This window comes from Equus caballus, chromosome 14, assembly GCF_041296265.1.
Source record: "Equus caballus isolate H_3958 breed thoroughbred chromosome 14, TB-T2T, whole genome shotgun sequence".
NCBI lineage: Eukaryota > Metazoa > Chordata > Mammalia > Perissodactyla > Equidae > Equus > Equus caballus.
In genome coordinates, this window is record NC_091697.1 from 50,140,158 (window position 1) to 50,284,336 (window position 144,179).

At 44.6% G+C, this 144,179-nt stretch overlaps 1 protein-coding gene, 3 long non-coding RNA genes and 1 other non-coding gene across 24 annotated transcripts; 2 read left to right on the forward strand and 3 right to left on the reverse strand.

Moving 5' to 3' along the window:
- Positions 1-8,574: 8,574 nt before the first annotated feature.
- LOC138917461 (uncharacterized) lies at positions 8,575-14,968 on the reverse strand. Its single transcript, XR_011425516.1, has 3 exons — positions 14,863-14,968; positions 14,692-14,723; positions 8,575-12,483 (listed from the first exon to the last, which is right to left on the reverse strand). It is a non-coding gene; the product is annotated as an uncharacterized lncRNA (long non-coding RNA).
- A 5,425-nt stretch (positions 14,969-20,393) lies between these two features.
- Positions 20,394-116,056, forward strand: FGF1 (fibroblast growth factor 1). 20 transcript variants are annotated; one of them, XM_070232582.1, is made up of 6 exons: positions 20,398-20,848; positions 31,614-31,769; positions 96,122-96,324; positions 108,340-108,443; positions 111,419-111,503; positions 112,672-116,056. In XM_070232582.1, the coding sequence occupies exons 3-6, from the start codon at positions 96,156-96,158 to the stop codon at positions 112,857-112,859; spliced, it is 546 nt and encodes a 181-aa protein (XP_070088683.1). In that variant the 5' UTR covers positions 20,398-20,848; positions 31,614-31,769; positions 96,122-96,155; the 3' UTR covers positions 112,860-116,056. The 20 variants fall into 20 exon arrangements, with proteins under 20 accessions (XP_070088684.1, XP_014585794.1, XP_070088694.1 ...); XM_070232583.1 differs by lacking the exon at positions 31,614-31,769 and having other exon boundaries at positions 20,394-20,848; XM_070232589.1 differs by lacking the exon at positions 111,419-111,503 and having other exon boundaries at positions 112,669-116,056.
- On the reverse strand, positions 23,985-32,519 carry LOC111767776 (uncharacterized). Its single transcript, XR_002799611.2, has 3 exons — positions 32,407-32,519; positions 29,748-29,945; positions 23,985-26,783 (listed from the first exon to the last, which is right to left on the reverse strand). It is a non-coding gene; the product is annotated as an uncharacterized lncRNA (long non-coding RNA).
- Positions 43,360-47,845, reverse strand: LOC138917460 (uncharacterized). The gene is made up of 3 exons (XR_011425515.1): positions 47,602-47,845; positions 45,493-45,610; positions 43,360-43,622 (listed from the first exon to the last, which is right to left on the reverse strand). It is a non-coding gene; the product is annotated as an uncharacterized lncRNA (long non-coding RNA).
- LOC111767988 (small nucleolar RNA SNORA36 family) lies at positions 86,021-86,148 on the forward strand. The gene has a single exon (XR_002799950.2). It is a non-coding gene; the product is annotated as a small nucleolar RNA SNORA36 family (small nucleolar RNA).
- Positions 116,057-144,179: the final 28,123 nt, after the last annotated feature.

The following is a 144,179-nucleotide window of genomic DNA, read 5'->3' on the forward strand; positions in this document are numbered from 1 at the left end:
AGATGGAAAGTGGGAGTGGGGTCCTTCTTTGTCTCTTTTGGTGGTGTGGTCTTAAATCTTGGACCTTTGAATGATGGGCAACCTTGGGTTCAGTCCTTGGACACTTACATTCCTTATTAAACTAACTTCCTAGTGGAACTCGTGGAGTCTTGTGACTTAAAATATCATCTATGTGCTCGTGGCTCTCAAATTTGCACATCGGTTCATGAAAGTTAAAAACTTTTGTGCTTCAAAGGACATCATCAAGAAAGGAAAAGACAACCCACAGAATAGATGAAGATATTTGTGAATCATATATCAGATAGGGACTTTTATCTAGAGTACATAAAGAACTCTTAGAGCTCAGCCATAAAAAGACAAATAACCCAATTAAAAAATGGGCAAAGAATTTGAATAGACGTTTTCCTAAAAATGATACACAAATGGCCAACAAGCACATGAAAAATGCTCAACATCATTAGTCTTCCAGGAAATGCAAATCAAAACCACAATGAGATATCACTCCATGCCCACCAGGATGGCGATAATCAAAATGACAGACACTACCAAGGGTTGTCGAGTATCTGGAGAAATTGGAATCCTCACACATTCCTGGCGGGAATGGCAAAATGGTGCAGCTGCTTTAGAAAACAGTTTTGAAGTTCCTCAAAATATTAAACATAGAGGGCATCTATCTACCCCTTCCCCACTCCCCCCCTGACTGTGCTCGAGCCCTGCTGACCTCTTGGAAGTTCCTCAGACATACCAGTTGCCCTTGTGCTTCGTGGCCTTTGCACGTGCTGTCCTTGGTGCCTAAAACACTCTTCTCCCCACATGCATGTGGCTCACTTCCTCCCTCTTCAGGTTGCTGCTCAAACATCACTCCCTAAGAGGCCATCCCTGACTGTTCTATCTGAAATAGATAGATCCCTGTACGCAGTTTCATTTTCCTTTTAGCACTTAGTGTCACCTGACATATTATCATCAGATATTTCATTGTTTACTTGCATATTGTTTATCTACCTCTATCAACTGGAAAGTAAGCTCCATCAAGACAGGGACTTTATTTTGTTCATTTGGCTCTATCCTCAGTGGATGGTTATCTCAGTAGACATGTGCCCGGGGCCCAGGACAGTGCCTGGCACACAGTAGAAGCTCAATAAATGGCAGACGTTTTTAATAAAGAAAAGGGTGAAGGAATTGAGAATATTTGGGTTACCTTTAAGACTGGTCACTTCTTTCCTCGCTGAACCAAGTCTGTGTGCTGTGTTCTGAAGCTCAGAACCAAATTTGTGTGCTGTCTTTAGTAAGTATATCAGGGAGTTTATGCAAAAACTTCTACTTGGTTTGGTCTGTTTCCTTCATTTTCCCTTTGCTTCTATTTCTCTTACTGAGGTATACTGTGTGCATTTTGGTATGCTGTCTTCATTTTCGAAATGATATCGAGTATAATGAAATGAACTTAAAAACACATTTTAAAAATGTCTCTGGGACGGCTGTTTGATCTCTGGCTGTCATGGGGGTGTGAGCAGGACACTTTGCTCCCAGTCCATAGTGCTGGGTGGACATAGTTCCCCTTGTCTCAGGAGTTCCTGGGGAATGCTTCTGAGGATCTATAATTTCTTCCAGGGATCTTCAGCTGCAGCAGAAGAAAAGAGACCCTCTTGAAGGTCTCATGGTCAAAGAGTGTGGAAAACCTGCGCTTAGGAGAAGGAAAGTGCATCTTCTCAGCCTGTGAGATGTCAGGCCAAAGTTGAAAGGAGAGCTTTTAAATTTGCCTGCCCCAAAGGGCACAAGGGCGGTTTCTGGGTTAACTGCCTGGGTGCCAGCGGACACAGGAACAGAGTGGTCATTGTCTGGCCGGCAGGGTTCCTAGAGAACGGCTCTGCACTTGCTCTCCGTGGACTCCTGCTGCTCACCCTGACTGCCGGCAGAGGGGACACAGAGGGGAGGGCGCCGTGGAGCTGGGAGCAAAGCCTGTCCTGAAACATTGCCCAGACATGTGGACCACGCCCCTCTGCTCTCTTGAGGTCAGACATTGCAGGCTGAGGCCAGTGCTGAGTGTCTACCCTGGAATCCAAATTTCCAATCTCTCTGCTTATGGTGCTGCCCCAAGACCGCCAGGAGGAGTCAAAAAGCCACACAAGCCTCGAAGCAGCAGCTGCTTCTTCTCCAGGAGCAGGATGCTAACTACAACTGGCCCCTTCGCCCAAATTCTGTAGTGTCAACAGTTTTCAGAGGGTTTTCAAGCACTCCCTTTTGCCCTCCAAAGCTTTGTCACAGTAAAGGTGAGGAGCCCTGGTGTTTTTCCATCACAGTTTCTTGGCCTCCCATTCAACGTGGCCTTAGATTACATCACTTTTCTACTTTCTTTGCTTCTTTGTGTTCTGTGGGCCAACACTTCCCTCGGTTGCTGAGGGAAGTCTAATTGAGTCAGGGAAACAAAAATCTAGGGTCTGCAAGATGCAAATTCAAGCTTGATTGTTGTAGAGCAGTGGCTTTCCAAGTGTCCCGGTGCGTCCAAGTCGTTAAGCAGCAGCAGCAGTTCTCATATGTAAATATGTTCAAGACTCACCGAGGCACCTGTGAAATGTGAAAATGAAGTTGTCCACACTCTAGAGCTGTATTTAGTGTCTATCTATTTAATGCCAAGGAACCCACATTTTTTTTTTAAAGATTTTATTTTTCCTTTTTTCTCCCCAAAGTCCCGCGGTACATAGTTGTGTATTTTTAGATGTGGGTCCTTCTAGTTGTGGCATGTGGGATGCCACCTCAGTATGGCTCGATGAGTGGTGCCATGTCCGCGCCCAGGATCCGAACTGGTGAAACCCTGGGCCACTGAGACCGAGAGCACGAACTTAACCACTCGGCCACGGGGCCGGCCCCCAGGAACCCACATTTTAAATAAGCACCCCAGGTGATTGAATGCAGGTGGTCAGCAGACCACACTGTGAGAAGGAAGTCCTCTGGAGCTGGTGCTGGCCACACACCCACCGATTGAGAATTTGCAGCCCTGAGTGTGTCCTCCTCTGCAGGGGAATCCGGTACAGGCCTAAGTTTGGGACCCACTGCTGTAGAAATTATTTCCTTCAGAAAAAAACAAAAAAAGCCAGACTTTCACTTTTGAGGTCCCTCTTACAGGGACTCTCGTCTCCACCTGAAACTCAAGACACACAGAGGCCAGCACAGAAACTTTGGAAAAAAACTCCCATGTGCCCCAGCAGCTGAGATCCTTAAAGAAAAATGACTGTGGAAACGGAAAGTAGGATTGTAATCATTTTACAGAGCGTTGCTCTCTCTTCCTGGATCGGGTGGGAACCCCCAAGATGAGAGTGGCTACCTGGAGCTACCCACCTGGCTGGGAGACTGTCTCGCTCCGTGTCATTTGGGAGCAAGGGAGGCAGCGGTGGTAGCTGTATCCACCAATCACCTGGGAGCCGGCACAGCTGGCACGCATCCTGCATCCTGAATGGCTGCATATCGCCACCAGATGGGCTCCTCCGTGCCAGGTGCCAGGCTGCCGCAGCTGCCCAGGAGAGAGCGTTCTGTCAGTGGGCGTGGCTGTCTGCACCTGGGAGGGATGATGCAACCTGCAGGAATGCTTGATACGCCTGAGTGCAGACAAGTCCTCGGGGGGAAAATCAGCCGCCTCAGCATCGAATTATGGCTGACTCGACTATAGGATCTGTGGTCACATTTGCCTGTCGGGGCAGGCTGCTTCAGGGGGACCAGATGGCTCCATGTGCAGTTTATGACAAAGCTGAAGTCTCCTTCAAACGAACGTAACCTTTATTCCCCAGCCCTCAACGGACAAGTGGAATCACGGGCGAGGCTTAAACTTAAAGTTCCTGTCCTGATCTTCCAACTCCAGTGGGTATCACTGGGGTTGTTTAAGCTTCTGCTTTCCGTCATTCATTCAACAAACACTTGTCAAGTGCCTGCAACCATCATAATCACTCACATTGTCTGAGCGATTGCCCTGGGCCACGTGCTGGGTAGACCTGGCATGGGCGCCTTATGCAACAGTCACCAAACTGCACGAGTGAGATTCTCCATTTCACAGATGAGGAGACTGAGGATCAAAGAGGCGAAGCAGCCTGCCTAAGGTGCCACAACCCATAAACGGCAGAGCAACCTGCCCGTCAGGCCTTTCTGTGTGCCAGGCTGGGCTGAGGCAATGCCCTCTTCCCGCCTGTCGGCTGATTCATCTCCTCCAGTCACTCTACACACAAACCTTTTTCTCTCTCCAGGCTCTCAGCGTATCAGCTCTGCCCCTCTGGCACTGGCCCTTCTTTCCCCTATCTATTAGTCCCCCAGGGGAGATTCAACCCTGTTGTCCCCTGCCTCCTCTGGATGTCTTGTCACCACTCTCCTGCTCTCCTTCCCCCCTCTGGCTCTTCCAATGGTTGGCCTCTTGAACCGTGGTGTTCCTCAGAGTTCTCTGACACTCAGCCCCCGTGACACTTCTCCCAGGAAGTCATCCCTGACCCACCCCTTCCCCACATTCTCCACTCCACTGTGTGATCTCATCGTGTACTGAAGATGCCTTTATTGCACCAGGAAATCCCAAATTAGGATGAAATGTTGTGTTTCTGTTTGTCAGTATTTCCTATTAAAATGGTTTCACAAGGCTGGAGGACTGGTACCCAACACCGTGCATGACCATTGTAGGGACTCAGTAAATGTTTGTGGAACCCATCAGAAGAGACTCGCATGCCTCATGTACCAAGGCATGGGCAGTAAAAAAGCAAACCTCATTTTAACACAAGAAGTTACACGCAACCTCATAAATATCACTCCTCTTTGGAAGAGGGAAAAACATCCCTGAAATATGGTCACCGGACCACCCAGGAAAGGGTGTAACACACAGGTTAAACGCGTGAGCCCCTGGGTTTGAGTCCTGGTTCCCCACTTACTACCTGTGTGATCTGGAGCAAGTTATTTTACCTCTCTGAGCCTTAGTTCTCTCATTTATAAAGTGGGAGTAACTCATCTTACAGGCATGTGTGAGCTGAAATGGGATAATCCATGTGAAGCGGTTAAAACAGTATTCTGTTAATATTCAATGGATATTATTATTGTGTTTTTGGTTCACGATAAACAGATTTGATAGAGAAGGATGAGGGAGGAACCTAAGAAGAAACAAGAGTAATAATGTTTTGAGAGTATGCTACAAACCCCCAACTCAGACAAAATTTGTAAGTCAGAAGTGACCAACCAGAGGCCCACAGATTTTTTAAATTTTCATTAGCTGTCATATTTAAAAATGAACAAACTTCACATTAAGAAAAAGAAATCCAGAGTTCTGACTTCTCTTGAGAAACTGGAAGATCTGGCAGCTCTGGGCTTCTATTTCCCCGTGGCAGTACCTGCCCGCATTGGTGTAGTGCTGCCCACCTCAGAGTGCGTGCAGGTTCACTGGCTCACCACAGCCGCTCCGGGCCCTGCCCCCTCCTAGTGGGCCGCTTCATGCTGTGGGTGTTTGAGTTTGTGACCCCTGCCTTAGACGACGCCTTCTCAATACCAATATAATTTATTCTTAGGCACAGTTCTCCTCTGCTCAAGAACCTAGTATATCTCCCTAATATCATCAAACTCCAACTCTAACTGTCCCCTCCACCATCCAGGGACCCATCCAACCTCACTTCCCACGACTTTCCATCACACCGTCTACCCCCAACAGGCTGCCCGATGCTCCCTGCCCACCCCAGCTCCTCCCTGCTACAGGGCTAGGATGGCCCCTTCCTCCCTCCAGCTGGCCCGAAGCCCCCTCACCTTCCAAGGCTTAGCTCCTGTCCGCTGGCCCTCAGGGGCGTCTCCCACACTCTGTGGCCCACAGAGCATTCTCCCTCCCCCAGCTTGCACTGCCCTGGGGACAGAGGCATTGACTATTCAAGCGTGGTTGATCTATCCCTGGATTTTTGTGACTTAAAGCTAAACCAGAATGGGGTGAGGGAAATAGGACAAGCGATGTGGGAGGTTAGGGGCAAAGGAAGAGAAAACGAGGGAAACCTAGGGTGGGCAGTTGAGCGGGAAGGAGAAAGGAAGGGGCTGCAGCAGCAGCTGGGCGTGAGAGGATGAAGAGCAAGGACGGCGAAGGCTGCGGCGCAGTGTGTGTGCTTCATTCTGCTTCCACGTGCAGTCAGAAGCACACCATCCGGAGCCCCCTTGGTCTTTGGTTTCCTGTGGCAACCCCACCATCTACAGGAGACTGGAAGCTCCTGAGGGCTGACACTTTACCTAACGCTCCTTTATATCCCTCAGAGCCCAGGGACTACACAGGTTTTTGCAGAATGTCTGACCTCAGTGTCCTCAGGTGTTCCCAGGTAAGTGACCTGAAGAAGATGTTGGACACCAACAATGTGGGCTCTTAGATTTCACCTCCTGGCAGAAGTGTGGTGAGATCAGATAGCAACGTGGTTTTGCATCCCAGCCAGTAACCAAGGAGATGCTCTGGACTAGAGAGCAGTGGTTCTCAAGCTTGAGCTTGCAATATAATCACTGGGGTGGGGGGTGGGGAAGGCGGTGGGAGGAGACGCTTGTTAAACAGACATTACTTGGCCCCATCCCCAGAGCTTCTGATTCAGCTGGTCCGGGATGGGGTCCAAGAATGTGCTTTTCTAACAACTTCCCAGTGATGCTGATGCTGTTCATACTTTGAGACCCGGGCTCATACTTTGAGAAACCCGGCTCTACATTCCAGGGCTGAAGTCTAACCCGGAAGCCACATCATTCTGCCACTTTACAGAAGAAAAGTAATAGTCCGCCGCCCCGCCCTTTACTATCTAACAGGTCATTCAGCGCCTTTACAGGGACCATCGGTGTCCATGGCCGAGTGGAGGGTGCCCCCTTGTGGCAGAAATGAAAAATTACCTGAACTGTAGTACATTCGCTCTCGCCTTTGACGAGGTTTGCCGAACAAATTTCTTTTTATCTGCCTGACGAAAGATGAAGGGACACTTGAGATGGTCATAATTCACCATATCAGGTCCATGTGCAGAGCAGGGGCCAAGAGCCCATTCAGGCGTGTGATGGGTCAAGTGCTTGGCTCAGGGGGGCCTAGGGACAGCAGAAATGATTTAATCTCATGGTGTCGGAATTTTATAGGCTAAGGATAGTTTTCGGAGAATAGTCTAAACCAGATTACTCACTACATTCTCTGTTGGAGAATGTGCCTTTGTAGCATATATTAGAACTGAACAATTTCAGAGCCCTGGAAGCACTATGTGATTAAGAAGGAATCTTAGAATGGCTTTGGACCGTTTCCCTGCGTTCCTGAAATTAGAAAGCTGGCGTTGTTAACTGCGGTCTAGCGTGAAAACACTCTGGCGCCCAGCTCTGTCAGCAAGTTATTTGACGCAAGCGTGCAACTTCTCAGCTCTTAGCAGGCGTCACAGCGCCGTTACGGGATTTGCTGCCACCTACTGCTCGGGCCTGGAGTGTGCAGGGGTCGGTGACGGAAACACCGTCAGCTACGGGCTTCTCCGTTCGGAGTGCCTTAGAATCTCCATCCCCAGAGATTCGGATTCACCAGGACTGGGTGGGGCCTGAGAATTTGCTTTTCTAAATAACTTCCTGGGTGGTGTTGATGCTGCTGTTTTGAGGGGCGCCATTTGGATACCGCTGTGCTAGCCGAAGCACCTGGAAGGCATTTGTAGTTCTTGTGCCATTTTTAGAGCTTGATTATTAATCAGTCTGTCTGTGAATAACCAAGAGCCTCTAATTCAGGGTTCTCAACCGCGGCACTATTGATATATATATATATAATTTTTTTTTGAGGCAGATTAGCCCTGAGCTAACTACTGCCAGTCCTTCTCTTTTTCCTGAGGAAGGGTGGCCCTGAGCTAACATCTGTGCCCATCTTCCTCTACTTTATACGTGGGACGCCTACCACGGCATGGCTTTTGCCAAACAGTGCCATGTCCGCACCCAGGATCCGAAGCGGTGAACGCTGGGCCGCCAAGAGGCGGAAGGCGCGCACTTAACCGCTGCGCCACCCGGCTGGCCCCGCTGTTGCTGTTTTGACCTGATAATTCTTTGTTGTGTAGGAGGGGCGGGGGGGCTGTCACGTAGGTTGTGGGATGTTAGCAGCATCCCTGGCCTCTACCCGCTAGATCCTAGTAGCAGCCCTCTCCTGGCAGGTTTGGACAATCGAACATGTCTCAGACATCACCAGATGGCCCTGGGAGGCAAAACTCCCCCCAACTCCCCTGCGCCCCCGGAACTGCTGCTCTGAAACGTGGGCAGATTTTCGTCTCCCATTTGGTAGACTGCTGGCATCCTTAAGCATTGCCTTAAATACATAATGATACTGACCTATAGTAAACTACTGGCTGTCTGGGCTTAAATAACCACAGAAAAAATAGCTTACATTTGTTGATGACCTACTGTGTGCAAGACGCTCTTCTAACGCTTGTTAATTACCCCGTTTAATTCTCACAACCACTCTTTTGCTGATGAGGAAACTGAAGCTTCCACCAGTTAAATCACTTGTCCAAGGTCATGGTTAATAGCAGTTGGATCCGGGTGGGACAAGGGGAATGTGGGGCTGTCCAGAGGGGTACAGTCCAATAAAAATATAAGGCAAGACACAAATACAAGCCATGTGTGTAATTGTACATTTTCTAGAAGCCACATTCAAAAAGTAAAAAGAAACAGTGAAATTAATTTTAATATCTTTAACCCAACACATATCCAAACCTATATCATTTTAATAGTAATATTTTAAAAATTGATGATATATATATATATTTTTAAAGATTTTATTTTTCCTTTTTCTCCCCAAAGCCCACTGGTACATAGTTGTATATTTTTAGTTGTGAGTCCTTCTAGTAGTGACATGTGGGACGCCACCTCAGCATGGCTTGATGAGCAGTGCCATGTCTGCACCCAGGATCTGAACGCGGGAAACCCTGGGCTGCTGAAGCAGAGCGCGTGAACTTAACCACACGGCCATGGGGCCAGCACCTGATGATATATTTTTCATTCTTTTCTTTTGGACTTAATCTTTGAAATCTATGTTTTACACTTACAGCACGTCTCAATTCCTGCTAGCCGCATGTCAAGTGATCGAGAGCCACACGTGCGTCACACAGGTCTAAACTCTTCACCCAGCCCAGCCGCCTTCCAGCCTTTGTATGGGGAACAGCATGTGCCAATTTCACTTCAATGTCCTTCAATTTCTGCCTGCATTTCAGCCATTTTGTCAGTCTCACATACCTATTCATGTACTCTGCAGTCTGTTCTTGAAATATCTCTATTTATTTTGAAATGAGGTCTACAGTTTTATAAAATTTATCAAACAGTAGATACCTCATCTGGTGGCCAGACTGTTGACTATTATCTAATTTTAGTTCCGAGAGCTTTCCAGTGGCTGTTTTCCCACACAGTCTGTGTCTGTACTTGCGCAACAGATCATTCATCTTATCCGATGCTAATCGCCGAGTCCACATTTAATCATACTGTGGCGCGTTTTGATTTCTCTCCCGACATCTAGGAACATTCTGCCTCATTCGAGGATTCTGCCTTTCCTCAGTCCCTCTATGAGATTTCTCCCTGTAGTTCCTCATGTTGTCCTTATGAAATGTTTCTGATCACTGAGGCAACCAATTCTTCTCTAGAGAATTTTGCAATAAACCCCTTAGTCTTGCCACATTTGTTGATTCAAATTTTATGGGTGTGAAAATCAAGGTAGACTTAAGTACTAAGTTTAATTTACACCAACAAAGAGTAGTAATGAGAGTTAATCCTTAGGAAATACTTCCTACGAGCCTTGCACCGTGCTTAGCACTTGACCCACATTATCTTATTATTTCTCCAAATAGTCCTATGAGGTACGTGCTATTACAATGGCCATTTTAGAGGTAAAGTGAGGAGGCACAGAGAGTTTAAGTTACTTGCCCAAAGTCTCCCAACTAGCAACTGGCAGAGCTGGGAGGCGTATCGAGATCTGTTCGATGATAGAGTTGATCTCCTAACCTCTATGTTCTGCTGTCTGAAGGACGATTTGTAAATGCTGTTCTTATTTCCGAATTTGCAAGGGTGTGATTCTTTAGATTATACACTTTACCTGGGCTACCACCCGCCTTCTCTTGATGGGGAAGAGAAATATGTGTATATATTCTTGGTATTCTAGGGACTGCCTCTGAAGCAAGATGCGGGACCTCTCAGGAGGCAGGGCTCTTGCCTTGAACAGGGAGCTGAGACTCAGGTCCATCAGAAGCTCAAACCAGGAGGCCCAGCAAGTCGTGTCAGAACCCAGAGCCAGGGCAGCGCCGGGGCAGAAGCCAGAGTACAATGAGTTTAGGAGTGAATGGAGTGGGGATGTGGAGTGGGGAGTGAAGACAGGCCTCTAGCAGGAAGAGAGGGAGAGACCATGGGACACAAAGGGTGACAGGGCTCAGGGAGGGGTAATGATTTTGCATTGCAATTTTGTTTTGTTAAAGACTTGGGCATGTTGCAGTGCTGATGGGGGAAAAATTAAGAGAGCTGAAGATGCAGGAGAGCTTGGGGTGCAGATAGATGTGAACCAGCAAGGACCCCGAAGAGGTGGGACAGGAAGCTGTTTGAAGCCCACGTTGGGGAACACGTTTGCCAGGTTTGATGCCAAAACCCTCTTGCACTTATATTATTCTATCATCTGCCACTGTCACTGTCTGATAGTCAACCACTGTCAAGATTCCATGGCCAAGTGGCTTGAGAAGTTAAGTGTTTATAGTCAGAAACATTTTCTTTCCACTGGACATAACTTCTTATCCTTTTCAGTGAGGAAATACATAATACGTGATACCAGAACATGGATCCCCGGGCTGCCCCATACGCACCTGACATGGTTTGATACAAGGGACACTAATTCTGTCTCCACCTAAAAGAGGTCTCAACAGCCTGCCTCAGGTCCCTGAAATATCACACCCTTTGGATTACCTTCCTAAAGAGTCCTGTTACAATACAAACAGGTCAGAACAATCTTGAAAAGAATACCCACATTCATGGCAGCACTATTCACAATGGCCGAAGGTGGAAGCAACCCAAGTGTCCATTGATGGATGAATGGATAAACAAAAGATGCTATGTTCATACAGTGGAATATTAGTCAGCCTTAAAGAGGAAGGAAATTCTGACACATGCTACAACATGGATGAACCTTGAAGATGCTACACTAAGTGAAATAAGTCAGTCACAGAAGGACAAAAATTGTATGATTTTACCCATATGAGGTACCTAGAGTAGTGAATTCATAGAGGTAGAAAGTAGGATGGTGGTTGCCAGGGGCTGTGGGGAGGGGGAACGGGGAGTTGTTGACTAAAGGGCGTGGAGTTTTAGTTTTGCAAGGTGAAAAGTGTTCTAGAGATGGATGGTGGTGACAGTTGTACAACAATGTGAATGGACTTAATGCTACTGAACTGTATGGTCCTTAAAAATGATTAAGATGGTAAATTTTATATTACATGTATCTTACTACAATTAAAAAAACCCCAAGACAATAAAAAACCTCAGGTCATTTAAGAGGGGCTACTTGGTCACTTGCTTTCGTCTATTATTAGTTTGGTTCCACTCTGCTTTTTAGTAAAGGAAGCTCCGCTGAGAGCAGGACATCAAGGAGCCGGGATCCAGAGGACTGGGTGACCGAGACGACAGTCATGAGGACAGCAATTCGCTGGGCTGTAGGATGTGCTTTGAGAAAGGCCAGATCTTGGGTTTCCATCCAGACCTGAGGGGGCCACCCCTGCAGGGTCTTCAGTAGCAGGAGGAGAATGGGAAAGCCTCAGACACCTTGGGGAGGAGGGGGACGTCAGCCTCTGTCCACTTTGCTCTTTACTGAGGGCCGCCTGGCCAGGGGCCTCCCTCTGAGGGACTAATAATACTACGCAGTTATTATTACTAATTTGGTCCCTGTGAGTCAGTGAGACTAGCTTGTTTAGGAAACTCACAAGGTGGTATAATGGAGGCCCCTGACACGGAGTCTCAAAGTTGGGGTGGATATGAGGCTGGTGAAGCCACACCCACGACCAGCCAGGGGGACCTCTCGGCCTACTGCTTTCCTTAATTTGGCCAGCACGTCCTTCACCAGCAGACTGTGGGAAAGAAAGCCGTTTTGGTCACAGAAAGCAGCATTTTAAACCTCTCTCATTAATGAGAGAGACAGAATTGTTACACTAGCATGGGAAAACTCAGGGAAGGAATAAATTTCATTTCCATGAGTCTCCAGCTTGAGTCTCCAGCTGAACAGATGCTATTTTTATCAAATACTTTCTCTTCTGTGACATGCTTTGCCAACTTGCTATTCTTAGACAAATCAGGAAAAGTCCACATTTGATTTCTCCTCCTTCTGGCTTCTCCCTCCCCATTTGTGAGAGGGGTGGTGGTTTGGGGGGCGGGGGGCCCTGTCCTTTTGATAGAAGGCAAGTGACAAGGAAATGGCAGCCATCTGAAAGCCAGAGATGGGCTCTTCCTCCTTTGCAAATGACATCTTGTCCTGGCTTCACCCCATCCCAGATGGCATAGCTGAGGGGACAGGAAAAAATACATCTTTTAGAGTATTGACAGCATCGTTTCTCCCCACCCCCACTTCCTGTGAAGAGGATTTAGTCTTGGCCAGCTAGGTTCTGGAGCCTTTCTCGTGCAGAATGTAGGGAAATGTGAGGAGGGATTCTGAATCGTGTGATGCTGTGAGTGGGACGGCTAGATGGGTACACAGAGGAGAAGGCAGAGAATTACCCACTAGTGAAAGCAGAATAGATCAGAAAGTGAGAGGGAGGATAAGAGAGATAAGAGCCAGGGATGGGCTTAATTTGGGGAATTCAAGAGACAAATTAAGGGGGATTGGAGTAGCCGCTGGGCTGGCATGAGGAAGATTTGGGAGAGATGGAGAACGTTTTTCAGAAATGTTGTTGGTGTTGTGAATGGAATCCGTCTTCCCCCTTGGCATTTTAAAGAGATTTCAGTAAAGATATAAATTGCTTTCAAAGTTACTTTTTGTACGAATGACTGGGGTTTATTCAAGGCAGCCTGGAGCACTGCAGGCTAGAGGTTAACAGAGAAGGAGAACCACCCTTCACCCCACTTCTCCCATCAACACAGACTATAGTCCAGATCTTTCAAACTCGTGTCCTATGGGCCGGGTTTGGACCCCAGATGTGTCTTGTTTGGCTTGTTGAGAGTCAATTTTTTTTTTCTCAGCCACCATTGAAAATTGGGATTTCACATTTAAAAAGCCTGCATTTCCCACTTCTCTTAAAAAAATTGGAAAATCTGACAACATGAGACCCTCATTCCCAAAAGGCAAAAATAGGCTTATCCTTTCTAGTTAACCCCAGGGCCCACCACTCACAGAAGGTGTGCACATGCACAGACACCTGGCCCACTTTCTGCATTTATATTTCCTACCATCTGGTATCAGTAGACTAGATAATTGGGGCCTGCTGGGCCTGCTGAGGGCAATTAGAAAAGCTGGACAAAATAAAAATACAATCAGCCTGGAGTCATCAAAGAGTTAAAAAAGATAGTGAAGAATCACCACACCAAGATCTGGGAAAACATGGGCATTCACGGAGGCAGGTCCAATGACTGGGGCCTCTTTTCCTCTTGGGACATTTCCTGCTTCTGGAAGAGACAACTAAGAAGCTGAGAGGCTAAGCAGCACCTAGGCAGATTTGTATGCCTAAGGGGACAAAAGTTGGAATCCAGTGCCCACCAAAGGAGAGGGGGCCCTGTAACCCCCATTTTAGACTAGAACCCTACAGGACTATACCTTAAAGCTAGATAAATTGGAAATAAGCCAGCTTCCAAGGAGCTTAGTTCTTCAAATTGGATTAAGGTGGTCCCAGATTGCTAGTATCCCCAGGTACCTAGCAGAAGCTAATATAAATACTCTCTGGAGGAATATAACACCATTATGTTCACGTTACTTCTACGAACAATTTTTCACATACAATTTCAGCACACATGAAAATAACCAGAGATAAGGAAATAAGACAACATGAATGTGATCCAGCATAAATAAGGACAATAGAAACAATCCTAGATAACTCAAGTTACTGGAGTTATCAGACACAGACTTCATGCAAAGGAAATAAAAGACAAGATTAAGAAAATCTAGCAGAGAACTGGAAGCTTAAAAAAAAATGATTTCAAAAATAACCAAATAGAAATTTAGAACTGAAAAATATAATAACAAAAGTAAAGAGCTCAGTGGGTGGGTTTAAGAGCAGATTAGACACAGTTGAAGGGAGAAGTGATGAACCGGGAAGCAGCTCAGAAGAAAACATCAGGATGAAACATGGAGAGCAAACAGGATGGAAAATATTGTAGAGAGAATAAGAGATACAGAAGATGAAGTGAGGACTGAAGTTCTAGAAGGAGAAGAGAAAGTAGGGCAGCAGCAATATTTGAAGAGAAAATATCTGAGAAATTGCCAAAGTTGACTAAAAACTCCAAGCCAAAAATTTCAGAAGTCCTGGGAATCCAAAGCAGGATTAATAAAAAGAAAGTTACATTTGGGTACATCATAGTGAAATAGATGAAAACCAAAGGCAAAGAGGAAAAAAATGTAAAAGCAGCTACCATTACTTGAAAAAAAGGAATGGACTGTTAGCTTACTTCTTGACAGAAACAATGGAAGCTAGAAACTAGTAGAATTTAAATATCTTCAAAGTGCTGAAAGAAAATAACTGCCAAACTAGAATTCGATGCCCGATGGAAATACAGGCATACCTTGGAGATATTGGGAGTTCAGTTCCAGACCACTGCAATAAAGCAAATAGCATGATAAAGTGAGTCACACAAATCTTTTGGTTTCCCAGCACATATAAAAGTTATGTTTATACTATAATATAGTCTATTAAGTGTGCAGTAGCCTTATATCTTAAAAAACAATGTACATACCTCAATTAAAAAATATTTTATGGCTAAAAAATGCCAACCACCATCTGACCCTTCAGCAAGTCATAATCTTTTTGCCAGTGGAGGGTCTTGCCCTCCATGCAGTATCTGTGAAGCACAATAAAGTGAAACACAATAAAACAAGGTATGCTTGAAGCCTCCAATAATACAGTTGAAGTTAAAACATTTTCAGGATTCTTTACCAGCAGAGCATACTCAACAGTGCTGTTTAAGCAGAAAGAAAATGATTTAAGATAATAGGGTATGGATGCAGGAAGAAATGAAGAAGAATGCAAGGTTAATTTGAGGAAATCCAAATGAACTAGACTGTACAAAACAAGATAATGTACAATGGAGATTTAAAAAATTAAAATATATAACAAGTACATGTGAGTCAAGAGAGAGGGACAAATGGAATTAAGATGTTTTAAGGTTTTGTTTTTCCTCTTTTCTCCCCAAAGCACCCCCGGTACATAGTTGTGGGTCCTTCTAGTTGTGGCATACGGGACGCCGCCTCAGCGTGGCCTGATGAGCGGCGCCATGCCTGCACCCAGGATTCGAACCAGCGAAACCCTGGGCAACCAAAGCAGAGCGTGCGAACTTAACCACTTGGCCATGGGGACGGCCCCAAGATGTTTTAAGGTTTTTGTATTGCTATGGAAGAAGATAAAAATACCAGCTAACATTAGACTTTGAAAAATCAAAGATACATATTGTGATCTCTAGAATGACCTCTAAAAGAATAGTAAAAAAAAAGTTTATAACTTCCAAGGTAATAGAGGGAAAAATAGAATCAACCATTCCAAAAGCAGTCAAGACAAGAGGATAAAAAGAACAGAGCATGTGAGACAAATGAAAACATTTACTAAGATGGTAGAATTAAATACAAATATGTCAGTAATTTTATTAAATGTAAATGAACAAAATATTTCAATTAAAAGTCAAAGAGTATTGAATTGAGTAAAAGAATCTATATACTGTTTATAAGAAACATTTAAAACATTAGTTTAAAAAATGTTGAAAGTAGGGCCAGTCCCACTGTCCTAGTGGTTAAGTTCAGCATGTTCTACTTCCGCCGGCCAGGTTTGGTTCCTGGGTACAGACCTGCTCCACTCATCTGTCAGTTGCCATGCTGTGGTGGTGGCTCACATACAAAAAGAGGAAGATTAGCAACAGATGTTAGCTCAGGGCATCATCTTCCTCAGCAAAAAAAAAAAAAAAAAAAGTTGAAAATAAATGGTGGAAAAAATAGAAATATTAACCAAAATTATATTAATATTAATAGTATATATTAATATCAGACAAAGTAAATTTTAAGGCAAAAAAGCATTACTGCAGCTAAAAAAGGATATATCATAATGATAAAAAGTTCAATTGTACACATCTTATAATGTAGCTTCAAAAATATGAAGCTAAGATTGACAGAAAACAGAAGCAGAAGTGAGCAGAGAAACGAGTAAGGAAATAGATTATTTGAACAGATTAGCAGACTTGACTCAGCGGACATGTACAGAATGTTGAACCAACAATTACAGAACTCACATTCCGCAAATATTTGTGACTCCCCACCTTCCAAGCAAATCAAAGGATTGAGACTTTCCACCTAATTTTATGTTAGGTGTAGCCATAAGACTTGTCTTGGCCAATGAAATGTGATTAGAAGTACCTTCCAGGTGTCAGTGTGTTAGTAAACACATCTCCCTTTTCCGTGTTGAAAGCAGAGGGCTGGAGCTCCCTCAGTCTGCGTCCTTGAGTGAGGAGGACACTGAGCAGAACTTCCCTGCCAGTTCCCAAATGGACACGTTGATGTGGACGAGTGAAAAATAAGGCTTTCTTATTTTAAGTCACTGAAATTTGGGTCTTATTTATACCCACAGTATAACTCAGTCTATCCTGACTAATGCAGGCAGAAGAAGAGAAGAACTATTTTCCAGACACAGAGGTGAGCCTGTCTTAAGCGTATGTGTGATGAGTCCTGGTGAGTTCACGGTGGCTCAAGCTCCAGGGAGGTGGGGTGAGGCGGGAACACGGGCTGGGGCAGGGAGAGCAGCTCCCAAGAAGAGCCGGGAAGACTGGCTAGAGGCAAGTTTAGAAGGGCCCAGGATTTGACAATAAGGAATGGCTATTGTCCTAAAAGTTTAAAAGGTGCTCCAGAAGTTGGTGACCAGTTGAATATTGGTAGTAATGGAGAGGATGAACGGGGGAGAATCTAGTCAGTGGAAAGGGAGGAATTAGGTAGAGGGCTGGAGCGTTTTTTTTCCCACCCCCAAGAGGTGGCCATTGTTAAGAATTTGGTGAGAATTTCCCCAGCAATTGCATGGACATGCAAACACACACATAAACCAATTCTAGAAGCACAAATCAGATCAAGTGTACCCTACCGCTGTTCTGAAAAATGTTTCCCAGTTAATAATATCTTCATTGGTATTTTCTGTGTCATCTCAGAGATTTGCCTCTTTCTTTTTTATTGGCTGCTTAGTATGCCAACGTATGGCTGTTCCATAATTCCATAATCTTCCCCTGTTGACAGACATTTAGGTTGTTTTCACTATAACAAACAATGTTTCAGTGACATCTTGCGAATAATATTCATACATTTTAATGTCTTCGTTCTACAGACAATAAGACCAGTTCAGCCACCATTCGAGTGGTGAAAATTTTAGGCTGGGTATCAGGAACACAAACAGACAGGGCATTTTTAATTTCAATATTTTTATTTATTTACATTTCTACTTTTAAAATTATTTTATTGAGGTCACATTGGTTTATAACATTGTGTAAATTTCAGATGTACGTCATCATATTTTGGCTTCTGTATAGACCAGGCAGGCCATTTGAGGTGATGATCTAGGCTAGGGGGTGCCTGGTATGCCTAGATTATGCCTAGAATAGGTCTTAAACATAGTGGGCACTCAATAAATGTTGAATGAATGAATGAATGAATGCACATGTACTGTAGACACTTGTTGGGCCTGCCCTGCACTCATCTACAAGAGGATTTCTCAACCTCGCACTACTGTCTTTTAAGGCCAAATAGTTGTTGTTGTGGAGGCTGTTCTGTACATTGTAGAATGCGTAGCAGGATTCCTGGCCTCTACCCACTGGTTGCCACCAGCACAGCAGGGACCAAAAATGTCTCCAGAAATTGCCAAATGTTCCCTGGGGAAAAATCGCTCCAGTTGAGAACCATTGATTTATACAACGGATTGTATTTGTGTAAGGCCAAAGGCCCTTTCTAAAAACAACTGACTCTACGAAGGCTCATCCTACTTCTTCCCAATGCTCCCATATGAACAGCCTTTCTTCCTGGGATGTCCCAGTCCCTTCATAGAGATTCCTGGATGCCTTATTCTCGGTTCAGATTTCACTTCTTTAGGGCCACCTTCCCTGACACTTCCCCCATAAATTAGGTCAATCTTCATTACATATTGTCAATCCCCATTATACAGTCTCTAATCACCAGATACCCCTCCTTGGAAGTACTTATCAAAGTTGAATTCTTACTTTTACTTGAGTAATTCTTAAATTAATCTATTTCCCTCACTCAACTCCCTAGAGGTAGTCACGAGTAAGAATTTGGCATGCAACATGTCAGTTTTTGCTCACTGTTTTTCTATTTAGTGCCTGAAACAATGCACGACACACAGTAGGTCCTCAGTGGGTGTTTGGTGGTTGGATGGATGGAGGGGCAGCGACAGCCTATCAGTCAGCAATAGCCAGCCCCAGGGGGCAACAGTCTTCGCCCATTTTCACTCCTGTGCCTTCTAAAAACTATTTTGAAAAACAATGTTACCTATGCCCGCATTTAACAATTAATATGCTAAATGTTCACCGTTAAACTCATTTGGCTTCCAGACAATAGCTTCCAGCATATTGTGAATATTGGAATTTAAAAATTAAACTCGGACATCATTCTTTAAAGGTACCGATCAATCTGTCATTATTTTCAAGACTCTCTTGGATTTGCTTTTGCAGCACTCTCCCCCAGATTCACAGGGTGGAAGACGCAGAGCTGTTAAATGAAAAGATGCCTTAATTAATCATTAAGGGAGGCTGAATTAAGCTACTAAAGGAAGCTTCCAGTTTGGGGAGGTGGACCTGGAGATTTTTACAGCTGGGGCAATGGCAATTTAGTAAGATTTGTGACGAGTGAGGGGTAGGCTTTCCAGTAAGGGAAGGATGGTTGTGAACACAGACACGTTCTCAGGTAAACCAGTTTTAGGAAAGTGTGCCTACAGAGACTGAGAACCCGGAAACTGATTCTCTAAAAATAATCCCTGGTGTGTCCCTTGGAAAGTCTGGGAGACCACCACCCTGGGGGTAATGCAGCCTAGCGGCCTGAAGAGGGCAGTGTTGGATAAGCTGTGGGGCTCCATCTCCCGCTCTGCCTCAGGGTAGCAAGAGAGAAAGGGCGATTCACCCTGGATGCAGTGGAGTCTGGGGCCAGGCAGCCCAGGACGTCCTCTCTGGTGTTTGTGTTTGCACAGTGAATTATTCATAGGAAACCGGCTCCAAGGAGAATGGAGGCCAGAGACTCCCCATCCTGTACCTAGAATCAGGGCCTGGGACTGTCAACAGACAAAAACCTCATTCTTTCTCCCCTTCGAGAACTGAGTTTGGGAAAGAAATTGAGGAGTGAAGTCATGGGTCTGAAGCAACTGTGAGTTTTTGTTTTTCCTCTTATGAAAGGAAAACAACAGTGAAATCTCAATAATTTATAGCTTCAGGAGACAGCGGAAAGCTCCTGCTCTGGAGTCAACAGATGCTCTCTCTGCTCTGTAAGCCCACCTTTCCCAGCCTCTGCTCTCTGGCTGTCACATGGGAACAAGATTACCTTCCTCACATGGCTGTTGGGAGAATAATGAGACAATGCAGGCAAAGCGCTCCGCTTGTGAATGGCTCTTAGCAAGAGCTCAATAAATACCAGTGATGATGGTGAAGATGATGATACTGAATTGTCATTTTGTCAGGCGTGAGTGTTTCAAAATTTGCCATTCACATCTGAAGAGGAAGAATCAGAGGTGACAAATCAAGCTATTTAAATTTTACAAACCTAGGAGTTAGAAGCAGAAGCAGCCAGGGGAGGAAGGCAGAATCAGTGTGATTCCACGTTAGAGCCTGGCTCCTCAACATTGCTCACGGTGCCTTCCAGGACTGGGGGGTCCCAGCCTAGTGTTAGTAAGATGGTCTCTGTGTCTAAAGTAGTGTGTAGGTGACGGCCATACGTATGTCGAGATATGACATGACCACCAGCCTCAGACATAAAAGCAATGACTCTTCTCATTACATTTATCTTCTGTGAAACCTCAAAGGGTGGGGATGAACTGATTGAAAAAGAATTGGTAATTTGGATAAATTGCTGGGATACACTAAAAGTAAGGCTTGGAGCAAGACCCCCACCCTCTGCCTTACATGGGAAAGGTGACAGGGACCAGTTCAGAGAGAGGCATGGAGACAGCTTGGATGAGAGAACTGCCCTTTCACCTGGCAGCTCTCCAGCCCGCAAATAGCTTTTGTGTCCAGTCCAAAAATAAGATCACATGAAAGGGGGAGAAAGAAATATGCAAGTGCTTGTCCTTGGGCTTTCTGTGGGTACCAGCATCAGCCACACTGGGAGGGCCCCAAGAGGGTGGCCTCACGACACACTCCACTGCCTCCCCCCAGGCTCCCCAAGGCTGGAAGGACAACCTGTATCAGGGCGGGTGTGGTGTGTGGTTTGCACTCAGCCCTTCTCTTGGGGCTCCCTTGAGCTCCATTCACACCAGAGAGAGAGCAGGAGAGAGAGGACAAGCAGATCCAACAGCCTCGACTCCAGGGGAATAAGGGCATTGCCTCCTTTTGTGGAAGGACACGCCCTTCTGATGGAGAATGGGAACTCCCTCCTGCAGCAGCCTGCCTGCAGCGGTCTGGGTAGGACAGCGTGGATGCTGTAGGCTGATGCAGCTGCCGTCGCCCCAGAAAGACAGTGCCCCACAGCCGAAGCAGAGAGGTGAGTGCATCGGTTTCTCCAGGGGTTTCGGATTTCTATGGACTTTCTGCTTGGCTTCGTGCTTGCGCTCAGCATGAATGCTCTCCCCCACCCCCGTTCTTCCTCTTCTCCTCCCTGATCAGGCTCTGTGGCAGGCTTGAGTCTATGTGATGGATGCTAGCTTAAAACATTCCTGTACTCCCTTCTCTCTTTCGGAGGCCTGTTTGCTCCCAGAAAGAACTGGGTAGGTCTAGCTCTTAGCAGGGAAGCAGGAAGTGTCTCCTACCAAGTGAATTATCTTTGCTGAGCTCCAAGAGGACGTTTCCCAGGAAATCATCAGACAAATCCCATTACAGTAGAGTTAATGCTTAGTTTTAAAATGCCCTGCATGAAATAGGGAATAAATTAAAGGATGCTAGCTGATTCTTCGTTATTGGGCAAAAGGAAAACAACAAAAATGGGATATGCAAGGTTTCCCCTCTCCACAGCCTCTTCTCTCTCTCTTCCTGGCTTCTTAGAGCCCTACAAAATATACTTAACAGGTCCAAGAACTCCTTTCTTTGGTTGACAACAAGAGAAGTAAAATAAAGGGTTTGGGGGAGAATTGCTCTGTAAACTGAGGCAAAGGACGAAGAAGAGAGAAAAATTTTGCAGAGTCTTGGTTTCCCTTCTGATGTCTCTGCACTCCCAAGCACGCACACGACATGTACCTGGGCCTATTTAGGAGGATGTATAGATGTCTCCATTGCTTGCACATGTGTACCATTGCTCCTTGACACACATTGCCCCTTAGCTAGGACTACAAATATCTATGCTAAGAAGAAGCCAGCAAGATTCTGGTGGGAACAAGATAACTACTTGAATAAAGTCAGGATTCTTTTAGTGACAATGGATTGAAACTCAGTTTGACTAGACTTAGGCAAAAAAAGGCCAGGGCTTTAGTATGGTGGGTTCCAGGTGCTCAGACAATGGCATCCTGACTCTGTCTCTATTTGTTGACTTTGCATCCCCGTATCATTCTATTCCCATCACCTGTCTTGGTGGCAAGATGGCTGCCAGCAGCCCCAGGCTGACATCTTCCTGGCACAGCCACCCTACAAGAACAGCCACTTCCCTTTCTCAGCTGTTGTAGCTTGAGTTTCAGGGTCCCACTGAACCAATATGGGTGTTGTGCCCATCCCTCTGTAGGAGTGTAGCCATCCCCATGCAAAACCATATGAACTGAAAGCAAGGAAGGGCTGGGTCCCCAAAGACAATTAAGGTGCTAGTCCTAGGAGAAGGGGCTGGATGCAGGATGGCTAAGGTCAAGGTTGCCACTCTGTGTTGCTCTTTTTGCAATGGTCTAGATTAAGAGTCAAAGTGCCTCCAACATAGCTCCTCCTCCTTTTCCCTCTTAAAGCCCACAAAAATTTATTAGTGACAGCAAGTCTCATAGGCAGGGTAATTGTTAGTAGAAGAGGTGACTAAAAGACCCCATGGAATGTCATCCCTAGAGACTACTGATAGTGGGAAAGACCCCAGAAATCTCCTCTCTGGCTCCGTCCCCAGGCCACCCACCATACCCAGACCCACTGGGCCCTCAACATGCCTGTGCTCGCACAGGTCCCTCCCCTCCTCCTCCACCTTCGCCCAGTTGTGTCTCCCTCTGCTCTGTGATGTGAACCCATCCTGCCTTTCAAGAGCCAGCTTCGGTGCTGCCTCCCCTCTGAGGCCTTATCTGGCCTGTCGAGTCTTTTCTGTTGACTCCCTTGCTGAACCTGATCAGCATGGACTCTCAGTATTACAGTTCACTGTTTACATGTTCTTTAAGAACGTCCCGTATCTTAGTTTCTCTCCCTACTTGAATTTTATATTTCTAGGGGGAAAATCAGGTTTTTTCCCCCAGCCCTCTCTGTGGTGTCTAACACATAGTAGGTGCCCAATTAAGTGCTTCCAATTAATTGAGCAATAGAAAACTAGCCTGCCTAAATAGCTTCGAGATGATGGCTAGATGACTTGAGGTCCTTAATTCTGATTTAAAAAGTAATTTAATAACTATAGCAAACACTGATTGATCTCTGAATGTATGCTGGAGTCCCTACATGCATTGTCTCAGATCATCCTCACAACGACCCTACAAGGCAAATACTGCTTTTATCCCCATTTCATAGACGGAGAAACTGAGTCTTAGAAAACTTAGACACTTGTCCTAGATCATACAACTAGTAAGTGCTGACATGAGAGTGAGAACCCAGGCATGCCTGCCTTCTCCTTCCCTACTAAATTAATTATTTCCATGCTTATCAGGGGAGCTTCCTCCAGCCTGATTTTAAAGAGCAAGAAGCATGGGTGATTGGTCGCAGAGCACAAGGAATCAGATATTTTAGACCCCTCTTCTGCCACCTGGGCTCCCAGAGCCTCTATGGGGGGTCCTTATTAGATTGTACCCAGGGATGAGGGGTCACACACCAATCCCAGAGCCAACAAGAAGGTCAGGGGCACAGGGATTTCACAAAAGGAGGTGCCTCTGGGCTCTGTAGAGAGCAAGGTGCCTTTGATTGAATGCGGGTAGAGTGGTCTTCGGGTAATCATTAGCTGGGGAGTGGGCCTCAGAATTCAAGCTTGCTCCTCTGGCTGCCTGTCGTTAGGCATGGCCCTGACATTTCTCCCGCTCCAGGGCGACAAGGCAGAGGGCTTCCTCAGAGAGTGGCTTTCAGGATTTGGAGAGCAAAGGAAACCAAAATCTAGAGAAAATGGGGTGTATTTTTTATATCTGTGCCTCAACATCCAGCCACTGGCCTCTTGGCTGACGCAGTCACGTGGTGACGATGAAGGTCCCAGGGATCTTGTTTCTCTGATGTACACTATCTTATCATATGGGTTAGCATCTTCTCAAGAGCAGATCCTGTTTGATTTATGTCATTAATCCTCACAATATCCCGTGAGAGGTCAGAGAGCTGGTGTTCTCACAACCGAGGCACAGAGAGATTGAATCACGTCCCAGATTACATAGATGCAGAGAAAGGCCCGGACTGGGGCTAGAAGAGCTCAGAGTTCTTCAGAATCCAAGCCTGCTTGCTTCTCCATGAGGTTATGATAGAAAAGAATTAAAACCCAAAGAATTATATAGGCTAAGTAAAATTCTTTGGGTAAATCGTTAAGAGAAAAACCACTGCTGGACCCAAGAGAAATGAAAACGTATATTCACACAAGAACTGTACACAAAGATTCATAGCAGCATTATTCACAGTAGCCAGAGGAAACAAGCCAGATGTCCATTAACTGATGAATGGATCAATGACATGTGGCATATCCATACAATGAAATAGTATTCAGCGATAAAAAGGAATGAAGTTCTGATACATGCTCCAACATGGATGAACCTCAAAGACATTATGTTTTTTAAGGGAAGGAAGCCCAGAGTGTATGATTCCATTTATATGAGATGACCAGAATGGGCAATTCCATAGAGACAGAAGGTAGAGGAGTGGTTGCCTAGCCCTGGTGGGAGTGGGGAATGGGAAGTGATTGCTAATGTGTATGGGGTTTCTTTTGGGGATGACAAAAATGTTCTAAAACTAGATAATGGTGATGGTTGCACAACCATGTGAATATACTAACATCACTTAATTGTATACTTTGAATGGGTGAACTGTATGGTATGTGAATTTTATCTCAATAAAGTTGTTTAAAAACCCAAACCATGGCTAATGAAATAATGAACCCAGCGACAGGGCTTCACTGAAGGATGTGGTCTCTCCCTGTCCGCTCTGATTAGCTTAGGTCTTGTCCCCACGGAGCCTGGCCACAGGCCACCCAGACAATTCAAGTGGAAAGACTATAGATGGAAAGACAGAGTACCTAGATGTCTCCCCAGAGTCTGAACTAGGACGATTTTCCCCGCTCTTTCCTATAGAGATGATTTTAAATTTTATGGACTCAATCTCGCTATTCTATGTTCGTTTCTGGGTTTCAAATCATGTTTCAAAAAGCGTTCTCCCTTCTAAGATTATAAATCTTGGTAATTAGTGTTTTCCTCTAAAGTTTGTCTTCTTACATTTAAATCTCTGATTCCTCAAGAATTTAAATAACAAACTGGGGATCCTGGTTGTTTTTGTCCCTCTTGCCAAATAGATAGATAGTTATTAAATGAGGGGTTTTAAATTTGGGGTTAGAATGGACTTGGGATATCTCGTAACTTCCTGAAATTAAATGCAAAAAAAATGTGTGAGGGTATGTGTGTATGTTTATTTTTCTGGGGAACAGGGTTTAGATCTTGTCAGATTCTCAAGGGGTTTTGTGACTCACAGAAAAACCACTGGGCTCTCTACATTGCGTAAGCTGGCGTCCAGGTAGCTTAGTTGTGTACATTCCAATGCAGCGAGGCCAAATCCGAGCCAACAGGAAGTTATAAACAATCACAGTGGAGGCCTGAGTGGTTCCTCCTTGGGAACATTTTCTGCCACATGTCAAGTGAGAGTTGCACCACCCTTTGCTTTGACATTTTGCTGAGGCAGAGAACAAGAAGTGACTCTCACTGGCTCCCCTTGGCCCTAGAAAACTTTAGGTTTTTAATTATCTGCTGACAAATCAGTGGAACTAATAAACCATTTTAGCTGAAAAAAATGTGGTGCCCTCCTGTCACAAAGAATTTGAGGAGGCTTACAGGCCAATAAATATAAATAAATGATAAAGTGGAAATAAAACTGCCAATACAAAGAAGGTGGCAGATGCTTAGGTGCAGACTCATGCGTTCATGTAATAAATATATTTGCACTACCCACTGTGCGCAGGCGTCGTCTAGACTGGTGGTTCTCCAAGGTGGTCCCCGGACCAGCAGCATCAGCATCACCTGGGAACTTGTCAGACATGCAAATTCCCACGTCCATCCCCAGACCTGCTGAATTAGAAGCTCTGGAGTTGGGGCCCGGCAATCTGTGTTTTAACAAACCCTCCAGGTGATTCTAATGCACATTCAAGTTTGAGAACCACTGGTCTAGGTATGGGGAATACAATGGTGAAAGGACAGATAAAACCCCTGCTCTCCCCGTGGAGTTTACATTCCAGTGTGTGGTATGGGGACACAGAAAACACAAAAAACTGAATATGATAATTTTCAGATAGTAGTAAGAGCTATGAATAAAAAGAAAGCAGAGGATGTGAAGGACAGTGATGAGGGGCTGATGAGAACAGGTGGTGAGGGAGGAGGTGTCTGCAATGAGACCAGAATAAGAAAGCCAGCCACGCAAAGAATTGAGGGGCAGAAAATAAATGCGTACACTTCAGGCAGAGGGAACAGCAAGTGCAAAGGCCCTGAAGTGGGACCATGCTTGGCCCACGTGAGGAGAAGTGTGTCTGGAGGAGTGCAGAGGGATGAACACTGGACAGTTGGAACAAATAGGGACATGATCTGATTTATGTTTTAGCAGGATCCCTCTGGAATGAACTGTAGGGGTAAGGGTAGAAGCAGGAAAGTCAGCTCGGAGGCTATTGCACTAATCCAGGCAGGGAATATTGGTGCTTGGATGGACTGGAACAATGTGCAAAGACCTATTATTAAGTGAAAAACAAACCGACAATGCGGGACACTGCACATAGGAAATTGCTCTTAAGTATACACACATTCAGGTATATAAAGACTTTTTTTTTTTCCTGAAAGGATCCAGAAAAAAAAGTTGAGTGAGTATCTTTGACTAACTTGAAAAGATATTTGCACCCCTATGTTCATAGCAGCATTGTTTACAACAGCCAAGACATGGAGACAGCCTAAGTGTTCATCAGTGGATGAAAGAGTAAAGAATGAATGCATAAAAGGAAAATCTGGTGTATAAATATATGATGGAATATTCTTTGGCCATAGAGGGAGTGAAGTCTTGCCATTTGCTGGGGCACCAGTGGACCTTGAGAGCCTTGTGCTGCGTAGAATGGCTCGGACAGAGGGAGATGGATGCCGTAAGATCTCTCTTATATGTGAAATCTAAAAAACAAACAAACAACATGCTGAGCTCATAGATATAGAGACAGATTGGTGATTGCCTGAGGTGGGGGGTGGGGTGTGAGTGAAGTGAGTGAAGCGAGTCAAAAGGTACAAATTTCCAGTTATAAAATGAATAAACCACGTGGGTGTAATGTATAGCATGGTGACTATAGTTAATAATACCGTAGCGCATGTTTGAAAGTAGATGGGAGAGTGGATCTTGAAATTTCTTATTACAAGAAAAAAAAATTGTAACTAGGTATGGTGATGGGTGTTAACTGGACTTATTGTGGTGATCGTTTTGCAATATATACAAATATTGAATCATTACATTATACACCTGAAACAAATATAGTGTTATGTCAATTATACCTCAATTTAAAAAAGAAGTGGTTGTCTTTGGGGAGAAGGAGGTTAGTGAGGGTCATTTTATACTGTTCTGTATATTGTGCATTTTTAATTTTTTTTTGTGTGAGGAAGATTGGCCCTGAGCTAACACTGTTGCCAATCTTCCTTTTTTTGCTTGAGGAAGACCGTTGCTGAGCTAACATCTGTGCCAGTCTTTCTCCGTTTTATGTGGGATGCCACCACAGCATGGCCTGACAAGCAGTGCTAGGTCCATGCCTGGGATCTGAACCTGAGAACCCCAGGCCACTGAAGTGGAGCATGTGAACTTATCAACTATGCTATGGGCTGGCTGCTGCATTTTAAAATTTTTGTTTACTTATTTTTTGCTGAGGAAGACTGGCCCTGAGCTAACATCTGTTCCAATCCTCTTCCATTTTATGTGGGATGCCACCACAGCATGGCTGATGGATGGAGTAAGTCGGCCCTGGGATCCAAACATGTGAACCCTGGGCTGTCAAAGTGGAGTGCATGGGACTTTAACCACTCGACCACGGTGTTTGCCCTAAATTGTGCATTTTTATCATATGCATGAAGCATTACTTTTATTTAAAGATAAAATATTTTATTTTATTGTTTATTTATTAAAAATTTTTTATTGTGGTAACCTCAGTTTATAACATTCTATAAATTTCGGATGTACATTATTATATTTTGATTTCTGTGTAGATTACAACCTTTTCACCACCCAAAGACTAATTACAATCCATCACCACACACATGTGCCTAATCACCCTTTTCACCCTCCTGCCTCCCCCTTCCCCTGTGGTAATCACCAATCCAATCTCTGTCTCTATGTGTTTGTTTGTTGTGCATTTTATCATGTGCATGAAGCATTACTTTTATATAGAGATAAAATATTTTAAAATAAAAATCGAGATCGAGGAAAATATAAAATAGAATAGGCAATGGGTGATCGATATCAGAGAGAGGAAGCCCACCTCTCATGGGCATAACCCTTTCCAAGCATCCTCCCTGGAAGCTGCTAGAGAGCCAGGCTGACATATTGAGGTGAGCTCCTGTTCTTGCATTACAGTGGGATCAGGGCGAGGCACCTTCCCACTTGAGAACCACTGGACCCCCTTTCTGTCCTGCAGCTCTGGTGATGTTTGTGGCTGTCGAGTCTCCTTGGGCAACTAATACAATTTCCTGTGAATGTCTGCCTCATTTCCCTGTGTCCTGTTTGTCAGCTGGCTCCCCTCCATCATCTTGGCAGCTGGTTCACCATGAGGCCAGCGTGCTCTTCGTTTAATTGCATGATTGGGCATAAACAGAAGGAAACACTTTGCTGGGGGGAGCGAGTGGCATGCAGCATCTGATTTTTCCTGTCAGCTGATTAGGATTTGTTGTGTCCGAACAAGGTCAAATGAGATTAGAAAGAAAATGCAGTGTGTCTGGTGTGTGTTTCACCTATCATTTATGTAAACAGGATGAACGAAGGGGAAATTTTAAAGCAAACATTGAATGTCAGCCTCAAGATTCAAGGACAAGAAGCCCAGGCTTTATATGTTATGCCTGGAGAGGAAGAAAATTTATTTATTGGGAGCATTTTGAATCCTGCGGATTCTATCATGCACTGATTCTTTCAAGTTGGTGCAGTTAAATAGTGATAGTTTTATGTCTGATTTTCAGAGTACCGAGAACAGAATAAGTAAAACCACAGAAACAACGCATTCTACCTTTATCGGCCTTCCGAAGCTCTTACACGAGGTTTAGAGCCACTTCCTGTAATAGTAACCGCTGAAGTGCTCGGTGGTGAGTCAATCTCTTAGGTCGGGGAAGGAAAATCTCACCTCCGGCACCAGCCACAACATTTTAGATGAGGATGCCTCTGGCCAAGGCCACACCTCTGTGAATGAATCTACCAGGCATCTACTAGGAATTTTCTTGGTCCTCCAAATCTGTCATTTTCTTCCTTTTTCGGACCCACCCCTCTGCAGTGCTAGTAGCCTTGCATATAGGATTTTAATCACTGCAGAAATGGCTTTAAATGTGGTCTAAGTGCTTGGAGGGAAGATAGGGTCTCTGTTACATACACTGTATGGGATCTAGTGTATTGTGGATGCTTAATAAGCAGCTTCAACAGCTATTATTTTCATGGACTATTTCCTGGCCCCGAGCTGGAGGGCTATTCTGAGGCCAGACTTTTAGACTCGGTGACCTCCAGGGCCTTCCCACGCTAAATAACAGTGGGGCCCCAAACATTAACATTATCGAGTCTTGTGGCTCAAAAAAACCTGAATGTATATTATTTAAAAGATAAATCTAGACACTTGACATGGAAATTGAAATAAATATGGATGTTAAAGTGCAATTTTAAAAAGTTTCAGCACTAAGGGGAATTACATTACCGTAAATACTTTAGGGAACCGAGGATTAATGATTTCCCAGTATTTGGGCAGTAACATTTCCAAACACTCAATGTGTAGTAGAGTAATTAGTTTATATCAGTAGCTAGGGGTTGTAATTTGCCTAAAAGCTGTGTGGGTTTGTTTTGTTTTTAACAGCATTTCACGACTGGGTGTAATGGGGAGAAGTGAAACTAAAATACTGACTTACACTCGCATTGCCAGTTTTCAAGGTGCTTTCACCCACTTTGACACGTTTGAGTGTCGTGATGATCTTGTCGGCTTGCAGGGAAGGTGCTGTAGGAGACTGTCATTAATCTCGTCTCGAGAGAGGGCCCTGGGAGCCCCGCAGAGCTGAGTTGCCAGGAATGGTCAACCACACAGTGTGGGCAGGTTCAAGGGTGTTAACCTGAGGTAGGGAGACCTGGTTTTAGTCACAGTGAACACTTTAGGGGTGCAGCCTGGGTGAGACACTCAGCTGCATCTCTATCCTCAGGATTTTTAGGGTGTTTCCCAACTTGAAAATCTCTCATTCCATGTGGTTAAGAAGAGTTAACATGCATACTGTAGATAGCGTAACAATTCTCCAATATTTAGAAGATGATTGTCTAAAATATTTTTATCTTTCTATGATTCAGAAGGCCCTCTGGAATCATTCAGATACTCAGGAAGATTATTATTTTTAAAGGCAATTGGTCAGTACCTTTGGATATGTGGAAGTGGCAGGTCATGGAGGTTCTGGTTAATAAAGTTTGGGAAATCCACTGTTTCTGTATTTTTCAAGTCCCTTTTAGGGGAGCGCTGCTCGTCAATGATCAGAGCGATGTGATGCTTGAGGCTCTAGGTCCCTGTGACAGGGCACCCGCTTCTCAGAGGCTCCTCCTTTCAGAGGCACCTAAGTGACTCCCTGGGTGCTCTATGACCAATCTGGGGAACAGGTTTCCACCTCCACCTTCCCAGAGGAGAGAGAGACCACCAAGTGTATTTCTAGTTCCCAGAGGTCGATCTGTACATCTCTACCTGAATCATCAGGTGGGCAGGCTTGCACACACAGACACACACGCATGCTCACACCTCCCAGGTTCAAATGCCTGCATAATGAGGAGGGACTCTTCATCAATGATAGGAAACTAGCAATCGTGTTTCCATCTGGCTTCTTCAAAGACATCTCCTGATTGTATCCTTTCAGTCTATCTTCATTCCCCACCTTATAGCCAAAGAGTTATTTGTACATGCAGCTTCCTTCCTTCCTTGCTACATCCTCGACAGTGGCATAAAGATGATGCCCATGGTCCGCTGAAGAAATCCCCACCTCTGAAGCTGGGCTCACCTGAGGGTTCATTCTCCTGGTTCAGCAGGAACAGTCTTGCCCACTGGTGAGGAATGACAGAAATATTCTCTTTGCAGCCCCTCCTGGCCTTAACCTGGATAGCCATGGCCTTGAGTAGCTTTGCAAAATGCCCTGGGCAAGGCTTGGCTCTGGGAATGGCACAGACAGACAGACACGCACACACTCTGCCACACATAGACACCTACACCCTATGCAGGGATGCCAAATGACAGAACAGAAAAGGACTCCCTTTCATCCAGCAGCTTTCTGATTCCAGAGGAGCGTCTCTGAGCCACGACCTGCCGTTGCCCTGGTGACTGAGGCCTCAAAGTAAACAGGATTCTGCTCAGACGGGCCAGTAGTCCATTCGGCTTAGCCATTTGCCCCAAGACAAACCACCCTAAAATAACACCCAGGATAGTTGCTGCCGCTGTCTGCTGTCTCTGCCTCCCTTCCCCACTGGCCAATAGCTCTAGGCCTGCTGCTGGCTGTCCAAAGTCAGGGGCATTTAGAGCTCTCTGTACATCCTGGTGGGTGGGGTCAGTGTGGGTGATTGTCTAAAGGCAGGTCCCCTCTGCTGATAAACAAGGCCACAGAGAGACCTAGAGGCTGACATTCTCAGCCCTAGCCTGCCTCCCTGCTTCCAACATAGCCTGCGGGACTGGTAGCCGGGGCTGTGGCATGGCGTCTGGAGGCGGACCAGCAACCTGATGTGCATGCCACGGCCCGTCCCCTCTCCCCACACAGAGCTGCAGTAACCGAGAGGTTCAGAGAGCTGGCTTGGGGCTGCTCGGGAAGCAGCCGCAGCACAGTGACAGTGACAAACACAGAGCAGACGACACCAAGTGGATTCCCTTTCCCCTTGGACAGAGAGGCACAGCCCTCAGCCTGCAAGCATTTCAGGTAAGAATCAGAATATCTGTTCTGGGGAACAGAGAGAGAGCAGGTTACATTCAGAGCTGAGGGGGGGTGTGTGTGTGTGTATGTGTGTGTGTTTGTCTCAGTGTAAGTATATGGCTGCTTGGAGAGGAAAGAAAATTGGGAAAAGTTAAGGCAGTAAGACATTTGAGCAGATACCACTGGAGGCAGCTTTCCTGCAAGTGAACACCCTGATGCTTACCTCTGCTGGGTTCAAAGCAAGCTGTAGACTGCTCTGGGAGCAGGGCTGGCTGATGGCACAGGCACGTAAAAATAGCATGTAGAGTTTAGAGACTGTAAAAATAATCATGCACCCTGCTGCCCCATTATCTTCATTCTCCCACTGCCAGGCCATGAGGACTGGAGGGGGCAGAATGTTCTCATTTACTAAAGTGCTGGATGCGGTCCTTGTGGTTCGGCAGAAGCCCAAAGCTGCGGCCTGATGAGTCTGATGTGTCACGTCACCCTCCTGGGTAGCCTGGAGATTCAGCTGCCTTGGATAGCCTGCCCACTAGGTGGGAACCTTAGATTTATCAACCTTTTGACATAGAAGTTGGGCTGAAATATAGGATTATCTAAGAGTATTCTGAGGGCCCCACTGATCACCTGGATTATTTCTTACCTTGCTTTCTGATCTTCTTTGAAAATCACCTCCTCATCTCAGTGCCCCTCCAGATAGGCACCAGCAGAGAAGTAGCGGGAATGGCTAGCCACTGGGCACATTCTCTGGCATTTATGCTAGCCACACCCACATCACTATTACATGCCCATAGTATGCAAGGCTTCTAGACAGGAGTGCTTGAAACAGTCAGACCTCCAGGTGCTGGGGCGGGAATTTCAGGTATTTAATCAAGTGCCTATTTTTCAGACACCCAAGAGGAACCCACCTTATCTTGCCTCTCAGGTCCAAGAACTCCCTCTGTGCCTCCGCAGAATGCAAACCCTCTGTGCTTTCTCTAGCTGTTTAAATCCACCCCCACTTTTTTGCCTTTCTTTCTGCTTCGGTGACTGGCACTTTCCCTTTCATTCACACAGGGACGCAATTGTTTATGATTTAGCTCCGCAGACACCAGTGGGAGGATGCAAGCATCCTGGCAGAGGGGAAGCCAGGCTCTGTGAAAGGATGAGCCAGCCCAAAGGTGGCAAAGGGTTGAAAAGAAATGGGCCTGGCTTTACAAAGCAGTGTCTGGTGAAGGGCTGACCAGCCGTTTCCTGGGGCTGTCTGTGTGAAGGAGTGTGGATATTGGCGGAGACTGATTCACAGCCACAAATTCTCTTTTCCTTTGTTTTCTTTGTGTTGGTCATTGAGGGCTTCCGAGGAAATTCCCCTTTTGAGATTGTATATCTGAAGGGAAGATCACAAATCTGCTGCTGCGGGCAGCTGGCAGACTTTCTTCCGTGACCCTGCCTTTTGTAGTCTGCGTAAGCGGATGTGCAAATCAAAAGCAAAGTTAATGCACAAAAAATTAAGGGAGAAAACACTGAGTTTCTTGTAAACTCTCTTCCAAATCTGGTGTGCACATATACATACATGGCTTGCCTGGTTCCCAAAAGGATTGAAGGAAGCAATATCACTTGATTATGTGGTTTGACTTTACAGGCCAGTAGCACCAACCATACTGATAATATTTTCAGCGGTGATGGTGGATGGACATCCCTAAGTTCCGTCTACACCTAGTGAAGGGATGTCTGATCCCAAGTCAGATTGTGTGCACGCTCACTTTGCTGACAGGCATTCTGTGGACCCTGAATAAACTATGAAGGAGCATGGAGCTTCTAGCCCCGCTGTGCTGGCTTCCAGGAGTCAGGAGATCGTGTGGAATAGAAGGCACACCCCTTCTACCTCATCAAACGGGTGTTGCTTGACTAATGTGATACTCCTTGATCTAGGCTACTGGAAAAATAATCTGTAGTCATTTGTGCCACAGACATACCCTGTTTAGGTAAATCTCACACCTACAGATGACTCATAAATTGTAGGTGAATGAATATTTTTCCTTAAGAAAAGATTTGGTAATCAACAAATGTTCAAGTACTGACAAGGTGTCCCATCTCAAGATTTAACTGGATCTAGCCCAACTCAACCACACAGAAAGGTGGGGACCTACCTGGGTGGGCAGGTCACAGAATGGGCCTGGGCTGATAGGATGTCCAACTCAGCCGGGAGGTGAAGGAGTCCAAGGTATAGGTGCAGGACGAGCATCTGGGCCAGCGGCCTGCAGGGAGAGAAGGGCAAGGGAGGGAACAGTAGTTATTTTGACTCTTAAAATTCACTATTTAAGGGAGGCAGCATAACCTAGTGGCTAAGTGCATAGATCCTGCAACCAGGCAGAATCTGATGTTCAAATTCAGACCCTGCCACTTATTAGTATGGTAACCTTGTGCCTCAGTTTCTCATCTGTAAGATAGGGTAATAAAGTACCAACCTTGTTGTTGAAAGAATCAAATGAGTAATGCTCTTAGCACAGCGCCTGGTTTATAGTGAGTATGATGTGAGTATTTGCTGCTATTATTATTATTATTGAAAGGTGAGCTCTGAAAAGGCTGCCCATAAGTCCATTTGTTCCAAAGTCCAAAGTGATACTCTACGAGCGACCGCTAGGGCCGCCTTCTGGACAGCGTGGAGGGGCTGTCGCTTTGGTGTTGAGTTTTGCTTGTCTCTCTGAGCACTCAGAAATAGAAGAGCTTCTGTGCCAGTTACCAGTGTTTCTTGAGGCCTGACTGTGTGCCAGGCATGGTGCTTGGCTTTATGTGCATGACCTCACTGAAATCTCATAACAGTGCTGTGAAGTAGGGGCTGTCACAGCTGCAGAGATTGAGGCTCAGTGGGCTGGGCCATTTGCCCAAGGTCACACAGATAGCAAGTGGCAGAGCCAAGCTTCACACCCAGGCTGTGCTCCTAACCAGTGTGCTGTCTGTGTTTTGAAGGATCACTGGAGTTGTCCTGAGAGGCAGGTGGAGTTTGGTGACAGGAATTCAGCAACAGGTGGTATTTGAAGACCCAGAAAGTAGGCCAGGATTTGGAAGCTCTGCCAAGAGATGACAGGACTCCAGCTTGACCCATGGTAGAATCTCTACCTTGAGGACCAGTGGCCTTTGGTACTGGGTCTTCAGGAACAAGACATGAATACAGGCACGGGGCCAAGGTGGGCTTCTCCTGAACCAGGCAGAGGAGGGTGCCCCAGAAGAGAGGAAATGGTGTGTAACAACAGAGACAGAAGCACAGTGAGGATGCTGGGCCAGGGCACCTTACACCCCTCAAGTCTAAGGTCAGAGGTCATCTTGAGCTAAGCCTGAGGTCAAGTCTGGGTGATTCCAGTTGTGGAGAAAGGAGGAACGGACAACCCAGAACTTAGTGTCTGGGGGCAGTAAAGTTTATAGTAATGTAAAAGACTTGATTTGCGAATGCGATCCTTCTTGATAGAACATTTAAAACACGACTTAAAGAGATCTGATCTATGCATAATTGCTCAAAATCATCTTTCTGACTTTACCCAAGGAATGCTGCTGGTGATGGGAACAGGTGTGAGCGGCGTGCCCACCTTGCACCAGGGCTGTGTAGATGTGGGGGTTACTGATGGACAAGACTCATCTCTGTCTTTCCAGGACCTGTGGTCTGGTCCAGGGGTTTTCAAACTTTAATGTGCATAAGAATCACAGCGGAACTTGTGAGAAAGTCAGGCTCCTGGGTGCTACCCACAGAAGTCCTGATTTAGCTGGCTTCCTAAGGGACCCAGGATTCTGTGTTTCCTGGGTGGGGCTAAGGTGATTCCGATGCCTTTGGTCCACAGGCCACAGCTGAAGCAGCCCAGGCCTGATCATTGCTCTGGTTCCCTTCTCTTCATTACTGTTAACAAGAACACAGAGTCACGTGGCCTGAATCAGCAGCAGTTAACTTCTTTGTTACCACCTTCTTCCCGAATTGCCATTTTCCTTGGACTAGACCCCCACTTGTAATAACAACAATGACAGCGCACCTCCTGCCTGTTGAGTTACGATGTGCTGGGCGCAGTGTCAAGCCCTCCATGCTGTTATCTCATTTGGTCTTCACAACCATCCCTTAAGTTAGGTACTAGTATGATCCACATTTTACAAGTGAGATAAAAGGCCCCACTGTTAGTAAGTGGCTAATCTGGAATATGAATTTAGGACTAGAAGTTTCCCAGAGCACAGACACGTAACCTCCAGGCCAGTCTATGAGAGTGGTTTTAGCTCTTTGTCAGTTCAACCCTCCTTTCTCATGCTTGGATGTCTTTCTCTGGTTCACATTCCTATCTTATCCACCCCCGTTCCCAGACTCCCATATAATTTCTTCAGAAGATGATGTGGCCTGGTGTTTCCCTATTTTTACATCATTCAATAAAGTCAAAAAGGGTTGGGGCAATGGGTGGGTGGAAGGCAGGCTTTATGGGTTGAATTGCATCCCCCCTCAAATTCATATGTTGAAATCCTAACCCCCAGAATCTCAGAATGCGACCTTATTTGGAGAAAGTGTCTTTACAGAGATAATCAAGTTTAAATGAGGTCATTAGGGTGGGCCCTAATCCAGTATGACTGGTGTCCTTATAAAAAGGGGAAATTGGGACACAGTGACACATAGAGAGGGAAGAAGACATGAAGAGACACAGGGAGAAGGCAGTCATGACAAGCCAAGGAGAGAGGTCTGGAACAGACCCTTCCTTCAAAGCCCTCATAAGGAATCAACCCTGCTGATCCCTCGATTTTGGACTTCTGGCCTCCAGAACTCTGAGACAGTACGTTTCGGTTGTTTGAGCTACCTGGTCTGCTTTCCTTGTTATGGCAGCCTTGGCAAACTGCTATAGTGGGAACAGATTCCTAGGCCTCCTCCTCCGGGCCCTGACTTTGGGGTGATCTAGTTTCAGGCCAACCCATTATGCCAAGTTGTGGCACTTTTCCTTTTCTTTAACTCTGAGTGCTTCACTGTTGGCATAAACAGGGTTCTCGGCAGTCACAGGTAGGCCCAAGGCTTGGGAGGGAAGAAGGAATGAATAGAAAGGATGAAGAGGGAAGGGGGAAGGGAAAGTAAAGTAAAAGGAGGCAGGAGGAGAAAGAGGAGAGTGAGGAGCGGGAGGGGGCATGCTGGAAGGCCATTAATGACTGGTTCAGGCTCCCTTGGCCTATTTGTGGGGCAGCTCCTGTGTGCCAGGGAGCATGCAAAACACTGCGGCTGCAGTGGATCCTGGAAGTGACAGTCGCTACCTTCATGAAAGTTAGAGGCTAGATGGGGATACCGACATCAAGCACACAGTAACTCTCCTGAGTGTCCCGCGAAAGTGTATGCAGAGGACCTGATCCCGTCAGGGAGTCTGGAAAAGCTTCAGTGATGAAGTGATGCTTGGGTGGAGATCTGGAAGACTGGCAAGCATCAAATGGGTGAGGACTGAGTGTTCCAGGTGGAGGGAAGAGCATGGGTGACGGTCACATGGTGTGAGGAAGCGTGGCATCGCTAAGGAGTGGAGGGAAGGCAGTGTGGCTGGAACGCAGGGAAGAAGGGAGGGCAAGTGGGAGCCCAAGGGGCAGGGTGGCACTGGACCACAGCAGCTGTTGAGAATTTAGGTCCGTAAGCTGAGAGCCATAGAAAGCCAGAGAAGGATGTGAACCTATATAAGGCAAACTCTCATTTCAACAAATGGCGTGTTAGGATAGAGATGCTGACGGTGTGGTTCAGCAGCAAGACATCAGGCTTCTTGAGCTCCCAAACCTGCGGTTGGCTGCGTCACCTTCAGGGAGTAAAGTTCCAGGTCACTTCCCAGTGTTCTAGCCACGGTGCCCCCTCAAGAGAGCATGTTCAAGGTGTTTGTCATGGCGCCATTGGGAAGGGTCAGATAGGGACAGTTGTCTCCTGTGAGCGAGGTTAGTTAGCCAGCTTGGCAGCCAGGCCAGGCTGAGACTGGCGTTGACCAGGCAGCCCCTTGTTTGGCATCATTTGAAGGACGCAGAGAGGCTGTGGAACTATAACCTCTCCTTTGCCTCGGGTACTTTGCCTGAAGCTGGAGGAGCGGGTGCGCATTCAGGAGACTAATTACTCAGTGGGGCTGTGGAGGATGGCAGAGATTCAAGTTGTGAAGGGGAAAGAGGTGAAGGCAGGAAGCCCAGGAGGACTCCCTGAGGGTACCAGGGGGTAAGGTGGGCAGAGACAGGTCTGAAAGGGGACAGAGAGCTGAAAGGAGGCGTGCAAAGGGCTTGCAGCCAGATTTTGCCTTGTTCATGGTTACACGAAAGAAGCAGCAAGACGGACCTGTGGCTGGGGGATTTCCATCTTGGTGTTTGCAGCCCTCCATGGTGCCTCTGCCACCAGACACACACAGCATCCCATCCCTGGGACACTTCTCATCAATGCCCACCGTGGTCGGCATAATCCATGAATGGGTCCCGATGTAAACTTGAACGCCATGCCTTTGCCATGTGCCCTGCTTGCTACACAGCTATTTCCCTTCCTTTCCCTTTGAGCAGAGGGACTGGATGTGGCTAAGCAAGGATGCGTTCTTGGGGCCAGTGGTGCACACTTTGGAAAAGAGAGGTGATTCTCAGGAAGATGAGAAAGCAGCCAGGAGGCCTCTTTGGGGAGCAAGACACCCAACTCTAACTCCTCCCGCATCTCCCCACCTAATCTAGTCTCACTGATGTCTTTTCTGTTCCTCTGCTGTTCCATGCCTTTTCCTGCCTCCCTGACTTTGTGATTGCTGTTCCATCTGCCTGGAATGCTTTCCCTCTATTTCTTCACTTGGATGATTTCTTTCCATCTTTCAGGCCTCATCTCTCTTGTCAACTCCTCAAAGAGGCTATCTGTCCTGTTGCTCCCTATCTTATCTGTTTCTTCCATGCCAATCATCCCAGTCTGTACTTATCTTGTCAATTTTTTGAAAACTTGCTATTGCTCATCCTCCTTACTTAAAGTGAGCCTCATGAGGGCAGGACCTCATCTGTCTCATTCCCTGCTGTGTTCCTAGGACACAGCCTAGCCACATAGTAGGTGCTCAATAAATATCGCTCCAATGAATGACAGTGTGAATCATTCAATCTTGGCAGTGGGAAAGCCAAGACCAAGGACAGCAATGGGACCTCCCACCCTCCGTTGCTCCTCACAGCTCTGCGAAGGGGTGCACTGCATCTGAAAGCAAAGCTGACACTTTTGCCTCAAGGGCATCTGCCCCGGACCCAGGGGGCAGGCCCCTCACAGTACCCTGTGCTGCGCGTCAGGTCCTCTGGCTCAGGTAGCTTAGTTTCATCTCTTCAGAAAAACTCACTTTGGGAGCCCAGAAGAATCCAGTTTCGTTGTATTATTCATGCTTAGAGATGACTAACTTCTGGCTGACGGGCTTCAGAGGCAAACAGGTGGCGTCAGGCCCCCAGGAGGAGATATCGATCCAGCATGTTCCGGCCTCGCACCCACGGAGGCAGACGGAGCAGCTCCTCTCGCCTTCGCCACCAGTCGGATGGGAATAGCGGAAGCCGTTTGCACTGATTAATCAATGTGTGCAAAGTGCTGCACCAATGCCCCTGGGGACACGAGGAGCTTCTAGAAAATGAGGCTCTTCTCGTCCTTCCTCAGAATCTGTCCAACTTTAGAAACGATAACTGGGAGATGCTGGGAAGGAACGCTCCAGGCACTCCCTGGGGTCTACACAGCAAGCCTGCACCCAGAGAGCCTTTCCCTTGTTCAGAGTCACAGGCTGGGTCAGCCCAGCCTCTTGGTCTTTAGTGACAGGATGGTGTTGAAGTTGTAGGAGGAAAATCTTCCTCCTTACACCTCCATGGGCTTTCCGTGTTTGAGGTGATAATGGGGATGTTTCTAGTGGCAGAGATGCAGGTCGACTTCAGAACAGTCTCTTCCCAAGGAATAAATCTCCACTCAGTTGGCCCCGCAAAACTTGTTGCCGTTCTCCCAGGCCGGTCCTGGGATGTCTTCGCTGAGGGCTCGGGAAGCAGAGTCTTAAGTTCCTTGGAAAGAAAGCTGACAGGGGAGACCAGAATTCTGACAGTTCCCCCTCTGACCTATCTCTTGCATGACCCTCTCATTATTCCAGAGTGACAGTCTGAGGTCCCGATGTAGGGTAGTCTAATTGTCGACAGCACAGACTCCAGGGTAGGACTATTTGGGTTTGAATTCTGGCTCTGGCACTCAGTAGCCACACGGACCTGAGCAAGTTATGTAACTGCTCCATTTCTGTGAAATAGAGATACTAATGGCCCCTATCCCTTAGCGTTCTTCGCAGGAGTGTGTGAGTAAATACAGGCGAGGTCTACAGTGTATGCAAACCATATTTTATCGGCATTAGTTATTGTTCTCTCATTGGGCTTGTTTGAGACTTTAGTGAGACAACACAGGTAGGGCATTAAAAACATTTGCGTACCCAACACATAGCACATAGTATTTGCTCAATAAAATATAAATTATTATTGCGACTGACAAGCTTTGCAGTCCAAGGTTTTTGGGAAGCCTGCTAAAGAATGTATTTGAACTAAAAAACGTGGTCCTGGGACGTGAAGGTCACCCGCTGCCCTGCTGTTCTCCTGTCAGTCTTTTTTGTTCCCAGGGACACTCATCACCCTGTGCTTTTTCAGCACTTAAAATCCTCATGTCAGGAAGCTAGCACTAGCCAAGAAAGCAAGAGCTCCCTGAAAGAGTTTAAGCGTGGAGCAGACACGGGCTCCTTGTGCAGTAGTTTTAAGCAGCAGGCGTTTCCAACAAACAGAGAAGGGTCGACTTCAGCAGCCTCTTTTTGCTCCATCACAAAAAGGCTTTGAGATTCCCACCCATCCAGGGGCGTGCACTTCCTCAGTGCATGGACTTCTTGAAAATTCTGCCTCACGTCCCCTGGCCCTGGGCTTTGAGTTTAAATCATTTGAAAATTGACTGCAGGGACGAAAGGGACGGCCTGCTGAAGGCTGTAAATAGCAAGGCCATTTTGCACTTGGGCTGCCTGCTGCTCCCCCGCCCTCCGTGAGCGACCTTGGGTAAGGAACTGGTCCTCTTCACGCTCTGGTTTCCTTCTCCACAAGAGCTCCTCTCTAGGGGGTGGCTGTGGAGGTTAATTAAGGTGATGTGTAAAGCCCCAGCCGTGTGTCTCGATGCTTGCTAATGTCCTTCCCCTTCCTTGGTGGCCCTCCAGACCATCATGTGGCTGTGCATATGGAAAAACTCGGGGGGATCAATATTTTAGAAGTTTGCAAATATTCCCTTGCACCAGGTGACCATGAGCACATCACTTGGCTTCTGGAGCAGCACAGAGAGCTGGATTATGGGAAGGGGTCCAGGTCACAGTATGGAGGAGGGGTTGCTGGCAGCCCCTGCACTGAGCTTGGCCCATCCTTGCACCATGGGGGCCAGGCCCAGAATATGGATTTTCAGCCTGCTGCTCCCCTGGGTTGTCAGACCTCTCATCAAGACCTGAAGATTGATGGTCTCCCATCCCAGAGATGGACCCCTTCCTGACCCACTATGACCCTCCCCAGATGCCTCCCCACCTCCCACTGAGGCCTGATGGGTTAATACACAGCTGGTTCAGGGTGGATCCAAATTCAGGCAGTGCAAGTGGAGGAAGAGCGTTTCCAAGGCGATGTCCTAGTTGTTTCTAGTGACCCATTGACCTGACCCTCCCCGCCTTGCACTGCCCCCGAAATGAGCCAAGCCTTTGGAGGGCGGCTACACCTTGGGATGTCTGGCTGGGGCCCTACTGTGGTGGGAGGTTCGGATCTCACGCTAGAATGGGCCCTGGGGAAGGTCGGGGGAGGGTGGGCCAAAGCAGGCCTCATCGCCTCTGTGTACCTCCTGGCCTTTCCCTCCTCTTCTGATGGCCTGGCAGTCAGATGTGGGGTGTGGAGGCCCCTATTTTAGGCATTGTAAAGAATATCTCTTTAAAAAAAACTCCGAACATGTCTTGCTGTGGGATGGAAGCATATCCTGAATCGGCTACTTTGGATCCTGTTCATATACCGCAGATCAAGAGAAAGACTTCTGGTGACTAATTAGGAGGCCTGCATTTGTCAGACTGTTGCAGCCCCAAAGTCAGTATTCTCCTGGAGTCAAGGTCCCTCTCTCTTCCTGGCGAGTCCCACATCCTGCTGGGCCTGCGTTGGCTGCTCATTTTTCTCATTATCTCTCCCCCATCCTCCTTAAAGGCTTCTCACTCCACCCAGGGGGTTTATTTTTAAACTTGCACAGTAATGCTAGGGCTGAGCAGGACACACTGCCCACATTCATGGGAAACTGGGCTGCCTGGAAGAGTATCCCCCTTTTCAAAGACTTCCTTCCTCCCTCCCTCCCTTCCTTTCATAGTTATTGAGCAGCTTCTCCATGAGGGGCCTGCCCCGAGGATATAACAACCAAGGGAGAGACATGGCCCCTGCCTTTGAGGAACCTACATTCTAATGGGGCAGGGGAGAGTGGGAGACAGCGTGCACGCATGCGCTCAGGCACACACACACGCACACACACACTCCCCAAGTAAGCCAACAAATAAAGAAATCAAATGAGTAGAAATTGTGATGAGATCTAGTCTATAAAGGAAACAAACAAGGCACTGGAGCAAGAGAAGCTGCTATAAACTAGGTAGAAAGGGAAAGCCTCTAAGGAGGTGACACAGAAGCAAAGACTAGAAGAATGAGGGACACCACACATGCAAAGAGTAGCGGTGAAGACTATTGTTCATGGAGGGAAGAGCATATGATAAGGCCCTGGGGTGGGCAAGAGCTTGTGTGTTCTAGAATCCAACAGAAGGCCAGGATACCTCAAGCAGAGTGGACAAAGGCGGGGTGTGGTCCAGATGAGGCTGGAGAAGTGGGCAAAGACCAGATAATGGAGAGCCTTGAGGCATGCAGAGTTTGGGCTGTATTCTGAGTGCAGTGGAAAGCCATTGAGGGACTGGAATTAGAAGGTGACATTGATGATTGGCATTTTAAGACCCTCATTTGGTCCTGTGTGGAGAATGGACTCTAAGAGGGGCAGGAGAGAAGGCAGGGACATGAGTTAGGAGGCCTCAGAATCATGTAGAAAAAGATGATGGCGGCTGAGGCTGGAGTGAGGCAGTGCCACAACTAGATACAGGCTGGCCCTTCCAGGAATTAGCCTGCCACTAAACATGGTCCCTCCACAGAGCTCCTGGAGCAGTACCCCACACTCATAAGAATAGAACACCAAGGCCCAAAGTCATAGAGTTGGTCAGCGTTAGCAAGAGTTTAGATACCCTGTTGCCTATAACTAACCACATTTTTTAGGTTTCTAAACACGATTAAGTAAGATCTTTGTCCAACAGTGGCTCCCCACATTTTCTGAAAGGTGGGTAAATACTTCAGTCTCTCTTTAAACCAGGGAAGCCCTCTCTGTCCTTTAGAGCTTTGACTGGGATACCAGGCCAAATGGCTTTGACCGAGTGATCTCACGTACATGCAAAACTCAAAGGTGACTTTATATGCCTAATGACCTGAATCGTGGTCGCTTCTCTCCGGGAGAAACACCAGTGTGTTATACTCTCTGGAAGAAAGGAGATGGAAATGAAACAGGACAGCCATGTAGCCATTCTACATAGAGTAATACTAACAATAGCTATTATTTGCTGCATACTTCAAGGCACTTTACTTGTAGTAACTCATTTAATCCTCCAAAAGGCTGATGAGGTAGGTGCCACTCTTAATCCTTTTTACTGATGATGGAGTGGAAGCTGAGAGGCAAGTGAAGTGATGCCCGGCAGCAGAAGTGGCAGAGTCAGGGCTCGGAGGCTGGTCGACCTCCATCGGCAGAACGCCTACTATGTACCAGCCCTCGACGGCTGTCTGCTTTGGTTGCCACTGTGGTTTCAAAAACACATAGAAAAAGACCTGCAGGAGATCATCCAAAATGTTAGCAGGGCAGGGATACGAGCACGTCTGTTTTCTTTTTTTGGTTTTAGGGTTTTTTTAAATAAAGATTGGCTCTGAGCTAACATTTATTGCCAATCTTTTTTTTTCCTTATTCTTCTTCTCCCCAAAGCCCCCCAGTACATAGCTGTATATTCTAGTTGTAGGTCCCTCTGGTTGTGGCATGTGGAACGCCACCTCAGTGTGGCCTGATGAGTGGTGCCATGTCCGTGCCCTGGATCCGAACCGGCAAAACCCTGGGCTGCCAAAGTGGAGCGCGTGAACTTAACCACTCGGCCACAGGGCAGAACCCTTGTTTTAGTTTTTTAATGTTTTGAATACACAGTGTCTGGTACATGGTGGATATTCAAAAACTATTTGTTTAATGAAATTGTTGAGTTAATGACAATGTGTTACTTAAAAATTATTTTTATATAATTAATATATTTCATTATAGGAAACGTAAGTAAAACCAGAAAATAAAATTTACCCATTGTCCAGAGATAACCACTGGTAAAATATTGGTAATATTGATTGATATCTTTCCAATTGTTTCCCTGTTTTTATGGCTGTCTGTCTGTCTCTCTACCTACTTGTCTGTCTAGGCATATATATACGTGTGTAAGTGTGTGAAACAAAAATGGGATCATACTATATTTATAGACCTTTTAACTTACTTTTTCACTTAGCAATATATCACAGACATTCTCCATTCCATTTAATATTCTTCTAAAGTAGAATTTTTAATGGTGGCAGTGCATTCCTCTGTAATTTATTGAATGAGTCCTGTATTATTGGATATTCAGTTTGTGCTTACTGTTATCAATAATGCCGTATTGAACATCCTTCTACAAAAACATTTATGCATATCTACATAACTATTAACAAATAAAGATTTATATTATATATTGAAACATATTATTATGAAACATCATTTTATATTGATAACATATCGAAACATCATATTATATGTTGAAACACACAGAAGAAAGACGCTTATGTTGGGGGCTCTTTTGGGTAGGCCAACTAGCACATTTCTTGCATCTGTCCTTCAGAATCACGTAAAGCTGAGGAGATATTTAAAATAGTCCCCATGTTCCCAGTCCTGGTCATTACTCACCTCTCAAATATGTGTTTCTTACAATCCTGAAGCAATGGAGGAAGGTTAAGAAAAATCCCCTTTAGTTGTGGCTAAAACGTGGGTCCTGAAGTGAGACAACTGGGTTAAAATTCCAATCTTATCCCTAGCCAGCTGTGTAACCCTGAGCGAGTTCATTTTTCTGAGCCCCAGTTTCCCCAAGTGTAAATGGTGCATACCTCAGAGGATGTAATGAGGTAAAACAGGTAAAGCCCTTCAGAGCATCTGCCTGGCTTGGAACAAATGCTCAGAAAATGGTGATTACTGTTATTATGAGGATGGAGAAGAGTTTCCTCGTAAGTTCAGTGTTTTGGAAAACTCCCTCCCAACTACAGGGCAGGATCTGAGGAAAATGAATTTAAAGATCACTCCACACAGCCTCTGGCTCTCTCACGCTTTTATTTTTTGTGTGTGTGGTGTGTCAAAGTCTAAAGTGTTAAAAAAACAATTAGCTCTTTTTTCCTTCATTGCCAAGAACCAGGTTTGTAGCTGGATTCGAGATCTATTTAAATTCTGTTGTTCACAGCAGCATAAGGAGTGTAGCCTTCCTTTCCATTCAGCCTACTCTGTTTTACAACTGTCTATTCTAAAGTAAAAACAAAGCAGGTAGAAAAAATGCAGGACTATCGACATCAATCCTAAATTGCTTTCAGTTTTATATAACAAAGCAGAAAATATCTAACCATTAAAACACAGACCACAGTAAGAACTAACCTGACTCGTATGTCGTACATCATTTGTTACCACAGACATGCACCTGGCACATAGTAGGTGCTCCTCGAACCATGTTGAATACAGTTCTTGAATATATGTTTTCCTTACAAACAGCAAGCTGTTGAGAAATAAATCAATAGATTCATTTAATCTAAATACTCTCAGAGCCTGTTCGGAGGGACAGAAGAGGATGACGGATGATTAAATGAAGAGATGCTTTTTGAGTTTGTAAGTTGAGTGTTGGGAAAGTATTTCCTCCTAATTCATGACTCTTGAAATATGTTTATGATCCTGGTGAAACTGCTGAGGGATTTTGCTAAACTGCTGTCGCGGGGAGAACATGTGATAAAGCGCTTCTGATGGCCAGGCCAAGTTTCTCCATTTTTGTCTAACTACGGGAAATGTTCAGAAAAATCTTAGTGTACGTGTAATAGTGTATCCTCAATAGCAAAATGGCCCTAGACATCACGGATAACACATTTGACTGTAAGGCAACCCAACACTGGGCCAAGATATTAATTGCAGGGCAAACCTCTGAAGTCAAATAACTATGAGGCACCCCATAATTTCCAAATAAATCACTGAAAGGGGAGAACTGCCAGTGTCTACTCCTCTTAGGTATTTTATTCTTCATATGCTTTGCTAGTATTGGTTGACTGCTTTCTATGTGTAAGAGATCACACCACGGAGATTCAAAGATAAAATGTGTTCTCTGCTCTCATGCATCAGCTAATGGAGGGGAGAGACAAACCAACAATTGGATGGAATCTTAGAAGGAATGAAACCATTGCTAGGCACAGCATGCGCTGTGGGTCCTTGAAGGAAGGAAGGACCCTTCTTACTGGAGAGATCAGGGAAGGCTTTGCAGGAGAGGCAGCATTTGACATAGGCCTTGAAGGATAAGAAGAGTTTTAATTAGCAGAAGTTGGAAGGGAAGGGCCTTCCAGGCTGAGGGAACAGCATGAACCAACCCAAGAAGGCTTGGAAGTACTTGGTGTGCAACAGGGAGAGGGAGTGCCCCAGACTGATGAGATGGGGAAGGATATGGTGGGAGGCGAGGCTTTTCAGACCACCTTTGGTGTCATTGAAATGCTTTGCCAAGGACTTTGAGCCTTAATGTCTGGAGAGTGGGAAGCAATGGGAGGTATCTGATAATGTAAGGGCTGGCATATGCAGGTCTTCCTTTAGAAGAACCTCAGTGGCAGTGGGAAGAAGTGATTGGAAGAGCAAAGCGTGGAGGCAGGAGACCAATCCTCAGGTTCCAGCTTCCATTTTCCATCTGTTTAACCACTTTGTAGCTTGGACAGTGTGAACCCGTGCCTGCTTCCCCCTTGAAGGCTGTGATCCATACCTTTTGGGCTCTAGTCTCCTGAGGCTTCTCCTCCGACATAACTGGCTGCACTGGGGATCTCTGAGAATGTGGGGTGTCTTCCAGGGTGGCTGCCTCTGCCATCTCCCTCTTCAGGTTCCAGATTGTTCTCCCTTGAAGATCCATCTCTCCCCTCTGCTCTGACTCTCCTGCATCTGCCTCCAACTCTGGCTTCTCCCCAGTGCCCCGTTTTCACTGCCTGCCCAACACTCAACTCCATAGGGATGGGTGACTCACCTCAGATGCAGCATATTCCAGGGCAAGCTCAGCATTTGCTCTGTTGAATGGGCTTCTCCTGGTTATGGCCATTTTCTTGCAAATAACCTCTCCATCCATTCCTCTTTCCTCCACACCCACACCAACTTCTCTCTCATTCCTCTGCTGAGTTCTTGTCAGTTGCCAAATCCTCCTCATTTTTCTCCCCAAGTGATTTTAGGCCCATCCTTTCCCTTCTACTCTCACAACTCTAGTGTAGGATCTCTTGACTATTTCAATTCGACGACTATTTACCGAGCACCAGGGACTGTGTGGGGGATAAAGCAGTGCAGAGGAAGCCCACGGCCCCTGCCCTGGACCAGCTTGCAGTCTGGTAGAGAAAATGAACAGTGAGGAAGGGCTTGAAGACTGATGAATTTTGCAGGGATGGAAACGCAGAGCACCGTGCCCCTCGGCCTCTGCTCTGCCTCTGCCCAGCCCTCCCTCCCACCACCCCCCACCAAGATTTTCCTATAAAATATTACCAGAGCATCTTCTGAATTCCCTTCTCAAAAATATCCACTGGTTCCCCACTGCTTGCAGATTAAAGTCCAAGCTTCTTTGCAGTGGCATCATCCAAGGTCCTCCATGATCTGACTCCAAACTAGTTTGCATTGACGCTGTGCATCCTGCTTGCTCCCTGCCCGGCAGCACCAGTTACTTATGCTGGGAGAAGACCAGCTCTGTTTGCCCATGCCTGGGCCTTTGTTCACGCTCTCCCTTAGTTCTGTGTCCACGTGTGGAAAGCCTGTTTGTCCTTGTGGCTAAGCTGTCACAGCTCCCACCAAATCCTCAAGGCTCCCTTCTTCCTCCGCCCATTGGCACCCCATCACAGCTCTTATCACAGTCTGTCTATTTACGATTTTGCTTCTCACCCTCTGTCAAGGACAGGGAGCTTTTCTTATTCATCCTGAATAATCATCACAACAAAAATAATAGCGAAATCTCTGCGATGCACCATATGTGCCCGGCGCTGTGCTGAGAGCTTCCTCGTTACCTTGTTGCATCCTCATAAGGGACACATGGGGTTGGCACTATCCCCGGCCTCACTTGACAGGTGAAGTAACTGAAGCTCTGAGAGGTGAACTGACTTTCTGGCTTTAACTCCAGAAATCCTGACTTCAGAACCCAGACCTTTGGCCATGACTCCACCTGTCTTCCCTTCCTGTGTCTTGTCAGGTTCCCTGCACTAAGTAAGTCCTTAATAGGGGTAAGTGAATGGGGACACTGATGCCCAGAGCAGTCTCCTCAAGGTCATACTGCACATCACAATTGCTGAGAGATGGCAAATGAAGGATGTTTAGTGGCCACCTCTTCTCTTACACAGATGAACTAGGAAATGGGGGCAGTCTTCAAAGGAAAACTAAACATTTTTGACTGATTCAGTTTCAGAGGATTAGATGGCAGCTCGTTGAATCCAGATTGATTTAATTTGACTTGACTTGGGTGGTGACATGCCCATATCACACAGCCCTGTGGACCAGGTCGCCAAAGCAGAGAACTTTCCTTTCACACATAGCCACTGCCTGTCCGCCTGAGCCTGCGAGGAGACATTTAACCAGAGGAACAGTCTCCCCCCTCACTGCCCGGGACCTGTCTGTTTCCTTAAGGAAGGGGAGCAGTGTGGGCCCAGACCCTCCCCCGTAGGCCTGCCCTACTCAGCTCCAGACAGAGCTGCCTTTGTGAGCTCAGGCAGGCAGGACCTCTGTGGCATCCCAAGCCCGTAGGAGCGGGGCCAGCGGGGAGAGCTGGGACGGGAAGATTGGGAAAGGCAAAGAGCAGCTTGCCCAGAGGTCTGTATACAGACAGCCACCACCAGGCTGCTAGGGCACTTCCTCCATGCCTTCCTGGGCATGACGAGGCAGGCTCACCCCGGACAGCCTGGAGGAGCGCAGCCCAACTTCTAAAGCCTGACAGCGTAAGACACTCTGACCTCTCAGAACCCCCCAAAGAGAACATCTGTAGTGTGGGACATTTGGCAATGGGAGAACGCCCACCCTGCCTCCCTACTGCCTCTCTACACAGCCTGGGAGGGACTACAAGGTGGGTGGCCTTTCCTCGCTTTATTTCTTCACTTGGCTGGAGTTTGGCTCATCTTGCTGTGGTGTAGACATCTTCATAGGCGGCGCGGTCCTCTATATCCTGGCTTAAATGCCATATGTTATTATCTAAACATGGCAGAGGATACACAGATGGGCAGATGGACAGACCAATAAATAAGTAAATGTCAGGAGTCTTGTCTAACACACCATGCTTTCTACTCTGTGATTCAGTGATGCCATGCAGCCGCTGCATTTTGGGAAATCTTACACCCCACCCCATCCAGCACATGGCATTGTGTTCTTAAGATTTTTAAGCGAGCAGAAACAAGTTCTGAGAAGCTGGGACTTTTGTGACCTGCTCCTTAGACCATGAGAGTCATTCCGTTGTGTTACAAGCCCAGTGAAGAGTTCTCATCCCACAGCTTCCCCGAGGGGCAGAGCTACGATGCTGCTCCGGATCCAACCCCACAATAACCAAACCTCGAGGCTGACTCGGTGGCTGTTTCACTGACAAAGCCTGAGACTTTTATCAAATGCCATGCTGGAGTGGCTCTGTGACCCTGGAATTCAATCGGACGAGTGTCTGGGTTTTTGTGACCCTGGGGTTGATGCAGTGAGGCAGGCAGAACAAAGCAGATCACAGGAGGTGGGTCTCACCTCCAAAGAGAAAGGTTTGCCAGGGAGCCAACCTGAGAAAAAGTCATTAGCTCCATCTTCAGTGCTCATGAAATGAGGAAAAAGATTAGGACTTAAAAAGGAGTTGGCCAAGCCTGTCTCACTGGGAGCTCCTGCAGCCTGCCCAGAGGAAGAGCCGGTGTGTGGTGTCTGGAAAGGAAGGCTGGCAGTGCTCTCAGGACCACGGAGAGCTTTGAGCGAAAAGCCAGAGGGGATCTGAAGATGTCGGGAGACACTGGGTGTGTGCGTTATTAAAGTTATAAACATAAAGCTTAATTGATTTTGATATACAAGACTCATCAGGTAGAGGTCAGAGGTTTTGAGGAAAACATGCCATTTGCATCTAGGTCACCGCGTGTTCAGGGGGTGTTGTTCCAGCAAGGACAGAGGCAGATCGCTGGGTGAGGTGAGCAAGGGCACAAGAGGAGACAGGAAGATGAAGGGACAGAGAAGAGCCTTGTTGGGGGAGGTCTTGGGTCATTAATTGCTGGAGAAAACCCCAGCCAGGGTTTTGGGGGGGGGGGGTGTGGTGTGAGCCAGCCCTCTTTCCAAATTAAACAGTTCCTGAAGTAATGTGTCCAGAAGGGCCCAAAGTCCCGAGGAGGGGAGTGCTGGGCAGACGGAAAGCTGGCTCAGAAAGGAGGGTGGCAGAGTGGGGAGTGGGAGATGGGGAGAGGGGAGGAAAGGGGTTCATGTGAGGGAGTGGGAGGCTGCAGTCCTAGACACCATCCCAGAGCATGAGGGCCGATTGGGTCTAAGATCCCTTCCCACTGAGAGTCAGATGGATGTTTTGTGTTGGGTGGGGTTCTGGAGATGTCTCAGGAATAATAATAATAACAACTTTTAGAAAATGTAATCTTGTTATGTAAGGTAATGTTATTTATTTGTATCATCATCATCATCATTATCCTTAGTTAATACTTATACAATATAGCACTGTGCTAAGTAAGCATTTTACATATGTTTAGTTGATTCTATTCTCACAATAACCCTATTGTGAGTGAAGGTGCTATTGTTATCCCTGTTGTAGAGGAGGGGAAACTGAGCTTCAGAGAGGGTATGTCGCCTAGCCCCGGTCTCATGGCCAGTAGTATCTGAGTCAAGACTTGACCTTGGCAGGGCCTGGCTCAACCAGCCTCAAGAGAAAGAACACTTTGCATGTGGACAGAGTTGTGAATCTAGCACAGGTAGAACCACCTCAAAACACCCTAATTTCCACTTATGGAATGTCTACGCTTCCATATTTTATCAAATCTAAGACGCCATAAATTCTAAGATACACCATCATTTTACATACCACTAAGAAAAAAATGCTGCGCATCTTGATTTTAGAGATACAAAAATACCGAAAGAAAACTGCGTCTGAAGCTTGGTGAAATATTTTAAGTGCCACAGTGTGCTAGGAGCTTTGCCTCTGCAACCTCATTTCATTCCAACAATAGCCCTTCCTTATCACTCCTGCTATTACAGATGAGGACACAGGGCATAGAGCAGTGGAGCTTGTGCCCAGGGTCAGTGACACAGAGCTGGGGAGCTGCAGAGCCTGGATTTGTCCTTGGCAACTTCCTGTGCCAAAATTCCTGTCCTTAACTACCACGCCACATTGCCTCTGAAGGAGATGCACCAACTTTGTCATTTGTTCCTTCTGGTGGGCAGCTGGCTGGGCAAACCAAACACACAATGGAGGCAACTGACGTCAAAAAAAGGAAAACCTTGGGGCCAGCCCCATGGCATAGTGGTTAAGTTTTCACTCTCTGCCTCAGAGGCCAGGGGTTCACCGGTTTGGATCCCAGGTGTAGTCCTACACACCACTCATCAAGCCAGCTGTGGCAGTGTCCCGCATACAAAACAGAGGAAGATGGGCATGGATGTTAGCTCAGTGACAATCTTCCTCAAGCAAAAAGTGAAAGATTGGAATTAAATGTTAGCTCAGAGACAATCTTCTTCACCAAACAAAAGCAAAGAAAAGAAACAAAAACACCTTGCCCCATTCCTCTTCTCAGGCTTATCTGTGCCTGGGCTCCCTGAGTCTTAAGCTCCCCGGAACTCTGGTTGTGAGGTCAGGTGACCCCTTTAGGAAGATCCTTGCAGCTCTGCCCCTTTATCTTCTAGTTCCTAAGCCTCCTCAGTCCAGGGTCTTTCTCTGACCTATTTCTCTCTTTTCTCAAACTCCACTTGGTGATTTGTGCCAGATTTTGCAGCGTCATCCTTGACCCTGAACTTTATTCTTCCCACATCTTCCTTGTCTCCTCCCATCTTTCCAAGTGTCTGAACTCTTTGGCCTCACCCTGCCTTGTTCAAGAGTCTTATTCATGTCTTAATCACTTCCTAACCCTGTTTCACACCTCCTTCTTCTTAAAAATTTTCTAGAATCCCTGCATGTTAAAATGAAAATGTGGGCAAAAGAGAGGCAAAATGAGGGGATTGCATGTGTGGGACAAGACAACTGGACAAGTTTTCTTGCTTTAATTTTTGACCCCAAGGCCTCTGTCACCCATCGTGGGCTGTGCATCTACAGCTGGCCTCTTGGATTCCCCACTTGTGTCATCATCTTATATAGTCTTGCCCTCTGACTTGACCTCTTGGCTATTCTTTCCATAATTTTCCATAGTGAAGAAGGCAGTTGTCCTTTAATGAAATCTTCCCCATCTGTTTGAAAACCCTTGTTCCCTCCCCTTCCAGCCACTGCCTCACCCTTTCCCTTCACATCACTTTTCAAAGACTTCCCAACACTGGAGATGAAGGATGGTACTTGGCATTTTCCCCATTCCTGATACTACTCCCCACTTCAACCAGAAGTTGAAATCACAACTTGTAAATTGTTCTATTGGACAATGCCCATTTTCTTTTTTTTCCTGATTAACCTTCTTTTTACTCATCCTCTGTCCTTCAGAATCTCTCTTCTTTTTCTTTGCATGACTGTGAACTCAGCCTAACCTCCCACAAAGGCCCACTAAGGGGAACTTTAACAAAATTTCCACTTTCAACGTGTGTAAACCTTTATTGAATGTTAGATATATCTGTTTTCAGTGTTTGATCAAAGTCTCTGATCAACCTGCACAGTACAAGTTTCCTTTGCTCCAAGTTCCCCCAGGGCAGAGAGAAGTGTCCTTCATTCATTGCCTCCATACATCACGAGGCCACAGTAAACATGTGCTGAGTGAAGGAAGGACTAGCAGTCTTTGCTGGGCGTTTGCGTCCATTTGGGACGGGAGCTCCATGAAGCCATCCATTCTTCAACAAGTATTTATTGAGGCCCTACCATGGGGCAGGCCCTGTGTTAAGCATGGCAGATGTAACAATGAATAAAACAAGTCTCTGCTGTCTTGGAGCTGAACTTCTAATGGAAAATGATTGCTTAAAAATCATTAAATTGGTGTCTAGCCACCTAGTGTTGGACTCTAATAAGTGTGTTGGAGAAAGTCTTGAAATGACTGAAAGTTGAATTCATATTCATCCTAGGAGAACTAAGAAACTGGGAAGGAGTCAGAGAATGAGATGAGAACATTTCTTAACAGCTTTCTTGAGATATAATTTACACATCACACAACTTACCCATTTAAAGTGTACAATTCGGTGGTTTTACTATATTCACAAAGTTGCGCAATTGCCACTAATTTCAGTCATGTTCAAAAAACCCTACATCCATTAAGCAGACACTCTCTATGCCCTTCTCCTCCAGCCCCTTGCAACTACTAATCTACTTTCTGTCTCTGTGGATTTGCCTATTCTGGACATTTCATATAAATGAATCATATAATAAATAGTATTTGTGACCAGCTTCTTTCACTTAGCACAATGTTTCCAAGTTTCATCCATGTTGTAGCATGTTATCAGTACTTCATTCCTCTTCACAGCTGAGTAATATTCCATTGTATGGACATACCACATTTTGTTTATCCATTCTTCATTTGATGGACATTTGGGTTGTTTCCAATTTTTGGCTATAAAGAATAATGCTGCTATGAACATTAGTGTACATGTTTTTGTATGAATGTATGTTCTCATTTCTCTCGAGTACATCCTTAGAAGTGGGATTATTGGGTCATATGGTAACCATTTGAGGAACTAACAACTGTTTTCCAAAGTGGCTGTACCAATTTTACATTGCCACCAGCAATGTACGAGGGCTCCAATTTCCCCACATCCTTGCCAACACTTGTTATTATCCATCTTTTGAGTATAGCTGTCCTAGTGGATGTGGAATGCTATCCCACTGTGGTTTTAATCTGCATTTCCCTGATGGCTAATGATGTTGAGCATCCTTTTGTGTGGAGATGAGACTATCTGTATGACGTTTGTGAGGCAACTACTGACGGGGTTCCCAGCACAGAGCCTGCATGTCATAGATGCTCAGTAACAGTTGCTGAATGAACATAACTAAGAATGCAGCAAAGAAAAGTGCCTTGAAGGACATTGACTCTATTAGCTATGGCAGCCCTGGAGGAGGAATTGTTGTGAGAATATTTTGAGGGAGAATATTTTGCAAATATGAAGCAATGTATTTTGACCCCTCTTACCCCATCCTGCTGCCTTTCAACCATGTTCCAATTGGAGCCTCTCTTCCCAGAAGCTGGGTCAGGAGGACTGTTGCCCAGAGCCAGAGAAGGAAAAAGGAACACAGAATATACAGGACAGTCTGCTTAACTGCCAAGACTTGTGAGGAGATTTGCAAAATTGCCTGAGCTCCCCTTTAGCACAGTGAGGGCTAGGCCTGGCAAGCAGACAGACAGTGGAGCTTCTGCCACTGTGTTGGGGGATGCTCATCTGCCACTGGGAGTTAGACCCAAAGACGGCGCTGGAAAATAAGATTGTGTGTGTGTGTGTGTGTGTGTAGGGGGGTGGAGGTGGCTTTGGCTTTGGAAATATCCCAGTGAGTTGAGAGGAACCCTGAGGGTAGGGCGGCGGGCCCTGCAACATGGGGAGGCCTGGAGAGTTGAAAGCGTTGATGGATGTGATCCAATGGCAAGTGGGTATAGTTTGCACTCTGGATCTCCTGCTGTTCCTACGTGATGTGAATGCTGAGATGAGAGCCGGAGGCCATAGAGGGGGGACCCTACAGTGGGGCCAAAGGCAGACCTCCTGGGCAGGAAGGCAGAGACCTGGAGGGGCCACGATCCATAGAGTTATCACAGGACCCAAGAATCCCACTTCTAAGAGCTAGTCAGCCAAGGAGCCGCCCTGGGCTCTCACCAAGCCAGGAGAGACCAGGACCTTAACTTGAGCCCTAAAGGCAGAAGGTGGGCAGTTACAGGGCAGGCAAAGGGCTCCACACCGAGACCTCAGGCCCAGAGGCCCCTGAGTGAGCCTCTCCACTCTTCAGTGAGAAGCTGAGTCACTGACCCTCACTCCTCTGACAGCTGAACGATACTTCCGAGAGGAGCAGGGAGGGCAGCCGAAGACGGAGGAAACTTAAGGGCCGAGCATTAGCTAACAGGATTGTTTAAATTCTTACACTGGATGAGACCGAAGCTGTTTTCAGCTACCTAATGGGTGAGCCCTGTGAGGGAGCCCAGATTACAGACAAGCGAAGAGCAACTATAGTCATGTCACGTGAGAACACTGGGGGCCCTGCCCCCTGGGCCAGTTTATGTCTGGTTAGCTCAGCAGTGAACTAGCCCAGCTCAGGACATTGGTGAGGGGGAGGGACGTGGTTAGAATCTGACCTAAACCTGACAGTGTTGCTGTGTCTGTGGCTGCTTCCAGGGGCCTGCTCTGGGGTCAAGGAACGTCTGGGCAAGAGAATTTCTCCCCTTCAACCAGAAAAACAGCTCAAAGTGCACGTCCTTTGTCATCTTTGGCTATGATTCTTTAGAAGCTTTTGGAGGCATTTGGATGGGCCAGGCTAAAGAAACGTCACTCCTCTCACAGTGGCGCCTCCTGGGTTTGAGCCCTTCCTTTGCTTCAGATGCTGTGCTAACTCTTATGTGTGTCACTGAATCCTCCCAGCAAACCTCTGAAAGTAGCCACCGTTATTAATCATATTTTAAAGATAAAGAAACCAGGGACTTGGTGAGGTTTCCTAGCATCCACTCTGGGTAAGTTGGACCAATATTTGAACACAGGGATCTAGCTGCAGAGGCTGGACACTTAGCACTGTGTATACTGCCTCTCATTTTTCTGCCTAAAAATTTCCCTCAGAATGGAAGCAAGATCGGGTTAAGAGCTGTTTATTGAAGAAACATTTTAAAGTGTTACTGTTTGTTATTTGTAAAAACAAAATACTTGCTCATTTCACAATATTAAGGAAGGTTAAATAGAAAATGACATGTAACCAAAGTGGTAGAGAACCCGAGTGAGAACTCTGTTCAGCTGCTCTTCTCCCTGCACAAGCCAACTCCAGCAACCTCAAGGCCTCAGCTTTGTTTATGTAACTGTTCCCAAAAGACCAGACCCAGCTCAGCTCAAAGAATGTGTACTTCCACCCACTTATCCATCTACCAACCCACCCATCTATCCATTCATCCACCCACACCCATCTACAACATCCATCCATCCACTTATCCATCCATCCACTCATCCATCCACCCACTCATCCATCTACCAACCCACCCATCTATCCATTCATCCACCCATACCCATCTAATCCATCCATCCATCCACCCACCCACCCACTCACCCATCCACCCATTCAGTTTTCATCTCATGATTATGGAACCTACTATGTGCCAGGCACTGGAGAGCCAAACAAACAAGGCAGTTCCTCCCTTTGAGAAGTCCCCAGTTGGGGAAGAAGCACCTCCAGAGTACAATGCATATAGGTAGTAGATGATAGTTCAACATGAGTAGAGTACAGAGTAGACAGGGAAAGGGATGAAGAGAGGCTAGCAATGAGAAGGAGGGATTTTGCCTGGAATAAGCCATCCCCAGATATCTGCACCCTCTCTTCCTTCAGGTTTCAGCTTAAAGGTCACCTCCTCAAGGAGTCACGCTTGACCATTTATTCTAAAGTTGACTTTACTCTTTATTCTCTGTCTTGGTTCCTTGATACTGAATTTTTCTTTCTTTGACCTTTAATTCATGTGTGTGTGTGTTTTGTCTGTAAAGTCCCAGGTACAATGTGGTCTCATAAGGGCAGGGACCATGACTTACTTTTTTCACAAAAGTATCTCCAAGGCCTGACATATAGTGGGTGCTCAGTTTGTTGCCTGAATGAATAAAGGTTGGAACCAGGTTATAAAGAGCATTGAATGCCAACCTAAGATATCTAAACTTTGGCCTGCATGCAGTGAAGAATAACCGAGGATCTCTGAGGAAGTATGAGGCACGATCAGATTTGTGGTTTGGGAGGACAGGGCTGGAGATACTGTGGATGAGGTAACAGGAATAAGCTACTGAGAGAAAAATTAGAAGCAATTACCTTGGATAGGGGTCAAGATTTTGCTGGCCTGACCCAAGCCATTGATGGTAGGAAAGAAAAAGAATGAAAATGTAAGGAACATTTAGGTCGAATCATTAGGAGATGCCTATGGGTAGTGAGGAGAAGGGAGTATGGCCAAGGTTTGTAGTTTGGGTTACTTTGTAACCATGTACTGTCCTCAATTAAGTTAGAAGCAGTTGGGGATTTTGGAGACATGGGTGGAACCCGAGGCAGATGAGGGTACCCAGGGAGACAAGGAGAGCACAGACATTGTTAAAAGAGAACACCTAGGTCAGACCCCTGAAGGATGCTGGACCGTAAAGGGCAGCTAAAGGAAAAGAAGCCAGCAGAGGATGCTGAACAAGGGCAGTGAAAGAGAAAGAAGATCCAGAAGCCAGCACTATTGTGGAAACCAGAAAGAAGAGAATGGTCTAGAATGGGATTAAGAGCTCTACTGCCCACTGGGGCAGGAGAGTCCACAAGAAAATGTTGGAGACCCTGGGTCAGGCTGACCTTTAACTCCAGCCATGCAGGAAGCTGGGTGCAATGGGCCAGATCTTCTGGTGGTTAAAGAGCGGCCAGACAGCAGGAGTTCTAGGCGAAATCTCCCACTTGGTAAATGTGGAATCAATTAAGAACGACCACAACCACCATGTGGCTCTCGCAAGCCATTTAGCCTCAGGTCACATCTGGCTCATGGGTTACAAGTTTGCAACCCTGGTTTGAGAAGAGATCATGGGGGAGCTTTTCCAAGGGCAGTTTTGGTAGAAAGACTCCAGAGGGCTGGGGATGACTGAGAGTGCTGGAGGCACTGACTTTCTTTGGGAAGCTCACCATGCGGGAAGGTGAGAGCGGGCCGGAGCAAGAGGGCCCCAGGGTGGCGGTGGGAAGGATTCTTCAGGTGGAAGGGATTTAGCAAGTTTGGGGCTGAAGGGAAAGATTACGTGGACAGCATTCTTTCCCTCTTTACAGAGAGCTTTAAAAGTGTTATTTTTTTCATTTAAATTAGAAAAAGACCTGCTATGTATTTTTACCCACTCCATCCCACTCTCCAGAGGTAATCATTTTTTGAAGTTTCTATATATCTACACACACACATACAATTTTTACAATCAGTTGTGGGATAATTCCACACGTTTTTCTAGGGCTTCCTTTTTTTCCTACTCATCTATGTACATACATGTCCAGCTCTTTTTTCATGGCTTCCCAGTAATTGTGGGCTGTATAATTTACCATTCCATTATCAATGCAACATGCTTTCTAAATTCTTGCTACTGCCCACAGTGCAGCCGCGCCCCTCATGGCATTGATCTCTGGGCACTGGTTGGGGGCTTTCCGTAGGACAAATCCTTAATACTGGACTTGCCACTCACAGAGTCTGCACACAGTGTGCTGTTTCCTTGAAGGACTCGTCAAATCTATCTGCTCTTCCCTCAGGGCCTGGGAATGAAAAGTGCAGGGAAAAAGATGTATTTTCAAGGAAGCTTAGAAATTGAAAACAAGGCTTTAAAGTATCCCAAGCTGATGAATAGACAGCTTTCTTTTTAATCAAGACGTCATGGGTAGGACCGTTTTTATGGATAGGGGCCTCTTATCCATTAACTTGATAAACATGGAACAAATACAAATAACTCTCAGAGAGAAACAGTTTTACTTCCACCCTTCCTGCTTTGATCATCCATCTTCTGGGCCTCCAGTCAATCTTTGAAGAAGATACTGATTCCCAAGGGCCCGATGAAACATGTTAAAGGAGTCATGGTGTGGGAAATTTGTTCACAGATAGCAGGGAGACCAAAGATGGAAGGCCATTAAAAAAAAATTTTTTTTAACATGATTATACTCCTGGCATTTGGTATTTAATCTGTGAAATCATCAGTTTACTTATATTTTCAGAAGATCATTCTTTGGCACAGAGCAGGGAAACCCTCCTTCATTCCTACAGAGAACACAAAAACCTGCAGAAAAAACGAAGATGAAGCATAGACAGCCCCTCGGAGGGCCCTCGATTGCATCATCTGCCGGCACCCTTAGCTCAGAGCGCCCTCTGCTGGCCCTGGGCTTCTATGCACCAGCCCGGGCCCCGCCCACCAAGGGCCAGACGAGTCTGATTTTCAGTGTTTGCAAAGCTGCTTCAGTTCTAACTTCAACACATCTTTGAGTTTCTGCTACCGAAACCCCAAGATGTTCTCTTTCAACATTTGTGCTATATTTTCAGGTTACATAGGACTATGTCTCCTCTTTAAAAATGATTCCTTGGTTAATATTTTTAAAAAATACCCTCCTTAGATCTGAGTTAAGCCTTTGGGGTTCTGCTTAAGTTTGTTAACTGTCAGGAATACATTCGTAATTTTGGATAAGTGGGAGCTGGGTCTTGAAGCCAGAGGAGGTTGGCAAACAGTTTATGTGTCATTACCCAATGTATTGAGCAAAATATGTTAAGTTTTCTGTCCCACTCTAGAAAGTTGTGAGAACCTTATGGCAGCCTTATATTTCCTGTAGTCATGTAACAAATTTTGCTGAGCACATACTACAGGCCAGGGAGCATGCCAGGAGCAGGTTCACAATGGAGGACAAGACAAGGGTAGTGTCACTTTAATCAATCCTGTCTGATAACTAGGTGGTGTTTTTATTGCAAACGCTTGGAAATCTGAGAGCATCATAATGGGTTACTGGAGCCCTAATAATGTTCTTTCAAATTACCTGTTAATCTATAATGTGCTACAACTATTAAATTTAACTAGGTTAATCTTCTCTACTCAGAAATGCCTTCTTTATACCTTTTCAAAAGGGGCTATTCAATCCTCAAGGAACATGCTCATAATCTGTTATGATAGGAAGGAGGAGGCAGGATGAAAGAAAACAGCTTTTCCAAATAATTGCCTGTTTTGCTTGGAGCCGAGGTGGGCAGAGCTGAGGCCAGGCCCTGTTTGGATGTGGGAGCCTGTGGTTACCTGGCATCATCTTCATAAACCCTGCTGGGTGGGCACCAGGCCATAACCCATGGCTCGCCCCTTGCCATGCTCATCCTCTGGGTGGGAGAGAAGCCCCCTTTTCTCTTTCTTTTATCCATTAGCCCCACAAGGGGCATTCGGTTCTGGAAAGTGCCAGCCCCAAAGAGGGGGCTGCTTCCTACAACCAGACCACAACAATTATGGAGTCAAAGACCGCCATAACAGCACTGGAGAATGAGCCAGGCGGGCTCATCCAAGAGAGATAAGGAAATGACGCAAGGCCAAGGGCTGGAGGGACACAGATGCCAACACGACTTCCAATGAGATTCCTCTAGTTATTTATGCTCTGACTTTTACTAAACTTCAGATGAACCTTGGAGAAGCAGACATCCTTTCTTCCTCACTTCTCTGAGATTTATAACCATAATTTGATGCTTCTTTGGGAAAGTCATGGATCCTTCTGTTCTGCTATCCAAATTATAAGTGAACTTGGCTTTTTAGAAAAGCTAACCTCTCTAAAATCACTTCATATTTCCAAGGGGTGATTCTGAGCAATTGTGTTTTATGGGTTCGCTCCATCAAAACTTCTGAATTTTCAGGTGCCCTGTTCATTTAAATCCAGTTCATTCAGTTCAACTCATCAAATATTTATTGAGCTGAGTACTGTGTTAGAAAAAGACCTGGATGCCACCCTCAGGAAATTCACAGACCAAGGGATGAGACAGATGAATAAACAAATCCTTTCAGTCCGGCATGGAAAATGCAATGACAGAATTATGTACAAGGCAGCACTTTCAAGCCTGTGCTCTCACGGAGTTATGGTCTGGAGGGAGAACTAGACGTTAATCAGAAAATTGCATAAATAAAAGGAGAATTTAAGTTCTGATCAGTGCCCTGGAGGAGAGACGGAAGGCGCCATCTGAGGTTTGATGAGCCATCTGGCCAGGGGGGTCCTGTGGGGCATCCTTGAAGAAGTCGTAGTTGAGATCTGAAAGATGGGTCAGGGAGAATTAACCATAGAGGGGAGGGAACAGTGGTCCAGGCAGGCAGAAGAGCATGTGCAAATGAACTGTGGCTGCACAGGGCTGGAGCGGGAGAGTAGGAGTGCCTGCAACAGAGAAGTTAGCAGGGCTGGATCCCACGTAGGGCTGGTCAGCCATGACCCTCACTTCTGTGAGCTATTTCCTCTCTCTGTCAAGGGGATCTGAGCAGCACCTGACTCGTAGGAAGAAATGAATCCCTTTGGCACTTAGAGGAGGGCGCTGAAGTACCAGTTATTACTGTTGTGACCATCATCCTCATCATCTCACCAGGGTGAGTCTAGGGATGAGGACCCTTCTGACCCAGGCCAGAATATTTCTTTCTAATGCTTCACATTGGCTGTGTGGGCACAGTTCCATGGAGGTCTCAGAGGCCACAGAAATTAGCATAAACTCCTCTAAGAGTAACCGCTGGCCTTCTGGAGACATTCTGAATGAATGACCAGCTGGGCTGCTGACCACAGGACTCAAAAACAACCACTAAGAGTTTATCCCAAATACCCAGAAAAGGCCGAGACAGAGGAGGACGACAGGGCCTCCCGAGAGAAGGCTGTCTATAAATGGAAAATTACACTGAAAGAAAACAAATCGTATTTGATGCGAACCCATTTTTGACTCTGTCTGGAAATCTAGGGCAGAAGGAAGTGGAGTGGACAGGGAGTGAGCAGGTGTGCCCAGGCCGAGGCTGCCTGCCCGGGAACCGGTGCATCCTGCCACCAGGATGAGGAGGGGGGGCGGCAGCCAGCTGCAAGGCCCCCACTCCTTGGGCCAAACACTGACAGACCAGGGGCTCCCCGGCTGCTCTGTGTAACACGTGCCCGGGCTGCAAACACTGGCCCATGGGCTGAGATGGGGAGCAGGGAGCCAGGCTGGGGACAGACAACACAGGAGAAGCTTCAGGGATGGAGAGTAGGCTGGGGCTCGCGGGGTACTCCTGTTTCCTAAAATGGGTTGCAGTAGCATTGAAGGGGACCCCTATCTATGCATGCTCAACAAATGCCAGCCTCAAAGTCAATCAGCTGAGTGCCTCCATCACTCACGGCTTTTCTCTGCTTCTACAACCCAATCGGCGTGTAGCTTTGGTGATTTCTGAACATCCTGGTGCCTCGTATTTCTCATTAAAAAAAGAATTGTGACCTTACAGTTTAAATGGCTCTACTTCAGAAATATTAACAGTAATAATAGGTCTCATTTGGTGACATATTTTTGCTATGTGCCAAACACCGTTGAGAACCTTCCCGGGAGGTTAGAGCCCCGATACTAAGACCTGGAGTCAGAATGTCTGGGTTCGAATCCCAGACCGATCCCTTCTGGGACCTGTGGCCTGGAGTAATTACTTAATGCCCCTCGGCTGCAGTTTCTTCACCTGTAAGATGGGGTGTTCACAATGCCTGGGTCTCAGGGTTCAGCAAGGGCTAGATGAGGAAGCACACAAAGAGGCATTTAACGGAGTGCCTGGTACCCAGCACTTATCATTATTACGAATCCCCCCCAAGTCGATGCTCCCCATTTTCCCTCTATTACAGCCCAGGAGACTGAGGCTGAAAAAAGGTTCCATGTTCACATGATGGAATAGATTCAGTGCTAAAAAGAAATGTGCTATCAAGCCAGGGAAAGACATGGAGGAACCTTAAATGCATATTACTTAGTGAAAGAAGCCAATCTGAAGAGGCTACATACTGTATGATTCCAGCTCTATGACATTCTGGAAAGGGAAAAACTATGGAGACGGTAGAAAGATCAGTGGTTGCTGGGGGTTAGTGATGGAGGAGGGAGGGATGACTAGGTGGAGCACGGAGGATTTTCAGGGCAGGGAAACGATTGTGACTGATACTACAGTGGTGGACACATGTCATTGGACATTTGCCCAGACCCATAGCACGTACAACTGAGTGCGCTGTAAGGTAAAGCACGGACTTAGGGTGATGATGACGTGTCACTGTAGGTTCATCAGTTGTAACAAACGTATCATTCAGGTGGGGATGCTGATAATGGGGGAGGCTGTGCAGGTGTGGGGGCAGGGCATATGTGGGAAATCTCGGTACCTTCCTCTTAATTTTACCATGAACTTAAAACTGCTCTAAAACAATAAAGCCTATTAATTTTAAAAAAGGTCAAGTGACACAGCTCCTAAGAGGAGGAGCTGGGCCTCAGATCTCGTCGTGTGTGAACTCAGAGCCAGGGGTCTTGCCCACTCCCCTCAGCTGCGGAGGTAGATTCGGGCTCCTGTGGGCTGAGGCAAGTCACAGAAAGGAAGTGGGCTGAGATTCAGGGAGGAAAGACCCTGGGTGCCTCTGGGTTACCTTTACGTGTTCCTCCGTCCACAGGCTGATCCCCACTCCTTGTGGCAGCTTCCCTTTGACCTCTGGCCCCTTGCCTCTCGGAGCCATTGGCCCTGCCCCCAAGGCATTCATGGGAAGGAGGTGTGGACACTGCTGCGTTACCACCACCCCTCCCCTTAACACACTTAGCTCCTCAGTGGGGATAATTCGGGCTGTGTGCACGCTGGGAATGAGCATATGTGTGTTAAGCTATATATTTATACTTATAGTTCATAACTACTGTTCTGACTCAGACCCCACAGCCAACAACACAGGAAATCCCCATTTTCCACTTTAATACACCTCTAGAACCTGTATTTATAGTTGATTATATGTGCTGATCATATTTTCCCCTGAGAATAGAATGACCGAGGGCTACATATTTAAGATCTCTATCAATAATGTGATATTAAAGCAATATCCAGTTACTATAAACCTCTGTTATCATTTCAGATAATGAGGCTAGGAACCAAATTATAAAACACGTATGTGTGAGATATAAAGGAGGTTGAACAATAACAGTTACAAGCATCATTCTCAGCACCGTTGTCTGCATCTCCTGGCCACGTAAGAAGTTTTGAGTTCTGGGTTAAGCAGGTTATGCACCTTAAGTCATTTGATCTTCACCAAATTCCTCTGAGGTGGGCAGTATTCCTATCATCATTTTGCAGACTACGAAACTAGAGCTCAGAGAGGTTACGTGACATCCCAAAGGCACACAGCCACTAAGTAAGTAGTGGACTACACAGACTTTTTAAACACCACATTCCCCCATCCTGGCCTTTTGAACATTTTGCATATATTGTCTTGATAAATCCCCACAGATTCCCTCTCCTTTCTAGTCTAAATGGCATACCTTTGCACGGTGCCTGGCACAGGGGCGCTATCAATCATTACTCTCCAACCCTCCCCCTGCACACCCCTTCCTCCAGCATCTGTCTGCCCTCACCCCCACACCCTTTCCCTTCTCCGAGGAACCACCTGTTTTTCTGGTGCTTCCCAAACTGGAGGAGACCTAAGAATTACCCAGGGTGTATGACAATGCAGATTCAGTCTCAGGTGGGGCCCAGGAATCTGCATTTTATAACAAATCTCCCAAGTAGTTCTGATTTTGGTGTTCCTTGGGTCACACTTTGAGAAACACTAATCTGAGGGTTTTTAAAGAAAAAAACCTAATTTTTCTTATTTAAAACACCTGTTAAAAATGCATAATGTGAAAAATTCAGAAAGTTCAAAAGAGCATACAGTAAAAACACATCTCTCCATGTGCAAGAGTGTTCACAGGAGCCATCTGGATGATAGTGAAAGACTGAAAAGAAAATAAATGTCCGTCCCTAGGGAATATTTGCAAATGGAATGCAGGCTCTTGGTCAGATTAGAACTTCCTTATAGAAGTTACTTATATATCGCTTGTTGTATAACATATAATATTTGTAGTTATATGGCAAATGTTACAGATAATGTATTGGGATGGACTGATCTCAGATATAATGTTGAGTGAAGAAAAGCAAATTGCAGAACCGTACATACCGAGTGCACTGAAGATGTTCGTTAGACACACACACACACAGTTCATCGCAGTGGTTGCCTCGGAGGAGGAGAGAGAAATGTTATGAAAAATAAAAAAGAAGGGGGCCCCTGCCTCCCCTCGTCACCCAGCTTCCTTCCCCGAAGGCAACCCTGATCTTTTTCTCTGTACCTTCCAGGTCAGGCTATGCATTAACAGACATATAAATCGAGTCTGCGTTCTTCATCTCATTCTCTCCTACCGCCTCCAAGACCAGGTCTTAGTGATTCAATTCTCCTTTGATCTTCAATCTATTCAGTCCCTTTCTCTGCAGGTTTCTTCTTGTTGACAAACATTCTCAGGTCTCTCATTTGAGAAAAGCTTCTCTCCATTCTTACTCCATCAAGACATGGTTTTTCTTTTGCTGCGACCACAATTCTTCCTGGGGGGGTGGTGTGGACAGGCTGCCTCCAATGCCTCATTATTAACTCAGGCCTTTCTTCCCCGCTCCACCCATCCCTGGGGGCACAACTCCACGGGCATTTCTTGGTCTTTATGTCCCTTGACTTTTTCGCAAATCTGATACATTGGGTTGGTCCTTTCCTGACCTCCTCTCCTGCTTTGACTTCTGTAAGTATCACTTATCAGTCTCTGTCTTTTCTCACTGCTTCCTCTCAGCTCCCCTTCTCTCTCACCCATACTGGGGCTCCCCCACAGTCCACTAATTCTGTCTTCTCTTCTCTCCACTGATGAGCTCGCTCTCCAAGCCCCTGGACTCCAACCTTTCATGAGCATTTACTTACTTTCTCTTGAGCTCTATTTCTGTGGCTTCAGAACCACATTTCCAACTGTCTGAGGGACATGCCTCTTGAGATCCTGCGGATAGAGCAAACTCGACCTTCCAAATTCAAAGCATTTACTCCTCAGAAATTCTGTATTTCTGCTAGTCAGTGCTTCTCAAATTTAGTATGCATACGAGTCACCTGGGGCATCTTGTTAAACTGCAGATTCTGGTTCTCTAAGTCTGTGGTGGGGCCTGAGATGCTGCAATTCCAACAAGCACGTGGGTGATGCATATGCTGCTGGTCCAAGGACCTCACTTTGGGTAGCAAGATGCTAGAGAGATTTCCATTCTCTGGGTCAGGGGTTCTCAACTCTGTCTAAAACTAGGATCGCCTGGGGATTGCACCAGGTATAACATGGCTGAAAAATGTGCGTATGGTAAAAAAAATAAAATTCAAATTAATTAACTCCTCTTTTGCCTGCCCCCAACCCAGACAAATGAATCAGAATTTCTGGGTATGTGGCCCAGGCATCTGCATTCCATAAATAACTGCTGAGTGCCTGTTTGGGCTAGGATTGGGCTAAGGACTGAAGAGATGGTGGTAAATAAGACAAAGCCCTTATGGATCTTGCATGTTAGTGGAAGTGGTGGTGACAAAACAGAAAAAGAAGCATAAATATTGGAGAGCATTTCAGATAAGTGCCATAAAGGAAAAACTGGAGTTCTGAGAAAGAGAAGAACTGAGAAGGGGCTACTTTAGTTAGAATGATCGGGGAAGACCCTTCTGCAGAGGTAACTTCTGAGCTAAGATATAAGCCATGAGGAGGTGGACAGGCAAAGGTCTAAAGACAGAGGAGCATTTCAAGCCGAGGGAACAGTGTTTCAGGCAGAGGGGAAAGCAGATGCAAAGATGCTGTGCCAGGTTCATGCTCGGTGAGGTCAAGGAAGGGACGGAAAGCCAGTAGTGTTGTGGAGAGGGATGAGCAAGGGAGGAGAAGCAAGAGATGAGGCTGGGGAGAGAGAGGCTGGATCCTGATCATGAGCCTGTAGGACAGTCCTCCTGTCGATAGAGAAATGAGAAGACACTAGAGGGTTTTAAGCAAGCAAGGAGATATGATCTGACTTAAGTAAGCTGCTGTAGGAGAGCAAAAATTGAAACAAGGAGGCAGGTAAGAAGTGATGGTGGCCTGGAACCTAGTGGTGGTAATGGAGAAGATAGAAAAGGCCAGATTGAGGATATGTTTTAGAGATAAAACTAATGGAATCTGCTGATGAGTGAATGGAGATATTGAGGGAGAGAGAGAGAAAGAATGACTTCTCTGTGTTAGGGCTGAGGCACTGGGGATATTTACCAAGATTTGAAATATTTGAGAAAGACAAGCTCAGGGATTGGATGGGGGGGAATCAACAGTGCTGTCTGGGCCATCTTAAATTTAAGACAATTATTGGATATCTAAGAGGAGATGTTGAGAAGGAAGTGGGACAAGATCTGGCTCTAAATGATCTTTCTAGCCTTACCCTCTCCCCCGTGAACTCATTATACAGGAACCATCCTTGATTCAAAGTGTACCGTTTTCTCTTCTCACCCGGCATTTTCCCAACTCTGTTCTTTGCCCATGCTCTGTCCTCTGTCCAATGTACCTGCTAATCTTGGCCTTTTGAGACCCTAATCACATATACAAATCTTCTCTGATATCTCTGTCTTAGTGATTTGTACCTCCTTGGAACTCCTATTAAAACTTGATGCCCTGTTTGTGACAGTTGTCCCATTCCTCCGCCACATGAGTTACTTGTGTAATTACCTCCCCTGCTGGGCTGTAAGCTCCTGGAGGGCAGGGCTTGCGTCCTATTCTCTCACCATATCTTCCATGATATCCAGAAATGTGCCCAGCACATAAAAGGGTATTCATTAAATGCATTGAATAAATGAATGATTAGGACATGTCCCGAAATGAGAGCCTGAGGTTGATCTAGTCATCAGTGACCAAAGGTGGGAGGTTTTCTTAACCTTAAGGAACTGATGATTGCTGAGTCTCTGGGTCATTGGTATAGAACCACCCAGTGCCATGGGAAGAATCTCGACACATGTACATCCTTGTTTATCTCTAAATAGTAACGCATGTAACCTGCTTTAGGCCAAAAGCATATCCCTTAAAAAAAATCTGAATCTAATTTATGAACTCACTAATTAAGCCTATTATTAGACAAGCTGGTGGTATGTTTTTTTCTAAGAAAAATATTACATTTCGAATCGCTGCCACTGGTCTTCCACGCCCAGCTTTGATGAGACTGCACTTTGGTCCACTTTCTCTCTGTCGGTGTGTTTCCATTATCCCGGGGCAGTGGAGGCTGGCGTTAAGCCCTGGCCATTTTGTGACCTTATGCCCAATTTATCCATTACCCTTCATTAAAATCAGATTGGTTTATTCTAGTGCATTTTGCTTCACCACGTGCTTGGTCATGGATTCTGAAGTTGGGGAGACAAGGACAGTTCAGATATCAGGTAGCGGGGTCTTGGTACACAATCTGACAGACACTTAGAAAGTGAGAGAAAGACGAGATAGAAGTGGAGAGTCGTGACCATGGAGGGAGGCTGGGGTGTGGCCTGGGCTCAGAAGGGTGTTAGAGGTAAAGGATGACTCCTGGAAGAAGTAAGGGTGTGGAGGCTGAGTGAGATTCACAGAGAAATAAAAACCTAAGGGATGGAGACGTAATGGAGGCTATTGCAGGAAGACGGTAAAAGAATATTCTCAGTACTGGCAGCTACCATCTACTGAGTGCTGATTACATGCCAGGCATTGGGTAAAGGGCTTTGTAAAGATTGTCTGACTTACTTTTCCCATGACCTTATAGTAGGTACTATTACTTGACCCATTTTATACTTGAGGAACTTCAAGATCAGAGAGGTTAAGTACTTTGCTTGTGGTCATGGAACTAGTAACTAGAAGAGCCAGGATTCAGACCCAGCTCTGTCGGGTGCCAAAGCCTATGTTTGTAACCACCACTTTATACCACCTTCTGATATTGATTCAGGGGCATTTCCTCCCACCATGCCTGCTGTAGGCTGAGAGACGCAATGTCTTCCAACACCCCGAAGAGCGACGTGCTGGGTGATGAGCTAAGTCGGAGGTGTAGTTCAAAAGCCTTGCTGTGAGTGAGCTGTCTGCTGGGGCTGTGAGTGCTCAGAGCAGAGATGCTCTCATCCATCAGCAGGGAATACTCACTCCATTGTGTCAGGCCCCACCTAAATGTTTTTTTATTGTCTGCTCTTCACCATGAGTAATGCCACTTTCCATTTTAAGCTGGGAGCTTCAGGAGATGACCACGTTATAAGCCAGGGTTTAAAGCTAAGTGCTGCCTGGGGGATTACTCACCCACTTCAAGATGCAGCCAACATTGCACCCTCCCACTCAGGATGCTGTGGAATATTCTGTTCCTTGCCAAAGCCTAAAGGAAATCTGGTTTTCCCTGGAATCAGACTAGGCATGGTGCCAGGTTATCAGAAAGCTGGCGAGTTAACTGGTTCTTCAAGTAGAACTGCTGTAGTTGTTCTGGTCTCCTCCCGGGGGGGAAGGTTTTATTGATTGCTCTTTCATTTGGCATTGGCTGAAGGCCTACTGTGTGCCAGGCACTCTGCTCTGGGATAGAGATACTACAGTGATCTAGATGGTTTTAGTCCTTGTCCTCAGGAGCTAACAGTCTAGGGGAGGGTAAGCAGACAACTCTAATAAAATGTCACAACCAGTAGTATAATGAACAATATGGCACGGGAAGCTCAGGGAGTTCTGGGAACTAACAGCTGAAGGATTTATGGCAAAGTAGGTATGAAGGACAAGTAGGAGCTGGCTAGGTTTCTTAATTGTAAGCAACCAAAATTGACTTTGAGTGATAATAAGCAGAAAGAGAATTTAGGGAACGTGGGGTTGCCCACAGGCTCACTGGGAAGATGTGTTGGCCCCAAATCACACTGCAGGAAGTTCCAGCCAGACCAAGACCTATGTAGGGGGAGCAGTGGGGGGGGGGGGGGGGTGAGGGGGGGGGGTTGCCTCAATTATGGGATGGGCCTTCAGATGCTGGGCAGTCAAAAAGGATGACAAATGTCCAGGACAGCAGGTAGAAGTGGGAAAAGTGGGGAGGAGAAAGCTGTCTCAGAATGACCTAACATATTCTGAGTCAGAGAAACCAAAAGGAACAGCTTAAAGAGAGGGCCGACTTACTGAGGCGAGCAGGCACTGGGGCCAGGTGGCCAGGCTCTCAGGGGTTTCCTAGTGAGGGAAGTTTGCTGCTCAGCCTAAGACTTTGAGGCCTCTGTGGGGAAAGCAGCTCTGTGCCAGCAGGTAAGTAGGAACTACATTTTAAGCCTTTCCTTTATTTTGGTGTCCTGTGGCCATTCCGAAAGGCCACAGTTCTCAATGTATGCCTTGAGATTACAGAGCCCCGCTAAATCAGAAAAATGTTCTCTGCATAATAGTGGGAAAAGATAATTGGGACAAGCCAATGGGATAATGATAATAGCCAACCTTTATTGCTGTGCTAACATGCGCTTATGTGCATTCTTTCATTTAATCCTCGTAATAAGCCTATTAGTTTAGAGACGAACAGATGGAGGCACAAAGATTATAAATGACTTGGCCAAGATCCCGTGGTTAGCAAATCGTGTAGCTGGGATGCAAACGTAGATTTACTTTGCTATAACTAAGAGGCTGTTGATAGAAGATGCAAAGAAGTGGGGGTCCGATGAAGAAAAATGGTCGTCCTAGAAGGAGAAAACATTTTTTTCTGTGCTAAGTACATAAGAGATCGGAAGCCTAATCGTTAGCTATTGCCCCTCTCATGGGTACCATTTTGAATCTTAAGGTCAGCTATTGCTCCCTACTGAGAAATTTTCAAGTTTTATCCAAGATAGAAAAACCCTGTTTTCCTAGAGGGAGGCTTCAGTGAGGAACATCTAATGATAACTGAGGACTGACCCCTAAACTGAAGCAGGGGGTATATACGATATTTTTTAATGGATTTTTAAAAATAAAAATTTCTCCGACTCCACAAATAATACATATCACTCATAAACAAATTAGGGAAATATGGAAAAATATAAAGAAGAAAACTAAAATCATCTGTAACTTTACCACCCAGTGATAACTGTTGCCACATTTTGAAGGGGGGGGTGTGTGTGTCTGATGTGTAGTTTCTCTTTCCAATGCATATGAATAAGTATTGTCTTTTTAAATCACAGTTCCTAATATCTTAGGTAATTGTTACTCCTTCGATTTCGTCCTTTTCCTCAAGGGAGAAATGTATCAGAGTATTCAACTTTACAAATCTACCAAATGGGTATCAGTTCCCGGAGTAGAGCCTGATATGCAACACAAGTTGGTTTGTTCAATGACTGGGCAGAAGACAGGAAGCATCCTGGGCTGCACTGGATCTAGTTGAGGGGCCTGGCTCTTTAAGGACGACTTGGTTTTTCATTACTTATTAATAGTTCCAGCTGTAAGCATTACCTGAAAAATGTTTAACATAATGACTAACCCTATCAGGCAACCACTTATTTATTAGGAGCAATTTATTTCACAATCTACCATATGGATGATATTCAACAATGCTATGTGACAAAAAGTAGAGGAGCAGTTTCTAGGACTGAGCTCCAAGTGGAATCCTGGTTCTGAGCCCACTTCCCCTCCTCTGGCCTAGGGGACCCCATCTCTTTCCATGTCCCGGTCAAAGGCAGTTCAAACCCCACCATCCCCCACACACAGCGATCTGGCTTTCTCAGGCGGGAATGCTGTTTGGCCTTTGCCCTCTGAGCATCTCCTCTCGGAGCCTACGTGGCTCAGGCCAGCACAAAGCCAGGTCTATTTGGTCAATGCTGTTGTCAACTCTTGGCACACCCATACACCCAGCTCTCGCCCTTTTCCCAACTCAAGACAAAGTCCTACCAGTTCAAGAGGACTGTATGTTTTGTGTGTTTCGACATCTGTTTTTGGTTGGGAGTCAGTGGCCGGTCAAGTGCTTGCACGATGCAGCTGGATTTGCTGATGTCAACAAAGTGGCTTGCGTGTGAGTGTTCTGACCCTGAAAAGGCCCCACAGAACTATCCCCTCAGGCCTCCATCAGGACTTTACACCCAGGCCGAGGGGACAAGGAAAATGAACTTGAGTTTAGTTAATAAATTACAGCCAAGAGGGAAAGAAAGCACCTGGTTCCTCTCTATCCTCCCCTGTCTCCGTGTAACTCTTTTCTTACTGGTCATTCCTGTCCTGGACTGAGGCGATGTCACTGCCAAGCACATCCACGTGGTGACCCAGGAAGCCGAGGGTCAGCCGGCTCCTCTGATAATGGCAGATGCTCTACCCGACTCCTCCTGGTACACAGCTCTCTCCTGCTCTTGCTTCTTTCCCATGCTTCATTAGATTTTATCCTTACTCACAAAAGTGAACAGTTAAACAATACGTGTCTATTTTAAAAGTTAACAATCTCCAGCCCCACCTGCTAGTCTACTTTTCAGCTCCAATATTCCACTTGCAAACAAAAAACTAAATGATAATTCAGATTAAAACACTTCCTAACTCTGGGAGTCACTAATTTCTGAAAAATCTTAGTTTTTTCACCTGTGAAAAGGAGAATAACAACATTTAGGCTGAAGTGCTCCTGTAGGAAATAATGAGATGACACTATGAAGAACTTAATAAGACAGTACAAATTATATATTTTTATCTTTAAAATTTCATAACGTGGTTTATTGTTATCGTTTTTCCTTTTATAATCACCTTCCGTGGCGAGTGATGCTGGTTCCATTTTCAGCAGCGATACCAAGTTTCCATTTGATATGAATTCCAGATTGAATACTGATTCAACTTTAAAAATACTAATTAAATAATAACAGAAATATATTGTAGCTGCATATATCTAGATTATTCAGGACAAAACCTTCTGTATGTATAGAAAATAAACCCCCTCAAAGTAAGAAGTGATAAAGAAAACACAAGAAGACAAGAAACCCCAACCAAACCCCTGATCAACCAACTAGCCATCCAGACAGCAGAATCTCGGAGCAAATATAGACACCCGGGCACAGCATTGGAAGGAGCGTGCAAGATGGTTGTCAATGGCTTTTTACTACCATCAAGACCCAAATAGCCAAATAACCAGTTAGGCCTCATTGCCCAGGCCCTTTTTGTGCCCCCTACAACTTCCTTTTCTTATCCAGCCACTCCCACAGGAAAGCCCTAAGGCATTCAATGTTCTCTAGTATAGGAACCATCTGGGCTTGGGTCTCCCATAAGAACTCTATGCTCCAAAATTATCGCTCCCATGCCCCAAATCAAAACTCTTTTTTTTTTTTGGTAAGGAATATTGGCCCTGAGCTAACATCTGTTGCCAATCTTTCTCTTTTTGCTTGAGAAAGATTGTCCCTGAGCTAGCATCAGTGGCAGTCTTCCTCTGTTTTGTATGAGGGTCTCTGTCACAGCATGACTGGATGAGCAGTGTGTAGGGCTATGCCAGGGATCCAAACCTGTGAACCCTGGGCTGCCAAAGTGGAGTGCACGAACCTAATCACTACACCACCGGGCCGGCCCCTCAAAACTTTTTAAAATAAGTATGTTTTCAAAGTATTAGTCAGAAATCTTAGTTATTCAATTTAATAAATGTCAACAAATATTCCCTGAGCATCTACTATACTAAGTGCAAGGCAGGAGTGTGTGCTGGGGGCAGGGAGCATGTAAGATCCAGCCCCTGCCCTCGAGGAGTTGAAAATTCACTGGGGAGGCCGACCAGAGGATGCAAATAACTATAATTGCAGGGTAGAACCCGGGAACCGCCAAACAGCTCCAGCCTACATGCTGCAGGAGGCCACAGGAGGAAACGGCGAATTTCGGCTCGGAAAGGATTAGGACAGGTTCAGGACGGAGGCACCATTGGCCCCCTGAGAAGCATTTGTCCCTTAAACAGATTATATTAACTCTTGTGGCTCCCCCATTGGTGGGTTGCTTTGTGTTCCTTGCCTAACAACTGGAAGAAGGTTTAGCATCCTGACATGTCTTCCCTGAAACGTGCCAGCTCCTTCCTCAGGAGGATCGCGCGGTCTCCTCCTGTCGATGAAACAGACAGACCTCTGACCCCACCTGCTGGATCCCTGCCCAGTTCTCAAAGGTCTCAGCTCAATGTCACTTCCTCGGAGACACCCCTGACCACTCTCCATCCGCTGGTGCACTCTCCCCTTCCAGCCACCCCCTATCTGATTTCAACAGGGAGAAACAGGAATTGGCACTAGTTCAGGTCTTTTTATGCAGCTGTTCACTTTTTTAAAAACTTAATATCTCCCCTATAGGAAAAAAAGTAAAAAATGAAAGCAGGGACTTTGCTTTTTCTTCTTTGCCTCTATGCCTTCAGTGTCTGATAAATCATATTATTTAATAAATATTTGTTGAATAAATTAATGAATAATAATAGACTGATTCAACCTCATCTCTCCCAGGTTTCTTCATTTCTCTGATCTGCTGTTAGTTTTTATGGGGAGGGAATGATGGTTTTAGAAAATATATGGGACTAATTTCAGACTGATTTAGTCAACCAAAAATATTCAAACTTGAGTTCAGTATGGCAATTGGCAAATTAGTACAGTTTCTCAGGCTTTGGTTCATGAAGGGGCTTCTAAGTATAGTGTCTTTTCAGCAAAACCAATATGCTACACAGCATAGCACGGATCGTCATTCCACCCTTCCATCTTCCTTTCTTTCAAGAAATATTTATGAAGCACATATTATATGCCAGATCCTTGCAAGACACTGGAGATAAAAGTCTAAGCGACACAGACAGGGGCTCTGCCCTAACGGAGCAGAGTCAAGAGAAGAGAAACAGCCCAGTGAACAGCACCCATGAAATACAGAGGGGTAAGGGGCACCTGGTGGGGACTGGCCTGGGCCTGGGGCTAGCAGTCAAGGAAGGCTTGTCTGAGTAACATCTGGGGTGAAGTCTGAAGGAGAAGGTGGAGTGTCCTGGGCATTGGTGGGCAGGGGGTGGCAATGTTGACAAGGAGAGGTGCAGGCCAAGGGAAAACCAAGTTCAAAGGCCCAGAGGTGATAGGGAGCTTGGCACTTTTGCAAACTGGAAGTTCATTCTTGTTAGAGACCACTGATGGATTCGATGCTAGGGAACTCTTGGGCCTTCTTTACTCAACACTAAGACCAGGAGAGCTTGGAGGCAGTGTGGGTCACCGGTTGAGCCTCAGGAAATGACTGGAATGTAAGCTCCATGGGGGTAGGACTCTGCCGGCTTTGCTCACCGTCTGAGAATGGGGTGGGGAACATAGCAGTTCTTAATAACCAGTTGCTGAGTGAATGAATGAACTATCCTGAAGATGACTTCGGCCATTTCCTCTAGTGTCACCAAGCCCCACGGGAGGCATCTTGAGAGCCGGCAGGTCCACTCCCTCCCCTCCAGGCTGTCTGACCTGCCCTTGAACCTCCCAGAGATGACACCATCTGGTAGATTTTATAAAGTATGGTCTCATGACTCGGAAATTCAGTTCTTGAGGTCATACCCCTGCCGTTGAGGGACAGATGATTTGTGCAGTCATCCAATGAGTCAGGGCAGGATGGAGAAGAGCAGGGACAAGGGTCCTTAATGCCCAGCCTGGCAGGTCGGGCAGCAAGGGAGCTCTGGCTCCCTACTATTTGTCATCTATTAAGACACCATGGTGACTCACTTTCAGATCTTCTATTGAATATCAATAAGCCCACATTCCCAAAGCAGCACCATCACAGGTAGAAATTATATTTCCTGGTATATTTGGTGGTAAGATTTTTAAATCCAAGTTTAGCTCATGTCCCAGGGTTGTGCCCTGGCTGAATAATGTCTCTCTCAGAGAAGGCTCCTGGGCTAGTGTATCCAAGATATGCCGGCTGGAAGCTGTGAAGCGTGGGCAGCACATTTGGCCTATACCTACATCTACCTCCTACCTGAGGTCCTGCTACCTCTTACTTGGGCAATTACATCTGCTTTCCCTGCTTCTGCCTCTTCTCCAATACTTCTCCACTCAGCAGCCAGAGTGACAGTTTAAAAATGCAAATCTGACCATGTCACACACCAGCCTGTGTTGTCCATTGGTTTTCCACAGTTCTTTAGATAAACGCCTGCATGATCTGGCCCTGCCGGCTTCTCCAGCCATAGCCCTCTCTCCTCATCCATCATGGACTATTTCCAGTTCCCCAAGTGACACATGCTCTTTCTGGACTCAGGACCTTTGCACATGCTCTTCTGGTTACTCTCTTCTCCCTATTCACCAGGAATAGAAATGCCCCTTTCTCCAGGAAGTCTTTGCATTTCCCAGGCTCTGCAGGTCACCTCTTATCTGTCTCTCAAGGTGCCGTGGGCTTCACTGCTGTAACACTCAGTTCACTGGGAATCCCTCTTTGGTAAGTCTTCCCCAGTGGAATGTGAACTTCAAGAGGGCCCCATCACGTCTGCCTTGTTCTCCACTATATTGCTCATGTCTCACATATGGTAGGTGTGCATTAAATATGTGTCACGTGAACAAATGAGTACTCAGATCTTTGAACAGTTGGGAACAACTTTAGCAAGTAAAATAAGCAGCAAAGAGAAAGAGAAGCCTAACAGAACTTTGTTGCAATCCTGAGCCACATGACCTTCCTCACCCCGGAGGCCCGATTTCATCTTATTATGGGCTTGTGTGTTGTGATTAGGCTCCAGTTAATTCTTCAGAACCTGATCCTAGCTCAGTTTAGAGAAATTTTGGCCTTTCCACCAGGTGCCCATGATGAGCAAACCAGAGCCTTAGAGCAGACCACATCCAGTCGTGATGCACTGGTGTGCCTGCTGGTGGCCACTGCCCCTCACTGCAGAGACAGGAAGCCCTCCCATCCCAGCCTAGCACAGCAGAACAGGGCGAGAGGGACCTGGAGCCTTCACTCATTTCGTCTCGACCTCTGTTTTATTTTCTTCCCCCCAGCAGGGACAAACAATAATTCAGTAAAGGAAATATGAGTAATGGAAAGTAAGAGAAAAAATAAACATATCAAAATGGGCAGTGTCCCCTGGGCCACTGCTTTTAAAGAAAACAAGGAAAGTAGATTTGGAGATATTTCAGTGACTTTGCTAAAAGGAGAAAAATAATCAAGCAGGCCCCTCCCTTCCGGGCTAAATTCCTTTCCTCTCTCTTGATGGAGAAAAAAAGGATATCCCAGACCAGGAGGCCTCATGCTCCGGTGTGCATCAGGACCCCCTGGGGAGGTTTGCTGATCTCACAGGTGCCAGCCCCAACCCAGGCCTGGTGACTCAGAACCCCTGGCGGAGGGACCCTCTCGTGATTCCCTGAGGTAGAAAGCTCAGGATGGCAGGGCAATGTCATGTAACATTGGTATAGTAACAGAAGGTACAGCTCAGGTGAGAAACTCAGGTCTGCTCCTGGGAACCCAAAGTCAGGCACTGAGAGCCTTGTTCAATATAAAACTCCACAAAGTATAGTTAGGATGTGCAGAGCAACGAAGACTGTTGATTTCACCTTCTCTTGGAGCCGGGGGGGCGGGGGGGGGCACATATTCTATTCGTTTTTTCAATTAAGTTGACACTCAACGGAGGTGAGCTCAAAGGCAAGGACCTGTGTGAGGTACAATGCGAAGGTGATGACCGTGATGGAATTAAGCATGAGGACGACGGTAACTCACACTTATCAACAGCTTAGTGTGTGCTGGGTGTTTTACAGGCATTATCTCATTTATACTCCCAACCACCCTACGAGGTATTATTATAATCTCCATTTGAAGGATGAGAAAACCGAGGCACAGGAAAGTGGAATGACTTGCCCAAAGTCACCCAGCAAGTAAGTGCAGACCCAGACTGGAACCCAGGGGTCCCTGACCCTGCAGTCCCTGGTCTTGACTGTTACAGGGCACACTTCCCTTGAGATGGCCAGCCCCTGCCTTTCTGCTGCTTACAATGAATGGAAAAGGCATAAGAAAATCAAAAGAACAAGTGCAAAATACCTAGCTTTATGCAACACTGAACAATCCACCTGCGGACACCTGACGAGCCTTGTCCTGTCCTGGCTGATAGCTTGGCAGAGGCCTCGTTACCTGGATCTCAGGAGTCGTGAAAGGAAAGGAAAGTCTCGTAACCAGAGCAACCATTTCCCTCCCCCATGGAAGGGTGGAGTGGGCATGGTTTGCAGAAAGACAGCAGCCTCTGCAGCCCGTTCCCCTGAGGCATGCAGAGGAGTATGTGGCAGGAGGCTCCACAGCACAAGCCGGGGAAGGAGGGTTTGTCATTTTGTGAATTCCCAAAATATGAAAGACATTAATAATGCCATTTGTGGAGAGCTCATAACATGCTGGGTACCTCGCTATTCACTTTATGTGTTCCTGTCGAATGTGATCTTTACAGCAATTCTATGAGCAGGTACTCACTATTCAGGTGAGGAAAGGGACTCAGAGAGGCCAAGCAACTTGCCTGTAGTCACACATCTATTAAGTGGGGAGGCAGGGATAACAGCGGCAGGTCCGAGTCACAGCGGGTTCTTACCTACTATCTTGGCTGTCCCTTATGTTAAATACAAGGACAGACCCTATTTGGAATATTAAATAAGCAAGAATTCTCGATGGTCTGCCATTTTCCGCTTGGCTGTGCTGAGCCTCACCTCACTCTGGGAGACTAACTGGGTTCTTATTTCAGCAAGTATTTACTGCCTGCCTGCAACACGGTCTGCTCCGTGCCAGGCGCAAGAGCCCCACATTCAATAAGCGAGACAGGTGGTCCCCTTCGCAAGCAGTTTACAAATTCACAGTGGATAAAAGGGACACACTTAAAGCACTTAGAGATGATTTTACAAGAGGTCTGGGAATTGCCGGATTAAACAGTCATCAGTGCCTCGAGAGTCGTGGAGGAGGTGAGCTTTGAACAGAGGGCGGGAGTGGCCCATCCGAGCTGAGAGATGAGGGCAAAGGGGTCAAGTGGCCAGCAGCATCAGAGGGAAAAGACAATCCCAGGCTGCCCACTCTGCCAAGGGCCTGGGCCACACCACAGGGAAAGCCTCCCTTAGGTTGGGGCACAGGCCCAGAGAGGTGCGCAGTGAAGTCCCACCAAGGTGCTGTGCATCCTCAGAGCCAGTTTAGGCAAAGGGAGCAAGGCTCCTGGTTTACGAGGGGACTTTGAAACCAAAAAGTCAGCAGGTCTGAAACTTTCAAATTCATTTCTCCTCTACCCCGAAGAGCAGACGTATAAATCAGAAAGGAAGTACCGACAAGTCACGAAGTAAAAATGGAACTTAAGCCCATAACAGGTATAGACTCTGAAAATTTTGCGTAAAAACCTTAACGAAACGTATGGCTTTCCTCCAGCAATTCCATTTCTGTCCATGCTCCCTGAGGAAGTACTGGGACAGTGTGCAGGGACGATGACAGCAGCTTTGTTTATAATAGGACAAACTGTACACAACCTAAGTGTCCAGTGATGGAGGATTAGTTAACACAATTTTGATGTCCATATAATGGAATCCTAGGCAGCCATGACAACTGGAGATGTAGATTTGTGTTCATTAGTAAGGAAAAAATCCTAACGTATTGTGTAAAGGACGATTATAAACGAGAAGATTGTAAAACAATATATATAAATTTTACCAAGTCTGAATCAATGTAATAGAACTGAAATCATATGGAATAAATTCTCTGATCACAATATAATTAAATTAGGTATTGATAACCATAACATATCTAGGAAAATTGCAAATATTTTCAACTAAAAAACACATTTTGAAATAATCCGTCAAAGAAAAAATCAAAGGAAAAACTGTAGTATAGTTTAAACTAAATGATATACAAAATACAGCATACAAAAACTTTAGGAGACAACTAAAACAATTATTAGAGGGAAATTTTTACCTTTAAGTGCTCCTATTAAAAATTTTTTTAAAGGTCTCATATTAATGACCCAAGATTCTGCATGAAAAAAATTTCAAAAATAAAAGGGCAAAGTAAACTCACAGTAAGCAGAAATAAGAAAAATTAAAAATAAATGTAGATAGCAACCAAATAGAAATCAGGCAAACAATGTAGAAAATTAACAAAGCAGAATGCTGTCTTTTTGTCTCGGAAAACCTGAGATATTCATATATATATAAATCATATACATGAATCCACATTGTAAAATGCTTACATTTCTATGAATAGAAATGTTAACAGAAGTTATCTCTGGCTGACAGGATCATAGACAATCTTTAGAAATTTTTTATTGTTGTTTATCTGTATTTTCTAATTTTTCTGTCACTCCATTATATTTAAGGGTTTCTAAGGGGACTGACATCCTCTGCTTATTTGTTGAATTGATATAACAGTACAGAAACCTGAAATATTAAACCTTTGCTTCCAAAAGTTTGAGGCATGTGCCCCTGTTGATCCAGGAGAAGTTCTGAGTGGCACTGAGACATCTTTCGGTAACACTGCAGAGAGAAAGGGGGCCCCCTTTGACGTCTCCTTCCGTGATTTTGATTATTCAAGGAGGAAGCTCTGGTTTGGTACAAATCCGTCTTCATCTCCCCTAGAAGAACTGCTGCTCTTTCTTTGTAACCAAAAGAGCCAAGCAGGTGGGAAGCAGCACCCGGGCAGAAGCCAAGATGGCTGGCTTTTTCTATCTTCGTCACTGCCTTCTATTTGCGGCACATTTTTGCAATTATGCTAGAAAGATAAGGCTTCCCTTAAATAAGGAAATTAAATTTAAGTGAAAAGGCTTGTCAATGATTTAAATAAACTTTAAAAGTAAGAAATTTGGTAAGGGGTCAAGGATGAAAACGATGAAGGCAGCACACCTACAAGTGATGTCCGGGGAAAGCGGCCTTAACCCCTAGTGGGACACCGGTGTGCACTAGAATATCCACCAGCTCCCCCAGACCTTGATTTCTGTCTGTCTATCTTCTGATTTTAACATAAGAACAAGAGCATGAATATAATAAATGAGCAGTTTGCTCGGGTGATGACCTAGGCAGTGGGGGGCAATTTCAGGCTGGGATTCTGAGCATATCCAGATAAACCCTGCTGGGAGGATGATTGAAGTGGGAGGCTCCTAAGAACAGACAAAATTTTCTTTGCCCTGAGGAAAGAGGCCCTTCCGCAGGAAGAAGGTCAAGGCCAGTCTATTTTTATAAGAGCATTTCGAGTGGTTCGTGGACTTATTTCCTGTGGTTCCCAGGAATTCTGCAGCAGGCTCTCAGGAGGATGTTGGTGATAGGGAGCCGAGACTTGATGAGTGAGAATCAATAATTATCTCTATATTTGCTTCACCTTTTTTTCTATAAAAATAATCTAGGGGAAAAACACTTGCTTTAGAGCAAAGTTCATGACCACAGAGAGCAGAATGGGACCTGAAAGTCCCTTAGTGTGTAACAGAGTCCTTAGGTCAAGATTTTGCAAGCTGAAGATTGATTTATTCACTCATTCCCTTCCCTCCCTCGTTCACTCCACAAATATTTGAGCAGCTCCTCTGTGCAGGCATTGTCCAGGGGCCGAGGGGAAGGTGGTGGATAAACATGGCTCCTGTCCTCCAGGAGCTTACAGTCTAGTGTGGGAGGAAGACATCAAACAAGTAGGATGGTATATATAATTAATTACAAAGGATGGGAAGTGTTGGAAAGAAAAAGAACAGGAGACTACAAGGGAGAATAATGGAGGCCGAGTGGGGACAGAACTTAGATCAGGAGGTCAGGGAAGACCTCTGCAGAGGCTGTGCTTCAGCTGCCATCTGAAAGGTAGAAAGTGTTGGGGAACGGGGCGGGCCCCGTGGCCTAGTGGTTAAGTTCGGGTGCCCTGCTGCAGCCAGCCCAGTGTTTCGTCGGTTCCAGTCCTGGGTGCCGACATGGCACCACTCATCCAGCCACGCTAAGGCGGCGTCCCACATCCCACAACTAGAAGGACCCACAACTAAGAATATACAACTATGTACTGGGGGGCTTTGGGGATAAAAAGGAAAAAAATAAAATCTTTAAAAAAAAAAGTGTTGGGGAAGGACACTGCTGGAAAGGAAACAATTTGTATGAAGGCAGCCATGTGGATTAGACAACAGTGGACTCAAGGATCCAAGAGAAGACAGGAGTGGCTGGAATGCAGGGGGCAAAGGGAGGGAATGGCGGGCCGCTGGGGTAAGATTGGATCATAGAAGGTCTTGCAGGCCATGGTGAGGGTTTGGATTTTACTTTACGGAGATGGAAAGCCACAGAAGATTTTAAGGAAGGGAGTGACCAATTTGATGTAGGTTTTAAAAGCTCCCTCTGGCTCTGTGTGTAGAAATGCCTGGAGGGGGCCAAGAACAAAAGAGGAGGCTATTTCAGAAGTTAAGACAGAGCCCATATTCAGCTGGACTGGGTGCTGACAGTGGGTAATATGTATATAAATCTGAAAGCCCTTAACTAGAGACAGAGGGCTTGATTATGAGAGCTTAGAGAGGTCAACCAGCTAACAGGGCTGGGATTAGGGTGAAATGAGGGAGGCACTGGCTTCGGATGCAAAATTTATTCAGAGATCAAAATAAACAATATTTTAATGCAATATTAAAAAAAATTAAATTTCATGCAAAAAACATCCATTATGAGCAAAATATCAAATTTCTCAAAAAAAGACAAGATCAGTAACAGTGCTGTGCCAAGCCATATAAGGAGCCTGAGGCAAAAGGAAAAAGTCAGTAATATTGATCCTGTCTTTACTTAAAATTTTGATATTCTGTTCATTTCCTCACTCTTGTCCAGGCTAGCTGACCTTCTCCACATGTGACATTCTGCTCTGAAAATAGATATTATGGAAAGAAAACTAATGACATAAATTATCACAACCCCCTGGTGGTATAGACCGTATCCTTTCTCCTTGTTCTGGAGACTCTGAGACAGAAGGTACATAATAGTTGCTCCACAAATATTTCTGATGATAATGTTAATGGCTAACATTTATCAGGCTCTTAATATGTCAGGTGCTTTGCCAAAAACTGTTAAATGCAATGATCTCATTGACTCTTCACAACGATTCTGTGAGGTAGGTATAGTATCACTCCTGTCTTACTATGCCTGACACATATTTGATTAGAATTTAACAAATCAAGGAAGAAAGGCAGGATGGACAGATAGAAAGAATAATGAGAGAATGAAAAGTGATGGGCTTCACACTGTTCCTTAGAAGTCCTGTAAGGATAACCAGCGATTCCAACTGCCCAGCAAACACTATCACCACACTTAAAAGGATCTGCAGAGAAAGGAAACTAACCTTAAATGCTTATCACCTTCTTCCATAGGGATTATTTTTGGTAATTGAGTTTTTTCAACCCAACAGCTTTTTTGAGAACATATTTCTTAAATTCATTCATTCCCAAATATTTATTGAGCAATTACTATGTGTTGGGCACAGATCTAGGTGCTGACAACATCATGTGAGTGTAACAAGTAAACAAACACATAAATAAAATCATACAGTATCATCAGTGTTATTCAGGAAACACACGGGTCTGAGATGGAGGACAGAGATGTGACGGGAGCAACTCTAGACAGGTGGGCCCAACATGATCAGACCCAGCAAGGCTCATAACAGTCAAGTTTTTGCAAATCTAATCAATCAAACTCCCTACAGAGCATGATATTTTACAGCTGAATGACTTACTCATACGGAGGACAGTTTTGAAAAGCAACACTCATTTATTTATCTTCTATACACACAGATCTGTAGAAAAGTTATTCACGCCATCAAGGGTTCAAGAACACAGTATCAGGAAAACGTTGGGAAATGTTCTGCCTTCTGTCTGCCCCACCCCATGGGCCCAGATAAATGTCTAGATTTATGGAATTCCAGAGGAGCCTCTTGAACCTGACAATGCCAAGGAGGAGCCTAGGAATGTACGATCTTTGAAAGTCGAAAGGAATTATGTGCAAAAAGATGGCAGCCGAGAGAAGCAAGGAGAAGTCACTTACTTTGATGTTTCTCCTTACTTCTTGTTGCCCAATCAGCTTCCAAAGGCCAGTGATGTAGAAATTCTCCATTTTTCAAACAACCCCACCCAGCATAGTGGCACTTTGATCTCTAAAACATGAGAGAGGAGCAGTGGACAGTGGAGAATATAAATGGCTTTGAAAGGTCAGTGAGAAAAAAAGAAATAAACAGGGAGGAAACCATGTGGAGTTGAAGGGATGAAAGCAAGCCATGCTTGAGCTACCTGCCAAAATTAAAGATAACTCCCGTGAGAGGCCATGTTTCACAGATGAGTGTGCTGTCATGGTTATGGGTACCTACCCATCCTTGTGATTTCTCTGAGAGATGGCATCTTGACTTCCGTGTGCACCTTCCTGGAGATGCTAAATACCAGGGCCAGATTAATCTCTCAGTTTAGCTTCTTGGATACAAGATTTCAGCTCACTTCCAAGCTCTTTCATCCCTTATCAAACACCACTCGTTTCCTGGGGCCTTCGTTGATGTTTTCCTGCTCCATCTCCTTCCCATAAAACCCACCTGGTTCCTGCCAACAGCTGGGTTGTGTGTGGATCTGTGTTTGGAATACCAATGACGTGTTCACAAGGCCATGAGAGCCGTCGGGCATGATGAAACAGGGCAAACAGCGCAAAGGAAACAATGGTCCCTTTTGGACTTTTCATGCGGGATCAAAGAGAGTTGGCAAGTGAACAGAACTTCTAAAAATAGCCAAAGTCCTTAAAAAGAAATAATGCAGAAGGAAACAAGTTTTATATCGTCCTAATGCAGGCTCTGCGAAAACTAGGCCCTGGAAGGCTGGCGCTGGGGCAGGGGATTATTTTCTTCCTGCCCTTTGGCTGTGACACCCACTGGGTCCCTTTGCAAATCCTGGGCCCTGCTCCCCCTCCTGCTTCCTGCGTGGTGCCGGATGCCTCTGCAGGAATGTAGCTCTTGGGGCACAGCTGGGGCCTCCGTGGCCCGCTTTCAAGATCCAGAATAGACTCTGACATGTGAAACGAGCTCAATGGGGCTTACATTCCTCCTTCGTATCCAAGCACCTTAAAACCCAAAACCGCACGCTGGGATTGCTAACCATTCTTCCAGAGACGCCTGGATATCATCTGTCTGGAAGAAATGTGAGTTTTGTCCTTTTTATTTTTTAATGTTTTGAGCGAGCACAGGGCCCTTGGAAATGAGGCTATTCAACAGAGGGGCAACATAATGAACTGATGTCTCAGGACTGAGGGTTTTATTCTTGGCTAAGCCACAGATTTGCTTTGATAAGCTGTTCAGCCTCTCTGCGTCATAATTCTCTTGGCTAGAGAAAAAGCAGAAGTGTTCATCTACCCAGTACAATAGAAGGAACAGCAAATACAAACTGATTGTTAAGTACCTAGTGTAGTGTCTACACAACAGGCGCCCAGAGATGCTTGCTTGCTCATATAAAATGCCTTGTGAAACCCCAAGCGCTCCAAAAAGGTAGATAATCAACACGCTAAAACATAGGCTCTTATTAACAGTGGTAATAATGTCTTGTATTTCCTAGGCACTCGCTATATGCAACTCCTTTCCCAGTCTATTCCTTCCTCATGACAACATGCTGAGATCGTACTCTTAACAGCTTCATTTTACAAATGCGGCACCTGAGGATCAGAAAGGGTAAACGACTTGCCTGGTCATGTAAGGAGGTAACGACACAGCAGAAACCAAAACCCAGGCCTATGAGAACTTCCCTTTTTCTTGGGTTGCGAAGACCCAGCCTGAAGTAGGACCATTCACTCAGTTGCCCCAGTGGTCTCTTGCCTCAGCCCAGCCCTTTATCAGCAATGGCAAATGACTCTACTGCGATAAAGGCCAGGGTGGACTTGACTGACGCTGGGTCTTCTTGGGAAGCATCACAGTGACAATCAGGAAGCTGCTGGTGAGGCCCTGAACCTGTGGAAGAGGACAGTTCTGTGTCAAGGGAGGGACTTGCAAAGACTCCATTCAATGAAACAAGTACCTCCTTGAGAACACTATCCGCGGGGCCTCTCGAGTTGGGAAGGCTGATGGGGCAAAAAGAACAGAGAAGCTAAGGATCGCTCAGTCCAAGGGGAATTTTATTCTCTTTCCCACATTTCTTTGGTGGTTAAAATCATGGACTCTGGAGTCAGAAAGCCTTCCCTCCAGGTCTCAGCTCTAACATTTATTTAGATGTTATTTAGCTGTATGACCTTAGACAAATTATTTAAACTCTCTGAGCCTTGGTGTCCTTAGCTGCAAAAAGGGGGATGAAAAAGCAATGCTTTGAGTTCAGTTCAGGGCAGCTGTCCTGTTCTGTTAATTAAACTCTGGGACATTGAACCTGCTGGGGTAGACGACAGCATAGAAAGTATTACTCTATTCATTTACCTCCCAGCCTACAAAAACAAAGAAAGAAAGAAAGGGGCGGGTGGGGGCAGTGATGCTTACCTAACAGAATTTCTTTGAGGATTAATTAAAATAATGTATGTAAAGTGCTTAGGACCGTAACCGGTACATAGTGAATGTTCAAGAAAAGGTCACTATTGTATTATTTATGGACAAATTTTATTATTTATGGGTATGTCCAGAGAAGACTATTGGGAAACACATGGTAGGGTGAGCCCTCAGTGTTTCCATGGAGATAACAAACACATCCTTCCAAAGACTGAGTATGAAGAAGCCAAATTTTCTAGGTCAGGTGAGAAGGAAAAAAAAAACCCCAGCTAACAGACCATGTTCCTGCGAGCTGGAAGGTCTACTGACTTCGAGAAAGGAATGTCCTTGTTGGGCTGGTTCTGGAGACTGTAACTTGTGCAACAGAGTCAGGAGATTTTTGGAGACACATCAGTAAGAGAAGGTTGGAGGAAGGGGGTGAGGGCTGCCAGAACCCTGCAGAATCACTTTGCATTTGGCTCGAAGCCCCGGGGCTTTGCAGCGTCCGTCTGCAGGAAGGATCGTTCTGTTGAAGATGTGTGCAGGTCTTCAGGATGGCTGAGAGCCTGCAGGATGCTCTGGGCCGGGGTGTACCATTAAAGTTCAGACAGAACTGGGGCCTGCAGAGCATGCCGCCGCACCAGGGAGCCCTCTGTTTTTCCCCTCGGAGTGGAGGCTGTTTTCTCTAAGCACCTAAAAGAATTCCTGATCTCAAGTGAATGATGCTCTGTGAGGGCGGGGGAGTGTTTTAGGGGTGGATAAGCCAGACTGCGGAGAATTGAAGATCCAGAATCAAGGGAAGAAATAAAGGATATTGGAGGAGATCCTCGGGGATGTGTGTCTGCTTACAATTTCTACTCTTCATTAAGAAGTGTGAGAGCTCAGGCTGGATTGTGCTGTTGGGTGAACAGCTGAATTAGATTAACAGCCTGCGCTTCCTGCCAGCTACACTTGGTCCAAGCCTCTATGCCCGTCTTATCTGAAGCATGGCTGGATGAGTCTGGTATGGCTAGACTGTAAACTCCTTAAAGGCAGACACTGATTTCTACCAGAGGTCCAAGATTCCTTTTTGGAAAAGCCTTCGGAATAGATATGTTTCAGAATGCAGAGTTTGGGGGATTTTAGAAAGGTAGTGTGGTGCATGTATCGTGCATTATGGGACAACTCCAGTGGGGTCTGGGACAGCAGCGTATAATCAAACACGTTAGTAATTCTGCATCAGACTATTTAGCTATTAACATAAAGCAGGATAAAGAGTTCAAATAGTCTCAGGACAGTTTGGGTCAGATGTTGTTGCAGTCGGAGTGATGAAATATCTTCTAGTTTTCAGAGACTTTTGCATGTCAGACCTGTGTATTAGGGCTTCCAAGCCTTTCTTTTTCCTTTCCTTTTCTTTTTCTTTCTTTCTTTCTTTAAATTTCCAGGCCATCTGCAGCATCCTGCCCATGGCAGGTGCTGAGTAGAAGTCGTTGGCATCTAGAGTATGACATCTTGATCTCCTTCAAATAATATTTGATTCTGGAAGTCAGGGCATAGTTTGGTCTCAGTGACTTGGGGATTCTTTAGGATTAGGAGGATCCTAAATTAAAGACAAGGAGAAAGAGACTATTGAACCCACTGGTTCTCTTTCGTCCTGGACAGTAACGCACATGAACCCATGAAATACACTGAGAACTGGTCACTAGTGTAGCATATCCAGCACTTAAGCAAATGAGAAGAGAGCATCATTATGCATCGTGATAATAAAAAATTCTAACCTATCACTTAGAAAATGCTATTTTTCAAATATTGCTGAAATATTACTAAATGTTAAAAATCAAGGTTGTTCAATTTTAAGTCAATAGCACAGATGATTGGCAAAACTAAATAATGAGATACATGGAGGATGATAATGAAGCTGACACCTATTGAATGCTTACAGGTTTTCAAGTGCTAAGCTTAGCACTTTATGTGCATTGTCATTTAACACTTATAGCAGCACTGTACAATAGCTACTGTTATGGAGGCCCATTCTACAGATGAGGAAACTGAGGCTCTGCGAGATTGAGTAATTTGGTAGTGGGTGTCCAGCCAGAACTCAAACTCTAGTAGTATGCTGATAACCCAGTTATCAGAGGGAAGGGAGAGGAAGGGAAGAGAAAGGAAGGGAAGGGAAGGGAAGAAAAAAAGCCTTGATTTAGAGCAGTTGCCAATTTCAGTAGTGTGAATACTCTCATTGGAGCTAATTTCAAGCTACTAATGGTTTGACAACTGGCTTGCAAACTTCCTGAACATTTAATAATCGGCTTTCATGAACTTGTAGGAGCCATCTCCTGCATGCCACTCTCAAGTGCACCCCGTGGCCACACCCACAGTTTACTGCCAACTTTGGAAGACAACATTTCAGCTCATGGAACTGGCTTAGGAAGAGCATGCTGAGATGCTGGCCCAAGCCAGTCAGCCACGGCTACGTTCCTACCTCAGACCTGGTACAGATCACTGAGGGTGGAGTAGGGGAAAAACAGAGAGAAGAACACATTTCCTTCACCAGATGGTGTGAAGTGGGTCCCTGTCAACCTGACACTCACTGGCAGAAACAACAAAGTCTGGAATTTTTTCAGGCCCTAGAAACTTTCTTGGTCAGATAAGGAGGTCAGACTCAGATCAAAAGGTCTAATCCCTTCCTTTAGATCCTTAAATCCCATAATATTTCCTTTGAAGAAATAAGGAATGATCTTCTGCAAGAGTGGAAAAAAGTTTGGGCCTGCTTTTTTTTTTTAAGATTTTATTTTTCATTTTTCTCCCCAAAGCCCCCCAGTACATAGTTGTGTATTTTTTCTTTTAGTTGTGAGTCCTTCTAGTTGTGGCATGTGGGACGCTGCCTCCACATGGCTTGATGAGCGGTGCCATGTCCGTGCCCAGGATTCAAACTGGTGAAACCCTGAGCTGCTGAAGCAGAGCGTGGGAACTTAACCACTCGGCCAGGGGGCCAGCCCCTGGGCCTGCTTTTAACCAAGGATAGGATGTTCTAGCCTAATTCGAACCCAATTAGAATACATTCAGGCTTTTGGTTTAGCTTCTCTGTTAATACCCGTAGGACACCACCTTCTAATTAGGTCTCTTGATAACATGTTTCCACTGGAGCCTCCTGAGAAGTGACTGGCCTTGTATTCAATCAACAAACACGCGGAGGACACTGATTATGTGCAGGTGTTTGCTAAGTGCTGGGTCTAGAAAGAAAAGGCATCGCTTCTGTCCTATGGCCTCAGAGACTAATGAAGGAGACAGTCAAGTAAATATAGTTAAAATGATATTCATTCACTTATTCAACAAGTATATATCAAGTACCCATTAGGTGCCAGGCATTTTGCCACGCACTGGGATACCATGGGGAGCAAGACAGATTGGTTTGTGCGGTTGTGGAGCTGACGGTCTGGTCATGAAGGGAGACATTAATTAAATAATCACAGGAATGAATGTGTAATTAAAAACTGAAGTAAGAGCTCTGAGGAAATGTTAAATAGTCCTATGAGAACTGGAGGAAGCTGACACAGTTAAGAAAATCAGGAAAGGCTTCCTTGAGGAATTCGCAATTGAACTACGACTTGAAGAAAAAGTAGGACTTAACCAGTGAGTGGGATAGAGAGAAGGAGGAGGGGGATAGTGCTCCAGAGAGAAGGAACAGCATGGGTAAATGTCCTAGGGTAGATGGGAGCACAATGGTTTCAAGGAAATGGAAGGCTAGTTTGGAGAGAGGTAGTGGGAGATGAGGCATGTGAGGAGGCCAGGGCTGCGCCTCACAGAGCCATGCTGGACACATTAAGGCTCTAGTCTTTACCCTAGAGCTATGGGAAACCACTGAAGGGCTTCAGCAGGAAATATACGTGGCAAATTACACTCAGTGCTGCAGTGGAGTAAATGAAGTGCTACTATGGGCGTATTAGGGATTCAACTAAGCTAAACCGGCGTGTGTGGTGTGGAGGGAGAGCAGGGAGGTTGGGGTTGGAGGATGTGTTCACATAGGCTTTCTGGAGGAGGAAATACCTGAGATGAATTTTTGAAGAGTGAGCATGACTTAGCCAGGCCACAGTGGAAGGGTGGAGGAAGGGAGAGAGAGAGAATGCTGCTGGCAGCAAGAGGATGCTCGGGTTAAGGCGTGGGTGAGTGTGAGGGTGTGGGGAGACTACAAGAAGAACAGGCCAATAAGAGAAAAAGCAACACGTTAGGTAGGGACCAGATGATGAAAGCCTCATAGGTCATGGTTGAGTCTGGGTTTTATCCTGATGGCAGCAAGGAACGGACTGACCTGGTCAAAGATTTCAGCAGGGGAGTGATGATCAGATTCATATGTTAGAAAAGTCACTAGCAGCAGGGTCAAAAGTGGATTGGAAAGGAGCAGTGCTGGAGAGGGGAGACCACTGCTTCCTGCTTTAGCATCCCAGGTGAGTCAAGGTGCTGGGTCTGCCCTAAGGGAGCCATGGTGAGAACGGAGAAGAGAGAATGATCTTAGGAGACGTTAAAAAGGCACAATTGAAGAGTCTTTGTCACCAACAGGATGGCTGGGAATGATTTCTACTCTACCCAAAGAATGATCTGAACAAAACAGATTCTTCTATTTTGTGTTGAGTCTTGTCTTATGACCTGGTACATGGCCAATTTTTCCAAATGCTCCATATGTTCTTGAGAAGAACGGTGTTCACTGATTGTTAGGTGCAGGGGTCTCTCCTTTGTTCATTCAATTAAGCTTGTTAATTGTGTATTTCACTCTTCTACATCCTTATTAATATTTTTTGTCTGTTTGCTCTATCATTGATGACAGAAATGTATTAAAATCTCCCACTATCATTGTGACTTGTCAACTTCTCTTTATATATTTTCAACTTTTTGTTTTATATATTTTGAGGCTATGTTATTAAGTACACACAAGCTTAGAATTTTTATATCTTTCTGTTGAATTGTTCCACTTATCATTATGCAGTGATCCCTTTTATCCTTGATCATTCTTTTTGTCTTAGACCTACTTTATATGATATTAATATAGCCATACCAACTTTTAATAGTTGCCGGTTGAAGTTAGTGCACTCTATTTCTTTTCTTTTAGTAGTTACCCTTAACATTTAACATGCATATTTGACTTAATAAAATCTAAGGTTAAATAATATCTCTAAAGGAAGAGTTAAAGGTTTTGGATGATGCCATTCCTAGAGATGGGGAGCAAGGTCTTAGAGCATATTTGGAAGCAAAGGTGAGACCTGTTTTACAGATGTTAGGTTTGATGACACATATCCAATTATTACCTCAAGAGATGCCTAAACGTCTGCCTTCAATGCCTTTATACACTTTGCAAAAAATCCTCCTTCATGAGTATTCTGCATTGCTTAAGCATTGATGGGAGTTAAGAACAAACTCAAAAAAATAAACATCAGTGTTTGCCTTCCCTTGATTCTGAGAACCATAAAGCTTTCCTTCGACCTTAGTCACCAGGGCCAAACTGAGTACAAACGTCTCCTAGTAATAGTAGGCTTCACAAATGTCACTTCAGCAAGTGTTGATTAGCTGAGAACTAGTCTGAAATGGTGACCTTGATCCTCTCTTACGTAACCACAACGTACCTTTACCTCCTTCATCATCTCTGCTATGTTTGCAGGCTAAGTGATGGAGGAGGAGCTAGGCTAATTTCTGCCAAATATGAGAGGGCATGGAAAACTCTGTTTTCACATCAATTGAAAAATTATTTTAAATTAAGCATTCAATTGCAGTCGACCTAGACCACACCAGGCTTCAACTAGTTCGACATAACCAGTTACTCATATGTCCTATAGGTCAGGTCATATTTTTATACTTTCCAAGTGGTGTTATGAATACTGTGCCCATTTAACCCTTCAGACAAGTCTATGAGGTAGGCAGAGTGGGGATTATTAGAGGAAACATCTTGGAAGGAGTGAATGACATGCCCAGGTCCCCAGAGGCAATTTGTGCATAGCTGGGGCTGACAGTGCTGCTTACTATCCCATGCTGAAGAGTGACTGTTGTATTCCTGGTCAACAATGTATATGTAACATCCTATTCATGTGTCAGAGTTTAGATTCTCTTCAAGAGGCTAGAGCTGACAAAATATATCACAGATGTTCCAACAGGCTTGGTGTTCCCCTCACTTTGGTGTCACCGATAAATAAAGAAAATCCTCTGTCTTTCCCCAAATCTCACCAGTGCCCCAAATCTCAAAGGCTGGCCTTAGTACACAGTGATGACATGGAGTCCGTTGGGCTTGATATTTTCCATCTCCCAACACACACATAGATAACCCCTCCCCTGACAGCCAACAAAAAGATAAGAGTAACGAGAAGAGAAGCAGAGCTTATAAATTTCCATTTCACTTAATCCCTGATTTCACATAGTTAATGGATTCATTTATTAGAGCAATTTGTGTAAATCCTCAAGGGCCGCGAAGGCTGCTGCCTAATGGTTTTATCACGTCATAGACTTCCTTTATTCCTATCCTTTAACAAATATTGATTGGAAAGGAACTTTGGACCACCGCTGCTTAAAATATGAGTAAATCGTAAGTAAGGCAAAAAGAAGGGCTTTTTGTGCCACTGGAATTTCCTTCAGAAACAAAAAGGGATTTTATTTTTTGTATGTTTCAGCTAATTCATAAATCCCGCTGCCACAGTCTCTCAGTTTTACATTGACTCAAGGCTTATTTTCAGAAGTCAACATATCCTCTTTAGGTTTCCGGGTATGGATCTGAACTGAAAAGGGGCAGGAACAATCTGAAATCAGTACAGCCACCCCATCACTGTCCCTTTTCCTGGGGGAAGCAGTCAGAGAACAGAGTCATGGCCTTGTACAACCTTAGGTTGCACCGTGGTCAGGAGGGAGGAGATGTCTGAGGACGTGCTGGCCTCTGGCAGAAGTCTTGTCGCCAGGGAGAGCTCCGCATGACGAAGTCCAGGCTACATGGCTTACAGGCACATGTGAATATAAACATTAGGAGAATCCTTAACCAGAGCTAGTGTCTCCAACCTCAGCCAGCCTTCTGGAGCATCTGTTCCTCTTCATCCCAAAAGGATCGAAGCAGGAATGCAAATGGATAGAGCCAAATCCGTACCCAAGACTTAGAAAACAACTTAAAAGAGACTCCCTGCTAGCACTGGATCTAGAAGGGAGGCCGTCCCTAACATGCAATTGCTGCACGACAAGGGGCACACATAGACCTCCACTCGAGGAGACCCAGGGCAACAAGAAACAAAAATTCTGCCCACCTAAGACTGACAACACAAATGGCTATTTGTAAGTTAAATGGCAATCATCAGTATATAATTATGGTTTCCTGTACCAAATTAAGTACATAACTTAGTAAGTATTAGGAAAAAAATGAAACGAAAAAATATTTATTATCTCTTAGTTGTATCTTAAGGAAGAGGGATCTGGTAATTGTTGTATGCTAATGGAGAGGTGATGGGTGAAGATGTCCAGGTTTGGAAGAGCTAAACTGCTTTATATCAGAAGGGGATCCAGAATCAAGTGGAGTGAAGAAGTGAAATGAGAGGAAGATTGAGAGGCTGGGCGAGAAAAGGCTGAGCAGAGAGACAGAATGAGAGAGACAGAGCGGGGCTCTGAGACCTGGAGGCTTCTGCATGAAAGAGAAGGGTTTGGAAGAGAGTGAGGGTCTGGGGAGGAAATGCAGTGTGCTGTAGAAGGTAAACTACAGTCTTCCCTGTGAAACTGGCATAACTAAAATTAATTTTCTATCTGTTACTGTATTATGTGAAAAGAGTTGGACAGAGTTTCACCATATGTGAAGGAGATATTTGGGACTGTCTGACTTTGAAAATAGTTTATATGGTATATGCAAAGTTCTCTTTGGGGGTCCTTGGAGGGACTTCAAACCATACTGACTGGCCCACGTGGCTGTGGACTGGGAGAGATGTACCAGAGACATTAAAGTGCCTGAGCAGAGGGAATAAATGGAGGCTTCCAACATGAACCCTAATTACAAAGTCACCAGGAAAAATTATCTAAATCATTGCCTTCATTTATGATGGAATCGATTTCTAAGCAAGCAACTCCATGAGGTTGCTCCAAGGATGGATGGATGCATGCATGCATGGATGCATGCATGGACAGTCGGTGAGGGGAATGCAGGAGGCTGGCTGGCCTTCCATGAAGTTCACAGGGCTCCCTAACACCTAGTAATGTGGGTTGCTCCTGGGGAATGAGCCAATGCCTGGTGTCCTGCTTCAGGGATGGCACTGGGACAAAAGTGGAGACTGTTGGTGGTGACAGGCAACATCTGGGTCACAAATGAATAACTTAAATGCCGACCTCATGGGGGCAGGTGTATGGTCTAGGCAATGGGTAGTAACCCCACTTCCAGCAATAATATTGCAATATCTGTAAGGTCACTTAACTTTTTCCTGGTGATTAAGAGCAAGTTAGGGCCTTGTTTCAAGAGACTCCTTTCAAGGCTCAGCTCCACCACTTACCAGCTGTTGATGTTGGACAGGCCATTGAATATCTCTAAGCTTTGGTTTCATTTTATTAAAAATGGGGATAATATTAGTGTCTGTCTCAAAGGGTTATGGTGAGGATTATGTGAGTAAATTTATTGCCCAGAATATGTTGATGATGATGATCATTATTATAATAAGGCCACTTGATAATTGCTGTGTACAATAAGTACCTACTCACACTTACAAGATGAAGTTCTTACCTTAGTTTTCTGGCCCTTTTCTCACCTCTTCCTTGTACAGCCCTTGTAGTCAGCAGCACTTCATTCTCCTAAATGGTGGGGCAAATAGATGCTTTAAAATATTAACATTTAGGGGCCAGCCCAGTGGCATGGTGGTTGGGTTCACATGCTCTGCTTTGGCGGCCTATGTACAAAATACAGGAAGATTGGCACAGATGTTAGCTAAGGGACTATCTTCTTCAAGCAAAGAGAGGAAGATTGGCAACAGATGTTAGCTCAGGGCCAATCTTCCTCACCAAAAAGAAAAAAATAATACTAATGTTTATTGGCTTTGCTTTTTAATCTTTAGAGGTGTAATTGATGCATTTCTACACTAATAATATAAATTTGTATATAGTGGATATATGAAACATTAGAGGATTGTAATATGTCATATGGTGGTTTCTGTGTCATAATAAGCATGTCTTATTAGAAAATAATTAGGATGAGATGGCCTTCATACAAGGGACAGACCCACCCTCTCTGTGAGATGTGAGGCTATATGGGAAGCTGTGGAAGCAGGCAGTAACTGGCGATCCTTCATAGTGATCTGTCTCATAAAATTTCCCTTGGGCTGGTGTTTGCCCTTTAAAAGCCCCACTTAACACCCCCACATGCCTTGTTCTCCAGTTCTGGTTCTGTTCCCACCAGCAAACCCAGAATTTTCCTTTACGCATTAACCCTTGGCTGGCTCAACAGTGGGCAGCCTGAAATGCCTCCTGTGCCTCTTCCTGCAGGTCTCGAACGCCCAGGCTATCTGTGCTATCTCTGCACACGGGCCTGGCGGTGCCTCGTCAAAACAGTGGGAGGATGGAGGGGAAACCTCAGTGCTGGCCTCTCGGCTTTTGTGGGTTTCAGCCAGACCCTGGGTGTTATTTTAGTGCAACTTCAGTGTTTAATTTGAGGATGTGTGTGGATCAGAAGGAGGGACCAAAACATTATTTTTTTTTCCCTTGGCCAAATGATTAAATTTGAAGTTCTAAAAAATGCACAGCTTGGTCCCAAGCTGTGTCCAATTGGGAAATGAGAAGGGCCCTGAGAATCCTCCCATGCCAGGGACCATCATTCCTCAACCGCTGGCCACCACACAGGCCTGTTGACTGTGGCCATCACCTGGGCAGTCTGTGGTTCCCAGCCACCCAGGAGCCCTGTGCCCTGAGGATCTCCTTCCCTTCTTGAAAGTGTACCTTTGCTGGAAGAATATTCTACAAGGTTGTTTAATTTCTTACAGCCTTGAAAGCGCCATAACCAGCAGCTTCTGAGCCATGGCTGAAGGAGAAATCACAACCTTCACGGCCCTGACCGAGAAGTTTAATCTGCCTCCAGGGAATTACAAGAAGCCCAAACTCCTCTACTGTAGCAATGGGGGCCACTTCCTGAGGATCCTTCCAGATGGCACAGTGGATGGGACAAGGGACAGGAGCGACCAGCACAGTAAGCACCCATCTTTCTTGTAGCCCCTTGACTAAGGAAGACAACAAAAGAGTGTCTTAGTCAAGAATGGGGGAAGGGAGGCTATCTAAGAGCTGGCACCCTCTTCTCCAAGATTTTATTCAGGCATGACACACTCAGAGGCTGGGGTCACATAAATGCATAAAGGGTCTGGGTGTGGAAAATAGAGAGTTGTGAGGGCTACAGCTTATCTAAATGCATCCTATTTCAAGACATTAAAAGGACTCACTGTTGACCTTTCACAACTGCTTTGAGATCAGACGTGGCTGCCAGTGTTCAATTGCTGTGTGTTTCCCTGAGTCTGCGTAACTTGCGAAAGTTCTAGCCACCAACACTGGTCAGGGCCCTGCCTGCTCTGGGACGGGAAGAGCCGTACGGGGCAGGGGCGGTAAACCCTGCACAAAGACGTGGGCTCAGTTTCAAGTTAACTGACTCTCCAGGTTACGTTTCCATTGGCATGATTTGTGAAATCCTAGTTCATAATCGTAGTCTTACACATCATAAATTACACAGCTTTCGCTCTGCGTATCATGCAGATGTGGTTGTGGTACCCGGGAGGGGTAAAGTCATTCTCCAGACCTTATAGAAACTGGAGAGTGGGAGCGATTTGAGCCAGAGGCTGAATATCTCTTCCGGGCTTTCCTGCCAGCTCACCTCTGCAGACCGTGCTGCTAAATGGAGGTACGACTTTGGAGGAAAGAATCTTCTTGACTATCTAAAAATTAAAAATCTCTTCCTTCTGCTTTAGTACTTCTGGCATTGGTGTGCATGTTTGATATTAGGTGTCTGGGTGCTACTGCGATGTTATCCGGGATTCCCTGAGCACCACTGAGGCGTTAGACGTTGTAGAGAAGCTAAAAGTCAGATCCGGTCCCTGCTAAGAGGGTCTAAAGGGTAAAACACACCGCAAATCAAGAGAAGGAAAGTGGATGAAATCAGGAGACACCAAATAGCAGAGATAGAATGGAAGGTTCTGGAGCACTGGCTTTAAGATGGAATGCAAAATACTGGCTTTGATGTGATGTGTTTTATATCAGACAGTCTTAATTATTCATGGAATATGTACCAAAGGCTGTAGACTCTTACCACAAATGGCCACCTCAATGGTGCTCACCCTCTACCCTCAGATGCACAGGTGGTGGGCATAGATGCTGGTGATCATGGACCAGGTGGCATTGTCCCTTCCTTCTCTCCCACCATGCAGACCCTTGAGACGAGGTACAAGGAGGCTGAAGTTGGGGCTTGCAGTGGCAGGGTTAGCTTTTTGGGGCTTTGTTTTGATAGCTTGTCCTCGAATGGGCCCACTGAACGCCTTACACTTGATGAAAAGTAGGTCCCAGAGTGAGGCAAAAAAGACTCTATTTTATATGTTAAACATATATATAACCAACATTTACTGCAAATAAATGGACTTAGATTGCAATCTGTTGTGTCAGGCAAGCTACACAATTTAACTGATCCGCCCAACACAACACAAGGGGGAACAAGCTTTAATTTCTCTAAGGTTTTAAATGTTTCTAATAAGTCTTACCCATTTTCTGAACCACTGGGGATGCTCTGTGGTGCTCAGAATCCCAGGGGAAAGACAACCTCGCTGGTGTGTTCCTCAGGGTTAAGCTGGGTCTTCCTGGAAACCTTGAATTCTGGGGTAACAAGAGGCTACAATTACAGTTTCCAAGTACTAGAATTTCTGTACAAACGGTATATGACTTCACCGTTGTCATTCCATCATTAACATTGCAGACTGCGCTCTGGGTATGTAACATTGGGACAACTTCTGAATGGTGCTACGGATCCAGCCACCTGACCTAAGATGTCAGGAACCCTGGAATGCAGCACAAGGCAGCCTAGGAGTGTGTGAGGAGGTCTGCCTCCGGCTAACGCTGGATTAATTATTTGCCAAGTGAGCTTGGTCAAGTTACTTAACCTTTCTGGCCTCACATTTCTCATTCTTATGATAAAAATAGTAATTACTTGCCTCACAGGTTTCTTGGGAGGATTAATTGAGATAATGTAGTGAAAGTTCTTGGCACTGTGCCTTGGCTCAAAGTAACAGCTCAGCACATGTTGGTTAATATTGCTATTGTCATCATCATCAAGATTTCCATATATTCAACCCAGCCTATGGAAATACAGTATAATACTTACGGACCTTCTCCAGTATTTTCTCTGCAATAATACTGCCTTCCAGGAAGGCCAAGGGTCTGGATTCAGGTTTTGATTCAAGGCCTCTCTGGCAACGTTCGGAGTTGTTCTGTTCGCCTATTTACTTACTCTAGAACTAAGAACAAGGGCCAAGGAGGACAGAGATCAGAGTAAGTGGGGTGAGTGAACAGAAATCCATCCCTGTCAATGCCGGGAGAACTGGAGAATCCTCACACCCTCTGCAGGGTCAGGGGCCCTAGATTCAGTCAGTTCATATTCCTGTGCTGCCTCTTGCTAACTGGAGCAGCACTGAACAATTACCATTCTCTCCATTTTGCCAAAAGAGCTCTGCAAAAGCCCTTCAAGTGCCCCAGCCCCATGACCCTTCCAATCATCTTCTCCTGTCTGGAAACTTTGATGCCTCCAATGTTCCAAGTCGTCCGATCTTGGGGAAAATATTGAGACTCAGTTCTCTCACCTGTGGAATGGGAATAATAACATTGCCCTGTGTGCCTGACAAGGCTGAAAACTCTTAGAAGATCCTGCAGCCAAGAGGACTCCCCGGCCAGGATGCACCCGGTGAATGGGGTGCTGTTGCCCTCTGCTGCCCATTGGTGGTACTGCCACAACTCTTCTGAATTTCAAGACATGTTCAGAGACAGAATCAACCTGGGCAGGCATGGAGTGAGTGAGCCCTGGCTAACTGATTAGAACAGTCTGGCCAGGGGATGACTTCCATTCCATGATCATTAATTTGAGCATGACTAGAAACTGTGGTCACATGTAGACAGCCATACTCGAAGACTTCCTTCAGGAAGGGTACTTCTAAAAGCCAATCAAATAAATAAATCTATGGAAAGCATGCAAGACAGAACTGTATGCCTTCCAGGTCTACAAGGCAAAAAAATAACTCCTTTCACAGCTTCTCTTTGTCCTCAACCAGCGGATCTGCCCTCGGCAAAACTGAGATGTTTTCAAAATTTGTCTCCTTCCCACCTCTGGGAGAATAAGTTTCCAGGTACCTAACATTAAGACCTTTCTTGGAGGGGTATAAACCTACGATGGATGTTTGTGCAAAGGCTATTGTAATGTAGGCCTGAGTAAAATGTTTCCTCTGATAGGAATTTCTGGCCTGTAGAGTAGATGTTTTTGGTTTGTCCCTTTACAACATCTCAAATCATGGCTGTAGGCAGTTACCAACATAGGCTGTGAACGTTTGTTACATTGCCATGCTACGGATGCCGGGCAAAATGAGAGAGTAAGAGCCGCAGATTGCGAGAAGGGGCAATGGGTGCAGGTTGTGAGAAGATTCATGTTGACTCCTAGGGCTTAACTTTGGGAGATGGGTAAATGGTGAGTACTTGATACATGCCAGGCGTTGCGCTGGACTCTTTCGTTTCTGCCTGGCCACAATCCCGTGAGGTTATTAATGATCATCACTCTGCAAACACTGAGCTAACAGGGCCTGGGACCAGCTAGTAACTGAGAGAGCTGGCACAGACTCACAGCTTCTTCCAAGACTAAAGCTCTTTCCATATCCCACTACCGCCCCTGACGTCAACACCATGATGGTGGTTTTGCCTCACAAAATGATTAAATAAACATATTCGACTCACACAGCCTGTCGTGCGGGTCAGACGGGTGTAGGTGCAGGTCCTATCACTACTATTTACTAGTTCCCTGTCACCTTGGGGAAGTTACTTCTCCTCCTTGTGCCTCAGTTTCCTCATTTTAAAAACAAAGATGACAACAGTACCCACTTCATAGGGAAGTAGGAATTTTAAGTATGATAATGTTTGTAAAAGTGTTTAACACACCGCCCGGCATGTGATAAGTGCCCAAAAAATGATATATATCCTCCTCCTCCCCCTCCTTGGGCTTCCTTGGCCTTCCTCTAACCATCTGATCTTTGGAGTCTAAGTTAAATGAATGCGAGGCTTGCTAAGTGAACTGAGGATGACTTTTCATCTCAGCATCCCTGGGACAGTCTAGGTTTGGGGCTCTCAAGGCCTGGCATGTAGGTATAATGTGCCCAGGCCCTGCCCAGCAAACCCTGTGTAACCTCTCCAGCAAAGGCAAAGGGGAGCTCCATGTTTGATTCCGCTCTTTCTGCTGGCATCTCCTCTCTGGCGAAGGCGGCCATGACTTACTCCTCCATGGGATTCATAACTGGAACAATAACTGGAGAATAATAAGAAGCTCATGAGCATCCCAAACTGGCAGCCTCCTCCTGCAGCCTGCGCCCCGTTGCCTCCCCAAGCACGTAAGAGGCTGCACAGGGAGCAGGATTCCCGGCACCGCTCCCCACACAGATGGAAATGTTCCTGAGCAAAGTGTGTGCCAATCAAATATTTATAAATCAAACCACATCCTAAAGGCACTAAGGGAGTTCGCTGGTTAAAAGAATCCTACTTTGCAGCCCTTTATAGAGGGCAGAGTCCTTCCCTTCAGTGAAATCCCTCCCGCCCCGTGTTTTCGGGACAGTCCAGACTTTCATTCTCTGGTTTGCTATGACTTGGCACCTGATGGTAAAGGCACTTTGCTCCCCATCAGCTTGGGCTGAAAGTCAAGATGGCTTTTCAAAGGTCCAAGACGAGCAGATCTGTGCCCTGCTGCCAGAAGTCAGAGAGACGGGCAGCTCTTCAAGCAGGAATGCTCTCCCCAGCCTGGCGTTCTCACCTCGGTTGGCTGTGAAGCCAAAGAACTCCCCACCCCTCCTCCCCACACACCCTTATCTGGTTATACAGAAGGCGTTTTTCTATATAATTTCTTTTTAAAATATCACACAGTCCATGGACTATATCAGAATTTTCCAGTCACCTTTCTCAGACCCTAAAGGAGACGTAGACATTTTTACACAGTCTAAGAAAAGTCTTTTTCACATATATATGAATTCCAAACCACTGGAATTTTTTTTTCCACAAACTCAATTTTTTTTTCTCCTCCGTCTTTCTCTAATGTTTTATGGAGCCCGGCTTGTGGCTACATTTTAATTATAAATGCCACTGACATAAAACAACCTCACGGAGTTCTGAATGAGGCTGACCTCACTTTGGGTAAACACGGCGAAGGACGGGAAGTCTCCAACCCAGAATAAACCAGGCACGTAATCTCTCTTGGCCTCTCTCTGGAGAGCAGAGGTGGAAAGCAGGCTTAAAGGCCAGGACGTGCTACAGAAGCAGAACCTCCGTCTGCACGCGCTTGTCCCGCTGAATGCGCCAGTTGTAATCTTATCTTTAAAAATTCCTAGGGTGGGACAGGAAGATGCTAGGATGGCTCGGGGCTCGGAAACATGGTGCAATGCCCCAAAGTTCACTTCTCTTGGCACTGGCAGGCTCATAACTTCTTTTCCTTTTTTCTATCCTAGGAAAGTAAGGGATCATGGGTCTTACTGTGAATAAAGTACTGCTAAGAGCGAATGGAAGGCTTTGGGGAGCAGAAGAGAAAACCAGAGACATCAACTAACAGTTGCTCAGAAAAATAGTGGAACACCTAGTTAGGGGGCTAGCATGTCCACTCAAAAGCTCTGGGTTCCCATTTACATAGGTCCCTCAAAGTAAAGAGCCATGAAGGGGTCTGAAGGATGAGCATGGGACAAGGGAGGAGCATAATCCACAAGATGATCTAGTACATTTCAGTTACTTGCCATTTATTTTTAATAAACAGGCCATTCCCAGATCAGCACACCTTAATGCGTTCCCAGTAAAGGAGCGGGACTCTGCCATCTGTTGGGGACACCTGTGGTCCCAATCCACCAAACATTTCCAACCTTCTTGCAGCACATTTTTAGAGTGCTTTATAAATTTGAATTTCTCTAAGAAACCTATGTCCTGTCACTAGAGTTTTTCAAAAATTGCTCTCCATTTCTTCCAGTTGCTGTCCCCACTTCAGAACTGGGGAACAGTAAGTACCCTTTGGACTAAACGACCTGTCTTGTTTTTCAAAAAGTACTCACTCCTTCAGCCTTGAGATGCTATAGCGCCACTGACCTTCCTGCTCACAGAGAGCTGGTCCTAAATCTCCCGCATGGGATAAAGAGGAGGTGCTCCTCTCTCTTTGCTCTGGTTCCTAACTTGGTAGAAGGTGCTGGAAAAGGAAACTGAACAGAGAAGGTGTGGCTTTAGTGGCCCCCTCACCCTGTCCTGCCTCACCAGCTTTCCTGGTTCCCTCTCTGCCCCCAAGAACACTCATCTTCTGTGGATACTTATGTTCAGGTCTAAATGGTACCTGGAGTCAAGCCTGCACTGGGTCAGAGAGCATCACAGGGGTCATAGGAGGAAGAAACAGAATCTTGACCAACTCTAAGTGTTTGCCCCTTGACTAAGAACTGGGCTTTATACGTCAAGTACTGCCCCCAAAAAGTACGAAGGAGAATTCCACAAATCCAGCAGCCTCTCACCCAGAGTTAACAAGCTGGCTGCTCTTGCCTCAGAATTGTGTTTTTAAAGAAATGAAGAATTAGGACAAAGGGGAAGTTCCCTCCACTCCCCTCCCCAGTCTTGGCCCTTCCTCTCCTCCTCCCCAGAGCAGCCACTGGTATGAATTTGGTCTGTATCTAGTGCCATTTTTATATTTTACTCCCTATATATTTATGAGCTATGCACATTGTCCTGTGTTTTTCACAAAATTTTCATCAAAATATTTCACACAATATTTACTAAATTCTTTTGCAATTTGCTTTTTCTATAGTATGTTTTTGCAATTTGCTTTTTGCATTGTACAGAAAAATATATATGTGAGAGAGAGAAAAAGAGAGTTTTTGTTGCTGTTGTTGCATTTTTGTTTGCTTTTAGCTGAAAAACAAAAGGGTTTTTGCTTTATTATTTGCAGGGCTGTCTGTACCCGCAATCGGGCAGAAGCCCCCGAAGGCAGGAACCTGGTCTGGCTCTGAGCACAGTTCCCAGCACACAAAGGGCGATCAATAAGACACATTGCCTGAGAGCTGCGGCTCCAGGTGAGGCTGTGTGGTCAACCCCTCCCTCCCTTTCTGAGCGCCCCTTCCCCAGCTCTCTCTTTCCCGCTTCTCCTCAGCAGCAGCTGCAAAAGGATGTAGGTTTGGAAAACTGGAATGAAGTCACACGAGGGAGTGGGACGCCTCACTGGTTACACGAGCAGCTCGGGCTGGGTGTTACTCCTTCCTGCCAGCCCTGCTTGCAGAAGGATATATGTTCAGGAAACTTAGCCAGAAAGAAATCCAGTGAAAATGAGCTATGAAACTTGGACATCCTGGAGAAATAATATTTACAGAGGAAACTCTTGAGACGAACTCTCACCACTGCAACAAGCCTGGTGTTGGGGCTCACGGCCGAGCACTGAGTCCTGTGCCAATGAGCTCTGGCTCATGTTTACCTCCGCGAGGCCTTTACGCAGTCGAGCTGGGACTTCACAGCTGGCAAATCCAGCTCTACCCACCCCCACGGCAAGATGAATAGGGATTATTTAAGGCATGGAACAGAAATGAACTAGGAAATGAAAGGCTTTAAAAAATCTTCCTTGGTGATAAAGATGTGTCCATCACTTACACGTTCCACTCTGGTGGGGCGTGTTGATAATGGGGGAGGTTATGCACGTGTTGGGGCAGAGGTATATGGGAAATTTCTGTCCTACCCCTCAATTTCTCTGTGAACCTACACTGCTCTAAAAAATAAACTCTATTAAAAAAAACTTCCTTGATTACCTAAAAGGACCCGCCCTTTGGGATTTCTGTAGTACCTACAATGTGTTTGACTAAATACCTGTAAATCTGGGTGGTAGGTGGAAAGAAGTCCCAGGTAACTAACATCATTCCATTCTATGGCTACAAATGGGATCTGCCGTCTTGTACATGTCTGACCTTGAATACAAGGGGGCCCAAGAAGGGGAGTGAGTATGGCTTGATTTGGACCAATGTTTCCCATCACTGGAGCCCAAGGTGTTGTATGAAAGAGAGGAAAAGAAGATACTTGGATTACTCACACCTGGGCTCTGGTCATGGTTTTGCCCCTGATTATCAGCATAATGTTGGGTAAAACATGTTCTTATCAAGCTTCCATCTCCTCGCCTGTAGGAGAGATCCAGTGCCACCCTGGTCCAGGGAATGCTGTGAGGTCACCTAAGTACAGTGGGAATGTTAGCAATAGTACTGGGCACTTTCCATACATTAAATCTTTTAACCCTCACAATTCTGTGAAGCAGGTACTATCATTATAGATAAGGAAATAGAGGTAAATAACTTTCCCAATGATTGCACAGCTAATACACAGCTAAGCCATAATTTGAATTCATGCCGTTTGATTTTGGAGCCCACACTCTTTAATTTTACCCTATTTATACCAAGATGGAAACTGGCATGGTGCCTGGCACATTGTAGGTGTTCGGTGAATGGTTATGCCCTTCCTTTGGTCCCTCTTAATCATACAGGATTATGCTGAGAAATTTATAGAAAAATGCAGGTAAAAGTTAGCTGAAAACCATAAAGTCCAATGAAAATAGCATTAAAAAAAAAGCTTTATTGAGATATTATTCACATAGCATACAATTCACCCCTTTGAAGTATACAATTCAGTGGTTTTTCTTATATTTGGAGATTTGTGCAACCATCTCTATAGTCAATTTTAGAACACTTTCATGATCCCCCAAATGAACCACATACTCTTAACCATGATGCCCCCTTCTGTTTCCCCTGCTCCCCTCCTCAGCCCTTGGCAACCACTAATCTACTTCCTGTCTCTGTGAGTTTGCCTGTTCTGGATATTTCATTCAATGGGATCATATATATGGTCCTCTGTGACTGGCTTCTTTCACTTGGCATGTTTTCAAGGTTCATTCGTATTGTAGTATGTATCTGTACTTTGTTCCTTTTCATTGCTGAATAATATTCCATTGTATACAGCATTGTTATTAAATGTATTTACTTCCTTCATAGATGGCTAGAGCCGAAGAAACTTTAGAGACTGAATCCAAACCCCTCCCATTTTACTGAGAGGAGACTGTGGCCTAAAGGTTAAATAGGCTGGCCAAGGTCACCAGCTGGTTGGTGGCAGAGCCCAGTGTTGGGCCTTATAATTCTCCTCTGGGTCCCATCTGACTTCACTCCACAAAGCATTATGGAAACATAATTCAAAGTACCCAGCTCATTGAGGATGGACCTGCAGAATCATCTCTGCAAACATTAGCCCAACGTCGTTCATTCAACAAATATACGTTGGCTGTCCCCAGAGAGCAAGGCACCGTGTGAGGTGCTGGAGATCCAGAGGGGAACAGGACAGATAAGATCCCTGTCCTTTCTCCCAAGTGTACGTTCTCCTGGGGAGGCAGAAATAAATAAGTGAACCCTAAAGGAGAAAAATAATTGTATGCTGTAAAAATGTCATGAAGGAAACAAACAAGGAAGCGAGAAAGATGACAATGTGGGGAATAGTGTGGCATTGGCAGGGGTAGTGGGGTGTCCTAATACAGAGTATTATAGGGTACTTGGTGGGAAAGGCCTCTCTGAGGAGGGAGTTTTTAGGCTGAGACCTGGAGGAGAAGGACCAACTTTGTGAACATTAGCAGGAGGAAGGTGCCAGCTGAAGGGTAGAGCACGTGCAAATATCCTGAGCTAGGAAAGAATATGGTGCGTTAAAGGAGTCAAATGGGTAGAGCAGAGTGACTGAGTGAGCAAATAGTATGATTTGAGGCGTAAACGGGGAGGGTCCGGATCACAATGGAGGCCTTTTGGCCTGTTCTCTCATGACTACATTCTCAGACCTAACCAAAGTTAGGAGGACCTGTGGGAAAGGAGATTGGTGGCTTCCAATTTCCTTCCTGTATTAAATAACCTCCACTTACCACAGGAACCCAGACGAGGTCCTGTGTCTCTGTGGCAAAGATTTCCAAGGGCAAGAGAAGTGCATCTTCAGTAAGGGTGATGTAACTACCTATGACCCCGGGTATGAATCAGAAGATAAGGAAAACAGAGGAAAATGAGAAAATACAGACGTACTAGTAAGGAAGTGGCTAAATGGTTAGGGTACAGCCACATAATGGAACACAATTCAACTGGCAAAAGAGCAGAGGTTAACTCTTTCAGTACTGAAGTGGAAAGATCTCCAGGTAGTTGTTACACACACAAAAAAACCAAACAAAAATAAACCAGGTGCAGAACTGTGCGTGTGCGATCTTACCATCAGTGTAAAGAAGAGCAGAAGGGGTAACATGTATTTGCTCATAAACACATGAAATCTCTCTAGAAGGATCTACATAAAATACATCTGGGAGGCATTTACTTGTTTGCCTCTGTCCCCCAGGAGGACGTACTCTGGGAGGAAGGGCAAGGTTCTCTTCTCTGTCCTGTTTACTGCTGTGTCCCCATCAGTTGTGAGTAGGAGGCTGGAAGCGGGGGTGGGGGGGGGGTGGGAGAGAGACTTTTCACTGCCTCCTCTTTTATTGTTTCAAAGTTTGAAACATGTGAATGTATTTCCTATCTAAAGAAATTAAGTAAAAAATGGAAACAAAGAAAAAGCAAGGACAGGTCTAGATGCGCCAGCCAAAGCCCCCTGTTCCTTCCAGTTGGCCCTATTCCTCAGCCTCTGACTAAGCTGACCCCTAGGGAGGTCAGCTCGTCCTCCTGCAGAGCTACTGGTTGCTCACTGGCCCCTGGTCTAGATTTCACTTCTAGTCTGAATGATGGTCATGACAGTCGGATGATCAAAGAAATTGTCCAGAAGAGTCCAGCATTAATTCTGATTCCCAAATGTAAACCATCAAAGCATCCCCCTCCAGAGCCACCCTGGGGAGAAAGAACAAATGAATCATCATCACATGGGTATGGGGCTCCAAGCAGGTATCTAGCCGTGGAAAAGCCACCTGGGGAGTGTCAGTCAGTGTAAGCGGGGAGGGTGTAACTCATGGTGGCTCACTACCTTGCCCCCAACCTCCAGGTTTCTCAACCTTGGCACCAGTGGCTTTTGGGGCAGAATAATTCCTTGTTGTGAAGGGCTGCCCTGTGCATTGTAGGATGTTTCACAGCATCCCTGGCCTCTGCTCGCTAGATGCCAGTAGCACCATCCCACTCCTGCTGGGACAACAAAAATGTCTCTAGACATGGCCAAATGTCCCCTGAAGAACAACATCGCCTGCCCCCAGGTGAGAACCACTGTTCCCATCCCTGCCTATCCAGGTAACAGCTTCGTTTTCCCCATCAGGAGTGGGGAGTTTCCCCTCCGCCTATACCCCAGCTGGGTTGTGGCGGTGGGCGGTGGCGGGGGGGGGCGGGTAGACTGAACTTCACTGTGGGTGAGTTCCCGGAGTTTCAGATGTGCCAGCTAATCCAACTTTCTGGGAATCCCTTCTGTCTTGGAAAATCACACTATCAGCTTTAAAAAGATAACAATCTGTCGAGGAGAAGCTCCCACACCTAGAAGGCCTGGGCCCTAAAAAAGCACCTCCCCAAAGCAGGTCACTAAATGAGCAGAATACACTCAGGCTGGCCATTGCCCACTCTGGGGCACCCCAGGATCGATGGGACGACAGAGCCCAGGGAAGTGAGTGCCACTTCCCCCCGTGGTTATTTCCCTTCAGGTGACAGAAAAGAGATAGCCATGAGGCCCGGTGGAAGTGCACGTGGGGTCATTTTGTAATAAACGGGGACTGGTGGGTGCGCCTGCCATCATCTCTTCTTCTCTCAAGAACATAATTCCCAACGGACAGCTTTCTTTGGAGGGCAAAGAAAAAGGAACTGTATTTCTATGTTTTGATTAATTTCAGGCTCATCCTTGAGGGCTCTGTGAAATGAATGAGCAGAATTTTCCGTGGCTAACTGTCCTGGCTGCCAGGCCCTATCGGCAAAGGCTCAGTGTTTATTTACTTTTGCTCGTGTTATTTTTATTTCAGTTCAGCTGCAGCTCAGTGCGGAAAGCGTGGGGGAGGTGTATATAAAGAGTACCGAGACTGGCCAGTACTTGGCCATGGACACCGACGGGCTGTTGTACGGCTCAGTAAGTATGAGGCTGACGTGCTTCCAGACGTGGCCAAGGTTTGAGGTTTCCAGAAATCTTGTTACGTTGAGTGATGCAAACTATAAACCAACAATTAGTCTCTGTTTGTTATTTTTTCCAGCAGGATTCCCACCCTCTCCTCTGCCTTATTTTAGGCACAAACATAAAAGAGCTTCTTGTGGTATTCTCTCAAAATACTCAAACGTATTATCACATAGACATAGAGGAGACATTGATTGAAATTTCAGTAACTCATCAGTCACTCGTTTCAGGATGCCTGGTCCCACTTCGTTCCATCATTCCAAAAATGTTTCTTGAGCCCACTACGTGCTATGCGTGCTACAGAAGTTGCAGAACCCACACTCCAGTAGTTGATGCGTCATGCATAAAACTTTGAAAACAGTTTTATTCTGGACCTGTCACCTACGAGGATAAACAGTTCAATAACTTAATTCAACAAACATTTATGAAATGCCTCTTGTGTCTAAGTACTGTTAGTTACTGGAGGCATGTGGAGATGAATGAGCCACACCCCTGACCTAGAGAAGCAGTCTAAGAGCGTCTTCAGGAGCCAAAGTCCTCCACATCTCCCGCTCCGTCCCTCTCCTAGTTATGCCTTACATTGGTTTGACTCACTCTATATTGGTCTTTGCAGGAAAAGATCAGAAATAGAAAAGCAATCTGATTTTACCCCTATTCAATTTCTGGTAAAAGATTTGACAGGAAAGAGAGCTGAAGCCAATGGCCCCAGGTTTTGAAATTATTTCTGGATTTCAATGATCCCTTCTCTGTATCTCAATAGCTGATAATTAAGGCTTGGCGATAATTCACAGCCCAAGCCAAACGCCTTTCTTCTCTTTCATGAAGATATCTACAAAAAGTAGCCAGTAGGGGGATTTTAGTCTGAGGCTCCCTCTAACTTATATCAAATTGCCAAGTGACAGAAAACCCTCTCTTGAAGCCAGGGTTCAGGATGTGAACACAGTTCAGTTTTTTCAAGCTGCCCACTAGTGGTCAGGAGACGAGATCATCAGAGTAATTGGCAGCCTCTAGTAGGCTGCTGAAATACAGATCAACTGGGACAATCTTAAAGGTTTTGGAGCTAGGCAGTGACTGCTACATAGGGAGCAGATGGGTTTTCTTAAAGGTGGTTCTTCTGATTGGTAATAAAATGTATCGCCCAATCAATCATTCAATCGCAGAGTCGTAATTGAATCTCATGCCTCTGCCACTTTGGGAAGTTACTCACCCACTCTGAACCTTGTCTAAAATGACGATAGTAATGGATAGTAACTGCCGCATGCAGGCTTAGCAGGAGTCAGAGAGACGAGGCCCAGAACTCGCCCACGGTGTGGCTGGCACATGGGAGGTGCTCCAGCAACGGTAGCTGTAAAACAAATAATCAGTTTATAGATCCCTTACCCTCATTATTTCTTAGGTTATATGTTACAGTTTTATGGTTTTTCCCCCATAAATGAGTTTTCAGGTTTCTTATAAGCTTCTCTTACTTATATAAAAATATTGAGGGAGAATCCCCCCAAATCCAATTTTCTGTAGATGCCAGACATCCTGTCTCCCACCACAGTCCTAGCCATTCCTGTAGTTCACCTGAAATATTCAGAAGGTGATGTTAATATATTATGCCTAATAGTTTTTATATTTCCCCATTGATCAGGGAAGTTCTAAAATATCTCAGAGCTCTGCCTCATGTTCTTAACCAGTTTTAGGTATTAATCTATCCTGATTCAAATTGTGTGTGCGTGAAAAGGATATATTTATTTAAAAAAATAAGTATATAACAAAATACTAATATATTTTATACCAAAATATTAATATAGTTATCTGTGGAGGCAGTAAGTGGCTGATTTTATAATACACAAATGCCTTCTTATATTTTCCAAATTTTCTACCGTGGGGATATATCAACTACGCAATTGGGGGGAGAAAGCACGCTAAATATAAAAAAGAAGACAACTAAAACAATAGGCATGAATCAACCATAAATCCCTATGCCCTTGGCATTGCACCAAGTGCATAGCAAGTGCTGACACATCCTGGTTGAGGGACGGACGGAGCACCTCCGATTTGGTCTGCTGACTCAGCCTGTGACTCAGCCATTGCGTGTGTCAACAGCTCTAGTGTAATAGAGACATCGGGTGGGGGACGTGGCCGTCCTCAGCTTCGTCACAGAACACAGGCCTGACGCCTACTGAGGGGCGTCATGGGGTGACCCTTCCTTGCAGGACAGTGGGCAACCCACACAGGTCTGAAACTGCCTACTTCCCTGCAGCCCTGATAATGAGCATCAGACACTCCCGTCTGGACCGAATTCCCCCAGAGGCAGCAGAGTCACCCGATTAAATATTACATCTATGTCCCAGCTCGTTCTAAAATGATCCGAAGTGTCTCACCCAGCCGTCATTGCACTAGACTACAAATGAATAAGAAGCAGGATACTTCCTGTTACACAATGTCTTACTAATCCAAGATAACTTTACTGCGTGCTTTATTTGATCTCAAGAATCAAATTAAATTTACCACCTAGCTGGGGAGCAGCTATTATTTGCAAGGCTCATGTCTGGGGGGCAGACATCAGGCTGACGAGATTCCATCTCTTCCCTTCATGGGGCTTCCAGTCTAATGAGACAAACACGCCCACAAATAGAGAACAATGAACAATAGGATTGGAAGCCACCAGAAAGGGAATCACCAGCCACTGTGGGTGAAGAGATAATGTAAAGATCACTTGACTTGGAACTGGAGCAAGGTCAACGTACAGCAAGAGTGTTTTTCAATACACCTAACTGTTTTATATCCAACTATAATACATATATTCTAAAATCCTGACAAATAGAAAGTTGAAATAACTTGGGTTCCTCCCCCTTTCCAACAGATGAATTCCAAGTAAAAAAGTAGTGGTTCATAGTATTTTTAAAGTAATTGTACTATTTAATATGTTGTAACTATCTTTCCAGCTTAATAAATTTACAGCTGCATTGGATTCCACTGTATGGATGTACCACTCTCCACGTAACCAATCACCTTTCTATGGATACTTAGGTGACTTCTAATTTGTTATCATTATATCCAATGCTTCAAAGACTATCCTTGAAAATACAGTTTTATACTTGCTCAACTATCTCCTATGGGTCAATTCCTAGAAGGAAAATTGCTGGGTCAAAGGTAATGCATATTTAAAATTTTGATACATGTTGCCAAACAACCTTCAGAAAGTTCCCACCAAGTTATCTTACCAACAGTGAATGTAAGTGCCTATTTCCCACACTCTCACCAATACTAAGACTTGTAAATCTTTTTGCTCTTCGCAGATATATAGCCAACATATATTAAATCATTTTTTAATTTGAATTTTCTTGCTAGTGAGATTGAATATGTTTTCAAAGGTTTATTGCCCATTTTTAAAACAACAGATACAGCATGGCACTTGGATAATATCATGTCTATATGTATATGGCCTTATCTATGTCTCTCTACGCGTATGTACGTAAAGATGTAAGAAAGGATGTTCAAGAAAAGCAGCTGTTAACAGTTGCCTATATCTTGGTGGGTGGGGTTTGGGAATGGTTTGTCTTTCTTTAAAGCAAAGTTGTGATTTTACAAAGTACAATTCTTTTTTATAACTAGCAAAAAATAAAGCTGTTTTCATTTTTAAAATACTTTAAGTTCTAGGATATGTTTTATGCTTAGAATACATTTTGTCATAGCATTTATGTTCATGAAAACACTAAGGTAAAATTCTGACATTGCTGGTGAAAATCACCAGGATGAAAAGTAATATTAGTAGGTTTTCATTTATTCAAGCCCAAACTTAAAAGCCCCTACTGCATCACAGTCTGGTTTGACCTATTTTGCTAATGGTCATGCCTATGTGCCAGGGGTTTACAGAGACAAAAGGCCCAGCCCTGCCCTTCAGGTGCTTATAGTCATTCAGGATCTCCCCAGTGGGAGACTCTGGGCTCCAGAGGACAGCAAATGGAAGGAGAGCTTACAATATCAGCAAATGTATATTGAAGGCTCATTAGGTGCTGGGTCCTGTTCTAAGGCCTCAGAAATAGGTCCCATTATTATCCCAATTTTACTGAAGAAGAAACTGAGGCATAGAGAGCTTCAGTGACTTGCCCAAGGCCATGCAGCAATAAACAGAGGAACCCCATTTAAAACCACTCACTAACAGTTCTACTCTCTTTTGGTTTTATCTTTTTAGCAGACACCAAACGAGGAATGTTTGTTCCTGGAAAGGCTGGAGGAAAACCATTACAACACCTACACATCCAAGAAGCATGCAGAGAAGAACTGGTTCGTTGGTCTCAAGAAGAATGGGAGCTGCAAACGCGGTCCTCGGACTCACTATGGGCAGAAAGCAATCTTGTTTCTTCCCCTGCCCGTCTCCTCTGACTAAAGAAATCTGTTCTGGGTACTGACCACTCCAGAGGAGCCTGAAGGAGTCCTCACCTGGTTGACCCCAGATTGTTCCCTTGACCATTGGCTGCGCTAACCCCTGGCCTACAGAGCCTGAATTTGTAAGCAATGCGCTTCTAAATGCCCAGTTCACTTCTTTGCAGAGCCCTTTACCCCTGCACAGTTTGGAACAGAGGGACCGAATTGCTTCTAGGGGCCAACTGGCTGGCCAGTCTGGGTCTGGTTTGGATGTCCGTTGCCTCTGGGCACCTGCTGCAGGCTGAGCCTCTCAATACAAAGGTGGGGCCAAAGGAAGTGTGTTCAGGGGCTGCCAAGTGGGTCATCAGTAACTGCATATGATTCCCTCCTCTGAACAAACTCTGTCTGTGATCCCCCAAACATCTGGCATGACTCCCTTTCATCCTTTCAATACCCCACAAATATTAGCAGAGAAGCTTACAGCTAGGTTAGAGGAAGGCAGCGTTCCATCAGTACAAACAGGGATGGAGAAACCCCCCCTCAAGAACAGAAGGGATTAAAATGGCCAGGGGAGATGAGATGGGATTTTGGTGGACAACTTAGAGGACCGATCTCAATGCCAAATAATGGAAGGATGGGAGGCTCAGCCACAGGAAAGCAGAATAAACGCAAAGCCCTGGGAGCCGCTACGATGCCTTGACTTTCCCAAGGTTACCTGGTAGCAGGAAGTCCCCGAATGGTGTCAGGTGGAGAGCAGGAGAAATGGGTTCTTGATAAAAGCAAGGACATCGGATGTTGGTAAATCCGTTTGGGTCCGGGGAGTGGATGTGGGAGTGAAGAGAAAGAAAGGGAAACACGGGCTGAGGGGAATCATGCTCAGGATGATTCTAGAAGTGAGAAGGAACGAGAAAGGGATGTCATGACTAGTGCTTGGCCACCAGAAAGCAGGGGCTTTGGGGTCCTAGGGCAGTGCTCACAGGTCATACGGGGATCTTGTTTGAGTGTAGATTCTAGTTCAGTGGGTCTGGGGTGCAGGTTTTACATTTCTAACATGCTCCCAGGTGCTGTAGATGCTGCTGCCTCCCCCCATCCCCACCCCTACCCCCCATACTTTAAGCACCAAAATCCCACAGAAGGTTATTCAAATGACGGTGGCTCAAACCCCTGACCTCTCTCTTGCCTCATCCTTAAAAACCGCACCCCCCTGTCTCCCACCCCAGTCTTCCTGAGCATTTGGGCAGCATCGGCAGTTATGCTGTGTTAAGGAGCGTGAATTTAAGGCGCTTTGGCCCAATGCCTATTAAATGCCCATTTAGAAGATATACAAAAGCATACTTCAAAAATGTTAAACCCTCACAAACGGCTTTTCCCAAGAGATCATTTGTGTTACGATTACTTGTATAAATATGCTTCCTGCTTAAAGTAAACTTGACCCAAGTGGCTAGCAAATTAGAAACACCATTCATCTCTGACATATGATACTGTTGCCATGTAAAGGCCTTTAATAAGCCATTTAAATTTACTGTGAGACTGTATGTTTTAATCACATTTATAAATATATAGCTCAAAGGCAGTTAAACTGCTTAGCATTCAGCCACTGAGAATTACAATAAGATACAATGTATAAGCTACTCAATTATCTATTACTTTTACTACAATTACCTATAAAATGAGATCTTTCCTTGTTTTCCACTGTGCTGTTACAAATATTTTCTTTGGAAATGGGGACTCTTAAGCAATGATATGATAATTGTGGATAAAAATTGATGAGAGTGTTAGCTCATGTTTTATAAGGAATTGAAGTAATTATTAATTGAAAAATAACTCCTTAGTAATTGAACTGTCATATTTTGAATGAAAGAAAACAACAATTTGTGGAAGTTCAAAGCGATACTGTGATCGAGGAACTGAGCTAAGTTAAAACCATGGTTAATAATCTCATTCTGCATTTGAACAGCAAAACAATTTCATAACTTTTCTTTGGTTTTGTAACATGGATAATTCTATTTTATTTTAGTAAATCTTTGCAGGCAAGTTGGGGATAGTGCGATGTGGCTTCACATCTCTTTACTATGAAGATTTGGCCAGAAAAAGGTATCCAGAGAGGAAATCCAAGATATTTATAATGGTCTATAATTTTTAGTGTATGAATCAAATTCAAGTATAACATTGGCCAGGAAAAATTAAATACTGTTGCTGACCGATGAGACGGAAGTCTGGTTTCAGAGACCCAAAACATTGTAGAAGAAACCCTACCGTGACCTGGACAACCTCAGCCCAGTCATCGTCACGTATTCATTCAATGAATATTCATTAAGTGCCTACTGTGCGCCAGGCACTGTGCCAGGTACTGGGGCCCTGGGAACCTTCTCTGTCTGGTTTGCTGCTGCAGTCTCTCCCAGGGCATTATATTTATGAGGAAAGAGTCTGTGGATTCATTGCTTTCAGTCAAGTAAAAACAGACTGGGTAGGTTTCTGCTGAATAAACTGCTTTCAGTCAAGTAAAAACAGACTGGGTAGGTTTCTGCTGAATAAACTGCAAGTCCCAGAAACACAGGTTTGGGAAGAATTAGCAACTCCCAGGATAAGATAAGTCCCCATGAAAGTGTCAGCGGACATGGGAAGGTAAACCTAATGCTTTCAACCGTAGAACCATATCAGCTTCTGCAGGACCCCTTTCAAATCAGGAAGAGAGCCTGTCAGATCTCATAAGGAGCTCCCCGCTCCATTTTGAACATGCTCTGGTTCCTTAAACGTGGAGCATTCCTGTTGCTCTTTCTCTTCCTTGAGTAAGTCTTGTCACCATCTGCCTGTCATATGCTTCTCAGGTGAATTCATTTTCAGACCAACTGTTGAGTCACCTGACATTCTGAACAAAGCATCAGGAGCGTATATGCTTTCTATTGTTCTCGATGTGGTGGTGGAGGTGGTGGTGATCTGCTTCCTTGGAAGGGATAATAATTAAAGCCTCCTATGGCCAACAGTGTGTACTTATAAAAATCTGACGGAAGCATCACGTGTTACTGAAGATCAAGGTCCTTGCTTTGTGTGGGAGGTGAAATCCTCAGCCTTGTGGAACATACTGCTTAAACCAACTGAGCTCATGGGCTGCAAAGCAGACCTCTGATGAAGAAGATGCCTGTCATTTTACATCACTGTCTCTCTTTTTTGCACCTTACAAGTATTAATAAATGTTCCACTAATGGGTGATAATATCTCTGAGTTTCTGAGCATCGTGGTGTCTCATCTTCCTATGGGAGGACTTCCTCTGGCCTCCCTGAGGTGTGGCTGCTTTGTTTTCTACACTTAGCTCATCATCAGAAAGGAGATTTTAAAGACTGACAGGAAAAGCTAAGGTAGAAACATTTTTCATTTTGTTTGGAAACCTAAGGCAACATTGGTGCTTTTCTAGAGATCCATTAGGGAAATATATTCAGGGAATTTGCCCCCTGAAGAGCCAAGCACCATAAATAACTCAGTTGACACTTTTTCTTCATGGTATAAATCCTGTGAAATTACGCTACCATTGTAGAGTTGACCAGCTTACGCCTACACAGAGATACTATGACCCGAAAAAAAAATTTGAGGACTTATTTACGATTTTAAGTCAATGGCAAGAAGTGCATCTCTTGCATCTCAAAAGCCTTGACTTGGGACTGTAAGATCGCCCATCAGATTCTCAGAAATTATTATTATACTAAGTAACGTCTCCTGAAATAAACTTCTGAATCTAATGACTTCTTATTCTTAGCAGAAAGGACACTGTTGCCTAGACATCATGGCAGAATCAGATCACACACATGCACACTCACACATGCACACACACTCACACATGCATGCTCATATATGCACACTCACACATGCATGTACAGAACCTATAAAAAAACAGTTGGGCAGTGTTTACTCGCTCTTCTAATTACATTCCACAATAAATCCCTCCTTTTCCTTTTAAAGTTGTCTAAAACAGTATTTTTCTCCCTTTTGGAGCCTGATCCACAGTAAGAACTACATTTTCCATTACAACCCAGCACATGCATACCCTTGTACACACACAACCAAAACAAAAATGCCACAAAACTATATACATGAGATGCACTCAGATTTTTCTATTATATTCCACTAAAAAATGCTGGTCAAAGATTAATTAAATTGGGTCATCACATTAATAGGTCACAACCACAGTTTGAAAGCACTGACTTAAAACAACCGTTCTCCTTCCTAAAGAGGATGAGACCCAACTGGGATCCTGTATTATGACTTTAGTGTTTTCAAAGACACGGTTTGTTCATGAATAAAAAAGACAAATGAACAGCCTGTTACCCAGGAACCTTCTGTTCTGAGGGCCCGGTGAGTTCTTTTAGCTGGTTTGTTCCTAATCGTGCAAAATGAATGCAATGATGCAGATCCCCCAGGCACCCAGTGCTGCCTCCCATGCTGGTCTTAGCAGACTTCTGCTCTCAGAACCCTAGAAACTTTGCCTATGGAATTCTCATCACTTTGGGTCTTGAGGTCACGCCCTCCCTAACTCCCACTGTCGTCACTTCATTCCTCTCTCTTGTCTCCAGATTCCTATTTCATAACCATTTCTAAAGTAGACTGAGGCAGGAAAGGTCTAGAAACACACAGCCTCTGAGCATCCTCCCCAGCTCCCCTCACTTTCTGGAAATTGACCTCTTATCTATCTAAAAAAAAGAGTTCACCATTCATGACTCAGTCATAAGATAAATGTCATTGCTACTGGAATGCATCTTATTCAGGGATTTAAAAATTCTCATCTGTGTTGAACCAACTAAAAAAAGTAACTCTACATCCTAAATGTTTGAGGGGATTAGGGTGGCTGGGAATTGGCCTCTGATGGGTGAACTGGACCTCAAGGAGAAAACTCTAAATGAAGTTGTTGCTTTTCATATTTATCTGAGTGATGTCCTGTCTGCCACGGGGCAGGCTGGGGAGGGGAATCCCAAGCCCTAAGCACTTTTGGATTGTTGTTATATTAACAAGTATGGTAACAGTGACATATCAACAACGAAGAGTTTTCAACTGCACTTTCACAAATGAACAAAAATTATTTTGAGGAGTAGTGCAATGTAGGAAACTTGAAGCCCAACCAAGCTGTGGGACTTGTATGTTCTCAATTTCAAAATTACTGGGGATTTGTTTGACAACTGTTAAAATGGAAATGATGGCTTGTAAAAAGTGGCACACCCTCTCCTTCCTACTCCACTCCCTAAACCTGTCCTCTGCCCCCCAGAAAGAAAATCCTGTGTCATTATACATAAAATTTACTCTAAAATCCAGCCAGAGAGCTCAGAGCTTGAGACATGGGGATCTGACATTGGGCACTCCGGACTCCAGTGACTCATCTAACATTCTCTCAAGTTACAGGGAAGATGTACTAAATGACCATTGGGATCTGTCCGAAACATTGTACCCACTTTGTGGTTGACATGTTGACCACGACATACTACACTGCTAGCTTTCCACCCTAGTTATAAAATTAAAAAGAGAAACCAGGTCACACACAGCCTGAAGCTAGAGGGTGCATATTTATAAAAGGAGTATATTGTAGGACCTAGTTTTGGGGTCTTCTGATGGGTCTGAGAATGTTTGTGATGTGGGGAGGAGGTATTTCCCAAATTGCTTCCTTCCCTGCTAGCTTCCCACTGTCACACAGGCTAAATTTACACATTCAGCAGCTAAACATTGGTGTCTATTTTATTACATAATCAAGCAAAACCTCACCACATCCTTGATGTGCTTTTCTATCAGCCTTAATGGAGGGTTGGGCATTCCTTGTTTGGAACTGTGTTCAATTTCAGGATCTGGTTTCATCTGGCTGCAGTGTCTGGGGACGCAGATGTAGACAGACAATTTGTGCAAACTGTCACAGAAACACACATCATTGTGATTTTCATGTTTCCCGCCTTAGGAGAAAATTTTTTAGTCTGACCCAGAGATACATAAGAACAAGATGTCACATTATTTTACTGATACACCTCAGCCCAATCTCTTCATTCTCCAAAATGAATCATAAGAGTATTACATACTAACTTGTTGTGTGTGGATTGGAAAAACAACTATTCATAGGCGGGAATGTCAACTGTGTTGAGAGTTCAGTAATTTCCTGTGGAAAATGAACAGTTAAATCTATGGCATCGTCAAAATAGAACACCTGCATTAGGAACATGGGAAATGGTGCAGGTTTTAGGACTGGCCGGATGATTCCCAATAATACAGGACAAAATCCAGGGAGGTGGTGCCCAGAGGACAAAAGAGAGAGAAACTTGTTTCTTTATTCTTGGTGCTACTGGAATCTGTCAAGTAATATTTAATTGAAGTGAGGAAGTGAGATGGGTTTTATAGATTGTTTCAAAATGTGTAACTCCCAAGCAACTTGAACATCTGGGAAGAGTTTTATGGGACAGGGGGCTACCCTGTACAGGCTAGTCCTCAAGAATAAGCAACAGCAATAAGGTGAAAAGGAATCATCTTCCCTCACTAACTCATTCATTCATTAATCATTCATTGAGTGTCTACCATGGTGTTCTTCAGGGTCCAATCAGGAGACAGAAACCACACCAATAACTTGAACAGGGAAATTTTGACAGAAGGAATGATTAGCTAGTGAAAGGGGATTAACTACTGAGCAGAGTAAAGAGATCTCTAAAGAATCTTGGGAAAGCAGATATAGGGAGCAGGTACGATCCCCCAGGCTGAGAAAAGTGCTCAAAGAAGGAACAAACTTGAGAGAGGGCCTTCTTTCAAGGATGAGATTCAGACTTCACTGGCGAAGGAGTGGCTGTGGCCCACAGGACAGTGAGGACCTCACTGAGGTGCTTCAGGGAGCTTCCCACTGGAGGGCTGGGGAAACTCTCTGGAAGCAACTTTCCTGGGTGCCAGCGAAAATCCCCAGAGGCTGTGTACTACTAGATCTCCAGCAGCAAGCAGCCACGGGACACTCACTGTGCCAAGGAGCAAGAAGGAAAGCACAAGAGCCCTGAAGAGAAGCCCCTTCCCCTTGTGGTTACCCTCCAGTGCCCTCTACTGACAAATCTTAAGTTGCATCAGCTGACAAAGGAGAAATCTTTACAGGGTCCAGCGGCAGTATCACAAGACAAGGCAAGGATTTAGAGCAGATCGGCAATAAATTGGAAACCGGCACAACCATGATTTAGGTATTTGGCTAGACACAGTATTAAAAGATGGATAAATGTGATCCTTTCCTTAAAAGCTTATTGTAATAGTGGAGAAAGTCCCTGATGAAAGCATCAGTTTTGGGGGGCTTTGTTCCCTTAAAAAATGCTACTGTCTTAGGGTGTCCACTCTCACCACTCTTATTCAACACAGTACTGGAGGTTTTGGCCAGAGCAATTTGGCAGGAAAAAGAAATAATAGGAATCCAAATAGGCAATGAAGAAGTGAAACTCTCGCTGTTTGCAGACGACATTATCTCATATACAGAAAACCCCAAAGAATCCATTGGAAAACTATTAGAAATACTAAACGACTACAGCAAAGTTGCAGGGTATAAAATCAACATACACAAATCAGTAGCATTTCTATACTCTAACAACGAACTAACAGAAAAAGATCTCAAGAACACAGTCCCATTCACAATTGCAACAAAAAGAATAAAATACCTTGGGGTAAATTTAACCAGGGAAGTGAAAGACCTATACAACGAAAACTACAAGACTTTCCTGAAAGAAATTGATGACAACATAAAGAGATGGAAAGACATTCCATGCACATGGATTGGAAGAATAAACATAGTTAAAATGTCCATACTACCTAAAGCAATCTACACATTCAATGCGACCCCAATCAGAATCCCAATGACATTCTTTACAGAAATTGAGCTAAGAATCCTAAAACTCATGTGGGGCAACAAAAGACCCCGAATTGCTAAAGCAATCCTAAGAAAAAAGGACAAAGCTGGAGGCATCACAATCCCTGACTTCAAAACATACTACTAAGCTACAGTAATCAAAACAGCATGGTACTGGTACAAAAACAGGTGCACAGATCAATGGAACAGAATTGAAAGCCCAGAAATAAAACCACACGTCTATGGACAGCTAATCTTCCACAAAGGAGCTGAGGGCCTACAATGGAGAAAAGAAAGTCTCTTTAACAAATGGTGCTGGGAAAACTGGACAGCCACATGTAAAAGAATGAAAATTGACCATTCTTTTTCACCATTCACAAAAATAAACTCAAAATGAATCAAAGACCTAAAGATTAGACCTGAAACCATAAGGCTTCTAGAAGAAAATATAGGCAGTACACTCTTTGACATCAGTATCAAAAGGATCTTTTCAGACACCATGTCTTCTCAGACAAGGGAAACAATAGAAAGAATAACCAAATGGGACTTCATGAGACTAAAGAGCTTCTTCAAGGCAAGGGAAAACAGGATTGAAACAAAAAAACAACCCACTGATGGGGAAAAAATATTTATAAGTTATATATCCAACAAAGGGTTAATCTCCATAATATATAAAGAACTTACACAACTCAACAACAAAAAATCAAACAACCCAATCAAAAAATGGGCAGGGGACATGAATAGATATTTATCCAAAGAAGATATACGGATGGCCAATAGACACATGAAAAGATGCTCATCATCACTAATCATCAGGGAAATGCAAATCAAAACAACACTAAGATATCACCTTACACCTGTTAGAATGGCAAAAATAAACAAAACAAAAAGTGACAAATGTTGGAGAGGTTGTAGAGAAAAAGGAACCCTCATACACTGCTGGTGGGAATGCAAACTGGTGCAGCCACTATGGAAAACAGTATGGAGATTTCTCAAAAAATTAAAAATAGAAATACCATATGACCCAGCCACCCCACTACTGGGTATCTATCCAAAGAACTTGAAATCAGCAATTCCAAAAGTCCCATGCACTCCAATGTTCATTGCAGCATTATTTACAATAGCCAAGACGTGGAAGCAACCTAAGTGCCCATCAACTGATGATTGGATAAAGAAGATGTGGTATATATACACAATGGAATACTACTCAGCCATAAAAAGGATAAAATAGTCCCATTCACAACAACATGGATGGACCTTGGGGGTATTATGTTAAGTGAAATAAACCAGATAGAGAAAGACGAACTCCGTATGACTCCACTCATAGGTGGAAGTTAAACATATAGACAAAGAGAACTGATTGGTGGTTACCTGGGGAAAGGGGGGGTGGGGGTGAGCACAAAGGGTGAAGTGGTGCACCTACAACATGACTGACAATAATGTACAACTGAAATTTCACAAAGTTGTAAACTATCATAATCTTAATAAAAAGTAAAAAAAAAAAAAAAAACCCTACTGTCTTTCTAAGCTCTCTGAGCTTCTCTGAAGACCACCATGCATGTTCAAGGTACTTTCTTGAGATAGTCAGTCATTCCCTAATTTAAATCAACCCAAATGAATGTAATATACTTATACAGAGAAGATAGCTTTGGATTCAGATTGGCAGGATTGGAATCCCGGCTCCTCCATTTACTGACTTTGTAACTTTTGGCAAGTTACTTAATCTATCTGTCCTCTGTTTCCTCCTCTATGAAAAGAGGATACAGATAGTGTCAACCTCAGAGAGTTGGGAGGATCAAATGAGATGCAAGTACTTTTTTTTTCTTGCTTGAGGAACATTGTCCCTGAGCTAACATCTATGTCCATCTTCCTCTATTTTGTACGTGGGATGCCACCACAGCATGGCTTGATGAGTGGTGTGTAGGTCCGCACCTGGGATCCCAACCCATGAACCCTAGGCCACTGAAGTGGAGCACGCAAACCTAACCACTACACCACCAGACCAGCCCCAATATGCAAGTATTTTTAACATGATATCTGACGTATGATAAAGATAAAATAAACATTTGCTATTATTTTTACAATGAATGTAGTTATAGATATTATACAATAATAAGATAGAGTTAAAAATCATCTTTCAGTTTCTCCATTTAGGTTTCCAATGATCAATTTCATGAATTCATACTTAGAGAGATCTTGCTTCATAGCAATTCCTTTGAAAAAGATATAGGAATCCTGGTTGACTCCAAGCTTACTTCTATAAGGCACAGATTACAGAATGTAATTGCCCTATTGTAGCTTGAACTGGTCAGGGCACATCTGGGCTATTGTTTCTCATTCTACCTGCTGCATATTAAATGAAGTTTTACAAATTAAAAACAAAAAGTTATGTGGAGGGTAGCAGATGAATAATAAGGGGCCAGAAAAACATATACAAAAAAACAGCAGAAGAAACTAGGTGTTTTTAGTTGAGAAGATTTAAAATGAGATATTATAGCTCTCTTCTGATGGTTCGAGGGTCATTTTGTTTTTCTTACTTTGGTAGTCACAATGAGTTTAGATATTTGGAACCTGACAAGGTGGTGGTTTTTTGGGTCAATATAAAGAAAAATGTTTTTTTGAACAACTACAGCCATTCCAACTATGGTTGAAGCACATCTGCAGGTGATTGATACCTGCAACCCTTCGAGATTTTCATAGAGAGCCTGGATGGACACCTGTGGTAGATTCTGATGCCTCACCCAGGTCCCCCTTCAGAAATGACCCTCCCACTTGCTGAGAGTACGACCCGCAGGCCTGCCTTAGCCGTTAGCACCGGCAGGAATGGCCTTGGTGAGGTGAGCTCAAGCGCACGCCCCTCTCAGGTGGTCTGCATAGGTGCGTAATTGCCTGGCCCTTTGCTTCAGCTTTGGACAGCTCCAAAGGATCATTCCAAGCTCAGAACTTCTCACAAAGTCAGCTGAGGCCTCTGTTGAGACTGCCTCAACTTCTCCTTCTCTGCCCCGTCTGCTTCCTTCTCTTCCACAGGTGGTGATGCCAAGATCCCTAACAAACTTCTGCATGCTAATCTTCATCTCAGAGACTGCTTCCAGGGAACCTTGTCTGTGATGATATGTGCCCAGGATGCTAGAGGCACTGCTCTGAGTGGGATAACTGCAAGGATCCCCTGCAGCCCTTGAGTCTACAAAGTCTTTGGGCAAGCTGAAAGCTCAAGACTACCAAGTTTCAACCCGTCTCCAAAGTGTGTAATCCCTATGGGTGATCCTCAAGAGAAATCTCAGCCCTCTTCCTGATCATCAGATCTATGGCTGGCCTGGTGCCACATGGGAGGGGCACTCGTTGAGTCATTAGACAGTTCATTCAATCCCTTGTCCAATCTTTCAACAAACATTTATTAAGGCCCAAATATGCACCAGGCCTGGTGGGTACAATAGGGCACAAAAAAGCTCTTTCCTGCTTACATTCCAGGGAGGGACACATCTGAACATATTATTCCCCAAGTTTCAGTCTTTTGAATACTGCTTCCAAAATTTTTGCCATATATGCCCACTGCCTGATCATTGTACTTCTAATTCATATGGCTTATGAAAGGTGGATTCACAGTTTTATCTACTTTAGGCCCATTGTAAGCAAAACTGTCCACAAAAGGATAAGCATTAATTACTACTGCTATCTATTTTTCTAATATACATTAAAATAAAATAAAAAAGAACACCTGCATATCATCTGTCCCATATACATATACTACACTTAGGAAGCAATTTATGCAAAGAATCATAATAGAAACGTAAAATTGCAAGTGTGACGGGTGCTTACAGAGGAGAAGTATGCTGTGCCCTCAGAATACATAATAGGGGGATTTAACTTACTCAAGGGCTTCCCTGAGGAAGTGAGCTGATAGCTGAAGGAAGGATAAGAGTTGACTAGGTAAAGAGCTGGAGCGTGGGTTGTGAAGAACATTCCAGATAGAGGCAGCAGCATGAGCTAAGGCCCTCACAATGCCACTGAGGCTCAGTGTGGAGAGCAAGGGGTGGGGGCATGGTGTGAACTGAGGCCAGCCAGCAAGGTAGATGCCAGTGATGGAAGAAGGAAGTTAGGTGGGCTCCATTCTCCAACATCTGTAGATAACCAAGTGGAAGCTATACATACGTAATCATTCTCTCTCCCTCCTTTCTCTCCCCACACAACTAAGTTATAACACTTCTCCAGACCCTCTGCCAAAGGACACAAATAATCAGTCTCAACATGCATGTTCTGGACTGGGTTCAAATCTGAGACTGGGAAATGTATTCCAGACTTGAAACTTTGGGGATGAGGTTATATTTGCTAAATGTTTAGATCTTTCCCTGAGGCCTTTATTCATTCCATCCAGCAGGTGGAGTATAGGAAAATGCTTTTCGTTTCCAACAAATCCCCTTATACCCAAAAGGAGAGGTTTGCCAGCGTAGTCAAGGGTGAGAGAGAGAACAAGGAAGCAGTGATTGTGTATTTGAGTCTCATTCAAATGGAAAACATGAACTAATTAGCTGCTTATTGCTGTGCTTCCAGAGATTCCATAGTTGACGTTTCTGTCCAAGTTTGGGGAGCTGTGCTATTAATCAGTCCAAAAACAAATGAAGCAGCTTAAAAAGAATCACGCAACCAAAAACCACATCCTTCACAAGATAGGAAAACAGAAAGGCAACTTGGAAACTCTTCAGAGATGGTGCCAGTTTCAGGGTTTGGGGGGATTTGGCTGGCTGGCGGAGACGTCTTAATCTGGGTATGAAAATAGATAACATCACCATGTTTATGCAGATCTAAAGAGGAAAACTCAACAGCCCACATTACTCTGCAGATACTGGCTTCTTAAAGTCCTACGGTCAAACAGTGACCTCTAGAAAGAATAAAGGAATCAAAGAGACAGAAAGCGAATCGAGATAGAATAGATGTTTTTGGTACTCCGGATTCTGTAAGAAATATGACTGGTGCCATAGGGGCCAGCCCCGTGGGAGAGTGGTTAAGTTTGCACACTCCGCTTCGGCGGTGTGGGGTTTCCCGGTTCACATCCTGGGCGCAGACATGGCACCACTCATCAAGCCACGCTGAGGCAGCGTCCCACATGCCACGACTAGAAGGACCCACAACTAGAACATACAACTCTGTACTGGGGGACTTTGGGGAGAAGAAGAAGGAAAGAAAGAAAAAAAAAAGATTGGCAACAGATGTTAGCTCAGGTGCCAATCCCTAAAAAAGAAAAAAAAAAAAAAGAAAGAAAGGAAACGTGACTGATGCCATATAATAACCACTCTGAGTTGATCTCATTCCTTTTTCTAGAAGGCATGGAGAGCTGCCTTCCCAACACAAAGAAGAGAGTTCCTGAACCCCTGCTGTGGAGGAGGGATTGTAACCAACACTGGGGAATGAAGAAAGAAAAAGGATCTACTGAAAAGTCCACAATTTCGCAGGGGAACAGGGTATAAAAACCAATTATCAGAAAGCAATGGTGGGGAGTGCTAAGAGAAATGCGTGCAGGGTGCCACAGGAGGACAAGCAGGAGGAAAAAGTCCTCCCAGAGGAGTTAAGGAAAGCTTCCCAGAGGAGGTGACATTTGACCTGTGTCGGAAGAGATGAGCAGGTGCGGAAGTGGGAAAATGAAGCAGGACCATGGAGTCTCATGTCACTCACGGATCAGGCACTGGAGGGTCAGGTTGTAAAGGGGAGTTAGTCACATGCGGTCAAAGTCAGCCCTGAAAAAGCTGCAGAGAGATGGACGTACCATCTCTTAGTAAGTCACTGGCATGCGTTTGGGGGGCTACATCATATGAACACTGCAAATTAAGCACTGTAATTACTCAGTCAGTGACGTGCTCCCCATATGAGATGCCCAGAAAACTGGGATAACAGCAGACTCCTGCCTCCCCCTCACTACCCTGGGAGCACATATGCACAGAGTAGGATCCAGGCAGACCAGCCACACTATTTACTGTCCTTTCTCCTTTCTCTCTCTCTATCTCTCTCTCTCTGTCTCTTCCTCTCCTGAGTGAGTAAAGCTGATTTCTTGTAAGTTGATTACGTGTGTGTGATGTCACTTTCCTGCCAAGTATAGGGCACAAGCTTGGAGTTACCCAACTCCCCTATAAAGTGTATGACTTCCCTAAGCCTTGGTTTCAACATCTCCAATACAGGGAAAATATTAAAACCTTCTTCGTAAGATTGTCATGAGGACTAAATGAACTAATCCATGCAGATTGCATAGAACACTGCTTGGTACAGGGTAAGTGGTCAATAACTAGTAACTATTAGGGCTATTATTATGACTCCAATCAGAGGAGACAGCCTCTGTTAGGACACAGATGTGCAGAGGAGAATGGTGTATTTAAAGGATGGTGTGCAGCATAACTAGCAGAGGTGAGGCTGGTGAGGCAGGCTCTGGTGCGTCTGTGAAGGTTCTTTTTTTGTTGTTGTTGTTTTTTGTTTTTTGGGGGGGTTTTTTTTGGGTTTTTTTTGAGGAAGATTAGCCCTGAGCTAACTACTGCCAGTCCTCCTCTTTTTGCTGAGGAAGCCTAGCTCTGAGCTAACATCCGTGCCCATCTTCCTCTAGTTTATACATGGGACGCCTACCACAGCATGGCTGCCAAGCAGTGCCATGTCCGCACCCGGGATCCGAACCAGCGAACCCCGGGCCGCCGAGAAGCGGAACGTGCGAACTTAACCGCTGCGCCACCGGGCCGGCCCTCTGGTGCGTCTGTGAAGGTTCTTTATTGCAGAACTAAGCTGAAGCTCTGCCTTTTGGCAAGAAGGAACCAGTGGAGACTTTAAGCAGGTAAGTCAAAACTCCACATTTATATTAAACTGAGATAACTCTGGCTGTTATGTGGAAAAGAAGATGGGTAAACCAGTCGGGAGAGTTAGTTTTGAGATAGGAAGAATCTGAATTGATGATAATGATGGTGATGATGATTATCTTAGTGTGGGCTCCCCCAAAACAGACCCTGAGACCACGACATGAGTGCAGGTTGGGTGGAGAGCCAAAGCAGCACAAGTGAGGAAGGGAGAGCAAGACTGGGACAGGAGAAGGGCCCAGAAAAGGTACATCACTGAGCAGCTCACTGCTGTGGACAAGTGGGGCTAGATTACACTGGGGGGTCCTGAGGGATGGTGGAGAAGACACCTTGGAATTGCCCCAACAATGTACATGGAGTACTTATCCACTGATGCCATCCTTCTCTGGTTGAGGGCTTCCATCAGAGGTGTAATCCCAGCTCTGCCTGTAGCCTGAGGAAACTCTTGTAACACCCAAGGAGGGCCTTGGGTAGAGAAAAAGAGAGAGGCAGGCCCTTGAGGTGGAAGTTGTCAGTTTGTATGGGGACTGTCCATCAGGGCTGCATGTGAGCTCAGAGGTAGCTGAAGGGATATGCAGTGGGCCATGATGATACTAGTTGCAGCAGGTAACCTTTACTGAGTGCTTACCATGGGATAGGCATGGTGCTAAGCATCTCATTTAAATGCAATATCACAGTCTATCCTTACAACCCCTAGGAGGTGATGGTACTACTAGCATCCCATTTTATAGATGGGGAAACTGAAGACTGAGAGGTTATGCGATGTGCCCAAAGTCACCCAGCTAGTAAGTCAAGCCTGCACTTGAGCTCATGTAGTCTGACTCCAGAGCCCGTACCTTCAATCACAATTCTATACTGCCTCCAAGAGAACAGCAAAGAACTGGGAAGACGGGATGAATCTGAGAATGGTTTAGGATGGTGCTATCCAAGAGAATTTTCTGTGATGATAGAAACGATACTTGTGCTGTCGAATACGGTAGCCACCAGCCACCTGTGGCTATTGAGCACTTGGAAATGCGACTACCGCAACTGAAGAACTGAATTTTATTTAATTTTAATTTAAATAGCCATGTATAGCTAGTGGCTGCTGCATTAAACAGGGCAAGTTTAGGGGGTGGAACACTCTGCCCTTGAAGAAGGTAAGAATGACTTACAACTTTACCAACATCGTGATGTTAGGATGGACCGTGAAACATGTCACAGTTAATTAGTTACAAAGAGTATTTAAAATTCTGAAATTAAGGAAGTTTTAACTTTGATATTTAACCAAAATTTTTTTATCAAACTGATTCAGGCATGTAGTCTAAAAACTCATATAGTACCACAGGGTTTATAACAAAAAACAGTCCCCTTTCCCATCGCACTCCTGCTTCCTGTTTTCCAGAGGCAACCACTTTCATTTCTACCAGATAAATCTTCTGATACTTAACTTCGCATTTCTAAACAATATGCTGATATTGCATTTCTTGTTTATCTTCAATATTGAACAGTATCTATTGGTTTTATTCTATGGAAAATAAAGGATTTAGCTTTTTACCCTATCTACCAGCCAGCTATGCACACAGAGTCCACTCCATCCTAGCGCCCTTCCCATCCTCCCCATATAGTCACATCACATCACTGGTTAGCTCAACATTCAATGTTTACATTAATAAAACAACGTAACTATTAGTTACATATAAACCACATGGACGATTGCATATCTTTTCTTATATAAGTGTCTGGTTTTCATTTCCTCCATTTTCAACTTACTCATCATTAATTCAGCCCCAAACTTTCTGACAAAATTCTAAAAATTCTCTCAATACAATCAACTACACTGTTGATGAGTTCAATTTTTCATTGAGATGTCCTTCCTGGAGCCCCCCAATCCATGAGGCTGCCCTCGGGGCCTCTGTAGAGCAATCACCCTGTGGGTTCCCTCCATTATTTTCCTGGGATTCCCTCTGCCTCTCTCCTGCTTTAGCTCTGCTGTTCCAGAATCCCATGCAATCCTCTTTGTTGATTCACTCCCCTTTTTTAACATTTCCTCCAGTAGTGTTTTTACAAATGGTAAATGGAAAGTTATTTTTCAGAAGACCTTTGTGCCTGAAATGTCTTCATTCTAACCTACACTTGGTTGACAGTCCAGCTGGGTATGGAAGTCTCAGTTGGAGATTATTCTTTCTCAGAAACATGAAAGCATTGCTCTTTTGTCCCCTAGACTTACAATGCTGATGTGAAGAAGTGTGATGCCATTCTGACTCCTGATCAATTAAATGTTACCTCTTTTCCTCTCCAGAAGTTTTCAATATCTTCTGTGGCTCCAGTATTTGAAATGTTATAATAATGTGTCTTGGTGTGGATCTCTTTATTCACTGTGTTGGGTTCGTGATGGGCCCTTTCAATCTAGAAATGCATGACCTTTGGTCCTAGGGAATTTTCTGGTAAAATTTCTTAGACCTTTATCTCCATTTACTTAGTTGTTTTTCTCTCCTATCCCCTACACACACACACACACACACACACGTACACACGCATTCTATTGTTCCTATTTCTCTGGAGAACCCTGATTAACATAATTTGTTAGGTATGAAAATAGTAACATAATTTTGTAAGGAAAAGCCTAATTTTTGGAGATGCATGCTAAAGTATTTGGGGATAAAATGTCATGATGTATATAATTTACTTTACAATGGCTCAGCAAATACATATACACACACAGGTAAAGCAAATATGGCAATATGTTAACAACTAATAAATATAAGTGGTGGGTGTTTAGTGTACTCTTCTTTTTACTTTTTCTGATCAAAACTTCCCAGAGGAGACAGTAATAAAATGAAAAATCAGAGCAGTAAATTGGAACTGGCAGTGCTGGGGGTTCATCTGGTCTCTCTGAAGGAAGGTAGGAACAGGAGGCTAGCTCTTGAGCTGGAGGCAGCAAGACCTATAATTGAGATTACTGCTAACCAGGAGTTTCAAAGATCTATAGTGTCAGTGAAGGGATGGATGAAGGAAAAAAAAGTCTCGCCATTGGCCTAGGGATATGGCTGTCCTCAGCTCTGTATCATGAGAAACAACGGTTTCCCTCTAAGAATTTATAATTATGAATCTGTCCTCAAGTAAATTTGGGCTACTAATTCATACTACCTGCCTGGCCTTGGAACCCCTAGCTTTAGAAATTAATATCAACAATGGTCCATGATATTCCTCAGACACCAGGTAAAAGCAGACAAAACCTCTCTGCAGATTCAAACCCCAAATCAGGATGTATGGTTTCCCCAAGTCTAACATCCTCTTCATCACCGGCTCACAATCCAAAAATTACTCGTAAAAAGTTGAATGAGAGAGTCAGCAGACACAACAAATGGCACTGCTGAACACCCAAGAACTCCGGATGCTGGACTTATTGGATATTAACTGGATATAGATCATAATATAAGTATATTTAAAGTGATCAAACACATTTTTCAAAAGGGACTTGTAACATGAGAAGTAAAAAGACTGTCATGAGTACTAGGCAGATTTAATGCAGAAAGGAATCAAACAGAATGTCAAATGAAAATAGATATTGAAATTAAAAACCTAATGGGTGGACTACTTCCAGAAATGTCAGAAGAGTGAAGTGGTCATGAAACTTTCCCATAGATAACAATGATAAAAAAAAGATTTAAAAAAATTGTTTTTTTAAAGAACAACTATTTAAAGACCCTGGAGAGAGTCTAAAAGGAGAGAGAAGCAGGAGAGTTTAATCTAAAAAAACTGCCACAGGAAGGAGTAAGAATTGAAAGTGTATGTCTCCTGGCCTGAGGGTGATGCTCAACCCTGACAGCCAGAGCTGTAAAGAAATAGCAGTGGAAAACCACAGCCTTACCAGCTAAGGTGCCAGAGATCAGAGTTCAAGGCTGAAAACACAGCTAGAAATCGACAGGAAAAGTACTGGCAGCAGAAAAACCACAGAAGGAGTATAAAACTCCGAGTATGAACTCTGCCCAAATCCCTGGCCGAGAGCTAAACTACGTATGTGTGGGAGGAGGCCCTGAGGGGCCTGGTGGAAAAGTAGGCAGAAACCAGAATGAAATCTGCTCTTGAACAACAGAGCTATATGCAGCCCTATCTCTGAATTCTCTGCCTTTTTCCCCTTTTCTTTTTTTTTAAACTGAGTGAACTTTCCAGCCATGCACAAGTCAGGTGCCAGAAAGCTGAATCTTACAGGCTTGAAATGTCAGAGTCAGAGCCCAAAAGCAGTCAAACAGCTAGAAATTAGGGAGAGGGGAGCCCCTAGAAACAACAAATAAAAAGAGAATGACCTCCATCTTTGCTGAGATCCTTGACTAACCACATATTACACAGAAACAGGGAAGACTCCCAAAGGGCCAGGTAAAAAAAGTTACAATGGGAAGCCATAAGAAAGATATTACCTGCCCTGTATCATAAGAGTGACAAAGTTTACAGCTGGAGTCCAGATGAGTTAATTGCTTACTAGAACAAAAAAATAACATACCTCAGAAGAATACAACAGGATCTACAATTGCCATGATGTATTATTTACAAGGCCTAATTTTCAACCAGAAATTACTACACATGCAAAGAAATATTAAAGTGTGCTCCATACTCAGGGGAAAAGGCAGCCAATAGAAACTGACTTTGAGTGGCTCCAAATGATGGATTTAGCAGACAAAGACTTTAAAGCAACTATAAATATGTTCGAAGAATTAAAGGAAAATATGGTATCATATTGAACAAACAGGAACTCAATAGAAAAATGGAAACTAAAAAAAGAAAAAGAAATTCTAGGGCTAAAAGTACAAAACCTGAAATTTAAAAAGTTCACTAGATGGACTCAATCACATATTGGGGATGGCAGAAGAAAGAATCAGTGAACTTGAAGACAGAGCAACAGTGGTGCCCAAACAACAGAAAGAATAAAGATTGAGGAAAAATGAAGAGAACCCCAGAGACCTGAGTGGACAACGTCCAAATGTTCAAAACACATACTATTGTAATTCCAAAGGAAGAGAAAGAAAAGGGGCCAGAAAAAATCTTTGAAGAAATAATTGCTGAAAACCTCCCAAAGGGGTGATGGAAATGTTCCGTATTTTGATTGTGGTGGTGGTTTCATGGGTGCATATATTCATCAAAACTTATCAACCTGTACAGTTTAAATGGATGTGCTTTATTGTACATAAATTATAGCTCAATAAAGCTGTTTAAAAATGTAAATGGTGAAATATACCTCCCCTTCCATTAAAAAAACCCCAACAGATGGTTTGCCCATTATATTGGATATCAGAAGAGATAAAACGAGTAAATAGAAAAATAAATCTGAAGAAATTAACCAGAATGTAACATGGTGAGATGACTAAGAAGTCATGACACCTGGAGAACAGAATTCGAGGAGGAGAAAGAGAGAACAGTGGAAATTTGGACAGATGGTATTTGGAGAGATTTTCACTGAGAATTTTCCAGTTTTGATAAAAGACATAAATGCTAAGGTTCAGGAAGCAGATGGAGTCCTATGCAGTATAAATAAAACTATATCCATATCTAGACACACAGTTGTGAAGATGGAGAATGCCATGGAGAAGGTCTTAAAAACAGCTGAAGGAAAGAACGATGAACTATAAAATGTCATTTATATTGGCAGCAGACTTTTTAATACAACAATAGTGGCCAAGAGAGTAGAATCTGGTCTTCAAAGAGCCGAGAGAAAATAAATGCCAGCCCCTCCCTCTTGTCACCTCGGAACCAGCTGCAGAGTCATTTCTGAGCAGCGCTTTCTGCTTCAAGCCTTCTCATTACCTCTTCTCTCCCAGTCCATCAAAATATGTCGTCTCTTAAACTCTTAAGGGATTTTATTTAAAGTAAACAGTGTTAATGTGTTGAAGGTGTTAATGACTTAATACCGTGGACTGCCAGTGTTGACTTAAGCCATTTTTATTATAATATTACTTAAATATACACAAATATATAAAACTAGGTATAAACTCTTATGCTTATAGTCTCACACAACTGTTAAACCAATACAAATTTATAAATATATATAATTTATTTATAAAGAAATTAAAAACAATGTTACATGTCAATAAAATCCAAAATATTGACATGAATGTGACAGATGATGCTCTTGGGCTGAGATTAAATGACAGAAATTATGTTTAATAGGAGACAAATGTAGCTGTGCGTCTTCTGTTTCACTACGGGAGGTTCAGCGTGATGAGTCTGGAGTCAGACTGCCTGGGTTGAAACCCTACTGTGTGATTTGGGCAAGTGACTTAACTCCTTTAAGCCTCTATGTCTCCACTGTAAAATGAAGATAGTGAGTACCTACTCATGGGGATATTGTGAGGATTAAATGTGACAACACGAGGAAAGTAGTTAGCCCAGTGCCCAACACATAAAAAGGGCTTTATAAATTATTATTATTGTTGTAATTTGTCCTTTTTGATGATAAACCTATTTTAACTTCTGTTTCATAATTGAGGCATCCCAAAATGTAATACCAAGAAAATCCACTCAAGGAAAAAGTCCCAGTGAACCAGAGACTACCAAGCTGACTCTCGACCACATCTTTGCGTGCAATGAAAAAGGTACCAACTACACCAGGCCTTTGAGTTTGGAATCCCTCTGTTAGTGTGAGATGCCCAAGGGCTCAGTTCTCACACCATATTTTCTCTTCAGTCTACCCAGTGACAGGATGTCAATGGCCTTCTGTTGGTCCAGGTATGAGCTAAAACTCCCTTACAAATCTGGGAACTCAAAGTGTGTGGCCAGACTGAGTCATGGGGTGGTAGTCCAGGTGATCCAGAATAGGTTTATAGTCCTTTTTAAAGTTCCTCCCCTATCCGTAAGTCCTCTCCTAAAGGCATGGCAAGCTCTGTGGTGAAACGTAGCAAAGGTCAGATAAAGTAGATCATGCGAAATACTTAGCAGAGACCACTTTGACCCAAGCAAGCCATTATACCACACCCTGAGAAAGTCACAAACACACAGAGGCTGTCTTCACTGCTGGGCTCCAATTCATTACCTGGAGTCCACTTCCCCCATACCTGAACTGTGACCGCCTCTCAAGGATACTGAGGAGACTAATGAACAAAAAATTGTGGAATTCTTCAAATCCTTATGAACACTAAGCACAAAGAACAATTACTAAATTCAGACAAAACACCAGATTCTTAGAAACTGGAATTCACACATACACATTGCTCCCCACTTCACCAATTTAAATTAAAAAGTGGAGGAGGGTTGGGCCGGCCCAGTGGCACAGTGGTTAAGTTCACACGTTCGGCTTCTTAGCGGCCTGGGGTTCACCTGTTCAGATCCCGGGTGCAGACATGGCACCGCTTGGCACGCCATGCTGTGGTAGTCATCCCACATAGAAAGTAGAGGAAGATGGGCATGATGTTAGCTCAGGGCCAGGCTTCCTCAGCAAAAAGAGGAGGACTGGCAGTAGTTAGCTCAGGGCTAATCTTCCTCAAAAAAAAAAAAAAAAGTGGAGGTGGCAAAAGAATTGAAAGCAGGGACTGAAACAGATACTTGTATACCCATATTACAGAAGTATTATTCACAATAGGCAAAAGGTAGAAACAACCCAAGCGTCCACTGACCAATGAACACATAAACAAAATGTGTATATACATACAATGGAGTATTACTCCATTACTCCATAAAAAAGAATGAAGTGCTGATACATGCTATAACATAGATGAACCCTGAAAACAGTATACTAAGTGAAATAAGCCAGACACTAAAGGACAAATATTGTATGATTCTATTTATATGAGATATCTAGACGAGGCAAATTCAGAGAGACAGAAAGTAGATTAGAGGTTACCAGGCGAGACGGAATGGAGCGTTATTGCTTTGTGGTTACACAGTTTCCCTGTGATGAAAAGTTTTGGAAACACATATTAGTGATGGTTACACAACATTGTGAATGTAATTGCCATAGAACTGCACACTTAAAAATGGTTTAAAGGGGCACATTTTGTGTTATATATATTTCACCACAATTTTAAAAAAACAAGGGACTCAAATCACAGAAAACAACCCAAATGTCCTTCAATGGGTATATGGATAAACAAACTGTGGTACATCCGTATGTTGTAATAAATTGGAACTAACTGTTGATACATACAACAACTGGGGTTAATCCCAAGGGCATTATGCTGAGTGAAAGAAGTCAGTCTCTAAAGGTGGCATTCTGTATGATTCCATTTATTTGAGAGAAAGAAAAACCAGAGGGATGGAGACAGATCAGTCGTTGCCAGGTGTTGGGGGTGCGGAGAAGATTGTGCTTATAAAGAGACAGCACAAGAGAGTTTTTTGGGGTGATGGAGCTCTTCCATATCCTGGCTGTGGTGGTGGTTACAGGAATCTAAACATCTGTTAAAATTCAGAACTACTCATCAAAATTTTTAAAAGTTGAAAAAGTGGAGTAGAAGGAGAAATGGCGCTGATTGCTCTCACTGTTCTTGTCACTGCTGATCACTGTTTCCTCTCTCAAACCCCCTTAATATCCCATGGATTTCTCTCTCTCTTAAAATGTCCAAAGATCACAGTCTGGAAAACATGTTTTGTAAATTATAATGAGGGGTTGGTCCATAGTTTTCTCCCTGGAAGGAATTCTTTTCCCTGCACCTCATCCATCCACATGTAATCACACTGTCTTTCTAGCCTTGATGCATTTCCTGGACAAAACTTGATTCCCTTGGGGAAAAGAAATGTGGCTGTGTCTCAGTGATAAGGTCCACAGGGTCCTGGAAATTACTAGAACACACATCTATCACGACACAATGAGGTGAACAACATTCACAGTGCTTCCTTTGAGGTACAAACTTGGCAAAATTTCTGTTCCATAGTGCAAGTTTCCTAGGTTGTTTTATAAGAATAGTCCCAGAAAATCTTCTGGTTTCACGGCTGTGAGTACCTGGAAGTGGTCAGTCCCATGAGCCCAAATCTAAGGCTCCATCTAATAAACACACAAAAATGCTGTGGGAAACTGTGGATCCAAACCAATGGTCTGCAGGAGAAAAATGGTGACAGAAAGCTCCCAGCTATCTCATGTTTCCGTGGTAATTCATGCTACACTGGCAGCTCTGGCCTTTGGAAGCCTCTGCAAGCCCTTGGGACATTATTTATGGCAGTTACAGGCAGCTACAGGCCCTGGATGTGAGCTGGACAAACTGGGGAGAAAGCAGACAGAGACCGCCCTGCTTTATCTCATCGTGTACTTCCTCACCTCTCCTTGCGGGGTGGGGGTGTCACCCAGTGAAAGAATATTTTACAAGCAAGCCATTCATCAGGACTCCTAATTAAAAAGTTGGAAAGCGTAACACTGGAGCTGGTTTTGCCGTCTTCCAACACCTCATTAACCTCGTCACTGTTCTTGTGTCGAGGGCAGGAGTCTCAGGAATTACTACATAGATTTGGTCCTGAACACTCAAGCAGAAAAAGAAACAGCAACACTTTGCCTGAAAAATAACCCCCCATATGACCACAAGAGCTGTGCCAGATCACGACCAAAACAGGAAGGACATGACCAGGAGAGGAAGATCTACTTAGATTTTACCAAATTTAGGAATATTCACATTTACTCAGAGGAAAACAGAGTGGGAATAATAAGTCATCTATTTTTCACAGGCCTTTCTAGTAAAGGGGAAGATGTTACCCAACTTGTCTCTGAAGGAGACAGCTAAGAATAAATAGCTAGGGATTTCAACCATACTGTGTACCAAAAGCTGCACCTTTTGTGAATTTTGAACTGAGTCCAAGTATTCTGGGGTTTTTTTTTTGCTCAATGGCAAAACTAAACTTATGTTTTAAATACACAAATAAACCCTAAGGAAATAGTTCAAACTGAAACCATATCCATTTATTTTCCATGACTGGTGAACTGAAATATAAAAATGCTCACCCAACCAAATCAATATTTCTATGTGTTTGAGTCCATCTCTGGTATCATGGAAATGGGAGGAAGATACTAGGCTCTATTGGAGGAAGGCATCCAACTTCATCTCATTCCTGCTGAGAATTTGATGAGACTTGGGGAAATGGTTCTGAGCAGTCTCAAGAAACCCAAGGGCAGAATCCAAATCTCTAGGTCTTATTTGCATCTTTGACATGGTCACTTGCCCACAAGAACTAGAATCCCTTCTGTTGTTGGAACCCTACAAGAGGAAAGTTACAGAGCCCATTTTTTCCATTCAAAATGAGAAATCAAGAGGCCAAAAGATGGATTCTAATGCTTACCTATTTTCTTTGGCCTAGAGCAAGTTACAAGAGCTATGATATTGCTGTCCAGTCATTTGGATCCCTTCCAAAAGGTCTAATGGGTACCTTGTCAATCTGAACAGAACAGAAGGGATGCTAAATGTGGCAGATGCAGCAAGGCCAGATATTTTATCTCACCTAGTTATGAATTAATGGTGCTTGTAGACAGATCGCTAGACAAGCCAAAATGCTAATATATCCTGGAAATGTTGACATTCTAGACACAAAATATCAAAAACTGATGATTTGTAGAATAGACAGAGGGCATGTGAGTGAGCCAGAGGCTGTCTCCTCAGAGAGTAGATGACAGTGACACAGATCTGGCCCATAGCCCTGATCATCTTTTGCAATCTCTTTTGGTTGGCTTTTCTCTTCTTCTTTCGCATAAGGGTCTGCTCTAGCCTTGTCGACTCTCCTTGGGTGATGACAGCTGCTCCCAGGCCTTCAAGGGAAGCCTTTCCCTGATGACTCCCAACCTTTGTCTGCACTTATTTTGGGAGCTGTGGGTATGTTCAACTGCCCACTGGATACTGCCACCAGCAAACACCTTGAAAATCATTAGCTCTCTCTTCTTTAGTCCCAGATCTACTCCTTATTCACTCATGAAAATTGTGAGCCCCAAAGCAAAAATTACCCCCAAATGACTCCTGTGATGCTTTCTCAGTCTCAAAATGAATAGATTTCCAGCAAGAAGGTGGCTAGAGGGTGACCACATTATAGAGATACGCCTGCTCACCCTGAGGCTAGTGGGTGGATGTGAGAGTTGTGTGTGTAAGGGGTAAGAGGGAATAGGGAGCAGTTCCCAGGAGACAGACGTGGTCCCTTGGAAGTTAGAGAGGCTGGTCAAACAACCCACTGTGAACTCCATGAGATTTCAATAGTTATGATTTGTATAATCGTTTATAGGACCTACCTCATTATTTGTAAAAGAAGGAAAATTACAAGATTATGTGGAGTTTGCTTAAGTCTTGGGATATCAGGAGTTTTATAGCTTCCTTTAGCAAAGTCACCAAGTGCTTAAATAAAATACAAAATCTTACAACGAATGAGAAAAAAATCTTCTAGAAGGAAGTTGAACAGCGTCTGATTCTTGCCCCCTGAATTTCTGCTCCCCTCTTTGAGGTCCTGCGGTGCCTGACCATTGCCTCTAGCTATAGCATAGACAAAAATCCCCTTTCTTTGTTTCTACTTGTAAAATCTCAGACCAGCTGCCAACTTTCTAAAGAACATTATAAAACAAACAAGCAAAAAAAGTACAGGACACATGTCCTCATAGACTGTTTTAGGACTTGAAATCTAGACATAATCTAATCACCAACTTCTTTAACTTTCTTTTTATAAATGAGGAAACTAAGGCCTGGAGTGAGTATGTGAAGGGCGCAAGGCCAACCCCATAGTGTGGCAGAGGCAGGACCTGAACTTGGTGACTCATCTCTCCATCTTATGTCCTTTTCATTTTCTTAAGCTGCCACTCTTAAAAACAAGGCCTTGATTCCTTCCCTCCATCCTGAGCTTCACTCCTCCTTGGCTCTCTACTACATGGTCTCCCAGCAACATCTTGATTCCTTGGCTCCTAGGAACTGGTTTTATCTAAATACCTTGCTATATTCAAGGTCAAACTCCAGCTCCTCTAACAAACCAACTCTTTTTTTCTTGTAAACCTTCCATTCAGTTCTGTTTTCCCATCTAAGCAACACGCCTGGTTTACAGTGGAGTTACCTGGAATGGAGACTAACATCCTTGAGTCTCCATGAATGGCCATGGTTCAGGTCACTTGTTCCAGCCCCTTTAGAACTCTATGGTGAGTCTCCCAATGAACACAGGGAAACAGAATCTCAAAATTTTGTATATTACCCTCTCAATATACTAATCCCTTAATCATATGTTAACTATTATAACTGCCCACATGTACATGTGTTTATACACATACAAACTCATTTACACAATAAGAATTAGAACATTCATATTGAGGATGATTATTCTTAGCCAAAAATATCAACAAAAAGGCACTTGAAGATCATGGGACTTTATATAACATAATGCAGTAAACTCAGTCCTGGGCTGGAAGTCATCATAATGTGCTCCTTGTCCCGACTTTGCTAGCCAGAGCTCTGAGAGCCTGATCTGCGTGCCAACTCAGGGTCTCTGGGGAATCAGCCTAGGTCAGCAGGAATTTGATTTGCCTGGGGCCCCCCAAACCTCATAAAATAGTTTTCAAACATCTTTGGCCATCTCTGAGGGATGGAAATGTGGGACAGTGTCCACATTTATAAAAGATAAATGGTTGAGGAGGGACATTATAAGATGTGTAAGATTCCTTTTCTACAAGTTTACATATCTAAATTTTCCTTAGTTTGCCTTATAGAGAGTGTTTAAGGGGAATGCTAACTTTTTTCTTGAATTTTTACTTCTGGGTACTTACAAGAGAACATTACAGTGCCTCCTTTCCCCGTTCCACTCTCAGGCAAGGCTTGAATTTGTTTTTTCAATGTCTGAGAATCCTGCCCCTTTCACCATCCCTCCTTCCCCCCATCCTCTCCCTTATTGCTACTCTGAGAAGTAGACTGCATGTTTGGTTTAGAGGGATTATACTAGAGGACCCCAGAGGGAAGGATGGAGGCCTCTGCTTTGCAGCAAAGAAGCAGAAGCTGCCAGACTCAAGAGGGTGACTGAAATTCTTCGGGAGGTCAGGGTTTTGGAGTTTCTATGTATTGCGCTTGAATATCTGTGCGCTATTGATGTGCCACGAGCAGCAGTTGGGAATTGCTGCTAAGCCACAAAGCCCTGAGGGCAGAGCTGAGGGCTTCTGTGCCCTCCCCGGTCCTGTAAGAAAGCTCTTTGAAGGATATCTCTGTGCCTCTTGGGGAAGTAGTGCCCGAAAGATGGCCAAGAAAAGCCACCTGGAAATAGCAACAAATGTCCTAAATCTTTCTCAACTCAATTTATGAGGGCAGTATTACCCTAATACCAAAACTAGATAGAGACAGTATAAGAAAAGAAAACTATAGAACAATATCCCTCATGAACATAAGTACAAAAATCCTTAACAAAATATTAGCAGATTTAATCTAGTGATACAGAAAAAGGATAATTGTGATATATCCATGCAATAAAAAACTACTCAGCAATAAAGAGGAATGAGCTACTGATATACATAACAACATGAAGGAACCTCAAAAACATTACACCAAATTAAAAAAGCCACACAAAAGTGTGCATGTGTGTATGTGTAGATATAGATATATATGATTATATATATACACGAAACTCTAGAAAAGACAAATTAATTGTATGGTGACAGAAAGCAGATAGTGGTTGCCTGGAATGGGGAGGATGAGGGATGAGGATTGACTGGCTTGGGGCCCATGGAAACTCTTTGGGGTAACGGAAATGTTGTATACCTTGATTATGGTGGTTGTTACATGGATGTATAACTCTCTCAAAACTTATCAAAAGGTACATCAACATGGGTGCTTTTTATGATAGGTAAACTATAGCTCAATAAATTTGATTTTGAAAAACATCTAAGAAAGCAAGCTTGTCCAATGGAGGCCCTAATCTTTAAAAGGCCACAACATTTGGTGAGGTTGGGCAAAAGAAGTATAATTCTCAGGGTGAAAACTCACTTACAGCACCAAGGACTCCCTGGACGTGGTGGCAGGGTAGACTTGGGAAAGGTGGTGACAGTGGGAACAGCGTAAAATAATCACCTCAAACCCTGAGAACCCTTGAATATTCAATAACTAACTAGTAGAGCCATGGTGTCTAAAAGCCATGGGCTTGATGTCCCTTGACAGTCCCTGAGAGCTCAGTCTCTAAGGCTTACAAGGGGTAAGGCCCCTCCTTCAAGTCCTAACAGCCTTTTTTGGGGGCAAGGCTTTCTCATGAGAGATCTCTAGGAGCTAAAGGAAGCACCCAGATGACAGCTAGCAAAGAAATGGGGACCTCAGTCCTGCAACCACAAGGAACTGAATTCTGCCAACAACCTGAATGAGCTTGGAAGTCAATTCTTTTCCTGAGGCTCCAGAAAGGAATTCAGCCTTGGCCACATCTTGATTTTGGTCTATGAGGCCGAGAACTGAGGACTAAGCCCATCCGTATTTCTGACCTACAAAACTGTGAGATAATAAACTTGTATTGTTTTAAGCCTCTAAGTTTGTGGTGGTGATTTGTTATGACACCAATAGAAAATGTAACACATGTTATAACAATAATAATCATATATAGGAACTCTACAGACTAAAAAGACAAAGAGGAGCCGGCCCGGTGGCACAGCGATTAAGTGCACACGTTCCGCTTAGGCGGCCCGGGGTTCGCCGGTTCAGATCCCAGGTACGGACATGGCACTGCTTGGCAAAAGCCATGTTGTGGTAGGCGTCCCACATATAAAGTAGAGGAAGATGGGCATGGATGTTAGCTCAGGGCCAGTCTTCCTCAGTGAAAAGAGGAGGATTGGCAGCCGTTAGCTCAGGGCTAATCTTCCTCAGAAAAAAAAAAAAGAAAAAAAAGAAAGAAAAATAAAAAGACAAAGAGAAGCATCAATCTCACTATTCTAATAGATCTCTCTTTTCACTCACATTTCATAATGAAAATAATTTAAAATACATATATCTATTGGTCCATATCCCTAACATTAAACTCTCAATTTCTCCTGTGGTTTACCTGAATAACTCCAAGAACTGAAATTTTACATGGAAGAGATGACATCTTTATGGTAGACTTTTTGTTTGAGTCAAAAGATTTGAGGTTTTCTTGATTATAGTACGGAGGTGAACTTTGCTAAGAGATTTTCTTTGATTTCTGAAGGAAAGTATATTTAGCATTTTAATCTACACACAGAATTAACTTTGACTTCAAAACTACTCTTTGCTTAAAACCCAGACCCAGGACTTTGAGTATATCAACCTTATAAATATAAAGTCTCTAGGTTAAGCAAGCTTTTCATTTTTAAAGATGGGGTTTTCCAGGTATAATCAAAATGGTTTCTTAGGAATCTGCAAAATATTCTCCCTTGATTCTTCACTATGCAATGGCAAGATTAAATACCTTTTTTTCCCCTTAAAAAGTTTAATAAAACATTTTTCTTAGGAACCTGATGATAGAGTAGCACAGTACCCATGGAGAGGTGAGACTGACACGTGGCTCCTTGGAAATCAACGGAGTTCATACCAATTCAAAAGCTACCTTTAAAACTATTTGAGTAATAAACCAAAATCTAATGAATTACACAGGTTTTATAATACAGTAGTCCAAAAGGTTTGTTTTTTTTTTGTTTTTTTTTACATCCAACTTTCAGAAATGATGGATGTGGTGCCACGATGTTCCATTGATCACTGTGTCAGGGGCTTGCCTGGGCCAGCATTGTATTTTTAGTCTTCACTAGGAGAAATATTTTAAAAAGTGAGTGGCTGGGAAGATCCTATTCTTCCCTAATTCCAGATGATAATTCCATAATATGAAAGAAAAGTACTTTTCCATATTTCCCAGATCTTCATCCACTCCTCTGCACCTAGGATTATTTCCAAAGCTCCCAGACATTTAAAGTTTTTTTAAGGATTCTTGCACTAGATTATTCATAAGCTAATTATCTATAGAACTTTCAGGTCTTTAGTTTTGTTTTCTCCCTCTTTCTAGTTGCTATGTCTAGTTATAATTGTTAATTATGGTTTATTAAAAAGACAAACTGCCTCTTGGAAAGCTGCCCTTAGGCCACTATTAAGGAAGCCAGACTCAGCTACTGGAGAATGAGATGCCTCCTGGAGGACAAAGGAGATGCTCAAGCCAGCAGCCCTCACCAAACGCAAGACGTGTGAGTGAGGTCCTCTTGGATCTTCTAGCCTGGATGCAAACAGCCAAGCAGCCTCATGAGTGAACCTATGTGAAACCAGCAGAGGAGCTGCCCAACTAGCCCACAGAACACTGAGAAATAATAAAGCATTACTATTTGAAGCCACTGAGTTTTGGGGTGGCTTGTCCCAGCAAAGGCTAACGGAAATACAAGTGCAATATTGAAAGCTTTCTGCCTGAGAGATGGAATAAGACCAAGACAACTGCTTTCAACATTGCATTCGAGGTCCTACTGAGAATGATACGGCAGCAAATATAAATACAATGGCTAAGAATTGGATAATATTCAAAGATGACACCATTGTATGTGTGGATAACATAGAAGATCCTAGTAGATTTAATATGAAAATTTAGCAAGGTCACTTGTTTAAAGTTGATAGTAAATTCTTTTTTTATCTATATACAAGCAAAAAACACATACAAAAATAATGATGCTATTTACAATAAGATGAAAAAGCATGAAATACCTGGGAATAAAATTAAATGAAATATGTGTAAGACCTCTACATTGAAAACTACAAAACATTACCGAGAAAAACAAGACCTACATAAACGAAGAGATACACGTTTATAGACAGGAAAGTTCAA

What these genes read in the sequence shown, in the direction of transcription:
- FGF1 (XM_070232583.1), top strand. Translation starts at nt 96,156, where the DNA reads ATGGCTGAAGGAGAAATCACAACCTTCACGGCCCTGACCGAGAAGTTT. An exon ending in ACGGGCTGTTGTACGGCTCA is followed by an intron (nt 108,444 to 111,418) that starts GTAAGTATGAGG and finishes CTATCTTTCCAG; the next exon opens with CTTAATAAATTTACAGCTGC. An exon ending in ACCTTTCTATGGATACTTAG is followed by an intron (nt 111,504 to 112,671) that starts GTGACTTCTAAT and finishes TCTTTTTAGCAG; the next exon opens with ACACCAAACGAGGAATGTTT.